This window comes from Phyllobates terribilis, unplaced genomic scaffold (genome assembly GCF_046119375.1).
Source record: "Phyllobates terribilis strain yellow unplaced genomic scaffold, ASM4611937v1 Scaffold_11__3_contigs__length_659146591, whole genome shotgun sequence".
NCBI lineage: Eukaryota > Metazoa > Chordata > Amphibia > Anura > Dendrobatidae > Phyllobates > Phyllobates terribilis.
The window spans coordinates 29117858-29262036 of NW_027362771.1; the positions used below are offsets into that span (position 1 = coordinate 29117858).

General features: G+C 45.5%; 1 protein-coding gene across 2 annotated transcripts; it reads right to left on the reverse strand.

Annotated features, from left to right (window-relative positions):
* Positions 1-53496: 53496 nt before the first annotated feature.
* THOC3 (THO complex subunit 3) lies at positions 53497-120866 on the reverse strand. Of its 2 annotated transcripts, none has more exons than XM_073651151.1 (6): positions 120624-120866; positions 101027-101183; positions 100080-100284; positions 97506-97667; positions 73941-74041; positions 53497-54168 (listed from the first exon to the last, which is right to left on the reverse strand). In XM_073651151.1, the coding sequence occupies exons 1-6, from the start codon at positions 120792-120794 to the stop codon at positions 54005-54007; spliced, it is 960 nt and encodes a 319-aa protein (XP_073507252.1). In that variant the 5' UTR covers positions 120795-120866; the 3' UTR covers positions 53497-54004. The 2 variants fall into 2 exon arrangements, with proteins under 2 accessions (XP_073507252.1, XP_073507253.1); XM_073651152.1 differs by lacking the exon at positions 53497-54168 and adding an exon at positions 55339-57696.
* Between the last annotated feature and the right edge of the window lie 23313 nt (positions 120867-144179).

The following is a 144179-nucleotide window of genomic DNA, read 5'->3' on the forward strand; positions in this document are numbered from 1 at the left end:
CAGACTTGGGACAGAGAATCAGAAAGACTTTACAAGGAGAATGAGAGACATCCTTCAGAAAAGTAGATGGATTGTAATAGACACAGATTTGAATTTTTCATGATTCTAGTCTAAAGGTTTTGGCCCTGACTGGAAAGATTTGGATATGCTCCATTGAGCATCAGAGAGACATGGATACATTTTGGGGAGACCAGGGTTGGGACGAATAAGTCACCTGGCCCCTTGGATATGTTGTTTGGGGTGGCCAAGAGGGACCCACCGGTTGCCTGCAACCCACGGAGAAATTCGGAGACGCCAGATTGCGACCCACCGGTCATCTGGCCACATGGAAACTCTGAGAGGCCAGGTTGAGACCCTCCGGTCTCCTGCTCTGGTACCTCTATGGACTGCTAACTTCCTAAGCTTGCCGCTCCCTTCTCACTGTGGGGGCCCGCCAGAAGGGGGCCACTGGCTAAGGTAGTCGGCCCTGGAAGTCTCCAAAGTCACAGCTGTTCTATCCCAGGCAGGCGGAGAAGAAAGGGTTAGACTGTATAATGTTGTAACATCTTGGGTATTTGCTGGGACTGTTCTGTTGGCATATAATAAGTCCTAATCTGTTGCATAAGTGAAATGAGGACTTTATACTAACCAGACAGCAGATGGCGATTGTGTGTAAAGTTATATGCTTGCTGTAATGTGGGGAGGGAAGCTCTCAATTGTTGGTTGTTTTTACTTCCTGTGTGTTTTTTTTTCCTGTATGTTGTGTCCGCAGCACATGGACTGTGTGACACTGAATTGTATCTCATGTTTATCCAGTATGAAGTAAATACTGTTTACTCAAGATATCTTGCTGATTGAAGCTCTCGTAAGTACAGCGGTGGCTGTAAGAAGATGCACTCTGTGACAGGTTATGGGCCCAGACACTACAGGCCCGCACTACAAGCCCAGGCAGCAGGATCCCGGTTTATAACCCCGGATAATGGAGCACACAGATAAGCTCTGTAAACAGAAGGAAATAAATCCAGATACAGAGTGACAAAGGAATTCATGATCCCAGCAGCTGGATATAATTAGAGAGAATTCAACACAAGCAGGACATACAGGAACTATCAGCAAGAAAAAAAACAGGAGAATATCTTCAGTACAACTCTCTAAACAAGTAAGACTATATAAAGATGATGAGTAACACAGAACTGAAATTCACAGTAGCTAAACTGAATAGTGAAAATTATCAGTTATGGAAATTCAAAGTAGAGATGTTGTTATCTAAGGATGATTTATGGGAAGTAATTGTTACAGAAAGACCAGATCAAGATAATCAGACATGGGATAAGAAGAATAGACAAGCGAGAGCCACCATTAGCTTATTAGTGGATGATGCTCAATTAATACATATAAGAAATGAAGAAACAGCGAAAGGAATGTGGGAAGCATTAAGAAAACTGTATGAAAGACCTAGCTTGAATCACAAGTTATTTTTATTAAGAAAGCTTTACAGTATGAGATTGAGTGCAAATGACGACATGCAGAAGCACATATTCTCAATGATGGAAGTGATATCACAGCTAAGATCTATTGGTGAAGACATTAAAGAAAGTCATGTAGCAGCTATATGATTGTGCAGTTTACCAGATTCGTATACAGCCTTGATAAATGCCCTTGAGACGAGATCAGAAACTGACATTACATTAGATTTTGTGAAAACAAGACTAATAGATGAATATCAGAGAAGAAAAGAACAAAGAAATGATTCTTCTACTGAAAAGGACAGTGAAAACGCTCTTAAAGCTACAAAATTTAAAAAACCCTATAATAAAGAGACAAGAGAATGTTTCAGATGTAAGAAAAAAGGTCATTTAAAGAAAGACTGTACCATATGGAAAGCAGAACAACAAAAATTACAACATAAAAAGCATACACAGAAAGTAAAAAACACAATTTCCGATTCATGTGAGAATAATTAGAATGGCACATTTAAAGTAACAGACAAGAAATCATCACTTGGTTGGTTTATTGATTCAGGAGCAACGAGTCATATGACAAGTGACAAGAATTTCTTTACTGATCTTGATTTAGATAAGAAAGAAGCCATTTATCTTGCAGATGGAAGCAAAATAACCACAGAAGGAATCGGACAAGGTATGCTAAATTGTTCAAACAAGTTCGGACAAGATTTAAAGATACTTGTACAGGATGTGTTGTATGTTCCAAAATTGGAAGGCGGATTATTATCTGTGAAACGTTTAACAGCAAAAGGACTTACAGTAAAATTCAAAGACAATGAGTGTGCAATTATTGCAAGAAATAAAGTGATAACCAAAGTCAAGGCAGATGAACAATTATATCATTTTGACACACCAAAAGGAACAGATGAAGGTATGTACACATGATCACAAAAACTGTATTCACATGTGGCATAGACTTCTAGGACATAGACGCCCTGACAGTATAAGGGAACTACAGAGAAGAGAATTGACAAAAGATTTAAAGATATCAGATTGCTCAATTACCGTCAGATGTGAATGTTGTATAAAATCCAAAGCCACAAGGATATCTATTCCAAAAGAAAGTGAGATGAAAAGCGAAAGACCACTTGATTTGGTGCATACTGACGTATGTGAACCCATGAAAGTGACTACATCAGGAGGCAATACATACATGTTGACTTTTATAGACGACTACTCAAGATACACACTCACATACTTAAGAACAAAAGTGAAGTTTTTGATAAACTTGTAGACTATGTAACAAGATCAAGTAACAAATTTCAAAGGAAGCCAATTGTCATCAGACATGATAATGGAGGTGAATTTACAGGTCACAGAATAGAAGACTACTTAAGACAAAATGGAAAAGAACACCAGAAAACTGTTCCATACACACCTGAACAAAATGGAGTAGCAGAAAGGAAAAACAGAACTCTAACAGAAATGATAAGATGTATGCTGACGGATTCCAAACTACCAGAGAAATATTGGGGTGAGGCAGCAATGACAGCTACATATCTACAGAACAGACTTTTTTTTCCAGAAAACTGACGAAAACTCCATATGAACTGTGGCAAGGTTTGAACCCAAGTGTCAATCATTTAAAAGTTTTTGGATGTAAAGTTTTTATATTCATTCCAACAGAAAAACGTTCCAAACTTCAAAACAGATCCATGGAAGGAATATTCGTTGGATATAGTGAAAATTGTAAAGGATATAGAATCCTAGATCCCAAAACAGACAGAGTTACGGTAAGTAACAGTGTGACATTCATTGAAGATTTAAATGAAGACATAATGATTTCAGTTGAAACAAAAAATGAGAAAAACAATAGTGACATAACTGAAGAAATATCTGATGAGAAAGAAGTAGAAATTAATGAAGAACAAAATACTGAAAGTGAAGAATCACAACTACAAACAGACACAGAACCAAGACGTTCAATGAGAGAGAACAAAGGAAAACCACCAAAACGTCTCTCATACAAGACAAGCATAAGAAAAATCTATGAGCCTACCTCTTGGGAAGACATATCTAAACTTCCTGAAGAAGAAGCTAATAAATGGATAGAAGCAACAGAAACAGAAATTAAATCCATGCATGATTCAAATACATGGACACTAACAGATTTACCAGAAGGAAGAAAAGCCATAGGATGTAAATGGATTTTTAAAGTAAAATATCAAACAGATGGCACAGCTGAAAGATACCGAGCAAGACTCGTAGCTAAAGGGTATTCTCAAAAATATGGAGAAGACTATGATGAGGCATTTGCTCCAGTTGACAAACACACTACAATAAGAACTTTACTTACAGTTGCAGCAATGAAACAGATGGAACAGAGACATCTGGATGTAAAGACTGCTTTTTTGAATGGAGATTTAACAGAAGACATTTACATGGAACAACCTCCAGGATTCAAAGATGAAAGAAATCCAAACAAAGTTTGCAAACTACAGAAAAGCATATATGGTTTAAAAGCAAGCAGCTAAAGCGTGAAATGACAAAATCACGGAAGTACTTACAAATGAAAAATTTCAAAGAAGCAAAGCTGATCCATGCTTGTACACAAAAAGGCTGATTAATAGATGGATTTATGTACTCATATATGTAGACGACATTTTGATTTGTTTTAAACAAGAAAGGGATAAAGAAAACATTCTAAAAATCCTGAAGCAACATTTCGAAATTAAAGACTTGGGAAATGTGAAACAATACCTAGGAATACAGGTAGAAAGAGAAGAAGATGGAAGTTTCCTACTGAATCAAAATCATATCATTCAAGACATAACAGAAAAATTTGGATTAAAGGATGCAAAAACAGTAAAGTCTCCAATGGAAACAAATTATCTCAAAGAGATGAACAGTGAAAAAAATATGCTACCAAATAATGAAGAATACAGAACAGCAATAGGAAAACTACTGTATCTAGCAACCGTTACAAGACCAGACATCGCAGCAGCAGTAGGAATCCTGAGTAGAAAGGTATCAAAACCAAATAAAGCTGATTGGAATGCCGTGAAGAGAGTAATACGTTATTTGAAAGGAACTAGCAATGTTAAGCTGAAATTACACACAAGTGATAATTGAATTTTAACAGGATATGTTGATGCAGACTGGACAGGAGATCCAACTGACAGAAGATCTACCAGTGGACATATTTTTTTTCTCTCAGGTGGACCAATAAGTTGGACAAGTAAGAAACAGTGAATTGTGACACTGTCTTCAACAGAAGCAGAATATGTTGCCGCAGCACATGCGAGTCAAGAAGTACTGTGGTTAAGACAACTGTTGACAGAATTAGGACAACCACAGTTGGAACCAACAAAACTGAAAGAGGACAATCAAGGATGTCTTGTTCTTGCTCAGATGGAAAGAGTCAATCCAAGAACCAAGCATATTGATGTGAAATATTATTTCTTGAGAGATCATCAGGAACAAGGAGTCTTGAAGTTAGAGTATTGTCCTACTGAAGAAATGACAGCAGACATCTTCACGAAGGCGTTGAATGCTGATAAACACCAGAGACTAATCAAAAAGTTGGGTTTGATTGAATAAGTCCTTACTGTTGAGAAAGGGTGTTGGCATATGCAACAGATTAGAACTTATAATAAGTGAAAGGAGGACTTTATACTAACCAGACAGCAGATGGCGATAGTGTGTAAAGTTATATGCTTGCTGTAATGTTGGGAGGGAAGCTCTCAATTGTTGGTTGTTTTTATTTTTATGTGTGTTTTTTTTCCTGTATGTGTTATGTCAGCAGCACACGGACTGTGTGACACTGAATTGTATCTCGTGTTTATCCAGTATGAAGTAAATACTGTTTACTCAAGATATCTTGCTGATTAAAGCTCTCATAAGTACAGCGGTGACTGTAAGAAGATGCACTCTGCGACATGTTCTGTGTGTCTATTGTCCGCTTTGTGGTTAAATAAAGTATTGCCATGCTGTTTTACCCTCACCCTGTGTTGTCTGAGTAGTGTTACGCCCACGGAAGACCCCGGGTCTTCACAGGGCCTTTGTCAACAAGTCAGATGCATCGCATCTATTGAATTGGGGTTAGGTGGCTGCCCTGTCACGGATCGCCCCAGCTAGGAGTTCCATTTGCTGCCTGTGCTGCTGCTGCCAACTGTTGCTAGAGATTATCCTGAATCAGTTGCTTTATCAACTCCTCCATATCTGCTTTCGCTCCTGCAGTCACCTTTACCCAAGAATTGTGGTATCTCCAAAGCAGTCACACGCAGGGGTGGATTAAGAGTAGCAAGGGCTCTGGGCAGTTTAGAAGGCACGGGCCCCCCCTCCACACACACACACACACCTGATGTATCACGTGACATGTCACATGATCCCCTGTGATAGATCATGTGATAGTTCACGTGAAATTAATTTGGCACAATATTAATATATTAATTCTAATAATTATTTTACATTAATTGTATGACTTAATATTGAGCACAATTAAGTATGCTGACATCCCCTATATACAGTATGAGACTCTGCACACAATATGAGCTGCCACAATCCTCCTATACACAGCGGGAGGCCGCATGGCGCCATCTATACACAGCGGGAGGCCACATGTAGCCATCTATACACAGCAGGAGGTCACACGTAGCCATCTATACACAGCGGGAGGCCACACGTAGTCATCTATAAACAGCGGGAGGCCGCACGTAGCCATCTATACACAGCGGGAGGCTGCACGTACCCATCTATACACAGCGGGAGGCCGCACGTACCCATCTACACACAGTGGGAGGCCACACGGCGCCCCCCAGAAACAGCGGGAGGCCTCACGTAGCCATCTATACACAGCAGGGGGCCGCACGTAGCCATCTATACACAGCGGAAGGCCGCACGTAGCCATCTATACACAGCGGGAGGCCGCACGTAGCCATCTATACACAGCGGGAGGCCGCACGTAGCCATCTATACACAGCGGGAGGCCGCACGTAGCCATCTATACACAGCGGGAGGCCGCACGTAGCCATCTATACATAGCGGGAGGCCACACGTAGCCATCTATACACAGCGGGAGGCCTCACGGTGCCCCCCAGATACAGCGGGAGGCCGCACGCAGTCACGCACACACACAAAACATATACAGACATATACATACACATTTGAAACACAAAAATGCATATAAACAGACATCACACAATGATATCTGCCTGCACACACACACACAGTGACTCGCGCGCACACTGACTCGCACACACACACACTGACACACTCACTGACTCACACGCACACACACTGAGTTGCACTCACACACACACTCACTGACTCACACACACACACTCACTGACTCACACACACACTCACTGACACACACACTCACACTCACTGACACTGACTCACACACACACACACACACACTCACTGACTCACACACACTCACTGACTCACACACACACTCACTGACTCACACACACACTCACTGTCTCACACACACTCACACCATCCCTCGGCTCGGCTCCAGTCGTGCAGCTCCTCTCCGGTGCAGCAGTGCAGGGCGCACACTGCGTGACGTAATGCTAGCAGACACGGCCGCGCACAGGGCCGTGTCTCCTAGCTGTGACGCAGCTGGGCAAGCACACAGGAAAGTTAGCAAGTGCAGTGCTGGCCCGGCCGAAGAAGAAGTAGCGGCCGTGCGCAGCTGCTGCGGGAGCAGTCTGGGGCCCTCCACCTCTGCCTGCCGGTATGTGCCGCATTGGCACCCCACATATTATAATGAGGGCAATCTGGCTATGGGCCCACCGGAGCCCCGGGCGGTAGCCCAGATTGCCCTCATTATAATCCACCTATGGTCACACGTACCCCTCGGGATTCGTGCCCTTACTTCTTGGGTATCTTTCCTGCAATCCTAGCACCAATTGTAAGGGATCAGCTCTCAGGTAGATGCTGGTGCACACACAGGGGTTGGTTCAAACAAACGTGCAGTTTATTAAATGTCCATAAACCATCCAGCTTAAACAAAAACAGCCTCTTCTGGGTACAAAAGAAATCACATCACCAAAATGGAAAATAAACAGTCATTATATTGTATAGCACTAGCTCACCTGTTTAAATATCAGCCCTTCACTCAGCCTCTAGCAGAGACTGAAACACACAAGCAAGGTCTTTTCACCTTGCACATACCACACTAATGATACAGCTGGACTTGCTCATATCTGCCATATCAGGCCTCGGGGTGGGGATATGTGAGCAGCCAGTCCCTCCAATCGTTTGACTGCTCGTAAACCCGGCCCTGGACAAGCCCTATTAACTCTCTCAGTACTTTACGTGTTGGAGCCTGTTTTTCCAGGCTCACATCACTGAGACTACCAGCCTCGATGATACATATCTCCCCTCGAGGATATGTCTGGCAGTCATGAGATAGATATAGATATATATGTGTGTGTGAATATACACACAAATACATTTAGTGTTAATAATATAAAATCGCACTGTCTAGAAGAATAAACATTAACATGTCACTTATGCTACAGTGCACGTTGGTAAAAAAGAAAAAAAAAATAGCAGAATTACTGATGCTATTAAAAAATACAACTCATTCAACTAAAACCAGTTGTCATATGACTAAGTGGGTGGCATAATGAAGCAGCTATGGCTCTTGGAACACAGCAATTAAAAATAAATAAATAAAAGAAGAGGTTAGGCTGACAGATCACTAGGTTAATTACTTCTACACATATAAAAACAATTTAGTTGTACTGACATAAGCCGCATCGTGCATGAAATACAATGTGGACTTGCACCACTAACTGTCCAACCTGCTTTCTATAACCCATTGACACCATTTCCACCTAGAGATACAGCTATGTCTGTTAATAAATTAATGATGGGAGGAAGACTTCATCTGCTGCCTTAATAAATTATTATGGAAAGAGTGAATGAGCATATTAATTCCTAATTCAGTTATACGGTGATGCTGGGAATATTGCAATGCAGGCAATGAGAGGCAAACATGCAGATTCTCTAATACAAACTGGCTCCAAGCAGTTATAGAGTGAATAAGGTTCCCTGACTAATTCGCCTATCTGGGTCAATGCAGTCTTTAGTACATGCTGTGTTCTATAGCATTTACATGAATAACTCAAAGGATGAATAAAAGCAATTATTCCTCGTATTATTATCATGTACATAAGTGCACTCAAGTGATACGGTATCACCATGTTTAATGGAAGAGTCAGACGGATGTATAACTCAGAAGACACAATGCTCAGACTGGCAGTTGACTGTCCCAACCCGAACAGGACAACATGTATTTCTACGCAGCTGTCACGCTCGGGTTGGGAGAGCCAACGGCCAGTCTGAGCATTGCGTTGCGATCATCATCTGAGTTATACGGCCGCCTGATATTTCCTAAAGACCTATTTAAAGTAATGTAGCTCAAAGTGCAATCACAAGCTCCCACACACTTTAGGTAGGCTGTAGACAAGCTCATTTTTAAGAATTTTTATGTAATGAAGCAAATATCAGCTATAAATGGACTTGGGCTCACTGCCCAGCCCATTATCAACTTAATGAACAGGCCAAATTTTACAACTCAGTGTCACTTTATTAGTTAATAATTCTGGAACGCTTCAACGAATCCCATTGATTCTGAGACTGTTTTTTCGTGACATATTGTGCTTCATGATAGTGGTAAATTTAGGCCGATATTTTCACAAATAAATGCAAAATATATCTGAAATTTAGCGAAAATGTAGAAAATTGCACAAATTTCAAACTTTTAATTTTTAACCTCTGAAACTAAATAGTTATATCACAAAAAAATGAATAAATAACATTTACCACATGTCTACTTTACATTAGCATTATTTTTGAAGCATAATTTTTGTTAGAAAGGTTAAAAGTGTATCAGCAATTTCTCATCTTTCCAACAAAATTTACAATAAAAAAAAAAGTTTGCTTGCAGGGACCACATAACATTTGAATTGACTTTGAGGGGCATATATGACAGAAAATACCCAAAAGTGACAACATTTTAAAAACTGCACCCCTCAAAGTGCTCAAAACCATATTCAATAGGTTTAACGCTTCAGGTACTTAACAGAATTTAAAGCAATGTGGAAGGAAAAAAATGAAAATTTAACTTTTTCCCCTCAAAATGTTGCTTTTGCCCCAAATTCTTCATTTTCACAAGGGTAAAAGGAGAAAATCGACCATACAATTTATTGCTCAATTTCTCCTAAGTACGACGATACCCCATATGGGGTGGAAAACTACTGTTTGGGTGCACGGTTGGACTTGGAAGGGAAGGAGCACCGTTTGACTTTTGGAGCTCAAAATTGGCTGAAATAGACAGCAGACACGATGTCGCGTTTGCAGAGCCCCTGATGTGGGGAGTTTCCACTGTTCAGGCACAAGTGAACACATTTTTTAAACTACACCCCTCAAGGAACTTATCTAGGAGGTGTGGTGAGCACCATGAATCCACAGGTGCTTCACAGAATTTTACAATATTGAGCCGTAAAAAAAATAAATTTTTCCACAAAAACGTTGGTTTTGCCCAAAGTTTTTAATTTTCACAAGGGTAACAGCAGGAAATGGACCATACAATTTGTTGGGCAATTTCTCCTTTGTACGCACATACTCCATATGTGGTGAAAAACTACTGTTTGGACACACGGCAGGGCTGGGAACGGAATGAGCGCCAACTGAATTCTGGAGCTCAATTTTGACTGGAACAGATTGCGGGTGTCAAGTCATATTTGAAGAGCTCCTGACATGCCAAAACAGCAGAAACCCCCAAAATTACCCTATTTTGAAAACTACACCTCTTAAAGAATTAATCTAGGGGAGTAGTGAGCATGTTTAACCTTCAGGCGATTCACAGAACAGTATAACATTATCATTCTATTTAGTCAGGCTAGTTTGTTACAAAATTTCTCCTTAAGGCTAAGTGCCCACGTTGCGGAACTGAAGCATATTTTTTACGCTTCTCCCTGGCGGGAAAATCGCATGCGGATTTTACATGCGGTTTTCCCGCCAGGTAGAAGCGTTTGTGAGGCGTCTTTGCAGCGTCTTTGCATGCATTTCCGCATGCGGGTTATCAAGCACTTCTCCAAGTGATTTAAGCATCACTTGGAAAAGTGCTTGACAACTTGTTCACACTATATAAATCCATGCAACCGGCATGGATTTATATAGTGTGACCAAGTAATAGTTAAAAAAAAAAAGATTCAGAATGGTAAAAAATAAAGTTTATACTCACCTTCCGATGCATTCTCTGCCCCGTCCGGAGTCTTGAGCGGCTCACGCTGTTGTGTGCAGGACCTGCGGTGAAGTCATTGAGTCATGTGATGGGTCACATGACTCAATGACGTGGCAGGTCCTTCACACAACAGCGCGATGGAGGGAAAACATCAGAAGATAAGTATAAACTTTATTTTATTCTTTTTTTTACAGGTTCTTTGGTACCTAGGTCTGGATGAGAGTTTCCTCTCATCCAGACTTGGGTACCATCCGCACATGGATTCCGCTGCGCTTCCGCAAAATTAATGAACATGCTGCGGATTTTTGACCGCAGCATATACGCTGCGGAAAAATCCGCAGCATGGGCATTGACATTGCGGAATGCCATTGGGGACCATGGGGTGCGGATATACATGCGTTTTACAAGCGTTTACGCTGCGGAAATTCCGCAGTATACACGCTTGTAATACGCAACGTGGGCACGCAGCCTTATACTCAATACTCCATATGTGGTCCAAAACTACTTTTGAGGCACAGTGCAAGGCTCAGAAGGGAAGAAGCGCTACATTGGAGATCAGATTTTGCTGGAATTATTTGAGGGTGCCATGTCACATTGGCAGAGCCCCCACATAAGTGACCTCATTTTACAAACTGCACCCCCCAATGAATTAATCTAGGGGTGCAGTGAGAATGTTGACATGTTGACACCACATGTGCCTCACAGCATTTTATACAATTGGGCAGTGAAGAAAGAATAATTACATTGTTACCACTAATGTTGTTTTAGCCCCACATTTTTAACTTTATAAGGACTAATAGGAAAAAATGGACCTCACATTTTATTGTGCAATTTCTTCTGAATGCGCAAATACACTACATGTACTCGGGAAATATTTTTCAGGCACAGTAGAAAGCTCAGAAGGGAAGATGCGCCATATTATAATGCAGATTTTAGTGTTATGGTTTGCGGGTGCCATGACCCACTGGAAGAGCCACTGTGGTGTCAGAACAGCAGAACCCCCCATAAGTGACCCTATTTTACAAACTACACCTCTCAATGAATTCATATAAGGGTGCAGTTATCATACTGGCACCACAGGCGTGTCACCAGACTTTATACCATTGGGCAGTGAAGAAAAATAATTACATTTTTACCACCAAAACTTTGTTTTAGCCCCAGATTTTATATTTTCATATGGGAAAATGGGTAAAAATAGCAACAAAATTTGTCATACAATTTCTGCTGAACGTGGCAATACCCCATATGTGGCTGTACAGTACTGCTTAGCCACACATCGAGCGCTGTTTGCCTCCTGGAGCACATATTTTTATAGAAGAGTTTGTGGACTCCGTATACTGAGCCCCTAAGTGCTAGAAGACCAGACCATTTGGGAATTTATCTACAGGTGTAGTGATGACTTGACTCCATGGGTGTTTTCCAGAAACAAGCAGCAGTGGATGTCGCTTAGAGAAAATGTAGTTCCCAGTACATTGTAGTGCCCAGTACATTAGGCCCAGCTCGTTCTTCTGGAGACATGCTCCCGGAAATTAAGCGGGCTCTCATCACTACAGATATGCTAAACATGTGGAAGCTATATGTGGTTTAAGCACACTGTGGGGCTCAGAAGGGAGCAGGCATTTGGATTTGAAGTCCAGAAATTGCTGGATTTCTTTTTGGGGGGGGGGGTGAGGAGCCATAGCACTTCTCCAGAGCCTTTGTACTACCAGTAACATGGAAGTCCCCTATATTTTCATTGACAGATGAAGGACCCAAGTGGGGACTTGCTTTTTTTTGTCGACTGAGTTGAAGCTTTTATTGGGAACATTTTACATAACATTTGAGATCACATTTATCCTGCGCTCTACGCTGCACACTTACAGGTGCTTCTCACAAAATTAGACTATCAAAGTTAATTTCAGTTGTTCAATACAAAAAGTGAAACTCATTATATAGAGTTATTACAAAAAGAGTGATCTATTTCAAGCGTCTATTTCTGTTAATGTTGATGATTATGGCTTACAGCCAATGAAAACACAAAAGTCATTATCTCAGTAAATTAGAATAATTTATAAACAGCTTGCTTGAAAAAAATGTTTAAAATCCGAAATGTTGGCCTACTGAAATGTATGTTCAGTAAATGCACTCAATACTTAGTCGGGGCTCCTTTTGCATCAATGCGACGTGGCATGGAGGCGATCAGCCTGTGGCACTCCTGAGGTGCTATGGAAGCCCAGGTTGCTTTGATAGCAGCCTTCAGCGTGTCTGCATTGTTGGGTCTGGTGTGTCTCATCTTCCTCTTGACAAGGTCAGGCGAGTTTGCTGGCCAGTCAAGCACCAGGATTTGGTACTTTTGGCAGTGTGGACAGGTGCCAAGTCCTGATGGAGAATGAAATTTCCATCTCCAAAAAGCTTGTCGGCAGAGGGAAGAATGAAGTGCTTTAAAATGTTCTGGTAGACGACTGCGCTGACTTTGGTCTCTTGATAAAACACAGTGGACCTACACCAGCAGATGACATGGCTCCCCAAACCATCACTGATTGAGGAAACTTCAGACTAGACCTCAAGCAGCTTGGATTGTGTGCCTCTCCACTCTTCCTCCAGACTCTGGGACCTTGATTTCCAAATGAAATGCAAAATTTACTTTCATCTGAAAATACCTTGGACCACTGAGCAACAGTTCAGGTCTTTTTCTCCTTGGCCCAGGAAAGACACTTCTGGCGTTGTCTATTGGTCATGAGTGGCTTGACACAAGGAATGCGACACTTGAAGCCCATATCCTGGATACGTCGGTGTGTGGTGGCTCTTGAAGCAATGACTCCAGCAGCAGTCCACTCCTTGTGAATCTCCCCCAAATTTTTGAATGGCCTTTTCTTAATCCTTTCAAGGCTGTGGTTATCCCGGTTGCTTGTGCACCTTTTTCTACCATACTTTTTCCGTCCACTCAACTGTCCATTAATATGCTTGGATACAGCACTCTGAACAGCCAGCTTCTTTAGCAATGACCTTTTGTGGCTTACCCTCCTTGTGGAGTGTGTCAATGACTGCCTTCTGGACATCTGTCAAGTCAGCAGTCTTCCCCATGATTGTGGAGCATACTGAAAAAGGAGACAAGATGCCATTTTCAGAGATACCATTTTTATTTACATTCGTCTTTTTGATCACTTTTATTCCGCTTTTTGTTTGACAGTATGATGAAAAAGCATACTTATTTTCCTCATTTTTTATTTACGGTGTTCACTGAAGGGGTTAGTATGACAGTTATATAGGTCTGGTCGTTCCAGACGCGGTGATACCAAATATGTGTAATGTTTTTATTTACATAAAAATACGTATTTGTATATAATATTTCTGTTTTATTTTTTATTATTCTGCGTTTTTTTTTTTGTTTTTTTTTACTTAGTTCCTCTATGAGACTTTAACTTTTATGACTCTAATCGCTGGTATAAAGCATTGCAATGCACCAGCATTACAATGCTTTATACCTGTCAATGTGGATGCATTGCTTGCAATGCATTATATCAGCTATCAGAGTAAAAAAAATGAAGTTAAAAATTTTTTATTTTTTTTTAAATATTAAAAAAATAAGTTATACATACATACAGTAGGGTTTGTTACTCACTCGAGTGCGGTATGCCCTAAAAAAGCATAAACCGCTCAGGAAGCGAAACAAAAAAACTGCCTTTTCCGGCACAAATTGGAAACAGAAAGTAAAATGTCAATTCAATGTTGCGGGTTAGCCCGCTCAGGTTAGTCCAGTCTTTAGGTCCTTAGAACAGACTAACACCCTGGAGATCCAAACATCTTCAGACACAGACAGTGAATGAGACACTTGGTCTCCATTATATTTACCAAACCACGACCCTGGGGTGGGGATATGTGAGCAGCCATTCCCACCCATCTCTTATGACTGCTTGTAAAATTCAGCTTCAGCTATTAACCCTCTCATCACTATACGTGCTGGAGCATGCTTTTTCGGGCTTACATCACCGAAGCTATCAACCTCGATGACACACATCTCCCCTCAAGGACCTGTCTGGTGGCCATCATATAAGAAAGTACACATGACTAAATTACGTCATGGCAGGTCCTTTTCAGACCATCGTGAGCTGCCGGCAAGCCAGGACGCATCGTTAAGGACACCGGGGGCCATCAGAAGGCAAGTATAATGTATATTTTTTATTTATTTATTTATTTTTTTTTCCCTGCACTTTATGGTCTCCTGTTGTCTTTTAAGCTAGTGATTGATTGTTGATGAGTTAAATCTGTGCAGATCTAAGCAGATACGTCCCTATATATTGAGACTTAGTTAAGTGGCAGCATTTATGCGGGGGCATTTATGCATATAGCATTTATGCATACTTTATCGAAGTGCCATAATTTAGCAAAGTGCCCTGGCAGTTAGAAAATGGCAGTTGGACAGGGCAGGAGACAGGTAAGACAAACCAACAAACTTGCTTCCAGGTCATCTTTTTGGCAAACAGTATTCACCATTTGTATCTGTGCCATTTATTTTCTGGTTGCTACAATCATCCACATTCACCGTTCTCCCACAAATGCGGCACACTTCATCCATATTAATCCCTCACTCCTCTCTTCTCCTATGTACAGTTGTCATGCTCTCTTCACAATGTTATACCACGCAGATCCATTCATTCCCACCATACAACGCAGGAAACGCTCTCACAAATCACTCAATCATCTGCTCACTCTCTGTATCTTCCTTCTATTAGTCGCAGGTGATATTTCTCCTAATCCAGGACCTTCCAGTAATAATAACACTAACTCTTTCCCTGTTACATTCAGAAACCCTGCTAATCTCATTAATATTCCCTGCATATCTTCTGTCTCATTCAACTGTGCCCTTTGGAATGCACGCTCAGCTTGTAATAAACTCTCTTACATCCATGACTTTTTCCTCTCTAATTCCCTCAACCTTCTGGCTCTCACTGAAACCTGGATCCAGCAGTCGGACACCACCGCCGCTGCAGCTCTCTCCTATGGTGGCCTACACTTTTCTCATACTCCGAGACCTGACAACAGATCAGGTGGAGGTGTTGGTCTGCTTCTTTCAACAAAATGGACTTTTCAGGTTATCCCCCCTGTACCCTCCCTTATCTTCCCGTCCTTTGAGGCCCACACCGTCAGACTCTACCGGCCCTTCTCCCTGCGAGTGGCGGTTGTCTATCGCCCCCCAGGTCCCCCCCGTCAATTCCTGGATCACTTTGCTGCCTGGCTTACAAATTTTCTATCCTGCGACATCCCCACGATAATCATGGGAGACTTTAACATCCCAATTGGCGATCCTCTTTCCCCATCTGCCACGCATCTTTTATCATTAACCTCCTCCTTCGGCCTTTCACAGCTTGCTAATTCTCCTACACATGAGGACGGGAACACATTGGACCTGATCTTCTCCCGGCTTTGCTCAGTACATGACTTTACTAACTCTCCCCTTCCACTCTCTGACCATAATCTTCTTTCATTCTCTGTCAAGAACTGTGACTCTACTCAAGACACTCCCACCATCCACACTTATAGAAATTTACGCGCCATTAACACCCAGAAATTTATAAAAAGGTTGCAATCATCATTGGCCCCAATCTCCTCCCTCTCATGTCCCGACTCTGCATTGAAGCATTATAACAAAATAATGCTATGCGCCCTGGATGAAGCCGCACCATCTACACAAAGAACAATTCGGCATAGACGGCGACAACCCTGGCACACGCCTCAAATACGTCTTCTCCAGAGGTACTCCAGGTGCGCTGAACGGCTGTGGAGAAAATCAAATCTGCCCGAAGATTTCCTCCACTATAAATTTATGCTGAAAACATATAACTCTGCCCTTCACCTCTCCAAACAAACCTACTTTAACAACCTCATCATCTCACTTTCCAATAATCCTAAACGACTCTTTGACACGTTTCATTCTCTCCTCAATCAAACAGCACAGGCCCCGACCACCGACCTCAGCGCTGACGATCTGGCTAACTATTTCAAAGAAAAAATTGACCATATCCGACAGGAAATTTTCTCCCAATCCCCAAATGTTATGCATGCTCCCCCCCGCCACATTGTATCTTGCTCATTTTCTGACTTCGAACCAGTCACGGAAGATGAAGTGATCAGGCTCCTTGCATCTTCTCGCCCTACCACCTGCACCAGCGACCCTATTCCCTCACATCTCCTTCAGTCCCTTGCTCCAGCTGTCACCTCTCACCTAACTAAAATTTTCAACCTTTCCCTCTCATCTGGTATCTTTCCCTCTTCTTTTAAACACGCCAGCATACATCCATTACTTAAAAAACCATCCCTCGACCAGAACTGCACGGCCAACTACAGACCTGTTTCCAATCTTCCCTTTATCTCTAAACTCCTGGAACACCTGGTCCACTCCCGTCTAATCCGCTATCTCTCAGACAACTCTCTTCTTGACCCTTTACAATCTGGTTTCCGCTCTTTACATTCTACTGAAACTGCCCTCACTAAAGTCTCTAATGATCTACTAACAGCTAAATCTAATGGTCACTACTCCCTGCTGATTCTCCTGGATCTCTCTGCAGCATTCGACACTGTGGATCATCAGCTCCTCCTCACTATGCTCCGCACTATTGGCCTCAAGGACACGGTTCTCTCCTGGTTCTCCTCTTATCTCTCTGACCGCTCCTTCTCTGTGTCTTTTGCCGGCTCCTCCTCCTCCCTACTTCCTCTTACTGTCGGGGTTCCTCAAGGATCAGTCCTAGGCCCCCTTCTTTTCTCCTTATACACCGCTCCTATTGGACAAACAATCAGTAGATTCGGTTTTCAGTACCATCTCTATGCTGATAACACCCAATTATACACCTCTGATCTGGACATCACCCCTGCATTACTACAAAAGACCAGTGATTGTCTTTCTGCTGTGTCTAACATTATGTCCTCCCTCTACCTAAAACTGAATCTGTCAAAAACTGAACTACTCGTCTTTCCTCCCTCCATTAATCTACCTGTGCCCGATATTGCCATCTCCGTTTGTGGCTCAACCATTGCTCCCCAGCTACAAGCCCGCTGTCTTGGGGTCATTTTTGATTCAGATCTTTCTTTCACTCCTCACATCAAATCACTCGCTCGTTCATGTCATCTACATCTCAAAAACATCTCAAGAATCAGGACTTTTCTCACCTTTGACTCGGCAAAAACTCTTACTGTCGCTCTTATTCATTCTCGTCTTGACTATTGCAACGCTCTACTAATCGGTCTCCCTCTTACTAAACTCTCCCCTCTCCAATCCGTCCTGAACGCAGCAGCCAGGATCAAATTCCTTGCCAACCGCTACTCAGATGCCTCTTCCCTGTGCCAGTCATTGCATTGGTTGCCCATCCAATATAGAGTTCGTTTTAAACTTATCACGCTTACCCACAAAGCGCTCCATGCTTCAGTACCCCCCTGCATCTCCTCCCTTGTCTCAGTCTACCACCCTACACGTGCCCTCCGTTCTGCAAATGACTTGAAACTAAAATCCTCCATAATCCGAACTTCCCACTCCCGTTTCCAAGATTTCTCGCGTGCTGCGCCAATTCTCTGGAATGCACTACCCAGGACAGTTCGATTAATTCCCAATACCCACAGTTTCAAGCGAACCCTAAAAACACATTTCTTTAGACTGGCGTATCACCTAAACACACTCTGTCCATCCCAGCTTTCCCCCATATTAAAATCTTCTTCAACTTCGGGTTCAAACCAACCATGCACATAAAAGCCTCTGTCAGGACTGCACACATACTGGCTGGCGACCAGTCCATGTATTATTATTTATCCTATTCAGTATATCAAGGCTGCATTATACAATATATGTACTTTTTACCTTTTGTGTCTCCCCCACTTCCTCATAGACTGTAAGCTCGCGAGCAGGGCCCTCACTCCTTTCTATATGAGATATGCTTATTCTGTATTGTCTGTATAAGTCCCCCCTAAAATTTGTAAAGTGCTGCGGAATATGTTGGCGCTATAAAAATAAACTATTATTATTATTATATTATTATTATTTTATTCTTTTTTTTTTTTTTTTACAGGTACTATGGTACCCGGGTCCGGAGAAGAGTCTCTTCAGATGCAGTGATGCGGATGTCATGCGGTCCAATGCAAATCAATGGCGGCGAAAACGCAGCGATTCCGCAAAATAATTGCTAGTGCTGAGGATTTTTCCGCAATGATAATCCGCAGCGGAAATTTCCGCAGCATGTGCACAGCACATGCGGATTATCATTGGGGAACATGGCAGACCTTCTACCAAGTGGTTTTTAAGCGCTTCTGCAGCGGAATTGCTGCTGCGGAAACGCTTAAAAAACGCATAGAGGGCACACAGCCTAATAGTACTGACCCGAAGAATAAAGTTGTCTTATGACTTTTACCACACTGTGAACAGTATACAAAAAAAACAACCAAAACACATTGCCCGAAAATAGTATTAATAAAAACATCAACTCGTCCCGCAAAAAAAAAAAACCCTCACATAAACCCCGTCGGCAGATTTATGGAAAAATGATAGCTCTCAAATTATAGCGATGCAAAAACTTTTTTTTTGCAATAAAAAAGTCTCTTTCAGTATGTGACAACAGCCAAACATAAAAATCCGATATAAATCTGGTATTGCTGTAATCGCAGTGACCCGAAGAACAAAGTCTAATCACAGCACAAGGAACAGCGTAAAAAATAAATAAAACCAATTCTTCACCTGCTTTTGATTTGTTTATTCTGCCTTCCAAAGATCGCAGTAAGGCTCGGTGCACATTTATCCTGCACTCTGTGCTGAGCGCTTACATCGGGGTTTCTGCGTAGATCTCTAAAATACGTAATTTAGATGGAACCCACAAGGGAAGATTCCCTATAATGAGGCAGTTGGAGGCACTGTGGACGCCATCTGGCCTTTGACCCAGCACTGTTAGTCTTTTTAAGCGTGCATATAAGCGAGGTCCGCCACAGTTTTGTGCACCTCTGAAGAGAACACCACCGCTGGACAGAGGCCAGACATAGTCCAGAGTAACTCTGCTGCCTCAATACAGTGAATAGATCTCTCGGGGGTTTCATCTGAATCACGTCATTCAGAGATTTAGATGGAAACCACAATGTAAGTGTTCAGCGTAGAGTGCAGAATAAACATGATCCAAAATGTTATGTAAAATGTTCCTAACAAAAGCTTCAAATCAATCCACAAAACAGTTCCCACTCAGGTCCTTCATTTGTCAATAGGAATATAGGGGGCATTCACGTTACTGGTAATACAAAGGTTCTGGAAAAGCACTATTGCTAATCGCCCCCCAATAGAAATCCAGCACCCCTAGATGAATTCATGAAAATGAAACCATTCTAAAAACCAGCAACCCTCAAACTGCTGAAAACCACAGTAAAGAAGTTTATTAACCCTTCAGGTGCTTCACAGGAATTAAAGCAAAGATTTTAATTTTTCCCACAAAAAAATGTTGGTTTTAGCCCCGAATTTTGTATTTTTACAAGGATAACAGGAAGAAGTGCACATACAATTTGTTGTGCAATTCCTCCTGAGTACACCGATACCCCACATGTGGTGAAAAACTATTGTTTGAGCAGGGCTCAGAAAGGAAGGAGCGCCATTTGACTTTTGAAATGCAAAACTGTCTGGAATCATTAGCAGAAGCCATGTCGCGTTTGGACAGCAGCTGAGGTGCCTAAAAAGTGGAAACCCCCCACAAGTGACCCCATTTTGGAAACTAATCCTCTAAAAGAATGTATCTAGATGTGTGTTGAGCACTTTCAACCCCAGGTGCTTTACAGAATTTTATAATGTTGAGCCAAGAAAATAAAAGAAAAAAATTTTTTTCCCACAAAAATGTTGGTTTAGGCCAAAATTTTGCATTTTCACAAGGCTAACAGGTAAAAATGCACCCTACAATTTGTTGTGCAATTTCTCCTGAGGATGCGGATACCCCATATGTGGTCAAACACTACTTTTGAGGCACAGTGCAAAGCTCAGAAGAGAAGTGCCATATTAGAGTACAGATTTTTCTGGAATGGCTTGAGGGTGCTATGTTACATTGGCAGAGACCCTGAGGGGTCAGAAAAGCAGAATCCCCCGCCCCCATAAGTGATGTCATTTTACAAACTAGCAAGCAATTGCATTAAATGTTTTAGCCATTATTGGAGAGAGTTGCTCTCTAAACTCGTTTGTAAAATGCCGGCGTAAAGCCATCTGGGCCAGGACATTTACATGACAGGGAGGCCCGTATCGCAGAGCCAATTTCATCTATGGAAAGCACCTCTTCCAAAGCTTCCACCATTGAATTGCTCAACTTGGGTAGAGGTGTTTCCTGGATATATTCTTTAATCTTATTGGATCAATCTAAGAGGGACATGTCTGCAAATTGATATTACATAAGTTGTCATAGTAAGACCAAAAAAGATCTACAATTTTTGGGGGATTATGTTCATCCCTGCTCTTTTTCCCCTTAACATTTGGGATAAATGAAACGCTTTGATCTTTCCCCAGATTGCAAATATTTTTTATCTAGAATTTCTTTTAATTGGTCTCTTTTCTTTATCAAATCAACAAGAGTGGAGTCAGAGAGGTTTTGTTTATGTAAAATTTCAAGGGAGTGAATTGGATTTAATAATTCTCCTATTTTCCGAGCCCTCTCTTTCTTTAGCCTTGAGCCAAGCTTTATCAGGATCCCTCTCATGACACATTTCAAAGTCTCCCACTGTAAAGGGATTGAGGTTTGATCAGAAGCGTGAATTTGAAAGAAAGTCGATAGGCTCCCTTAACTCTGATTCACACAGAATATCTTTAACCCCTTAAGCCCCGAGGATGGTTTGCACGTTAATGACCAGGCCAATTTTTACAATTCTGACCACTGTTACTTTATGAGGTAATTACTCTGGAACGCTTCAACGGATCCCCCTGATTCTGAGACTGTTTTTTCGTGACATATTGTACTTCATGATTGTGGTAAAATTTCTTCGATATCACTTGCGTTTATTTGTGAACAAAAACGGAAATTTGGCGAAAATTTTGAAAATTTTGCAATTCAGTCATGTGACGGCTCGTTTTTTGCGGGATGACTTGACGTTGTTATTGGTGCCATTTTCAGGCACGTGACATTTTTTGATCGCTTTCTATTCCGATTTTTGGGAGGCAGAATAAACAAAAAACAACAATTCAGGAATTGTTTTTTTTTGTTTTTTTTTTATTCTGTTCCGCGTGTGGTAAAATTGATAAGGTAGCTTTATTCTTCGGGTCAGTACGTTTACAGCGGTACCACATTTATATTGTTTTTCTATGTTTTGCACTTTTACATAATAAAAGCAATTTCATAGAAAAAATTATTTTTTAGCATCGCTTTATTCTGAGAGCTATAACTTTTTTATTTTTCGGCTGATGGAGCTGTATGTCGGCTTGTTTTTTGCGGGACGAGATGACGTTTTCAGCGGTACCATTTTTATTTATATTTGTCTTTTTGATCGCGTGTTATTCCATTTTTTGTTTGGCGGTATGGTGATAAAGCATTGTTTTTTGCTTCGTTTTTTTTTTTTTTTACCGTGTTCACTGAAGGGGTTAACTAGTGGGACAGTTTTATAGGTCAGGTTGTTCCGGACGCGGTGATACCAAATATGTGTACTTTTATTGTTTTTTTTGTTTTTTTTTATAATAATATTTATTGATGGGTACATTATATTTTTATTTTTGGTGGATTATTTTTTTAATTTTTTTTTTTTATATTTTTGCAATTTTTTTTTTTTTTTTTCACACTTTCTGGAAGCTTATATAGTTTATTACTTTGTCCCACTCTGGGACTTTCACTTTTTTTTCTCTGATCGCCTGCATGGCACAGGAATGCAGCACCATCCCTGTGCCATGCAGGCTGTCAGCGCTGGACGGGGAGAAGATTGTTTGGAGATGCACTGCGCATGTCCAAACAATCTTCCTGCTGTCTGGTGACCCGGATGTCGTCATGACGACATCGGGTCGTCATGGCAACACCCGGGAAGCCTTTGCAGACAGCGCTGGAAGCCGGAAGAGGAGGTGAGTATCTGCGATCACCTCCTCTTGCCCCCGCAATGCTGCGATCGACTTCGATCGACTTCGATCGCAGCATCGCGGGGGTTAATGTGCTGGGAGCGGTGAAGGACCGCTCCCTGCACATAGTATCGGGTGTCAGCTGTGACAATCAGCTGACACCCGGCGGCAATCGCGCCCGCATAGCCTGTGTGCGTGCGCGATCGCCATGACGTACTAATACGGGTCTGGCTCTTAAGTCCCAGGGCACAGACGCGTATTAGTACGTCAGATGTTGTTAAGGGGTTAATAAGATTATCATTTAAGTCCAGGAGCGTTGGGCTAGGGATGGAAGAGATATGGTCAGAAAAACCGGAGCGTGGTCCGACCACAAAATATCTCCGATTGTTGTCTCGGGTTGCCAAGACAAAGCAGGATGACTCAAAAGAAAGAGGTCTATGCGACTATATGAGTTATGTATATGCGAAAAATATGTATTATCCTTACCTTGAGGGTTCATTATCGGCCATACAATCGGTCAGTTGGAGGGCGCTTCTGAGATCGAAGCTGTCTCACTGGGACTGTTCCCCTATTCGAAGAGGTATCTACTTTTGGGTTCATGGTAAAGTTGAAGTTTCCCCCTACAATCACTGTACCTTCTGAGAAATTAGACAATGCGGTTAAAAATGTGCAGCATGCAATAATCTGACCCTTGTTAGGCAAATACCAATTAGCAATTGTAAATACAATTGAACCGAACCATATGAAAGAATACCATATTATATACACAGGGTACTCCTACTGGAATGCATAGCCTATAGAAATATATGGAGTATGACCCCCAAGAAAAGAAATATAGAACAATGTTGAATAATATTAAAAAGACAAATTTTATTCAGTATAAATATTAAAATCAATATACTCATAACAATTTAGTAGGTCACCGGGGATGGAAGACACAAATACAATGCGACAATTCTATATAGGAGTGCACATGAGATCATCTGATAGCATAGAAATAAAGGTTGCACTCTGGTATAAATGCAACCAGTCACATGAAGGGAACATACATAAATAGTCTACCCAAATGGCAGTGTGTATGATCAGAGAAATCCAAGAAATGGCATGGAATCTACAGGTATACAGATTCAGTAACTGTTCCAGTCATTCTCATACATGTGTGAGACAGTCATAATGGTGTCTTCAGCAAATAAGGTGGCTCACCCATGTGCAATGTATACTCCGATGTCGCGTTGAAGCCCCGACGCGCGTTTCGCGTGCTGCTTCCTCGGGGGGCTGTGGTTGTGCATGTGGACCGCCATCATTATATACCCCTTGAGATAGTGATCAGCTGTTATCGCCGGTAAAAAGCGGCGCGTGCGCAGAGACGTCCGTCCCCCCCGGCACGTCATTTCCGGCTAATTCCCAGCGGAAGTGCGGGCGGGAACAATGCGTTCCATTGACGTCAATAGCCCGCACCCCCGTCGTACGGAAGCCTTGTGAGACGTGAACGGAGAGGGACAGTCTCGCGCATGCGCCGCACGGCGCCGCCATATTGGACAAGGGAAGAAAGGTGGGCAAACACATATGGGGCAAATAACATCAGCAAGAATCGTCAGGGAAGGCTCACTCCTCCTGGACACATTACAAGAAGGTAAATACACAGACAAGACAATAAATCCCCAGATAGGACATTGCAGTTGGCCCATTTATAATGGAAATATAGTAAAGTCCTCTGTCAGCTTTTTCGGCTGAACTTCTTGATATTTTGGAGCGGGCATATGAGCGGGGAATTATCCCCAAAAAAATCTTTGATGGTCTCTGCACCAAGTGCCCAGTAATTCCTACTTTCTATCTACTGCCCAAAATACATAAGAATCCGATAGAGCCTCCGGGACGTCCCATTGTCTCTGGCATTGGTGGGCTGTGTGATCCCATTTGTAAATTCATTGAACATTACCTTCATCCGTTGGTCGAAACCTTGCCCTCCTATGTCAGGGACACTGGTGACGTCCTTAGGAAGGTTGATGGTTTGTATCTTGACAGGGATATGATTTTGGTGGCAGTTGATGTTGAATCACTTTACACGAGCATAGGACATGAGGATGGACTACATGCTGTGGAGTTTTTTCTTGAAGCCAGTGATTTAGACGCCTCACTTTGTACCTTGATTTTGAAGTTATTGCAATTTGTGCTTACCCACAACTTTTTTGTATTTAAAGATCGTTTTTTTCTTCAAAAACGTGGCACTGCGATGGGCGCGGCGTGCGCACCGTCCTACGCTAATCTCTTTCTCGGATTTCGGGAGAGGGAGATTTTTGGGGACGGGGCGCGCGCCGCTTCTCATGCGCAGTGCTGGTACAGATATATAGACAATGTCTTCATCATCTGGCAGGGTCCCGAGTCTGGGCTTCATGAATTTATGGCCTCTCTAAATTCCAAAGATAGGAATATTAGACTTACTTATAAGTTTGATTACAATCAAATTGATTTCTTAGACATTAAGATCACTGTCCAACAGAGTGGCATGATTGAGACTGATGTATTCCGGAAGGAGACATCGGTCAATGCATTGTTGCATGCTACATCGGCTCATACATCTTCAACCATTCGGGCCATTCCTGTTGGACAGTATCTGAGAATGAAACGTATCTGTTCCTCTGATATGGCCTTCGAGGCTCAGGCCCGGGACCTTGGTCAGAGATTTCGGGAACGTGGATATAGCGCACGTAGTATTAAAAGAGGTTATAAATGTGCCAAGAATACTCCACGGGATCTTCTTCTAATTAACTCTACTAAACAATTTGAGAGAGATCCCCCTATTAGATTTATAACAACTTATAATAGTCGTTGGAGGGAGATACGTGAGATCCTCTCTAAACATTGGTCCATCCTCAAAACAGAACCCACATTAAACAAAATCTTACCTGATAAACCATTGATGACGGCTAGGCGGGGCAAAAGTCTAAAGGACTCACTGGTCAAAAGCCACTATGTCGCCCCAACCCCCACTATATTTGGGGCTGGGAAACAAAGATGGGGATGCTTTCCCTGCGGGTCATGTTTGGCCTGCAGGAATATAATTCGTACCACGTCATTTACCTCCGCGGACGGGCAAAGGGATTTTAAGATCACACAGTATATTTCCTGTAGCTCGACATATATTGTGTATATGGCCACGTGTCCGTGTAATTTAAGCTATGTGGGACTCACATCAAGGGAGTTTCGGATTCGAGTCAGGGAACACATCCGTGATGTGCTGGCGGCTCGGGAGATCGCTGATGTGGTATCACTTAAGACGATCCCGCGACATTTCAAGCTGCGCCATAATTGCGACCCCACAGGCCTTATTTTTAGAGGCATTGACCGAGTGCATCTTGGCTCTAGGGGTGGTAATCATAAACGCACCTTGGGGCAGTTGGAATGTCGCTGGATAGCCACCTTGGACACGATGACCCCGGGGGGCCTTAATGAACAAAATAGCTTTGTCTCCTATCTTTAGATCAATTCGTCCTTTCCCCCTTGTTTTTAATATGTGGATTTTAATTAATTTTTTGCTCTTCTTTCAGTATTTCGCCATCATTAAGCCTTACACTGGGAAGACATCCTGGACTTTTGGGATTTACTTCAGACAAGTGTCTCCGCCCCCCATATGGGCCAAGTTTCTTTTCACATGTTTGTGAACATCAAAATATATCATAGGACTTTACTATATTTCCATTATAAATGGGCCAACTGCAATGTCCTATCTGGGGATTTATTGTCTAGTCTGTGTATTTACCTTCTTGTAATGTGTCCAGGAGGAGTGTGCCTTCCCTGACGATTCTTGCTGATGTTATTTGCCCCATATGTGTTTGCCCACCTTTCTTCCCTTGTCCAATATGGCGGCGCCGTGCGGCGCATGCGCGAGACTGTCCCTCTCCGTTCACGTCTCACAAGGCTTCCGTACGACGGGGGTGCGGGCTATTGACGTCAATGGAACGCATTGTTCCCGCCCGCACTTCCGCTGGGAATTAGCCGGAAATGACGTGCCGGGGGGGACGGACGTCTCTGCGCACGCGCCGCTTTTTATCGGCGGTAACAGCTGATCACTATCTCAAGGGGTATATAATGATGGCGGTCCACATGCACAACCACAGCCCCCCGAGGAAGCAGCACGCGAAACGCGCGTCGGGGCTTCAACGCGACATCGGAGTATACATTGCACATGGGTGAGCCACCTTATTTTCTGAAGACACCATTATGACTGTCTCACACATGTATGAGAATAACTGGAACAGTTACTGAATCTGTATACCTGTAGATTCCATGCCATTTCTTGGATTTCTCTGATCATACACACTGCCATTTGGGTAGACTATTTATGTATGTTCCCTTCATGTGACTGGTTGTATTTATACCAGAGTGCAACCTTTATTTCTATGCTATCAGATGATCTCATGTGCACTCCTATATAGAATTGTCGCATTGTATTTGTGTCTTCCATCCCCGGTGACCTACTAAATTGTTATGAGTATATTGATTTTAATATTTATACTGAATAAAATTTGTCTTTTTAATATTATTCAATATTGTTCTATATTTCTTTTCTTGGGGGTCATACTCCATATATTTCTATAGGCTAACCAATTAGCAATTGTGTATATTGAATCTACAATTTTTATCTTGAGAAATACGTATCTGCCTTGCGTGTCAAGTAAAGTGTATGCTAATGACTGGTGGACTGCGATGGAAACCCCTTTAGATTTTGTTTCAGGGTTTGTACTATGAAACCAGCTTTCATCTTAGGAACTTGATCAGATTTGAAATGGGTCTTTTGTAGCATGAAGATATGAACCCTCTGTTTGTACATGGAGTATAGAATCTGAGAACGTTTCAGAGGGACATTAAGACCTGTAGCATTTAGTGAATAGAATTTGACTGTGCTCATTTTGAGAACCAAGGGATAGGACTGAGGGAGGATTAGTAAAAAAGAAAAAGGAAGAAAACTTTAAAGAAAGGCAGTTACTCTGTCTAAGTGATAATAGTTCCTTCGTTTCAGGAAAAGATTGGAAAACAAAGAAAAAACACAAGAAAGAAGGAGAAATCAATTGGGAACCTTTCCCAACCACAAGAAGGGTCCTCAATGAGGAGGACTATTAGGGAAAAAAGAAGAAAATTCCACACCTGTCCAGCAAGATGCAGTCACCCTTAGTGGAAACGCGATTTCTATGAAGGTTAGCTCCCCCTTAGGATTGGTCCACAGACCCTAATGCTTTAAAACATTTACTTTTATAAGAAACTTATGCTATTTACCCAAACTTGCATGCCCAACCTGCATATAACAATAGCTATATATATATATAAAACATCTATGCATGTGACTCGCCCCCAGAGCCGTGGGGTACTCGGCAGCTGGGCCTATGAATGCCGATGGGGAATATCACAGTGGCTGGCCCAGGGCGGTCACCAAAAAGGGGAATATTTATAGGGGATTTGGAAAGTGTTCGTGACGCCACCTGTGGAATGCGGCTAAAGGGAGCCGCCGCTGCAGAGCAGTCCTCTGAGGCAGATGTTAGGGCAGCTTATGATGGAACAGCTCCCCACAGGTGGAGCGGGCCTCAGGGCAGCGTGAGGTAATGGATGGTGGTGCAGGGAAGAGATGGCCAGGATGGGTCAGGGAGAAATGACGGACACTCACACGGGGGTTCGCTTTGGTACCTTTACTGGTGTAGCTGCAGGTATGGTCCAGGGTACTCGGTAGGCAGGGTGCACTTCTGGACTCTCTCCAGTGAACGGGTATAGGGCCTTCTGATCCGTTGCTTCCACTTGTTAAGCTTCTGACCTGCCTGGAGCTAGGCCTGGCTTAATTGCTGTCTCTCTCTCTTGCACCTGCTGACCTGGTGATAGGGCCTTCTCTTGGAGATCACTCGCCCTGGACGCTGGGGCCTCCGTGACTCCTAGCCCTGGTACTGTAGTCAGCGTTGGTCAACCAGGGACTTGTAGTCCTCCAGGTGTCCGGTGGTTTCTACTGGGTGTAAATGACCCTGTAGGCGCGGACCCGGTGTATATTTCAGGGTGAGCCTGGTACGCTCCTCTGCCCCCTTCAACTCCTCTCTCCTTTTCTCCTTGCCGTCGGCCACACTCAGGGCCCTCACTACGGCAGCAGCAGACGAGCTGCGTCTTCGCTGCTCTCAGCGTCAGCACGCTCTCAACTCACAGACTAAAATAAACTGAGCTGCCTGGCTCCACCCTCCATATATATATCCCTAACAGGCTCCCTCTGGTGGTCTGAGGTGGTAGGGTGGAGATGTGTGAATGTGTGAGGGCCTCTTGTGGAGAAGTCCATCCATGCACCCTACTGGGTTCTGTGGCACCTGTGCGGAGCAGGGCGCCACATTCCCCCCTAGTACAATTCAGTACTCCTGGACTGAAGCATTTTTTTTCAAAACAGGTAACAACAATAATAATTATAATTAACAGCAATAATAATAATAACATTAATTAAGTCACAGTAAGTTCCGTAACCTGGTGTCCATTTCACCGATGAAAGAACATGAGGGACCCGCCTGAAAACCCTTAACGTAGGCCCTGGGCGTGGCTACAGGGCATAGGTGATCCATGTGCTGGACCATGTTTTCGGCCACGCCAAACGGGTTTTTGTTCTGTGGTCACTTAAGGGGCACTCCAGGGAGTGCAACTATGTACAGGACAGTTTTTGGGCTGCTCACAGTCCTCAGCCTACAAATCTTTATACCCTGACGGGTAATCAAATAAACACATATATTTAATTTCAGTTTATACAATAAACGATACAGTAAGCAATGCACAACTGGGCAACTATTTACACTGCAGGTATTTCTACTTATTCCCTATACCTGGCAGGGATCTGGCCTTTTGTACTACGTGTTGACCTACGGAGTACTGGGGTGTTGTTGATTTCTGTGTTTGCACTGCCTGCTTCCGTGTGGGTAAATTGTAGAACTGTCTTAACCTCTCTATGGGACTGGCAAGCACACTGGTTACCGGGCCTTCTGGCTCTGCTTCTACCGGTGATCCTTCTTCCGAGGATTCTTCCTGAGCAGGCTCTTCTGGGGCACTTACAGGTCTTACTTGCAGTGGAGGGTCTTCTGGCTGTTGGTAGAAGTGCATCACAGGTATTATTAGGGCTCCATCCAGTTGAGGCCAATCTGCCGGGAAATGTCCTAAGACAGTATGGCGTACATCTTCTTTGGGTTCTTCAGTGACTATACGGCTGCGTTCACACATTGCGTATTTTCGCGCGCATTTTTGCGCGCGCTTTTTGAAAATACGCAATGTGCTTTGTGTCTGCCAGCAAAGTGAATGGGAAATTCACTTTGCCGTTCAGACACAGTGTAATTTTACGCAGTGGGAAAGCGCAGCCGCGCTCACCTACCCGATGTCAGGGGAGAGGTGTCCGGTCCGGTCCGCTCCAATCCCGCGCTTCCAGCATCAGCCGGTGAGCAGATCAGCTGTTAGCTAACCGGCTTGTAACTGGCTTCCGGTCAGCTGATTACAAGCAGGTCACGTGACAGTCAGCTGATCGCTTCACGGCAGATGCTGCAAGCGTGGGACGGAGCAAACGCGTCTCTCATCCATCGGGTAGGTGAGTATCCACACACACACACACACACACACACACACACACACACACACATAGACACACAGGACACAGACAGTACACACACGACACACAGACATTACACATATCACCCTTCATTTTCACACTGCGTTTTTTGCTGCGCTTTTTTACGCAGTGTGTGAATGGAGGTGCTTTTTTGACCTGCGTAAAAAAACGCAGGTAAAAAAAGCAGGAAAATACACAGCGTAAAAAAACGCAGGAAAATACGCAATGTGTGAATGCAGCCTAAGAGGTACTTCTTCTTGGGGCTTCAATAGGCCTGGGCACAACTTTAAGTGGTCTCTTGAGACTGTTGCAGTTGTTTTTGTGAAGCGATCAGCTGACTGTCACGTGACCGGCTTGTAATCAGCTGACCGGAAGCCGGTTACAAGCCGGTTAGCTAACAGCTGATCGGCTCACCGGCAGATGCTGGAAGCGCGGGATTGGAGCGGACCGGACCGGACGCCTCTCCCCTGACATCGGGTAGGCGAGTATCCATCCTGCGCCTCCGTTAAAAGTGATGGAATTACGCAGTGTGTGAACACCGCTGCGTAATTCCATCGCTTATAATGGGCACAATAGAGAGAAAGCGCGGGACGCAGTTGCGTAAAGAATTGACATGCCAATTCTTTACGCAGCTGCGCTTTCCCACTGCGTAAAATTACACAGTGTCTGAAAGGCAAAGTGAATTTCCCATTCACTTTGCTGGCAGACACAAAGCGCATTGCGTATTTTCAAAAAGCGCGCGCAAAAAAGCGCGCGAAAATACGCAATGTGTGAACGCAGCCTAAGGCTCTCTTTCCCACTGGTCGTCAAGCTTGTGGTTTTTTCTCTTTCGCTTCAGCACAACTTCTCCAGGTGTTAAGGGTTCTGCGGGTGCACTCTTGTTGTACTGTGCTTCCTGCTTATCTCTCACTCTATTTAGACTGTCTTCGACACAGGCCTGCACGCTCTTGTACTGCTCCTGTCGAGTTGTATCCCAGTCTTCAGTGGACATATCTGCTTCTGGCTCTACAACTCCAAGCTCCAGGTCCATGGGCAACTTTCCGGGTCTTGCTTTCATGAGGTACTCTGGAGTACAATTGGTGGAACTCACAGGTTTGTGATTGTACAGATCTACCAGGTCAGGTAGTTTGTCTGGCCACTGATTCCTTTCTTCTAGAGGTAAGGTCTTCAGCAGGTCTATGACGATATTGTTCATCTTTTCACATAGACCATTGGTTTGAGGGTGGTACGGCGTAGTCCGAATCTTCTTACACCCGTACAGATGGCAAAACTCTTTGAACAGCTCGGCTTCAAAGGCGGGGCCTTGATCCGTCAGCACCTTATCCGGGTATCCATGGGGCCTGCAGATTTATGCTTGAAACGTCCTTGCTGCAGTTTCTGCCGTCAGATCCTTGATGGGGGCTACCACCAGGAACCGGGAGTAGTGATCCACCATGGTCAGGGCATAGGAGTAGCCTGACCTGCTGGGTGACAGCTTGACGTGATCCAGAGCCACGATCTCCAGGGGCTGGGCTGTCTTGATGGACTGCAAGGGTGCTTTCTGGCTGCTGTAGTCTTTTCTTCTGATACTACAGGGTCCACAATCCCGGCACCACCTCTCTATGGAACTCCGCATTCCAACCCAATAAAACCGACTCTTCAGGAGGGTTTCCAACTTCTTCCAGCCAAAGTGCCCTGCTTGATCATGGTAGGCCTCCAACACCATCTGGATGTCTGTCCTGGGCATTACGATCTGCCATACCATCTCATGGGTCCTAGGGTTGACATACATTCGGCACAGCTTCTCTCTATAGATGAACAGCCGGCTTCTCTCATTCCACAGTTGCTTGGCTTGTGGGGAAGCGTCCTTCTCCAGGGAGGAACCTTCCTGGGTTATCAGTTCTTTGATACGGCTGACAACCGGGTCGCTGTCCTGGGTCTCCTTCCAACTGTGATGAGGTAAAGGGTTTAGTGTCTTACCACGATACCTCCTGGAGGTGCGCTGCTCGTGGACCATCCCATTTCTGTAGAAGGCAGGTCGCTCAACCTCCTCCAGGTCATCCACTTCTTCTTCAGTGTCTGACTGGTGAGGCATTCTGGATAGGGCATCGGTGTTGGCGTTCTTTGTGGCCTGCCCGGTACTTGATGGTGAACTGATAGTTTGACAGTCGGGCCATCCAACGCTGTTCCTTGGCTCCCAACTTGGCTGTCTCTAGATGTGTCAAGGGGTTGTTGTCAGTATAGGCCGTGAACTTAGTGGAGGCTAGGTAGTGCTTGAATCGTTCAGTGATGGCCCAGACCAAGGCCAGGAACTCCAACTGGAAGGAGCTATAGTTTTCTGGATTTCTCTCGGTAGGACGAAGCTTCCTGCTGGCATAGGCAATCACCTTCTCTTTGCCATACTGCTTCTGACTTAACACAGCTCCTAGTCCCTCGTTGCTGGCATCAGTGTACAGCAGGAAAGGTTGGCTGTAGTCAGGGTAAGCCAGGATTTCTTCGCCAGTCAGGATCTCTTTCATCACTGCAAAGGACTCAGCCTGCTTTTTACCCCACTGGAAGGGGGGGGGGGTTGCCTCTGTTGGACTGTCCTACCAGGAGATTTTGCAAAGGCACGGACTTCTTGGTGTAGTCCTTCACAAATCTCCGGTAATACCCGACCAGTCCCAGGAACTGACGTACCTCCGTGAGATTCTTCGGTTCCGGTCATTTCTGGATGGCAGTGACCTTATCCGGGTCTGGTGCTACTCCTTCTGGACTGACGATGTGCCCCAGGTACAGAACCTTCTGTTTGAGCAGGTGGCACTTAGAAGGCTTCAATTTCATCCCATACCGGGACAATGCTTCAAATACCTCCGCCAGGTGCTGCAAATGGTCCTCATACGTCTTGGAGTACACTATCACATCGTCCAGGTATAGCAGCATGGTCTTGAAGTTACGGTGTCCCAAACAGCACTCCATCAATCTCTGGAACGTTCCAGGGGCATTGCAGAGTCCGAACGGCATACTGTTGAACGTGCAGAGTCCCATCGGGGTAGTGAAGGCCGCCTTCTCCCGGTCCTCCTCAGCAACGGCTACTTGCCAGTACCCACTAGTGAGGTCAAGGGTAGAGAAGTAATTTGCAGACTTTAATGCAGCCTGGGATTCCTCTATACTGTCAAAGGGTATGCATCTTTATGTGTTATGCGATTTACCTGTCTGTAAACTACACACATCCTCATGCTTCCATCCTTTTTCCTGACCAGGACCAGGGGAGCTGCCCAGGGGCTACAGCTATCTCTTATTACCCCTGCTTTCTTCAGGTCATGCAACATTTCCTTCGCTTTCTGGTAGTGTGCTGGAGGTATGGGTCTGTAACGTTCTTTGATGGGTGGATGGTCACCTGTGAGTATATGGTGTTGTACCCCTTTTATCCTCCCAAAATCAAGTGGGTGTTTGCTGAATACCTGTTCGTATTCCTGGACCACCCTGTGTATACCTTGTTTTTGATGGACAGGAGTGGCGTCAGTCCCAGCATGGAGCTGTTGACACCAATCCTCCAGCTGAGCTTCGTAGTCATTGTCCTCCACTGTATCTGGTGGGGTCACGGATTCCACTGTGTATATGGCATCATCATTCACAGTATACAACCTGGCAACAGTGGCGTATCTTGGTAATTTAACTTCATCCTCCCCACAATTTAGGAGACGTACGTGTACCCTCCCATTGCGTACATCAACCACCCCTCTAGCAGTTAAGAGTGTAGGTCTGGGCTCTGAGCCCCTTGAGACCTATTGCTGCCCTACACCAAATCAGCATTTCACTCATCGGGGGAATCACAATGGGTATCGGGTCTGTCACCCGTACATTACCAATCTCACCACCTGTTAGCTTTACCTGTTGCTGGTACAGGAGGGCTCGAATCTCTCTCTGGAGCACCCTCCTCTGCCCTGGTTTGGCAGTGTCAGCAATCTGTTGGAGCAAAAACAACACTTCTCCCAAACAGTTACCAACAATATTTGTACCAAGTATCATATACAAGTCTGTATCACCAGGGTTAGATTCCATTACAATCAGTCCTTGGTCCTTTAGTTCCGCTCTCCCAACCTTCACTGTCACGTCCTTAACCCCTACTAGGTTAAGAGGAAGGCCGTTAGAGGCATACACAGAGAGGTTCGGGGCTGGCGGGTGGAGTTCATCTATGGACCAGTACCTTTTGTAGAGGACATCAGGTATGATGGTTACCTGCGAGCCGGTGTCCAGTAATGCAGGTGTGGCTATACCGTCCAGCACAATGGACAGGAAAGGCCTTCCTCCTACAAACCGATGGTACCAGCCTGATGGGCCTGGTTGATTTACTGCTGGGTGTCGGCCCTCGGCCCCAGGGTTTGCTCGTTTAAAGGACAGTTCCGCGCTGTGTGGCCTGCCTTGTGGCAGCGGTAGCAGACGAAGTCTCCTGGAGGGCGATGTTGGTCATTGGTCCCCCCACCACGGGGTGGCGTTGTCCTCCTATGGGGTGGCATTGTCCTCCTTCTCCTCATCCAGGGAACATCCTCAGGGCTATCGGCGAGTAGAATCCTTCCTTCCGGCTCGGGCTCCGTCTGTAGTTGCAGAGTGCTCAGGACAGTGGCCAGGGTTTTACTTAGCTGGCGCACTTTAGAGCGCAGGCTGTCCAGCTCGCTAGGGGGCACTGTTTGTGTCTTTGTTTCAGCTGTCAATGAAGGAGCAGTGGGTGCTGCGGCCACTGGGGAGGCCCCACCCTGGTAACGTTGGATAGCAGTCCCTGTTGCTTCCAGGGGCTGTAGACCCTTAATAGCCATGTCCTTCAGGGTGTCAAAGGTGGCGTCTGGATGATCTAAAGCCCACCACCGTACAGTTCTGCTCTCCTCCTGGGACCTCAACCCCCGGATGAACTGTTCCGTCAGCATTTTATTCTCAGCTTGTATGCTGGCTGGACTAACCTGTTTCAGGGCCAGCAGTGCTTCCTGTAAGCACCAGGCGTAGTCCCGGATACTGTCCTCAGGTTTATGGACACAGTGGTAGAACCTCATCCAGAGATCTGTCTCAGTGCGGTTTTCAAACACAGTTTGCAGTCTCTTAAAGATGATGGATACTGACTCCTGGTCTGCGGCTGGCCAGGTTTCAACTTCCCGCTCTGCGGCACCAGTCAATTGTCCCAGCACAACAGCGGCTCTCTGCTTACCAGTCATAGAATACATGTCCAGCACACCGCATATTTTTCTCTTGAACCCAGATAGGGGGTCTGGTTTGCCATCAGACTGGGGAAGGCATTTCGCTCCATGGGTATCAACGGAGTCACGAACCCTGCAGGTGGGGCGGCCGCTCCGGCCTGTGCAGCGCCGGGCGCAAGTTGGGCATCAGGAGCGTTAACCGGTGCTCCGGCGGCTTGCTGGTCGTCTGCCATGGTTGCGCCCCCCCTAGTAAACCGTAGCCTACCTTCTTCACTTTTTATCAGGTAGGCCGCAGCTCCACGGGCGACGGTCTTCTTCCAGGACCTTGCGTCGCTCGCGTCTGACGTCAGAGCGTCCTCTGGACTCCTTCCAGGACCTGACGCTTCCTGGTTCGACGTCAAGGGTGGGGCGTGTCCTGGGCTTCGCGCGCTTTCACAGTCACGCCTCTCGGGTTCCCGCGGTTACGCCCCTCTTCTTCCCGCGCGGCGACAGGAAAATGGCAGATAATGGCGGGAAAGTGTTACAGTCTTTTAAGTTTACAGTACCCGGTGGCGACGGGCATGGAATTCTGTTCGTGACGCCAAGGATGACTCGCCCCCAGAGCCGTGGGGTACTCGGCAGCCGGGCCTATGAATGCCGATGGGGGATATCACGGTGGCTGGCCCGATCCGTGGCCCAGGGCGGTCACTAAAAAGGGGAATATTTATAGGGGATTTGGAAAGTGTTCGTGACGCCACCTGTGGAATGCGGCTAAAGGGAGCCGCCGCTGCGGAGCAGTCCTCTGAGGCAGATGTTAGGGCAGCTTATGATGGAACAGCTCCCCACAGGTGGAGCGGGCCTCAGGGCAGCGTGAGGTAATGGATGGTGGTGCACGGAAGAGACGACCAGGACGGGTCAGGGAGAAATGATGGACACTCACACGGGGGTTCGCTTCGGTACCTTTACTGGTGTAGTTGCGGGTATGGTCCAGGGTACTCGGTAGGCAGGGTGCACTTCTGGACTCTCCCCAGTGAGCGGGTATAGGGCCTCCTGATCCGTTGCTTCCACTTGTTAAGCTTCTGACCTGCCTGGAGCTAGGCCTGGCTTAATTGCTGTCTCTCTCTCTTGCACCTGCTGACCTGGTGATAGGGCCTTCTCTTGGAGATCACTCGCCCTGGACGCTGGGGCCTCCGTGACTCCTAGCCCTGGTACTGTAGTCAGCGTTGGTCAACCTGGGACTTGTAGTCCTCCAGGTGTCCGGTGGTCCCTACTGGGTGTAAATGACCCTGTAGGCGTGGGCCCGGTGTCTGGTGTATATTTCGGGGTGAGCCTGGTACGCTCCTCTGCCCCCTTCAACTCCTCTCTCCTTTCCTCCTTGCCGTCGGCCACACTCAGGGCCCTCACTACGGCAGCAGCAGACGAGCTGCGTCTTCGCTGCTCTCAGCGTTAGCACGCTCTCAACTCACAGACTAAACTAAACTGAGCTACCTGGCTCCACCCTCCATATATATATCCCTAACGGGCTCCCTCTGGTGGTCTGAGGTGGTAGGGTGGAGATGTATGAATGTGTGAGGGCCTCTTGTGGAGAAGTCAATCCATGCACCCTACTGGGTTCTGTGGCACCTGTGCGGAGCAGGGCGCCACACGTGTGCATATATCAACTTGTAAAGGCTTCCTTGATTGCTAAACATCATAGAATCATAGAATGGTAGAGTTGGAAGGGACCTCCTGGGTCATCTGGTCCAACCCCCTGCTCAAAGCAGGATTCACTAGATCATCTCAGACAGATGTCTGTCCAGCCTCTGTTTGAAGACGTCCATTGAAGGGGAACTAACCACCTCTCGTGGCAGCCTGTTCCACTCATTAATCACCCTAACTGTCAAAAAGTTTTTTCTAATATCTAATCTGTGTCTCCTCCCATTTAGTTTCATCCCATTGTTTCTAGTCTTTCCTTGTGCAGATGAGAATAAAGATGATCCTTCTACAATGTGACAGCCCTTGACATATTTGTAGACAGCTATTAAGTCTCCTCTCAGTCTTCTTTTTTTCAAGCTAAACATTCCCAAATCCTGCAACCGTTCCTCATAGGACATGGTTTGCAGACCAGTCACCATTCTGGTCGCTCTTCTGTGAACTTGCTCCAGTTTGTCTATGTCTTTTTTAAAATGTGGTGCCCAAAACTGTCCACAGTATTCCAGATGAGGTCTGACCAAAGAGGAGTAAAGACAGATAATGACTTCACATGATCTAGACTGTATGCTTCTGTTAATACATCCCAGAATTGTATTTGCCTTTTTTGCTGCTGCATCACACTGTTGACTCATGTTCAGTCTATGATCTATTAGTATACCTAAGTCTTTTTCACATGTACTGTTGCTTAGCTCTATTCCTCCCATTCTGTATATGCTTTTATTATTTTTATTGCCCAGATGTAGTACTTTGCATTTTTCCCTGTTAAAAACCATTCTGTTGGTTGCTGCCCACTGCTCCATTTTATTTAGGTCTTTTTGAATCCTCTCTCTCTCTCTTCTCTAGTATTAGCTATCCCTCCTAGCTTTGTGTCATCAGCAAATTTAATCAGTTTACCCTCAATTCCTTCATCTAAATCATTGATAAAGATGTTGAACAATACAGGTCCCAGGACGGAGCCCTGTGGTACCCCACTTGAGACATTCATCCAGCTGGATGTGAAGCCATTTACAACCACCCTTTGAGTCCGATCACTAAGCCAGTTATGAATCCACCTAACAGTTGCCTGGTCCATTGCATACTTGGTCATTTTTTCAATAAGGATGGTGTGAGATACTTTGTCAAATGCTTTGCTGAAGTCAAGATATACTATATCTACAGCATTTCCCTGATCCACCCAGTCAGTGATTCTGTCATAGAAGGAAATTAAGTTAGTCTGACATGACTTGTTAGTTACAAACCCATGCTGACTCTGGTTAATCACTTCATTCTTATCCATGTACTTACATATATGTTGTTTAATAATTTGTTCAAAGATCTTTCCTGGTATAGAAGTCAGACTCACCGGCCTATAGTACCCTGGGTCCACCTTCTTCCCCTTTTTGAAGATAGGAACAACATTTGCTCTTCTCCAGTCTTCTGGGACTTCTCCTGTTCTCCAAGAATTTTCAAAGATTATGGAGAGTGGTTCTAAAATTTCTTCTACGATCTCCTTCATTCATCTGGACCTGGAGACTTGAACTCATTTATGTTAGCTAAATATTCCCTCACAATCTTTCTGTTTACAGATAACTTGGATTCCTCTATTCCTTTAAAAGGACAGTGAAGATCAGTTGATGTTACATTTTCTTTCTGAGAAAAAACAGATGCAAAATAGGAATTAAAAAGTTCGGCCTTCCCAACATCCTCTCTTACCATTTCTCCATTTTCATCCTGTAAAAATCCTATAGCATCTTTGACTTTTCTTTTACTTTTGACATACCCCTAAAATCCTTTTTTATTGCTTTTGACATCTCTTGCAAGCCTTAATTCATTGTCAGCTTTAGCTAACCTGATACGTGCCCTACAGGATCTGCAGACTGCATTATAATCTTCTTTATTAAATGGAAAGAGGGAGGCATATCTAAACATTTCTTTCTTTCTTTTTAGCATGTGTTTAAGTTCTGTGTTCATCCATCCTGGTTTCCTTAAATGCTTCCCATTCTTCCTACTTTTCGGGATTGTTAACGATTGTGCTTTGAGAATCTCATTTTTAAAAATTTCCCATCCTTCCTGGACATTTTTGTCCTTAAGGACATCCAGCCATTGGATCCCTCCTATTCTCTTTCTGAGTCTCTTAAAATCTGCCTTTCTAAAATCTAACCTTGAAGTTTGAGTCTTCACATGTCTTCCTCCTCTAGTTATCCAAAATTCTATAATAGCATGATCGCTGCCTCCTAGGGTCCCAGCCACCTTTACCTCCTCAACCATTTCCTCCCTGTTTATAAGGATTAGATCCAAAGAAGCAGATCCCCTTGTTTTCTCCCCTACCTTTTGGAAGATAAAGTTGTCAGCAAGAGAGGATAAGAATTTGCTTGACCTGTTAGTTTTACTTGAGAGAGATTCCCAACAAATGTCTGGATAGTTGAAATCTCCCATGACCACTACGTCATATTTTTTGGAGAACTTGGTCATTTGATACATAAAGAGTTCATCCATATCTTCAGCTTGCCCAGGTGGCCTGTAGTAAATGCCTACAATGGTGTCCTTTCCGTTGTTCTCTCCTTGTATTCTTACCCAAACAGTTTCCACAGAACTCCCAGTCTCTGAAGCTTCAATCTCTGTGCAGATATACGCTTTTCTAACATACAATGCAACACCTCCTCCTCGTTTATCAAGTCTGTTTCTTGCAAATAAGTTGTATCCTTTTAGCCTTTTATTCCAATCATGTGTATCGTCCCACCAAGTTTCAGTGATTCCAATGACATCATATTCCTTTTCCTGCATTAGTAGTTCCAATTCTCCTTGTTTGTTGCCCATGCTTTGTGCATTTGTATAAAAACATTTTAGTTTGTGATTGGTTTCTCTTCCTCCCATATTTTTATTATTTAAATTGTTTTGTCTTTGTTCTTCCTTTCCACTTCCAGTAGCAGAGATCTCAATAGTATTTGTCAGCTGTATGGCTTTTTCTGGCCTTTTGCTTCCCTTCCCACATTGTTCTAGTTTAAAGCTCTCCTGATGAGTGCAGCAAGGCGACTTCCAAATACATGTTTTCCAGTCTTCGTAAGGTGCACCCCATCTCTAGCAAGTAGTCCATTGTATAGGTAATTCATTCCGTGATCCAGAAATCCAAATCCTTGTTGACGGCACCATCGACGTAGCCAGTTGTTCACCTGTAGAATCTTATTCCACCTCATTGTTCCATGGCCATCCACTGGGAGGATGGATGAGAAGACCACCTGCGCTCCCAATTCTTTCACTTTCTTGCCTAAGTCTTCAAAGTCACTGCAGATGGTTTCCAGGTCCTTTCTTGCGGTGTCATTTGTCCCCACATGTATTAGCAGGAATGGGTAGTGATCTGTAGGTCTGAAGAGTCTTGATATCCTGTCAGACACATCTTTAATTTTTGCTCCTGGAAGACAGCACATTTCTCTTGAGGTTATGTCTGGTCTGCAGATAGCGGCCTCTGTTCCTCTTAACAGGGAATCCCCCATGACCACCACTCTCCGTTTTTTCTTCACAACATTCTTCTTTCTCCATCCAGGAGGATTCTGAGGGCTTACAAGGTTATTCATTGCTGGCAAAGTCTTATTTTGCTGTATTTCTTCATGGTTCTCCTGCGTGAGAGCCTGGTACTGGTTCCTGAGCAGTATGGGTGCTGACTGCCTCTCGATCCTCCTGCTTCTGTGGGTCACATGCTTCCATTCCTCTGTTTCGTCAGGTGCAGTTCGAATTTCTTCTCTTTCTGAATCATGAAGAGATAATTCTGCTCTGTCTAAGAACTCTTCACCTTCCTTAATGATTTTCAAGGTAGTTAACCTCTCTTCTAGATTTCGCAACTTTTCCTCCAACAGGGACACAAGCTTGCATTTCTGGCATGTGAAGTTTGGCTTTTCCACTGGCAAGTCTGTGAACATGTAGCAGGATATGCAGCTCACCAAATGGCTCCTGGACTCTTCCATGTTCTTATTGTTAATGTTCTGAAAACAGTGAAAAAAGCTTAAAAAAAAAAGCTTCAAAATGCGCGCGCCAATAGGCGCGCGGTTTACCGTTGTCCTCTTTTCAGCTCCAGCAGCCAAAATCCAGTGTTCTTTGAGCTCGCGGAGACTCTTCACTTACCCCAAAATGCAGTGGGAATATGCAAATTATCTCCTCAGGACTCCTCCCCTGGTCAATCAGTATCAAAGAACAATGAATGACAGTAGTGAAGCCATTCAGTCTGGAGGTGACAGTCCACTTTCCTCCAAATTGCCACCTCCATTTTTCATGCCAGGGTTGTGAGTCTTTCTTCTCTGGGGACGAGGTGTGGCACTCCTTCCAAGGGCTCTAGGAAGGCCTGGCCACTCTGACGGGAGCACCAGGACCGACGGAATTCCCAGTCCATTAGGGAACGTTGATAATTCTCCCAGACTTCGCAAAACATGTATAGTTCCAGATTGTCTCAATTGAAGTCTAAAAGAAAAGCCCCAGGAATACAGGATTTTATATTGTCTCAGCATGTCGAGCTTTCAAGGCACGTCTCTTCTGAAGTGTGCACCAGGACAGGTCATGCATAATCTGAATAACATGTTCATTAACCCCTTTCTGACCCAGGGCGTATTAGTACGTATCTGTGCCCTGGGCCTTATGGGCCTGATACGTATTAATACGCCCTGGCGATTTCGCCCGCACACAAGCGGTGCGGGCGAGATCGCCGCCGGGTGTCAGCTGATTGTCACAGCTGACACCCGGTGCTATGTGCAGGGAGCGGTCCCGCACCGCTCCCGGCACATTAACCCCCGAAATGCTGCGATCTAAATTGATCGCAGTATTCCGGTGGCAAGAGGAGGTAAGCGCTATACTTACCTTCTCTGACGGCGTCCAGCGGAGTCTGAATCCGGTCCCGGATGTTGCCATGGTGACCCAACGTCATCATGACAACATCCGGGTCACCAGGAGGCAGGAAGTTGCTTTGGTCATGCACGGTGCACGACCAAAGTAACTTCTCCCTGTGCAGCGCTGACAGGCTGCATGGCATAGGGAGCCGCTGCTCTCAATGCCATGCAGGCGATCAGGCTGCAAAAAGTGAAAGTCCCATAGTGGGACAATGTGAACAAGTAATAAAAATGTCAGAAAGTGAAAAAAAAAAATTTGTAAAAATATTTTAAAAAATGAAAAAATAAAAAAAATATAGTTATATGAAAAAGTTTGGGCACCCCTATTAATCTTCAGCTTAATGTTTTATAAAAATTGGTGTTTTTGCAACAGCTATTTCAGTTTGATTTATGTAATAACTGTTGGACACAGGAATGTTTCTGCCTTGAAATGAGGTTTATTGTAATTATAGAAAATGTGCAATCTGCATTTAAACAAAATTTGACAGGTGAATAAGTATGGGCACCCTTATCATTGTCTTGTTTTAAATACTCCTACCTACTTTTTACTGACTTACTAAAGCACTTTTTTTGGTTTTGTAACCACATTGAGCTTTGAACTTCATAGCCAGGTGTATGCAATCATGAGAAAAGCTACTTAAAGTGGCCACTTGAAAGTTGTTCTCCTGTTTGAATCTCCTCTGAAGAGTGGCATCATGGGCTCCTCAAAACAACTGTCAAATGATCTGAAAACAAAGATTATTCAACATAGTTGTTCAGGGGAAGGATACAAAAAGCTGTCTCAGAGATTTAACCTGTCAGTTTCCACTGTGAAGAACATAGTAAGGAAATGGAAGAACACAGGGACAGTTCTTGTTAAGGCCAGAAGTGGCAGGCCAAGAAAAACATCAGAAAGGCAGAGAAGAAGAATGGTGAGATCAGTCCAGGACAATCCTCAGACCACCTCCAGAGAGCTGCAGCATCAACTTGCTGCAGATGGTGTCACTGTGCATCGGTCGACTATACAATGCACTTTGCACAAGGAGAAGCTGTATGGGAGAGTGATGCGAAAGAAGCCGTTTCTGCAAACACGCCACAAACAGAGTCGGCTGAGGTATGCAAAAGCACATTTGGAGAAGCCAATTTCTTTTTGGAAGAAGGTCCTGTGGACTGATGAAACCAAGATTGAGTTGTTTGGTCATACAAAAAGACGTTATGCATGGCGGCAAAAAAACACAGCATTCCAAAAAAACACTTGCTACCCACAGTAAAATTTGGTGGAGGTTCCATCATGCTTTGGGGCTGTGTGGCCAATGCCGGCACCGGGAATCTTGTTAAAGTTGAGGGACGCATGGATTCCCCTCAATATCAGCAGATTCTTGACAATAATGTTCAAGAATCAGTGACAAAGTTGAAGTTACGCAGGTGGATGGATCTTTCAGCAAGACAATGATCCAAAACACCGCTCCAAATCTACTCAGGCATTCATGCATAGGAACAATTACAATGTTCTGGAATGGCCATCCCAGTCCCCAGACCTGAATATCATTGAACATCTGTGGGATCATTTGAAGAGGGCTGTCCATGCTCAGCCACCATCAAACTTTACAAACCAATTCCCGTTCAGTTAAGAGGAATGGTCAAAAATACCTTCATCCAGGATCCAGGAAATCATTAAAAGCTACAAGAAGCGACTAGAGGCTGTTATTTTTGCAAAAGGAGGATCTACTAAATATTAATGTCACTTTTCTGGTGAGGTGCCCATACTTATGCATCTGTCAAATTTTGTTTGAATGCAGATTGCACATTTTCTGTTCGTACAATAAACCTCATTTCAAGGCAGAAACATTACTGTGTCCAACAGTTATTACATATATCAAACTGAAATAGCTGTTGCAAAAACACCAATTTTTATAAAATATTAAGCTTAAGATTAATAGGGGTGCCCAAACTTTTTCATATAACTGTATATATTGTACCCATAAATAAATAATCTTATGAAAAAAAAAAACAATAAAAGTACACATTTGGTATCGCCGCGTCCGGAACAACCTGACCTATAAAACTGTCCCACTAGTTAACCCCTTTAGTGAACACGGTAAAAAAAAAAAAAAAAAAAAACATAAAACGATGTTTTATCATCATACCGCCAAACAAAAAATGGAATAAAACGCAATCAAAAAGACGAATGTAAATAAAAATGGTACCGCTGAAAACGTCATCTTGTCCCGCAAAAAACAAGCCGCAATACAGCTCCAACAACAGAAAAAGAAAAAAGTTATAGCTCTCAGAATAAAGCGATGCAAAAACAATTCTTTTTTCTATAAAATAGTTTTTATTGTTTAAAAGCGCCAAAAATATTAAAAAAAAATGCGGTACCACTGTAAATGTACTGACCCGAAGAATAAAGCTACCTTATCAATTTTACCACACGCAGAACGGCATAAAAAAAAAATTAAAAAAAAAAAAATTCCTGAATTGTTGGCTTTTTTTTATTCTGCCTCCCAAAAATCGGAATAGAAAGCGATCAAAAAATGTAATTTGCCTGAAAATGATACCGATAAAAACGTCAACTTGTCCCGCAAAAAACAAGCAGTCACATGACTCTGTCGGCCGAAATATGGAAAATTATAGCTCTCAAAATATGGCGACGCAAAAACTAGTCTTTGCAAAAAAATGCGTCTTTTAGTGTGTGACAGCTGTCAATCATAAAAACCCAATATGAATCTGGCATCACTGTAATTGCACCGACCCGAAGAATAAAGTAGTCTAATCATTTATATCGCACGAGGAACGGTGTAAAAAAAAAAACTTTAGGGTTAGGGTTGTGCTAGGGTTTGGGTTAACGTTGGGCTAGGGTTAGAGTTGGGCTAGGGTTGGGCTAAGGTTGGGGTTAGGGTTGGGCTAGGGTTGGAGTTGGGCTAGGGTTAGGCTAAGGCTAAGGTTCGGGTTGGGATTTTTTCAGAACTAAAGAAAATAAAAATGACGATGATATGGCGACTAGTGAGAGCAAGTACTCGCTACTTGAGTTTGCATCGGGTGCTTGGGTATGCACCGAATATGGCGGGTGCTCGAGTGACATGCTCGAGTCTCCTCCCCAAATGTTTTGTAGCTGTTATACAGCCAAAAAAAACTTGCGGGGATTGCCTGCCATGCACGAGCGATCCCCGCATGTTTTTTTTTAGGTGTCTAATAAAAAAAACATGCAGGGCAGGGACTCGAGCATGTCACTTGAGCACCCGCGATACTTGGTGCATACCCTAGTACCTGACGCAAACGCAAATAGCGAGCACTTGCACTCAAGACTAATGACAACTTATTCAATATGATGACCTAATGTTATCAAATCTGTGTCGTACCTCTGGGTTCAAAATGTTCACTATACCACTTGATAAAATCCTTGAGGGGTGTAGCTTCCAAAAAGGAGTCACTGGGGGGAGGGTGGGATGGTTTCCACTATTTAGGCACGTCAGGGACTCCCCAAACGCAACCTGTTACCCTTGTGAAAATGCAAAATTGGGGGCTGAAAAACATTTTTGTTGAAAAAAATGTGAAAATGTTATTTTTACGGTTCAATGTTATAAACTTCTGTGAAGCACCTGGGGGTTCAGGGTGCTCACCACACATCTAGATACGTTTCCTAAGGGGTCTAGTTTCCAAAATGGTGTCACTTGTGGGGTTTTTTCACTGTTTAGGCACATCAGGGGCTCCCCAAACGCGACATGGCTTCCGCCAATTATTCAAGCAAATTTTACATTCAAAAAGTCAAATTGCGCTCCTTCCCTTCCGAACCCTGCCGTGCGCCCAAACAGTGGTTTTCCCCCCACATATGGGGTATCGGCTTACTCAGGAGAAATTGCACAACAAATTGCATGGTGCAATTTCTCCTGTTACCCTTATGAAAATGCAAAATTGGGGGCTGAAAAACATTTTTTGTTGGAAAAATGTGAAAATTTTATTTTTACGGCTCAATGTTATAAACTTCTGTGAAGCACCTGGGGGTTCAGGTGCACACCACGCATCTAGATAAGTTCCCTAAGGGGTCTAGTTTCCAAAATGGTGTCACTTGTGGGGGGTTTCCTCTGTTTAGGCACATCAGGGGCACATCAACGCAACATGGCGTCCGCTAATTATTCAAGCAAATTTTACATTCAAAAATGCAAATGGCGCTCCTTCCCTTCCAAACCCTGCCGTGTGCCCAGTGTTTTTTCCTCACATATGGGGTATCTGCGTGCTCAGGGGAAATTGCACAACAAATTTTGGGGTCCATTTTTTCCTGTTACCCCTGCGAAAATTAAACATTTTTGGTCTAAAGTAACATTTTTGTGAAAAAAGTTAAATGTTCATTTTTTTTCTTCCACATTCCAAAAATTCCTGTGAAGCACCTGAAGGGTTAATAAACTTCTTGAATGTGGTTTTGAGCACCGTGAGGGGTGCAGTTTTTAGAATGGTGTCACTTTGGGGTATTTCTGTCATAAAGGCCCCTCAAAGTCCCGTCAAATGTGATGTGGTCTCTAAAAAAATGTTTTTGTAAATTTTGTTGTTAAAATGAGAAATCGCTGGTCAACTTTTAACCCTTATAGCTCCCTACTAAAAAAAAATTGTTGTTCCAAAATTGTGCTGATGTAAAGTAGACATGTGGGAAATGTTATTTATTAGCTATTTTGTGTGATATATCTCTTTGATTTAAGGGCATAAAAATTTAAATTTTGAAAATTGCAAAATTTTCAAAATTTTCGCCAAATTGCCGTTTTTTTCACAAATAAACGCAAGTGATATAGAAGAAATTTTACCACTATCATGAAGTACAGTATGTCATGAAAAAACAGTCTCAGAATCAGGGGAATACGTTGAAGCGTTCCAGAGTAATTACCTCATAGAGTGACAGTGGTCAGAATTGTAAAAATTGGCCTGGTCATTAACGTGCAAACCACCCTCGGGGGTAAAGGATGATAGGCTCCAATGTACGGGCTTTAGCAAGAATGTTCTTTTTCACTTTATATCTGTGTATCTGGCATATGGCATCTCTAGGTCTGTTTGTATCAGCAGATTTGGGACCCAAAGATCTATGAGCCCTGTCACATTCTATGTCTGAATCTCGTGGTAGCTCTAGTATTGAATTAAAGATACAGGGGAAGGATTCCTCCAGCTTATTCTGTTCCACAGACTGTGGGAGGCCTCTAATTCTGATATTATTGCGTCTCCCTCTATTTTCTGTTGTCCACCATGTCAGACAGATATTCCAACTGTTGAGAGTGAGCTGCAGATGTCTGCTTCTGTGTGTGTAATCTGAGTGATGGCTTCTGTATGGTTTTCATCATTAGCCACCCTTTCAGAAAGCTGCTGAAGTTCCCCTCTGATAGCAGTCTCAGCCCTATAGGATGCTTCCAGCCTAGAGATATAGTTCTCCATATCTTCCTTTGTGGGAATAGCACATATATGAGCCTTAAGATCATCCCAGTGTGGGAATACTGAGTAGATACATTGCCTGCCAGGTCCTCAATGCTCAGGAATGCCCAGGACAAATCCCTCAACCTGTGCAAGGAGCTTCTCACTGCTTGTGAATAAGAAGCACGAGATACCTCCCTCTGCCCCTGGCCATCATCTTTAGAAACCTGTATCATGTAAGTCCCTACAGTATTATTTATGCAACTCACAGTCCCTGATGTAGATAATGCTGCTCCTCCACCCTCCATCTTCTTTCCAGTCAGAGAGCTTGCTAGCTCCGGTTCAGGGCCCACAGAACTCCTCAGATATCGGGAAATACCTGTCGCAGGCACCACTGAAGGACGTCTATTAGCTTGGCCAGAGGTGGGACGCTTCTTAGCGGACATTTGGGGGTAAATAGTGTTTAATTGGGTCTGCAGATATCACGCAGGCAGGACCTGAACGTCCTCACTCCTCCATACACGCCCACAGACCGTGCTTTTATGCACGCTTAAAAAGACTGATACCGCCGGATCATAGGCCAGAAGGCATACACAGTGTCCCCCATCGGCCGCATTATAGGAATCTTAAACCAGGGTTCCGTCTGAATCACGTATTTCAGGGATTTACACGGAATTCCCGGTGTAAGCGCTCAGCGCAGAGCGCAGGATAAATGTGAGCTGAGCCTTACTGCGATCTTTGTGAGAGGGAATGAACACACAGCAGGTTAAGAATTGGTTTTATTTTTTTTTTTACACCGTTCCTCGTGCGGTATAAGTGATTAAACGACTTTATTCTTCGGATCGATGCGATTACAGCAATGCCAGATTTATATATTTTATGTTTGGCTGCTGTCACATGCTAAAAAAAACCTTTCTTATAGCAAAAAAGCTATAACATTTATTCCATATTTCTGCCGACAGTCATGAGAGGGCTTATTTTTTGCAGGATGTGTTTTTATTGGTAACATTTTAGGGCACAATGTTTTTTGATTGCTTTCTATTGTGATTTTTGGGAGGCAGAATGAATGAACAAACAAAAAACAGCAATTCAGAAAGTGTATTTTTACTTTATTTTTATTTATTTTATTATTTTTTTTTACATAAAAACACATTCATGGATACAATACAAAAAATTAAAATCACAAATAAAAAAAAATTAAAAAAAAAATAGCTTTTTTTTTTTTTTTTTTACTTAGTCCCTCTATGGAACTTTAACTGTTAGGCTGTGTGCCCACAATGCGTTTAAGCAGCGGCAAAAACGCTGCAGAAACGCTTAAAAAACGCATGGTAGAAGGCCTGCCATGTTCCCCAATGATAATCTGCATGTGCTGTGCACATGCTGCGGAAATTTCCGCTGCGGATTATCATTGCGGAAAAAAAAGCAGCACTACCAATTATTTTGCGTTAGTGCTGCGTTTTCACCGCCATTGACTTGCATTAGAACGTGCCAATTCCGCAAGACTGCATCTGTACTTGGGTAATTGGCACGTTCTAATGTGCGGATGGTACCCGGGTGTAGAAGAGAGGAGAGTCTCATCCACACCCAGGTACCATTAAAAGCTGTAAAAAAAAAAATAAATAAATAAAAAAATAAAGATTATATTCACCTTCCAACGGCCCCTGGAATTCTCTCTGCTTGCCGACAGATCGCGGAGGACTGAAGGAATTGCACTGAAGTCAGTCATGTGACAGCAGGTCTTTCAGTACAGTGTACCGCGATCTGCCGGCAGCCAGCACAGGAGCGCAGCAAGTCTGCAGGGGCCATCGGAAGGCAAGTATAGGTTTATTTTTTTTTTTTTTAACCATTCTCTCGGGTCACACTATATAAATCCATGCCGTCTGCATCGTGGGCACATAGCCTTAGTACTCTGATGACTGGTATAACGCATTGTAATGCTTTATACCTGCCAGTACTGCACTGACAGAAGCCTGTTAAACCATGCTCTGAGCATGGTCGAAAACAGACTTTCCATAGCAAGGTAAACCGGATGTTGTCTTGACGATCTCGGGTCACCATTGCAAAAGATAGGACCCTCACGATGACGTCGATCCGATGGGAGAGGGAGCTCACTCCCTCTAACAGTGTCCTAAATGTTGCGATCAACATCAATCGCAGCATTTAAAAAGGTTAAAACAGCTGGGGGCATTATGGGCACCGCTCCTGGCTGTGGGAGCTGGGTGTCAGCTGAACACCTGGCAGCGATCATGCCTGCACAGCTTCTGTGACTACACGATCGCCAGGATCGTATCCAAGGTCGGGAACTCCTTTTCCACCCAAAATGTATGGATATGTCCAAGGTCGTTAAGGGGTGAAAGGATATTTCCCATCTTAGCACTTTAAATACCGAGACATCCGTACACTGCAGCGTTTTCCAAACCTCGTCCTCGGCCCCCATCACAACATGTTTCCAGAATTTCCCTAGTTTTGCACAGATGAGTGAACCTGTGACATTTTCGGATACCTTGATAATTCCATCACCTGTGTAATACTAAGGAAATCCTAAAACATGACCTGTTGGGGGCCATGAGGACTGGAGTTTGGCAAACACTGATAGGTCTCAAAAAGAGGAGGCAAAATTGAAAGAAGAAATGCCAGAAATCAATAAGGAGAGTATGTTTTATTTTATTTTAGACTTCAAGTCTGGTTTTAAAGCAGTTAAACACAGACGGGATAGGAAACCTGAGAGCAAATTTTTTAGAGAGCAGCATGATGTAGGGGCAGAGACCCCGATTCCAGTTATGTGTCAATTTACTAGGCTGCTTGCTGCAGATCTAGCAGTTCTCTAAATGGTGAGCTCAGTATAACTCGCCCTCACCATTGATTGGTAGCTTTCTGTGTACACTGTGCATAGACAGAAAGCTGCTAAATCAGTGATGGTGGTGGAGTTATATACAGCTCATGCATATGCTTGACTACCTGCAGCAAGAGCCCAGTAAGTGACACACTGCTAGCATCAGGTTCTCCGTCTCTACATTATGTTGCTCTCCAAATAGGTGTTAAAAATCTTGTGACTGATTCCTTTTAAGTCACAATCCATATCATAACAACTGATTTGAGTTGTAGCAATTATGCCTGTGTGTATTAAGAAAGGAGTCAACGCATTGGATTCACATAGCAAGTTACATTTGTCACAATTATCGCAAGAGAAAAAGTTGATCAGTTCATCATAGCAACAAAGTATTTTCCCTTCTGGAATAAGTGTGACTCTTAATGAATTTAGCGCACTTTCAACTACCATGCAGCAGTGCAAGAAATGTACTCCAGTCATAGACTAGAGTTCAATTCTGTCATAATTTATATAAGCAATCCCATTAAGTTTTTAAGTCAGCGTGTGTGTAATGTAGTGTGAGTGTATGGATACACTCCCCTACCACCGCTCTCTCCGATGTCCAGCACTATTCTGTTCCTCTTCTGAGTGACGTCACCACAATTGCGTCTAACCGGCTCACTCTATGCGCTCTGCGTGACCTGGAAGTGGATTTTACAATGCAAGCCTATGGAGTGTCAGAACAAGGCTCTATAGACTTACATTATAAGAGACTTCTGGCGCTCACATACCGTACGGAGTGACGCGGCTAGTCGCAATTGTAGTGACGACACTCAGAAGCGGAGCTGAACGGCGCTGGACACCGGAGAGAGTAGCGGTAGGTGACTATAGTAATACACTCACACTACATCACATACATCTACTCACACATTTAATTTAAAAAAAAAAAAAAATGTAGGTGCTTATTTAAGCCACACTTGTTTCATAAATTACGATCAATTCATCAGCAGTCATGACTACACCACCGGCCAGATAAAGGGGAAAAAAAAAAAAAGATATCTTTTACTTTTTTTTGTTAAACAACGATTAAGAATTTTTAAAATGTGCTTCCCTTTTCATAGAAATGTTTATATATTGGATGATTTTTTTTAATGGGTTTGTGGTTGAGAAACAGATTAAGAGTTTTTTTCTTTGTTTGTTTTTTTTAAATCAAGCAATTTATTTTTCCATGTATTTTACATACTGTGCCTCACAAAAGTCTTATAAGGCCTTTGAACACAAATACATTTGCTTTATTGTTGATTTAACCTTTAACTGGGGCAGGGACTACAAGGGTCTTCCCGGAGTCTGTGGGTTGATTTGAAGTAGTAAAGCAGTTTAGCTTATGAGTTAATTCATTTTATATTTTCATAAATCGGCATAGTTTTGAAATGGGAAAATGAGAGGTGATGTAAACTTATGTTTTTATACTTTTAAAAACATATTTCATTTTTCTCTCTTTTTTACCCCTTGGGTACTTAAACCCAAGATCATCTGATTGCTTAAAAATTGTATATACTGCAATCTTACAGTATTGCAGTAAATAGTTAATTTTCCTATATTCGATAAAGCCCAGCAACAGACTGTGTTTTGTGAGAGTACAAAGTAGGCAAACCATCAGTATCCTGGTGACTGCACCGCAAGAAGAGTAATTGGGTACGGGCAATGGGCGCACACTGCATTCAGAATCATTTAAATGCTAAAGTCAGACATACAGTTAGCTCCATATATATTTGGACAGAGACAACATTTTTCTAATTTTGGTTCTAGACATTACCACAATGAATTTTAAACAAAACAATTCAGATGCAGTTGAAGTTCAGACTTTCATTTGAGGGTATCCACATTAAAATTGGATGAAGGGTTTAGGAGTTTCAGCTCCTTAACATGAGCCACCCTGTTTTTAAAGGGACCAAAAGTAATTGGACAATTGACTCCAAGGCTATTTCATGGACAGGTGTGGGCAATCCCTTCGTTATGTCATTCTCAATTAAGCAGATAAAAGGCCTGGAGTTGATTTGAGATGTGGTGCTTGCATTTGGAAGGAGAAAGAAAGAAAGAAAGAAAGAAAGAAAGAAAGAAAGAAAGAAAGAAAGGAAGGAAGGAAGGAAGGAAGGAAGGAAGGAAGGAAGGAAGGAAGGAAGGAAGGAAGGAAGGAAGGAAGGAAGGAAGGAAGGAAGGAAGGAAGGAAGGAAGGAAGGAAGGAAGGAAGGAAGGAAGGAAGGAAAGCACTGGTGAACTCATCAATGCAAAAAGACCTGGGCGCCCACGGAAGACAACAGTGGTGGATGACTCGCAGAATAGTCTCCATGGTGGAGAGAAACCCCTTCACAACAGCCAACCAAGTAAACAACACTCTCCAGGAGGTAGGCATATCAATATCCAAATCTACCAAAAAGAGAAGACTGCATGAAAGTAAATACAGAGGGTTCACTGCACGGTGCAAGCCACTCATAAGCATCAAGAACAAAAAGGCTAGACTGGACTTTGCTAAAAAACATCTAAAAAAGCCAGCACAGTTCTGGAAGAACATTCTTTGGACAGATGAAACCAAGATCAACCTCTACCAGAATGATGGAAAGAGAAAAGTATGGCGAAGGCGTGGTACAGCTCATGATCCAAAGCACACCACATCATCTGTAAAACACGGCGGAGGCAGTGTGATGGCTTGGGCATGCATGGCTGCCAGTGGCACTGGGTCACTAGTGTTTATTGATGATGTGACACAGGACAAAAGCAGCCGAATGAATTCTGATGTATTCAGAGCCATACTGTGTGCTCAGATCCAGCCAAATGCAGCCAAACTGATTGGTCGTCGTTTCATACTACAGATGGACAATGACCCAAAACATAAAGCCAAAGCAACCCAGGAGTTTATTAAAGCAAAGAAGTGGAATATTCTTGAATGGCCAAGTCAGTCACCTGATCTCAACCCAATTGAGCATGCATTTCACTTGTTAAAGACTAAACTTCAGACAGAAAGGCCCACAAGCAAACAGCAACTGAAAACCACCGCAGTGAAGGCCTGGCAGAGCATCAAAAAGGAGGAAACACAGAGTCTGGTGATGTCCATGAGCTCAAGACTTCAGGTAGTCATTGCCAACAAAGGGTTTTCAACCAAGTACTAGAAATGAACATTTTATTTACAATTATTTAATCTGTCCAATTACTTTTGGTCCCTTTAAAAACAGGGTGGCACATGTTAAGGAGCTGAAACTCCTAAACCCTTCATCCAATTTTAATGTGGATACCCTCAAATGAAAGCTGAAAGTCTGAACTTCAACTGCATCTGAATTGTTTTGTTTAAAATTCATTGTGGTAATGTCTAGAACCAAAATTAGAAAAATGTTGTCTCTGTCCAAACATATATGGACCTAACTGTAGATGTTGCTTCTAAGTCATTGGTTATAAAGCAGCTAAATACACAACATCTGACACCTGCCATGTATGGAGCGGGCTCAGCTCCTAAGCCAAATCCATACAATCGATCTGGACATACAAAAATGTTCTTAGTCAGGAAGGGTTTAATGTTTTGTTTTAAAAAAAAAAAAAAAAAAACACGTCATAACGTGCAAATAAACCAAAAATTCAGATATAAAAAAAAAAAAGTTTTAAATGGAAGTAAAAATTTTACTACTAAAAAAATAAAGAGTTCTATCAGTTATGTATTGGCATTAAAAGAGGCTTCCAAGTTCAAGACATAATATAATCTGAGCGTCTTGTATCCATGCTTCTTTCAGCCACCACGCTAGTGAGCACTGGCAGTAGGGGTTGGTTTGTGTACGGCCAACCACTCAGTAGTCATTACATTGTTTTTCAAGAGTCGTTTGGAAGTCCAAATAATTTTACAGTGCCAGCTTCACGACTACTGTCATATTTGCCATCCTTGTCGTCACAAGCAAACGCCAATAAGTATCTTTTAGGGTGCCAGGCTACAGTGAAAGTGGGCGACTCACACTGTACTTCACACAACTTCTCACCTAAAAAAAAAAATAATAATAAATTGACCATGATATCAAATATAAAGCATGCAAATAAGATATAGGTTAACTTTTTTTTTCTTTTTTTGCAATCTACACATTGAGGGCGGGCTCGCTTACACGAGCGTGTAAATCATGCGAGTGCAATCAGATTAAAAATCGGATAGCACTCGGACCAGTGTTATACAATGGGGCTTTGCAGATCAGTGATTATTTTCTCATGCCGATTCGGCATGAGAGTAACAATAGCAGCATGCTGCATGTGGCTCTGATATTCAGATTGCACTCACCCATACAAGTCTATGGGTGCGTGTGAAACATCGGACTGCACTCGGATTTCATCCGAGTGCTGTCTGATTGCAGTGGATGCCAGCGATGGAGAAATTACTTTCTCTGTCTCTTCCGCACTTGTGATCAGGTGCTCTCATGCGAGAGGATCGGAGCACAGTGCACTGACACTCTGCTCAATCTCTGGCAGAGTTTAAGCCGAGCGTCATTTGCATAATTGGCCCCAATTTTCTAGCACGAGAGAACATACGCTCATGTGACCCCGGGCCTTAAAGGAAATTTGTCAGCAGGTTTTTGCTACTTCATTTGAGAAAAGCGTGATGTAGTCAAAGAGACCCTGAATCCAACGATGTATCATTTTACTGGGTGCAGCGGTTGTGACAGAGTTTTTTAGATTAGCAATGCAGCAGATCTGAGAAAGCTGACCCCACCCACACCACGCTCTCCATGTACCTACTCTACAGACTGTGAGCTGCTCATCACAGGGGGGGGACAGACTGACCAGCATGCACATGCTGCTGTAACTCATGTAGTCTAGACAATGATAATCACCAGGTGATAAAACCTTCAGGTGTAAGTAAACAACAGCACACAGCCTGAGATAGGACTTCATTTTAATCAGTGTTTCCACCCTCATGGTGTCCTCAGATTACATAGCAAAAACCTACTGACAGATTCCCTTTAAAGATTTACAAAATGCACTTACTCACTGACCCCCAACTTTCATTCCCAAACATGTAGACTCACGAACTTGAAAATGACACCGTAAAGACCTCAAATGAAACCAGCACTTATGTAGAAGGTCTAAGCTGTACTCTGCTTTATTTATAAGTCACAGAGAATGACTGGAGCAATTTGCAGATCCGACTGGTCAAAGTTTTAATAAAGCCACTCGAATCTGGCCTAATAGTACAGTCCTGAACAAAAGTAAGAACACAGCCTTTCATATTTACAGCGGGGAAATAAATAATTGATAGGTGGGAAGACTTGCAAAATCGTCAGTGTATCAAACACTTAATTCCTCACTGTATTAACAAATGGATAAAAAAGCATGATTACAGCCTTTAAAAGCTATCCATAAAACAATATATAGGGATGCACTGTATGAATATAAAAAAGGATCTCCATGCACTGCGTTAACACTCCATTTAATCATAAAAACAGATTTTATTCATCCGAGGAAGCAGTGTGAAACGTGCGTCGGGGCTCTGGATATCACTAGGAAAGCCTTTATTTGCAGACATGTCACATGGATTGTCTCTTCCGTGGTACAACACTTTCGCTACCTAGAAGCAGCACAAACTTGATATGTATACTCTGTTCTATTTACTGCACTATGTATTCACTACTAGTATGATTTATTCATTTACTTCAATTGTATTACTCACAGTATAGCAGCTTTGCTTTGTATATTAGCGATAGCACTATCTGAAGTGTAAATTTGCACTATACATACCTACAAAACACTTTCTATTTGGCTGCTACACCATTTTATGTGGCATTTGCATTCAGTATGTTCATTTACATGGTTACTTCTTTCACTGTTATTGGCTATCAACTTTGCTACTTTGATTTTCTACGTGACATAACATCTAGAAAATTACAATGTTGGTTTTATTCACCTACACACTGTTTGATAAGAATGTGGTATTCATTATATAAATTTGACATACTTACCTAGTGTATTCCTTATGCAGGCATTCTTGCTTTTTGTACTTTCTTTGATGTCTTTACATTTCATGAATAAAAGCTGTTTTTATGGTTTAAATCAAGTGTAAACTGCACCATTTGTTTATCCCCATGGCCCCGTGCATGGAGGTATCCTGTTTTTCATATAAAAAGCAGGTACAGTGGCATGTAAACGTTTGGGCACCCCTGGTCAGAATTACTCTTATTGTGAACAGTTAAGTAAGTTAAAGATAAAATGATCTCTAAAAGGCCTAAAGTTATAGATAGATATATAATATATATCTATATAGATATATAATATCTCTCTATATCTATATTATAAATCTAGATATACAGGGTGGTTCAAAAGTAGGTGGCCAGAAAATAATAACATTCATTTTGATTTCTATATAAAATTATATTTACTAACACAAGCATAACATTGACAATTACATTTTATTCTGAACAATAATACAAAAGCCCTTAAATGTTATCAATGCAGGTGCTCAAACTGTTTTCCATTACAATTTGCACAGCTTTGAAGTCGCCTCTTACGCTTTGTCAAACGTTTTTGCACAAGTCTCTTTGGATATTAATTTCTTGAAATGCATCTCTTATGTCATTTTTCAAGTCACTGACACTTTTTGGTTTTCGACTATAAACTTTCTCCTTGAGTACTCCCCAAAAGAAAAAATCCATTGGGGTCAAGTCTGGTGAACGTGCCGGCCAATCAAGTGGGCCACTTCGGCCAATCCATTTATTAGGAAATGTTTCATCAGGATACTCGCGGATTACTCTTGAATAATGTGGAGGGGCTCCATCTTGTTGGAAATAAAGGTCGTGTGAATTAGGCTGTTGCTGTAACTGGGGAACAACTTGATTCATTAGAATTTCGAGATACTTATCTCCTGTGACTGTTCCATCAAAAAATATTGGTCCTAAAACACCAAAACTTGAAATACCACCCCAAACATTAACACCAGGCTCATTTAGTTGTTGATCTAATGTTAAATGCATGTTCTCATTATACCAGTAAATACAATTATGTCTGTTAATATGGCCGATAATTTGAAAGAAGCTTCATCACTCCACATAATGTTATCTAAAATTACTGGATTTTCTTCAGTTTCGTTAAGCATAATCTCACTAAATTGCAGCCGCCTGTCTGGATCATCCTCCAATAAACCATGAATTAGACGTGGACGATAAGCTTTCCACCCAATAGATTTCAGGATTCACATGATAGAAGCTCGTGAAATTCCCAATTCCAAAGAGGTTCTTCTGGTGGACTTTTTTGGACTCTGAACAAATGTTTCAGCAACAAGTTGTTTATTCTCTTCTGTACAGACTGTTTTGGGTCAACCAGTTTTTGGAGCATTAAGGATTGAGCCAGTGGCATTGAATTTTTCACGAATGCGGTAAATGGTTTGTCTCTTTGGGGCTTGAGTACCAAAAGTTTCAACCCAATTTGCTCTAATGGTTTCAAAATTTTGAGATTTCCAATACTCTGTTAAAATCCATTTTCTTTGATATGTATTTAAATTATTTGCCATTATGTGTTATCTTGATTATCTGAAAAGAAAACAGATTTGGGGGAGATCTGTGAAAACTAGATCTGTGAAACTGGCTCAGTTGCCCTTAGCAACCAATCAGATTCCACCTTTCATTTTCCAAAGAGTCTGTGAGGAATGAAAAGTGGAATCTGATTGGTTGCTAAGGGCAACTGAGCCAGTTTCATTTTACACCATGTTTGATAAATCCCCCCCCCCTTCATAACCTTATTACACTTTCTGTCCATCTACTTTTGGACCACCTTGTATATCTATCTATCTACTGTAATGCAGCGGCTTGCAGCATTACGGTAATGGTCCAGGGTGAGTTTTGGCTGACCATGTACCTCCCCCTCAGGTGACTGATCACATGAGTGCGACATCAGCACAGGTCCTGTATGCACTGGAGGATACATAAATCCTGGTGCTTTTGAAACAGTGTGAAAGGCGTGAGGCCTGTTCCCTGTGTGTGGGACACAGTTAGCCTGGAGAGGCTTAGTGAGGCCTAGAGAGGCCTGGTAAAGCCTGCTGAGTCCTGAAAGGCAGAGGCTGGATCCTTGTGTGTAAGAGATGCCAGTAGCCTTGAAAGGTACGAGGGCTGGAGACCCCCATCTGGGAAGCCGTAAAGCCACAGCTGTGGCAGAACAAATCTGATGGAAACCGCTAGACCCGGCAAAAGGTAAAAGCGGTGCGTTATATGGACATTGATATAGTTACTTTGCTGAAGGCTGTAACTGGAGCCAAGTGGCCCTGTCTGCCACTTGAAAGGCTCTTGGATGTTATGCTTGTAAACATGCCGGTGAGCCACTGAGACGGACTATGTTATAAGCAGTTATGAAGTGTAATAAACTGCTGGATTTCATGTTACTGGAAAACGTCGCATGTGTGTTTTAATTGACCCGGTGAAGCGAGTGTCCCCCAGCATGATGACTAGCGCTGCCTTACAATATCTAGATATATATCTATATCTATCTATCGATAGAGATATCTGTTTTACATTTTAAAAGTTACAAAAGGGAAAATGGGTCGATGCAAAAGTTTGGCGCCATTGGAGGTTTGTGTGCTCAGATAACGTTGACCAAGGTTTCAGACCTTGACTAGCCAGTTAGGGTTATGGCTTGTTCACTGTTATTGTTAGGAAAGGTCAGGTGATGCAAATTTCCCAGATATATAAAAACCCAGCCTCAGAAATGTAAGCAACAGGTATGGCAATTGAAGCCAACCAGGACAGAAAGCTCTAAATATAGGATATCCAGCATATATTATATTCATACACAGAGCAGGTGAAATAAGTATTGAACACTTATTATTGCACATAACTTAATTTATGGACATCTATGGTTAAATTTCTTTGCCTGTGTGGATTGGATGGGTTGTTACCAACATTTGGTGATAATTTCATGTCAATAACACCTTTAGAAATATATTTACTTAGAAAATTAGTGACGTGTTCAATACTTATTTTACCCGCTGTGTGGATGTGTAAAATATGCTGAAAGATAAAATTGTATTAAAGTCCTTAATGTTGTACGGCACACGTCGGAGCCCTCCCTTTAACGCGGGCTCCGGCACTGAACCAGCACCTTTCCGGGCACATAACAGCTGATCTGTACAGCTGTCATGTGCCCCTAACAGCCGCGGGAGGAATAGCGATCCACTCGCGGCTGTTAATTAGTTAAATGCTGCTGTCAATCTCTGACAGCGACATTTAACTCGCGCTTCCCGGAAGTGCGTCACTGGCTCCGCCCATCGGCGACCCCGTAACATGATCGCGGGTCGCCGATGGGTTGGCATGACACCCCGGGGTCTGCAGGAGACCCCTGCGGTTGTCACTGCCAGATTGAGATGAGGACCGCCCAGTGGTCGGCCCTCATAGCAAATGCGCAATTCTGCTACACACAGGATCTGATGATCGCCTGTGTATAGTAGAGGCGATCAGACAATTGCAGCTTCTTGTCTCCCATGGACTATTGATGCAAGCAAAAAAAAAAAAGTTTAAAAATAATAAAATAATATATATATATATATATATATATATATATATATATATATATATATATATATATATATATATATATATATATATATATATATATATATATATATATATATGAAAAGTTAATTGCTCTCTTTCGCCAGAACCATATACAAAATTCCAAAAAAGCCAAAGATTACGTATTTTTGGTCGATGCAACATTGCAATAAAATGCAATAATGGGCGATCAAAACTTTGGATCTACCCCAAAATGGTATCAATAAAAAACTCAGCTCGGCGCACAAAAAAAAATAAGCCCTCACCCAGCCCCAGATCCCAAAAAATGGAGACGCTACAGGTCTCGGAAAATGGCACCATTTTTTTTTTTTAAAACAAAAACTTTGGATTTTTTTTTCACCACTTAAATAAAAAAAAAAAACCTATACATGTCTGGTATCTACAAACTCGTAATGACCTGGTGAATCATAATGGCAGGTCAGGTTTAGCATTTAGTGAACATGGTAAAAATAAACCACAAAACAACTGTGGAATTTCACTTTTTTTTGTAATTTCACTGCACTTGAAATTTTTTCCCCGTTTTCTAGTACACTATATGGTAAAATCAATGGTGTCGTTCAAAAGTACAACTTGTCCCGCAAAAAAAAAAAGCCCTCACATGGCCACATTGACCGGAAAAAAAAAAAAAAAAAAAAGGCTCTGGGAAGAAGGGAAGCAAAAAATTAAAACGCAAAAACTAAAAATTGGCCGGTTATGAACGGAGTTAAAAAGGAATCAGTCACTAGGTTTTTGCTTTGTATTAAGAGCAGAATGATGTAGGGGCTGAGACCCCGATTCTCCTGATGTGTCACTTACTTGGCCGCTTGCTGTCATTTTGGTACATTCACTGTTTTCTCTGCTGCAGATGTAGCAGTGCTCTAAATGCTGATCTATATATAACCCCACCCACTCACTGGCAGCCTTCTGTGCACACTATAAATTGAAGCAAACTGTTAATCCGTAGTGGGGGCAAGGTTACACGGAGTAGCAAAACTAGGACGCACAAGACACCTACCCCTGTGGTGATAACTTATTGAAATAGCAACCCACAGCCCATTAAGTGACACATTACTGCAATCAATGTTTCAGTCCGACATCATGCTGCTCTCAAATTACATAGCAAAAACATTTATAAACCCCTTTTAGGTAGATTGGAGAAATTGTATTACAAATTACTGCAACACCAACTATTTTGCTTAAAGGGGTTGTCCGGGCATTTAGTATAATCTAAAATCAATGGTAATTTGCGCTGAACTAATGTAGGAAGAAATGAAGGAGAGATAAGAAGGTTAAAAAGGTAATAATTTATTTAGGGAATTCACAATAAGGGACGGAGGAAATGGGGAGTGTGTTCAGTTGGAGGTTCTCCGTCTACCCCACCTCTGAGCTCCACCACCTCAGGTACGAATCACCCGTGTGTCCCAGAATCAAATGGCACTCATACCTCATGCCCCTACATCACCTGACACTACCAATACCTCCAATCTCAGTCCTATTACTACACAAAATAGATCTGACCTATTGGATATTATCAGTGAACCCCCCCCCAGGTCCTGAATGACCAATCAAACCTACCTGATGAACTAGATTATAGGACATCACCCGGTGAGACGTATCCCAACCGCCCACAGATACGCAAGAGGACAAGTAACACTAATTTTATTTTAATTGGCCCCAAAAAGAAATGCCAGAAGGGCTGTAGGGGGGAAATTCACCAAAAAGAAATAACCTCAGGAGGTAAATAAAGATAACCAACCAATCTTTAACCTAAGCAAGTACGAACTAAAACTTAATGAAATCACTTTACTGAATAAAGGCCTAAAATACGTATCTTCTACTAGATTTGACAAGTTCCAGGCTTTTATAGGTGTGAAGAAGTTTAGACAATTAGCCATTAAAAAACACTTCATGAAAACAGACCCCTCTCTCACCACTCACGCCCTACCGGATGCTACCTCCTCTAGTTACACTCACACCATTTTAAAAAATATATCCAACTTCAATCCACTTAACGAATACTCGAATACATTTGAAAGCTTTCAAAAGGATGTTATTAATGATATCCGCCATATCAGCAACAAAAGATGCTCTAAATTCAAATATAATGTAACAGTCTCTGAATAAAGAGCCAAACAATTACAAACTAACCAAAACATGGTCATATATCCAGCAGACAAAGGAGGAGGTAGAGCCTCGTGCTGGACCGTGATCAATATCTAAATGAGTCGGTGAGGTTACTTAGTGATACCTGGACACAAAGTGACCCCACCCAGACATACCTACATGAAATGAAGACTCTCACCACAAAAGGTCTACAAGCGGGGTTTTTAAACAAACAAGAGTTTGAATATATCAATATCCTCCATCCAAGAATTGCTGGATTTTACCATTTACCCAAAATCCACAAAACTCTTATCAATCCCCCAGGAAGACCAATTATATTAGGCATTCAATGCCTCACTTCCAACCTATACAGAAAAAAACAAAGACAAAAGCACAATACACAGTTACCCTAAAGTAAATAAAATAAATAAAAAGGAGTGGCCGCCCTTTCTCTGAACTGGAAAATTCATTCTACTTCCCAGGTCTATGCTATTACAAGTGGTTCAGTCTTTCATCCTTATTCATATGCATATGCATGTCACTTGACAAATGGTAAGGTTTTAATACAGAGCTAGGACTGTGCCACAAGGGTTGCCGTGACGAGGCGGGATAGCTTTTACATTATTTTGATCAAAATTATGTTAACTAAATACCCTTTATTATTTTCATTACTATCATTACCTCCATGCACTTTTGCAGTTTATTTACTTTAGGGTAACTGTGTATTGTGCTTTTGTCTTTGGTTTTAACTACTAAATCAAGTAGCCTGGCAAAAGCATTACATACTGGGCACTATGGATATCTCCTCGCTATATACGGTCATCCAGCATGATAAAGGTTGCAAATCAGTGACCTATTTCCTGCATAAACAAAAAAAAAAATTACCTCTAGACTAGTTAAATTCATCCAAGAACGCATGCATTTTATTTTGACACACAATTTTTTTTAAACATGAAAAGAATTACTTCACCCAGCAGTGGGGCACAGCCATGGGGACCAGGTTTGCGCTTAGTTATGACAATCTCCATATTAATCGGTGGGAGGAATCCACCATATACCCAGGTGGGTTACTGCGTGCGAACCTGGTCCTCTGGCAACGTTTCATCGATGATATTTTATTTATTTGGTCTGGTGACCAAATCTCATTCAATGAGTTTTTAGTGGATATTAATAAAAATGACTTATACCTAGATTTTACGACCAACACCAGTACCAAACAAATTAATTTCCTAGACCCTCAATATTTATAATCGATGAGGGTCAGGTGTGCACCCACACCTACATAAAACCCACCGACTAACAGCTACATTGCTATGGATAGCTGCCTCCTCCCCAGCTGGCTTTTGAATGTACTTCGCAGTCAATTTAAGAGGCTACACCGTAACTGCTCCAAACTCCATGATTTGAAGAGGAAGCCCACACCGTAACAAAGAAATTCATAGACAAAGGCTATGATCAACAATTTTTTTTTAAGACTGCCAAGAATAGCGTAAAAGAGATACAAAGAGAAAAACTCCTGGACAGTCACCCTATAAAAATCAAGGTACTAAATGAGACCAACATCGACGTTCACATCATTACGCCATTTAACTCTAACACATACAGTCTAAAAAAAATATTATAGAAGATAAAACACCTCAGAACCCCAGATTCATCTACAAAAGTGCGTGCAACTTGGGCAATATTATTGCCCCCTCAATATGGAACTCCCCCAGACAGATTATTTCACCTTTCCCTTTTACTAAGGATGTGGTTGTTTTTTTTCCCTGTAAGAAGTGTACAGTTTGTAAAACCTTACATACCAAAAAACAAAAAGTGATCAAAAGAAGCGAGATTGAATATGCAATCTCAGATTTCATAACCTGTTCCACGAAAGGGGTTATCTACAGACTTAAGTGCCCATGTGATAAACTCTATATAGGTGCATAAACGTCCCATGCACAAAAGAATAAACAAACATCTTCGAAATATTAAAAATAAATTTGATGGTCATCTAAACATTTTATAGAGAAACACGGGGGTTTGAGCCATGGCCCACAGGTTATGGGCATCCAAATCGTACACGAACACTGGCGTTGAGGGGACTATATCAAACAAGTGTCCCGCGCTGAAAGCAGCTGGATCTTTAAATTGGACACATTGCGACCAAAAGGTCTAAATAGTGAAATTGAGCTATTTGCCTTTAATGATTAACAGCCTGATATCAGCCAGCTGTATTCCCTTGATGACCGATAGCCTGATGACACCAGTGGAATATATAAAAAAAGACCATACACCACCCCAGGACCAACCCTGATGAAGGAAACCGCTTAGATTCCGAAACGCTTAGGTTTTTTGGTCCAATCAGGCAACCGTACAGGTACACCCCACGTGACCGTCACGTGCTCAGACGTCACGCAGGTCCTAACCGGACCACCTCAAGCGTGCCAACCATGAGAGCTGCAAGCAGCGCGTGTCACCGGCCGGGACTCCTCTCCTTATCCGCACATCCCCAGGACCTACTCCAGGCTCCTTGATGCCATGTACCTCTGAACCGCAAGTGTTCCTTCTAGTTTTACCGCCGCTGCCCCATTCCGGCAGACGGGGGACTCTGCTCCCCACCTCCGCTCCACTGCACTACAGCATGAGCGCATCTGAACGCATTCTCTTCCATCAAGTAACTGTGCGAGCTTCGCGACTGTTATGATCTACTACAGGGACTAAGGAAAGACAGGAGAACTGTCCCTACAATAGAACTAAACTAGATCCCTACGATGTAACGGGGAACCTGATCCTGCGATCAGACCCGCTAAAGTCATCGGCTAGTCTGAACGAAGACCTATAGATGTGAGGGAGGGATCCCTACAAGAACTAGGGACTGGGATAAGTTTGGACACCTCCTAGCAGAAATAGTAGCAGTCAAAGACAAACACACAACAAAAAGCATAGAGGTCAGAAGACCTAGCAAAACTAACAGAGAACGGCAACAGAGCACCAAGCTAGCTCAAGAGTAGTAAATACAATGAAGTCCAGCAAGACTAGGAGGGCGGAGCCGGATTAAATAGGCAAAAATGGTCATGTGACCAGCAAACTAAAAAAAACCTAACAGGAGAGTTCTAACAGTACCCCCTCTTCTAAGAGGATCCTCCGGATCCCCTAGGCCCAGGCTTACCAGGAAACCTCCTGTGAAACGCTCTGACAAGTCTGGAAGCAGAAACATCATCCGCCCTCACCGATGAGTTATCCTCAGGTCCGAAACCCTTCCAAGCGACGAGATACTGCAAACTCCCTCTATACCGTCTAGAATTTAGGATGCGGGAAATTTCATATTCCCCGTCCTCCACCACCGGAGGAACAGTGGCAGAGGCGTCACCATCAGACACATCAGCTTTTTTCAACAGAGAAACATGAAACACCGGGTTAATCTTCCAGGACGTAGGAACCTCCAACCTAACAGCAGATTGGTTAACTATCTGAAGCACCTTAAAGGGCCCTACGAACTTGGGACCCAATTTTTTAGAAGGAATCCTCAATCGCAGATTCTTAGAGGACAACCAAACCATGTCACCAACAGCAAACAAAACCTCTTGCCGTTTCCTATCAAAGTACCTCTTAGATTTTTTGTTAGCCTCCTGAAGATTACCACGCACATCCGTCCAAACTCTCTCCAAATCACCGGAAAAACTCTCCTCCTCAGGCACAGCCGAAACCAATTTGGAGAATGACCCAAAAGACGGATGTCTCCCAGAACAACAAAAAAAAGGCGAACACCAGGCAGAAGAGGATGTATGGTTGTTAAGAGCAAATTCAGCAAGTGGCAGAAACTCAGACCACCCCTCTTGATTGTCTGCCACAAAACAACGCAAGAACTGCTCAACATCCTGGTTCTTCCTTTCTGTCTGGCCATTAGACTCAGGATGATATCCAGATGAAAACGACAAATGAACTCCCAACCGGTCACAAAAGGCACGCCAAAAACGAGCCACGAACTGAGGTCCCCTTTCAGAAACAATGTCAGTAGGAACACCATGTAGTCTGACAATTTCCTTGACAAAGGCCTTAGCGAGTGTCTTAGCGCAAGGCAGTTTGATGAAGGGAACCAAGTGACACATCTTGCTAAAACGGTCCACGACCACCCAGATGACCGTGAAACCTTCAGAGGGGGGAAGGTCAGTAATAAAGTCCATAGCCAGATGTGTCCAAGGTGCACTAGGAACCTCCAGAGGGAAAAGCAACCCCGCAGCAGGAGCATGCGAAGACTTGGATCTAGCACACACAGTACATTGGCGCACCCACTTAATGACTTCCTTCTGCCATTCAGGCCACCAAAAACTGCGACCCACAAGTCTCTTGTTCTCAGAAATTCCTGGATGACCTGCCAACCAAGACTCATGACACTCAATAAACAAATCTCTCCTAAAGGTCCTAGGCACAAACAACCTCCCATGGGGAGTGTTAGATGGGGCATTCTCCTGAGCTTTAAGAATCTCATCCTCCAAAACGGAGTCCAAAGCAGCAATCACAACACCTTCTTGTAAAATGCTCTCCTCTTCCTCCTCAGCACTGACCATGGGAGAAAAGCTGCGAGACAAAGCATCCGCTTTAACATTCTTGGTACCCGGGATGTAAGTAACGGAAAAATTAAACCGCGAGAAAAAAAGTGCCCACCTAGCCTGACGGGCATTCAAGCTCTTGGCAGCATCAAGATAGATCAGATTTTTATGATCAGTGAAAACCTGAATGGGAAATTCAGCACCTTCCAAGAGGTGACGCCAGTGTTCAAATGCGAGTTTAATAGCCAGCAATTCCCGATTACCAATATCGTAATTAAGTTCAGTCTCAGAAAAATTTTTTGAAAAAAAGGCACAGGGATGTACTCCATCCTTGTTTTCCTGAGACAACACCGCCCCGACCCCCACAGAAGAAGCATCAACCTCAACCAAAAACGGCTTAGTCACATCAGGCTGCATAAGGATGGGACCAGAGGTGAACCTCTCCTTTAGAAACACAAAAGCTTCAATGGCCTCAAAAGTCCACTGAACAGCATTAGCACCTTTCCTGGTGAGATCGGTCAGCGGTTTGACAATAATAGAAATTTTTTTTATGAATTTTCTGTAATAATTGGCGAAACCCAAAAACCTCTGTATCGATTTCAAACCAATAGGCCTAGGCCATTCCTGCACAGCTTGAACTTTAACCGGGTCCATCTCAAAACCTTCACTGGAGATAATGTAGCCCAAAAAACTAATTCTCTGTACAGCGAACTCACATTTCTCCAGCTTAGCAAAAAGCGAATTGTCCATTAATAACTGTAAAACCTCACGTCCGCGCTGCCAATGAGACTCCAGATCAGGCGAATAAATCAGAATGTCATCCAAATACACAACCACATTTTTGCCGATTAAAGGTCTAAGGATGTCATTAATAAGATTCTGAAAAAATGCTGGAGCATTGGTAAGACCAAAAGGCATAACCAGATTCTCAAAATGACCCACAGGAGTGTTAAAAGCAGTCTTCCATTCATCACCCTCCTTCATGCGCAACAAATTGTATGCCCCCCGGAGATCAATTTTAGAGAACCACTTGGCCCCCACTAACTGGTTAAATAAATCAGGAATCAATGGCAGTGGGTAAGGATTGCGTACAGTAATTTTATTAATCTCACGAAAGTCCAGACAAGGACGTAAACCGCCATCTTTTTTTTTTACAAAAAAAAATCCAACAGCCACAGGAGACTTGGAAGGCCTAATGTGACCGGCGGCCAAGCTTGTCTGTATGTATTCCTCCAAAGCCTTTCTCTCAGGAATAGTAAGATTAAATAAACAACTCTTAGGAAGAGTCGCTCCAGGGACAAATTCAATGGTACAATCATAGTCTCTATGGGGAGGCAAAATTTGTGACTCCTCCCCAGAAAAAACTCTCCAAAAATCCTGAATAGGTACAGGTAATTCCCCTTTATCCACAGCAGCAATACGTCCGTTACAACACTTGTCATAACACTTAGGGCTCCAGGACTTAATTTCATTGGTAGACCAATCCAGTACAGGATTGTGCAATTTTAACCAGGGTAACCCCAATATTACTGGAGAAGGCAAATTATCCAATACCACCAAATCCAAATTTTCTTGGTGAATACCATTAATAGTGAGGGGAAATTCACAGACCTTGTGAGTAACACTCTTCAAGGGAGAGCCATCAACAGAAACCACAGCAATAGGGGATGACAAAGGTTTAGGTTCTAATCTAAGTTTTTCCAAGAATCCCCCATCAATCACATTCAGAGTAGAACCACAATCCACAAATACCCGAAATTCAATTAATTCATCCTGAGCAGCAGTAGTAGCAGATAGGAATATTCCCTTAGAATTTAAACAGGCTATTCGTGCATAACTGACCATTTTTTTTTCTTTGTTCGTACGAAGCACACAGTTCTTAATAAAATGACCAGAATTTCCGCAATAGAAGCACAAGCCTTCAGAAAGCCTGCGATCTTTTTCCTGAGAGCGGGGTGCCATCACCCCAATCTCCATCGGCTCTCCATTGTCAGCACAGACCCTCTCAAGTCTCGGAGCGGACATAGCAGAGGATTTGCTCTCATTAACCCTTGCACGCAGTCTCCTGTCCACCCGTATAGCTAATTGCATTGCCTCCTGCAAGTTTCCAGGTGTGGGATAAGCAATCAGTAAATCCTTAACCTTTTCACCTAGCCCTGCAAGAAACCAGCTTTTCAAAGCTGAATCGTTCCACCCCACCTGGGCAGACCACCGACGGAAGTGAGAACAATACTTTTCCACATTACCTGATCCCTGCCTCAAACGTCTCAATTCAGACTCAGCAGATGAGACATGATCAGGATCATCGTACAACAAACCCAAAGCAGAAAAAAAACTATCCACTGATCTAAAGCATGGATCACTAGGTTGGAGAGAGAAGGCCCATCCCTGAGGATCTTTGCGCAAAAGTGACATTATGAACCCTATGCGCTGTGATTCATCACCAGAGGATCCGGATCTCAAACGAAAATACAATAAACAAGCATTTTTAAAAGAAAAAAAATCTTGTTGTTTGCCAAAAAATAAATCAGGCAGACGTACCTTTGGTTCCACAAAATGTGCTCCAGAACAGCTACTCACGTGTTGTTGGAGCTTGGCCACCTCCAGAGAGAGTCCCTGCAAGCGTTGAGCCAAATCTTGAACCGAGACCATGATGGAAAACTGGAGGTCTTTCCTTAGAGAAATTTTTTTTTTTTTTTTTTAGGGCTGGACTTATTGTTATGACCTGCTACAGGGACTAAGGAAAGACAGGAGACCTGTCCCTACAATAGAACTAAACTAGATCCCTACGATGTAACGGGGAACCTGATCCTGCGATCAGACCCGCTAAAGTCCTCGGCTAGTCTGAACGAAGACCTATAGATGTGAGGGAGGGATCCCTACAAGAACTAGGGACTGGGATAAGTTTGGACACCTCCTAGCAGAAATAGTAGCAGTCAAAGACAAACACACAACAAAAAGTATAGAGGTCAGAAGACCTAGCAAAACTAACAGAGAACGGCAACAGAGCACCAAGCTAGCTCAAGAGTAGTAAATACAATGAAGTCCAGCAAGGCTAGGAGGGCGGAGCCAGATTAAATAGGCAAAAATGGTCATGTGACCAGCAAACTAAAAAAACCTAACAGGAGAGTTCTAACAGCGACGGCAGCCAAATCCACGCTAGTCCCCACATCATTGCTGTGCCCGTTCGTCAACCTCACAACGGGTCACTGCATCACCAGGTTGCTCTCAACATCGTCAGTGATCGTGGTTGACGCGGCCACCAGCCACCACGCAACCATAGGTGTTCTACATTAGACTAAACCACCTTATATATCAGTCTTTGCACCTTACTGCAGCCAAGGTGACTCTGTAGTTACTATTCATCTAAATCACCTTGTAACCCTTTTACATTTTTATTTTAACTGCATCTTACTTTATTATTCTAGCCCACGCCATACTGTTGGACTCCACCCCTGACCCAGGGTCTGCACTGGCACCCAGCACCCATCTCCTTTGTACCAGCACCAGGTAACTCTCAACATAGGCACTCTGGGGAACCTTTTACCCAGCCTACATCCATTCTAACGCTATCTGGCTCTCTCTCCCCAGCCAGCAATCCACCGCCGCTCTATCCTCCTGAACCCAACAGGTATCTCCAACCTAGCTTTCAACTATAGTGTTTCCCACTACTCCCCCCACCATCCAAGAAGCTCACCCTTTTTCGCTCTTAGGGGGATGACCAAACATAGGACTTAAACCAGGTACACTCCATGTCAGTAGTCCGATCACCATACCAACCCGGAAAGGACTACTCCCTCCAACTGACCACACTCCCCATTCCCTCCATCCCTTATTATGAATTCCCTAAATAAATTATTACCTTTTTAGCTCTCCTTCATTTCTTCTTACATTAGTTCAGTGCAAATTACCATTGATTTTTGACTACGCAGTCACTGACAACTTGTGGTATTTGTCCCATTTGCAGCAGGCCTAATAGACGTACCTACTAGCGCCACTACCGATATCCAAAATTTAGTATAATCTGCGTGTGTATCTAGGCTGCAGAATGCTGTTCGTTTGTAATTCACTCCCTGTTAGCATTCTGCGCCGTTGCCTAGATACAGACATGCCATGTGACCAGCCTCTCTCCTGATTCTGGAGAAGCTGGTGAAAACCCGACTTGAGTTTTCCTGTCTGGCAGAGTCTAGGCGGTGATGTCACAACAGACACCACCCCAGCCTCTGCCGGACCCTCCCTCTCCTCTGGATCCAGCCTCTTGCAGCTCCCAGTGGGAGTGATGATTCAGCTGATTGGACTGGGTCATCCAATCAGCTGTTACCAGAGGCAGATGGCCTGAATTGAATGGTGGAGAAAGAATAACTCTAAAAGCTTTCTCCACTGTTCAATATCAGGAAAGTCTGAAGTCCTGCCAGGACCTTTAGGTCACATGACTGCTTCATGTGACCAGGTGCCAAACGGAAAGAAAAAACTTCTTCATAGGCGAGTATAATGTGTCTGTATCTATCCATCCATGTCTATTCATTTACCCCATATATCTATCCATCTAGTGTGGAGTTGCCTAGTCCCACGCAGTGTGACCCTGAAGTGGCTGCTGGCAAAGTCTGTGGAGTGTCAGAACGAGGATCCATAGACTTTTTGGCGGATTCGCTGCACTAAGTCAGATTAGGTGGACTATGTCTGACCTGTGTGGGATTTTTCTTTTTTTCTTAGATAAAGTGGTGAACGAGGGAAAGTGTGTGTGTGTGTGTGTGTGTGTGTGTGTGTGTGTGTGTGTGTGTGTGTGTGTGTGTGTGTGTGTGTGTGTGTGTGTCCTTTTTATTACTAGGCTAGTAATGGAGGTGTCTGATAGACGCCTCTCCATTTCTAACCCCAGGGCTTGATGGCAGTTGACATTACACAGCTGAGATCAACCCCAAAAGATATTACTCCAATTGCCAAAGCACCAGGACAATCGAGAAGAGCAGGGTAAAGCAGCAGAGTTGGGACATCTCATGTGATGTGCCAATTCTGAGGTAGCTGGAGGCTGGTATTTTTAGGCTAGGAAGGGTCCAATATACAGGGACCTTCCCAGCCAGATAATATCAGCTGACAGATGTCTGCTTTACCTTGGCTGGTTATCAAAAATAAGGGGGGACCCCACGCCATTTTTTTCTACTTATTTATTTGGCTAATGCAAAGCTGGACAATAAGCGCCACATGCCAGGCACTAAAGGGTGCAATTTTATATCTTGTGTGGTTGTGGAGTTATACATCTGCCAGACATCTATTATTTATCTATGTATTATTATCTTTGCACATCTTTTAAAAGGAACCCATCGCCAGAAATAACACTATTAACCAGCAGATATGCGGTTAATCTGTAGGTTAACATGGTTATGCTGCTGCCCAGTGGCTGCACTTAGCCAAACGCTGCGGGGAGAAAATGAACTTTATTCCTTCCTCCTGCAGAGTTCCGGTTTTAGTCACTGAGGCAGCGTTGGTTCAGTCACTGCTTTGAATATACAGAACAGCGGCTGGAATCGCACCCCCAGCCCTGACTGACAGCCGGCCCCTAAGCAGAGCGAGTGTCAGTCAGTGCGGGGGCGCAGTTACAGCCGCTCTGTATTCTCAGAGCTATGATTAAACCGGCGCCAGAACCGTCCCCATGAGTGAAACCGCGACTCTGCGGGGGAAATAAAGTTCATTTTCTCCTCGCAGAGTTTGGCTAAGTGTGGGCGCCAGGCAGGTTAGTAACGCTATTAACTTACAGATTAACGACATATCTGCAGGCTAATAGCAGTTATACTGGTGACCAGTTCCCTTTAACACATAAAAATCTGTAATTTCTTGAAAGCATTTAATTCCGGTATGTGTCACACGGACAGCACACATGTACACACAAATGGTAAAAATGCTCCAGGCCACACTTTCACGTGTACATGTGAAGGAGGCCTAACATGTATTGTGAGGTTCTGCAGAAGATGAGGTGTGTATTATGAGGTATATATGTAGATATACACACACACGCATCACTATAGACTTCACAGTATTCCTACATCAGGAGTGATGTGGAGACGCGAAGCTCTGTCACCACTGTAGATGTGGAGTGCAGTGATTGTGCTGCTTTCCACAGATGACAGGACACTGCTCTGTTATTCCCAATGCTGGGATGAATGACAGGGGTCAGTGCAGGGGGAGACACTGACAACCAGTGTGTGGAGTGGGTGGACAGAGGGCGGTGCTGGATACTGGCTGTGAGGTTAGATAACAGCACAGGGAGCTATCAAGTGTGGTAGAGCGGCAGGTAAACAAACTGGGTGCAGGGAATGAAGTGAAATTCAGGAGGAACGAAAGGTAGAAACAAAACAAAATTTATATGGGTGTTGTATATTACAATATAGCACAGATCATCTTAAAAAAAATTTGGGGGATTTTGTGGTCAGACAACTTCTTTAATTAAATAACATATGAATAAGCTCACAAAAAATATATATATTTGTATGGGATGGCCTCAATTTTATACTTTACTAATTATGCCACCAATACCAGAATCAACTGCACCATAACTAATTGGTAATTGTACTTTCAGGTAACCATTTCATTTGAGAGAGAGGCAATTTGAAAATTACTTATTTGACACATTATTTAAAAATTATGTTGTCTTAGCCACTTTCTCCCTCTTCCCCACCCAAAAAAAGAAAAGAAATCATCTCATTGAAGTGCTGTACACATAGTGTCTCCTTTAAGGGGGGTCTCCAGGTAACAACAAACACAGAATGGTAAGACAGCCCTTACCTCTACTCACTCCTATGTCTTTATTGGGTACATATAGCTGACTTCGAAATATTCTCAAATTTTGTCTGTATGATTACTTAAATTCCCTAGATAATCTTTGCATATATAATAGTTTAAAAACTATCCTGAATGAAACATGGGTCTTGTCTATATAGATATTTGATAATTGTGTATCTGCACTTACAAGGAACCCCACTAGGGGGAGCCATACCTCTTGTATTTACATACTTTTATTACTATCTAGGAAGGATTCTAATAAAATTACATTTCCCGCTGTTTCTTTATTGATTGCTTAGGGTATTTATGAGTACTTGTATTTTAAAGGCATTATATGGCTAAATCTAGAAGGTATATTTAACTATATACAGTACCATTTATTTATTGAGCATATGGTTGTTCACTAGAGCTAAAGAAAGCAAAAACTTATCCCAATTATATTTTATTGAGTTTTGAGATTTCCGAAAAGGTCTGACTCTCTGTTCCTGCTCACCTGTCTGTCAGGGAAGCCATTGGAGAACTGAAAGAAAAATGCATGCTGGAAAGAGTGGAATGGAAGTTCCAGCACCTGAAGTGCAGCCAGAATGCTGACGTACAGCAACCAGTCACTCAAAAAGAGTGAATGGCAAATCACAGGGCATGAGAACAGAGACAGGTTTTGGACATATAACATTAGGTTGTGTGCCAATAGCAATTTTAACGTGTGGGGAATGAGAACAGCAAAACGTTGCTTATTTCTAGGTGTGTGTGAAAGGACAGGTACGCTTTTTACATCTGAAGTAATGAGGTTTCACATGTAATCTTATGACGTACTAGAGCCAATACCTGTTTCAACGTGTGCAATGTCAATGAAATGGTCCTCGGATGCAGACGCCAGCATTTTCCCATCATAGCTGAAGCTTAGTGTCCTCACAGGCCAGTCCAACCTGCAAACAAGAAGCAGGACTTTACATGCAGCACAGGCCTAGAATTTATTAAAAGCTTATTCTTTTAAAGTAAGTGAAATTATTTTTGTGGCTTATTTTCTGTAATAAACTGACAGCTGGTGCCCCACTAGACAGCATATAGTATTTGCTATAATCCATGTACTCCATCCCATTCTAGCTTGTGCACATAATATGCATGGATAACTGCTGAGGTAAGCTCACAGATTCTCCATAATTGTATAACGTGGTAGCGTGTGTGCACTGTACAGCGTCCCCCATTCTAGAGACTCATGGCAATGCCAATACTTGAGGACAAACTAGTGAGAAGGCCACTAGGACAACAAGGAAGGCTTTATTAACCCCTTCACGACATCTGCTGTACATGTACGGTGCAACTTGGAAGCGGGTGTATGGAGCGGGTTCACGCCCCATACCTGGCATGTGATGGCTGTGTATAAGGCTGTGTGCCCACGATGCGTTTTTTAAGTGTTTCCGCAGCGGCAAACACGCTGCAGAAACGCTTAAAAAACGCATGGTAGAAGGCCTGCCATGTTCCCCAATGATAATCTGCATGTGCTGTGCACATGCTGCGGAAATTTCCACTGCGGATTATCATTGCGGAAAATAACGCAGAACTACCAATTATTTTGCGGAAGTGCTGTGTTTTCGCCGCCATTGACTTGCATTGGACCGCATGAAATCCACATCACTGGATCTGCAGATGTGGAATGCATGCGTTTCAATGTGTGAATGGTACCCGGGTGTGGAGGAGAGGAGACTCTCATCTGGACCCGGGTACCATAGAACCTGTAAAAAAAAAAAGAATAAAATAAAAAATAAATATTATACTTACCTTCTGATGGCCCCCGGTGTCTTTATCCGATGCGTCCTGGCTTGCCGGCAACTCGCGATGGTCTGAAAAGGACCTGCAGTGACGACATTTAGTCATGTGACGGGTCACGCGACCGCTGGTGTCGGCAGGTCCTTTAGTGTACCGCTAGCTGCCAGCAAGCCGAGACGCATTGGATAAAGACACCGTGGGCCATCGGAAGGTAAGTATAGATTTATTTTTTACCATTCTTTATGGTCACACTATATAAATCCATGCCTTTTGCATGGATTTATATAGTGTGACCAAGTTGTCAAGCACTTTCCAAGTGATGCTAAAATGCTGGTCATCCCGCATGCGGAAATGCATGTGAAGAACGCTTCACTTCCGCATGTCCCTGGCAGGAAAAACGCATGTACAATCCGCATGTACAATCCGAATGTGTTTTTTCTGCCAGGGAGATGCAGAAACGCTCAGGAAAAAATCCAGAGCATTTCTACATCGTGGGCACATAGCATTATAGCCAGGACCTGCCGCTAACAATTGTTAGTCCGCAATAGTTAGCCTGTTAAATGCTGATGTTAATCTCTGACAGCGTCATTTAACATGCACCGGCAAGCCCGTCATGTGATCGCGGGTTGCTGATGGGTTGTCATGAGACCCGGGGGTCAGTTGATGGCCCCCAGGGCCTCTCATGTGGCCAGGCTTCAAAGGAGACCGTGATTTCTGCTATATGCAGTAATGTTGTCGCATCGCTGTATATACCACAAGTGAGCGGACAATCGTATCTTCAAGTCACCTAAGGGGGCTAACAAGAATAGTGAAAAGTAAAAAAAAAAAAAAAGTTTTGAAATATATGAAAAAAATAAAACATATAAAGTTCAAATCACCCCCTTTTTCTCCATTGAAAATAAAGATTGGAAAAAAAAAATACATGAGTGGTGCCAAGTCACAGTTAGCCTTTCCACAATTTTTAAAACTTCCACTTCATATGATCATTTTGAAGGGAAACAACCTTTATGAATAGGTAGTACTAAATTCAGGGCTGTAGAGTCTGTGTCCATTTTGGTGGAGTTGGAGTATAAAATGGACCAACTCCAAAAATATATAATAAATTGGCTACAGTAGCACAATGCAGTATGTGCTGTAAATGTTTTCATAAGAATTTGGGAAAGTTATGAAATGTCCTATACATGTCTGTTCTGTTCCTGATCTAAGGATCTATGCTTGCAGTTGAGATGAATCTGTGCTGCACTTTATATACACGCTCAGTAGTGAGATGAATCTGTGCTGCACTTTATGTACACGCTCAGTAGTGAGGCAGTGAGATGAATCTGTGCTGCACTTTATATACACGCTCAGTAGTGAGATGAATCTGTGCTGCACTTTATGTACACGCTCAGTAGTGAGATGAATCTGTGCTGCACTTTATGTACACGCTCAGTAGTGAGATGAATCTGTGCTGCACTTTATGTACACGCTCAGTAGTGAGATGAATCTGTGCTGCACTTTATCTACACGCTCAGTAGTGAGATGAATCTGTGCTGCACTTTATGTACACGCTCAGTAGTGAGATGAATCTGTGCTGCACTTTACGTACACGCTCAGTAGTGAGATGAATCTGTGCTGCACTTTACGTACACGCTCAGTAGTGAGATGAATCTGTGCTGCACTTTATGTACACGCTCAGTAGTGAGATGAATCTGTGCTGCACTTTATGTACACGCTCAGTAGTGAGATGAATCTGTGCTGCACTTTATGTACACGCTCAGTAGTGAGATGAATCTGTGCTGCACTTTATGTACATGCTCAGTAGTGAGGCAGTGAGATGAATCTGTGCTGCACTTTATGTACACGCTCAGTAGTGAGGCAGTGAGATGAATCTGTGCTGCACTTTATGTACACGCTCAGTAGTGAGGCAGTGAGATGAATCTGTGCTGCACTTTATGTACACGCTCAGTAGTGAGATGAATCTGTGCTGCACTTTATGTACACGCTCAGTAGTGAGACAGTGAGATGAACCTGTGCTGCATTTTATGTACAAGCTCAGTAGTGAGGCAGTGGGATGAATCTGTGCTGCACTTTATGTACACGCTCAGTAGTGAGGCAGTGAGATGAATCTGTGCTGCACTTTATGTACACGCTCAGTAGTGAGGCAGTGAGATGAATCTGTGCTGCACTTTATGTACACGCTCAGTAGTGAGATGAATCTGTGCTGCACTTTATGTACACGCTCAGTAGTGAGATGAATCTGTGCTGCACTTTATGTACACGCTCAGTAGTGAGATGAATCTGTGCTGCACTTTATGTACATGCTCAGTAGTGAGGCAGTGAGATGAATCTGTGCTGCACTTTATGTACACGCTCAGTAGTGAGATGAATCTGTGCTGCACTTTATGTACACGCTCAGTAGTGAGATGAATCTGTGCTGCACTTTATGTACACGCTCAGTAGTGAGATGAATCTGTGCTGCACTTTATGTACATGCTCAGTAGTGAGGCAGTGAGATGAATCTGTGCTGCACTTTATGTACACGCTCAGTAGTGAGGCAGTGAGATGAATCTGTGCTGCACTTTATGTACACGCTCAGTAGTGAGATGAATCTGTGCTGCACTTTATGTACACGCTCAGTAGTGAGATGAATCTGTGCTGCACTTTATGTACACGCTCAGTAGTGAGATGAATCTGTGCTGCACTTTATGTACACGCTCAGTAGTGAGATGAATCTGTGCTGCACTTTATGTACACGCTCAGTAGTGAGATGAATCTGTGCTGCACTTTATGTACATGCTCAGTAGTGAGGCAGTGAGATGAATCTGTGCTGCACTTTATGTACACGCTCAGTAGTGAGATAAATCTGTGCTGCACTTTATGTACACGCTCAGTAGTGAGATGAATCTGTGCTGCACTTTATGTACACGCTCAGTAGTGAGACAGTGAGATGAACCTGTGCTGCATTTTATGTACAAGCTCAGTAGTGAGGCAGTGGGATGAATCTGTGCTGCACTTTATGTACACGCTCAGTAGTGAGGCAGTGAGATGAATCTGTGCTGCACTTTATGTACACGCTCAGTAGTGAGGCAGTGAGATGAATCTGTGCTGCACTTTATGTACACGCTCAGTAGTGAGATGAATCTGTGCTGCACTTTATGTACACGCTCAGTAGTGAGATGAATCTGTGCTGCACTTTATGTACACGCTCAGTAGTGAGATGAATCTGTGCTGCACTTTATGTACACGCTCAGTAGTGAGATGAATCTGTGCTGCACTTTATGTACACGCTCAGTAGTGAGATGAATCTGTGCTGCACTTTATGTACACGCTCAGTAGTGAGATGAATCTGTGCTGCACTTTATGTACACGCTCAGTAGTGAGATGAATCTGTGCTGCACTTTATGTACATGCTCAGTAGTGAGGCAGTGAGATGAATCTGTGCTGCACTTTATGTACACGCTCAGTAGTGAGGCAGTGAGATGAATCTGTGCTGCACTTTATGTACACGCTCAGTAGTGAGATAAATCTGTGCTGCACTTTATGTACACGCTCAGTAGTGAGATGAATCTGTGCTGCACTTTATGTACACGCTCAGTAGTGAGATTAATCTGTGCTGCACTTTATGTACACGCTCAGTAGTGAGATGAATCTGTGCTGCACTTTATGTACACGCTCAGTAGTGAGATGAATCTGTGCTGCACTTTATGTACACGCTCAGTAGTGAGGCAGTGAGATGAATCTGTGCTGCACTTTATATACACGCTCAGTAGTGAGGCAGTGAGATGAATCTGTGCTGCACTTTATGTACACGCTCAGTAGTGAGGCAGTGAGATGAATCTGTGCTGCACTTTATGTACACGCTCAGTAGTGAGATGAATCTGTGCTGCACTTTATGTACACGCTCAGTAGTGAGATGAATCTGTGCTGCACTTTATGTACACGCTCAGTAGTGAGATGAATCTGTGCTGCACTTTATGTACACGCTCAGTAGTGAGGCAGTGAGATGAATCTGTGCTGCACTTTATGTACACGCTCAGTAGTGAGGCAGTGAGATGAATCTGTGCTGCACTTTATGTACACGCTCAGTAGTGAGATGAATCTGTGCTGCACTTTATGTACACGCTCAGTAGTGAGATGAATCTGTGCTGCACTTTATGTACACGCTCAGTAGTGAGATGAATCTGTGCTGCACTTTATGTACACGCTCAGTAGTGAGGAAGTGAGATGAATCTGTGCTGCACTTTATCTAGATGCTCAGTAGTGAGGCATTGAGATGAATCTGTGCTGCACTTTATGTACACGCTCAGTAGTGAGGCAGTGAGATGAATCTGTGCTGCACTTTATGTACACGCTCAGTAGTGAGGCAGTGAGATGAATCTGTGCTGCACTTTATGTACACGCTCAGTAGTGAGATGAATCTGTGCTGCACTTTATGTACACGCTCAGTAGTGAGATGAATCTGTGCTGCACTTTATGTACACGCTCAGTAGTGAGATGAATCTGTGCTGCACTTTATGTACATGCTCAGTAGTGAGGCAGTGAGATGAATCTGTGCTGCACTTTATGTACACGCTCAGTAGTGAGGCAGTGAGATGAATCTGTGCTGCACTTTATGTACACGCTCAGTAGTGAGATAAATCTGTGCTGCACTTTATGTACACGCTCAGTAGTGAGATGAATCTGTGCTGCACTTTATGTACACGCTCAGTAGTGAGATTAATCTGTGCTGCACTTTATGTACACGCTCAGTAGTGAGATGAATCTGTGCTGCACTTTATGTACACGCTCAGTAGTGAGATGAATCTGTGCTGCACTTTATGTACACGCTCAGTAGTGAGATGAATCTGTGCTGCACTTTATGTACATGCTCAGTAGTGAGGCAGTGAGATGAATCTGTGCTGCACTTTATATACACGCTCAGTAGTGAGGCAGTGAGATGAATCTGTGCTGCACTTTATGTACACGCTCAGTAGTGAGGCAGTGAGATGAATCTGTGCTGCACTTTATGTACACGCTCAGTAGTGAGATGAATCTGTGCTGCACTTTATGTACACGCTCAGTAGTGAGATGAATCTGTGCTGCACTTTATGTACACGCTCAGTAGTGAGATGAATCTGTGCTGCACTTTATGTACACGCTCAGTAGTGAGGCAGTGAGATGAATCTGTGCTGCACTTTATGTACACGCTCAGTAGTGAGGCAGTGAGATGAATCTGTGCTGCACTTTATGTACACGCTCAGTAGTGAGATGAATCTGTGCTGCACTTTAAGTACACGCTCAGTAGTGAGATGAATCTGTGCTGCACTTTATGTACACGCTCAGTAGTGAGATGAATCTGTGCTGCACTTTATGTACACGCTCAGTAGTGAGGAAGTGAGATGAATCTGTGCTGCACTTTATCTAGATGCTCAGTAGTGAGGCATTGAGATGAATCTGTGCTGCACTTTATGTACACGCTCAGTAGTGAGGCAGTGAGATGAATCTGTGCTGCACTTTATGTACACGCTCAGTAGTGAGGCAGTGAGATGAATCTGTGCTGCACTTTATGTACACGCTCAGTAGTGAGATGAATCTGTGCTGCACTTTATGTACACGCTCAGTAGTGAGATGAATCTGTGCTGCACTTTATGTACACGCTCAGTAGTGAGATGAATCTCTGCTGCACTTTATGTACACGCTCAGTAGTGAGGCAGTGAGATGAATCTGTGCTGCATTTATGTACACGCTCAGTAGTGAGATGAATCTGTGCTGCACTTTATGTACACACTCAGTAGTGAGGCAGTGAGATGAATCTGTGCTGCACTTTATGTACACGCTCAGTAGTGAGATGAATCTGTGCTGCACTTTATGTACACGCTCACTAGTGAGGCCGTGAGATGAATCTGTGCTGCACTTTATGTACACGCTCAGTAGTGAGGCATTGAGATGAATCTGTGCTGCACTTTATGTACATGCTCAGTAGTGAGGCATTGAGATGAATCTGTGCTGCACTTTATGTACATGCTCAGTAGTGAGGCATTGAGATGAATCTGTGCTGCACTTTATGTACACGCTCAGTAGTGAGGCAGTGAGATGAATCTGTGCAGCACTTTATGTACACGCTCACTAGTGAGGTAGTGAGATGAATCTGTGCTGCACTTTATGTACACGCTCAGTAGTGAGGCATTGAGATGAATCTGTGCTGCACTTTATGTACACACTCAGTAGTGAGATGAATCTGTGCTGCACTTTATGTACACGCTCAGTAGTGAGGCAATGAGATGAATCTGTGCTGCACTTTATGTACACGCTCAGTAGTGAGGCAATGAGATGAATCTGTGCTGCACTTTATGTACACGCTCAGTAGTGAGATGAATCTGTGCTGCACTTTATGTACATGCTCAGTAGTGAGGCAGTGAGATGAATCTGTGCTGCACTTTATGTACACGCTCAGTAGTGAGGCAGTGAGATGAATCTGTGCTGCACTTTATGTACACGCTCAGTAGTGAGATGAATCTGTGCTGCACTTTATGTACACGCTCAGTAGTGAGATGAATCTGTGCTGCACTTTATGTACATGCTCAGTAGTGAGGCAGTGAGATGAATCTGTGCTGCACTTTATGTACACGCTCAGTAGTGAGATGAATCTGTGCTGCACTTTATGTACACGCTCAGTAGTGAGATGAATCTGTGCTGCACTTTATGTACACGCTCAGTAGTGAGATGAATCTGTGCTGCACTTTATGTACATGCTCAGTAGTGAGGCAGTGAGATGAATCTGTGCTGCACTTTATGTACACGCTCAGTAGTGAGGCAGTGAGATGAATCTGTGCTGCACTTTATGTACACGCTCAGTAGTGAGATGAATCTGTGCTGCACTTTATGTACACGCTCAGTAGTGAGATGAATCTGTGCTGCACTTTATGTACACGCTCAGTAGTGAGATGAATCTGTGCTGCACTTTATGTACACGCTCAGTAGTGAGATGAATCTGTGCTGCACTTTATGTACACGCTCAGTAGTGAGATGAATCTGTGCTGCACTTTATGTACATGCTCAGTAGTGAGGCAGTGAGATGAATCTGTGCTGCACTTTATGTACACGCTCAGTAGTGAGATAAATCTGTGCTGCACTTTATGTACACGCTCAGTAGTGAGATGAATCTGTGCTGCACTTTATGTACACGCTCAGTAGTGAGACAGTGAGATGAACCTGTGCTGCATTTTATGTACAAGCTCAGTAGTGAGGCAGTGGGATGAATCTGTGCTGCACTTTATGTACACGCTCAGTAGTGAGGCAGTGAGATGAATCTGTGCTGCACTTTATGTACACGCTCAGTAGTGAGGCAGTGAGATGAATCTGTGCTGCACTTTATGTACACGCTCAGTAGTGAGATGAATCTGTGCTGCACTTTATGTACACGCTCAGTAGTGAGATGAATCTGTGCTGCACTTTATGTACACGCTCAGTAGTGAGATGAATCTGTGCTGCACTTTATGTACACGCTCAGTAGTGAGATGAATCTGTGCTGCACTTTATGTACACGCTCAGTAGTGAGATGAATCTGTGCTGCACTTTATGTACACGCTCAGTAGTGAGATGAATCTGTGCTGCACTTTATGTACACGCTCAGTAGTGAGATGAATCTGTGCTGCACTTTATGTACATGCTCAGTAGTGAGGCAGTGAGATGAATCTGTGCTGCACTTTATGTACACGCTCAGTAGTGAGGCAGTGAGATGAATCTGTGCTGCACTTTATGTACACGCTCAGTAGTGAGATAAATCTGTGCTGCACTTTATGTACACGCTCAGTAGTGAGATGAATCTGTGCTGCACTTTATGTACACGCTCAGTAGTGAGATTAATCTGTGCTGCACTTTATGTACACGCTCAGTAGTGAGATGAATCTGTGCTGCACTTTATGTACACGCTCAGTAGTGAGATGAATCTGTGCTGCACTTTATGTACACGCTCAGTAGTGAGGCAGTGAGATGAATCTGTGCTGCACTTTATATACACGCTCAGTAGTGAGGCAGTGAGATGAATCTGTGCTGCACTTTATGTACACGCTCAGTAGTGAGGCAGTGAGATGAATCTGTGCTGCACTTTATGTACACGCTCAGTAGTGAGATGAATCTGTGCTGCACTTTATGTACACGCTCAGTAGTGAGATGAATCTGTGCTGCACTTTATGTACACGCTCAGTAGTGAGATGAATCTGTGCTGCACTTTATGTACACGCTCAGTAGTGAGGCAGTGAGATGAATCTGTGCTGCACTTTATGTACACGCTCAGTAGTGAGGCAGTGAGATGAATCTGTGCTGCACTTTATGTACACGCTCAGTAGTGAGATGAATCTGTGCTGCACTTTATGTACACGCTCAGTAGTGAGATGAATCTGTGCTGCACTTTATGTACACGCTCAGTAGTGAGATGAATCTGTGCTGCACTTTATGTACACGCTCAGTAGTGAGGAAGTGAGATGAATCTGTGCTGCACTTTATCTAGATGCTCAGTAGTGAGGCATTGAGATGAATCTGTGCTGCACTTTATGTACACGCTCAGTAGTGAGGCAGTGAGATGAATCTGTGCTGCACTTTATGTACACGCTCAGTAGTGAGGCAGTGAGATGAATCTGTGCTGCACTTTATGTACACGCTCAGTAGTGAGATGAATCTGTGCTGCACTTTATGTACACGCTCAGTAGTGAGATGAATCTGTGCTGCACTTTATGTACACGCTCAGTAGTGAGATGAATCTGTGCTGCACTTTATGTACATGCTCAGTAGTGAGGCAGTGAGATGAATCTGTGCTGCACTTTATGTACACGCTCAGTAGTGAGGCAGTGAGATGAATCTGTGCTGCACTTTATGTACACGCTCAGTAGTGAGATAAATCTGTGCTGCACTTTATGTACACGCTCAGTAGTGAGATGAATCTGTGCTGCACTTTATGTACACGCTCAGTAGTGAGATTAATCTGTGCTGCACTTTATGTACACGCTCAGTAGTGAGATGAATCTGTGCTGCACTTTATGTACACGCTCAGTAGTGAGATGAATCTGTGCTGCACTTTATGTACACGCTCAGTAGTGAGATGAATCTGTGCTGCACTTTATGTACATGCTCAGTAGTGAGGCAGTGAGATGAATCTGTGCTGCACTTTATATACACGCTCAGTAGTGAGGCAGTGAGATGAATCTGTGCTGCACTTTATGTACACGCTCAGTAGTGAGGCAGTGAGATGAATCTGTGCTGCACTTTATGTACACGCTCAGTAGTGAGATGAATCTGTGCTGCACTTTATGTACACGCTCAGTAGTGAGATGAATCTGTGCTGCACTTTATGTACACGCTCAGTAGTGAGATGAATCTGTGCTGCACTTTATGTACACGCTCAGTAGTGAGGCAGTGAGATGAATCTGTGCTGCACTTTATGTACACGCTCAGTAGTGAGGCAGTGAGATGAATCTGTGCTGCACTTTATGTACACGCTCAGTAGTGAGATGAATCTGTGCTGCACTTTAAGTACACGCTCAGTAGTGAGATGAATCTGTGCTGCACTTTATGTACACGCTCAGTAGTGAGATGAATCTGTGCTGCACTTTATGTACACGCTCAGTAGTGAGGAAGTGAGATGAATCTGTGCTGCACTTTATCTAGATGCTCAGTAGTGAGGCATTGAGATGAATCTGTGCTGCACTTTATGTACACGCTCAGTAGTGAGGCAGTGAGATGAATCTGTGCTGCACTTTATGTACACGCTCAGTAGTGAGGCAGTGAGATGAATCTGTGCTGCACTTTATGTACACGCTCAGTAGTGAGATGAATCTGTGCTGCACTTTATGTACACGCTCAGTAGTGAGATGAATCTGTGCTGCACTTTATGTACACGCTCAGTAGTGAGATGAATCTCTGCTGCACTTTATGTACACGCTCAGTAGTGAGGCAGTGAGATGAATCTGTGCTGCATTTATGTACACGCTCAGTAGTGAGATGAATCTGTGCTGCACTTTATGTACACACTCAGTAGTGAGGCAGTGAGATGAATCTGTGCTGCACTTTATGTACACGCTCAGTAGTGAGATGAATCTGTGCTGCACTTTATGTACACGCTCACTAGTGAGGCCGTGAGATGAATCTGTGCTGCACTTTATGTACACGCTCAGTAGTGAGGCATTGAGATGAATCTGTGCTGCACTTTATGTACATGCTCAGTAGTGAGGCATTGAGATGAATCTGTGCTGCACTTTATGTACATGCTCAGTAGTGAGGCATTGAGATGAATCTGTGCTGCACTTTATGTACACGCTCAGTAGTGAGGCAGTGAGATGAATCTGTGCAGCACTTTATGTACACGCTCACTAGTGAGGTAGTGAGATGAATCTGTGCTGCACTTTATGTACACGCTCAGTAGTGAGGCATTGAGATGAATCTGTGCTGCACTTTATGTACACACTCAGTAGTGAGATGAATCTGTGCTGCACTTTATGTACACGCTCAGTAGTGAGGCAATGAGATGAATCTGTGCTGCACTTTATGTACACGCTCAGTAGTGAGGCAATGAGATGAATCTGTGCTGCACTTTATGTACACGCTCAGTAGTGAGATGAATCTGTGCTGCACTTTATGTACATGCTCAGTAGTGAGGCAGTGAGATGAATCTGTGCTGCACTTTATGTACACGCTCAGTAGTGAGGCAGTGAGATGAATCTGTGCTGCACTTTATGTACACGCTCAGTAGTGAGATAAATCTGTGCTGCACTTTATGTACACGCTCAGTAGTGAGATGAATCTGTGCTGCACTTTATGTACACGCTCAGTAGTGAGATTAATCTGTGCTGCACTTTATGTACACGCTCAGTAGTGAGATGAATCTGTGCTGCACTTTATGTACACGCTCAGTAGTGAGATGAATCTGTGCTGCACTTTATGTACACGCTCAGTAGTGAGGCAGTGAGATGAATCTGTGCTGCACTTTATATACACGCTCAGTAGTGAGGCAGTGAGATGAATCTGTGCTGCACTTTATGTACACGCTCAGTAGTGAGGCAGTGAGATGAATCTGTGCTGCACTTTATGTACACGCTCAGTAGTGAGATGAATCTGTGCTGCACTTTATGTACACGCTCAGTAGTGAGATGAATCTGTGCTGCACTTTATGTACACGCTCAGTAGTGAGATGAATCTGTGCTGCACTTTATGTACACGCTCAGTAGTGAGGCAGTGAGATGAATCTGTGCTGCACTTTATGTACACGCTCAGTAGTGAGGCAGTGAGATGAATCTGTGCTGCACTTTATGTACACGCTCAGTAGTGAGATGAATCTGTGCTGCACTTTATGTACACGCTCAGTAGTGAGATGAATCTGTGCTGCACTTTATGTACACGCTCAGTAGTGAGATGAATCTGTGCTGCACTTTATGTACACGCTCAGTAGTGAGGAAGTGAGATGAATCTGTGCTGCACTTTATCTAGATGCTCAGTAGTGAGGCATTGAGATGAATCTGTGCTGCACTTTATGTACACGCTCAGTAGTGAGGCAGTGAGATGAATCTGTGCTGCACTTTATGTACACGCTCAGTAGTGAGGCAGTGAGATGAATCTGTGCTGCACTTTATGTACACGCTCAGTAGTGAGATGAATCTGTGCTGCACTTTATGTACACGCTCAGTAGTGAGATGAATCTGTGCTGCACTTTATGTACACGCTCAGTAGTGAGATGAATCTCTGCTGCACTTTATGTACACGCTCAGTAGTGAGGCAGTGAGATGAATCTGTGCTGCATTTATGTACACGCTCAGTAGTGAGATGAATCTGTGCTGCACTTTATGTACACACTCAGTAGTGAGGCAGTGAGATGAATCTGTGCTGCACTTTATGTACACGCTCAGTAGTGAGATGAATCTGTGCTGCACTTTATGTACACGCTCACTAGTGAGGCCGTGAGATGAATCTGTGCTGCACTTTATGTACACGCTCAGTAGTGAGGCATTGAGATGAATCTGTGCTGCACTTTATGTACATGCTCAGTAGTGAGGCATTGAGATGAATCTGTGCTGCACTTTATGTACATGCTCAGTAGTGAGGCATTGAGATGAATCTGTGCTGCACTTTATGTACACGCTCAGTAGTGAGGCAGTGAGATGAATCTGTGCAGCACTTTATGTACACGCTCACTAGTGAGGTAGTGAGATGAATCTGTGCTGCACTTTATGTACACGCTCAGTAGTGAGGCATTGAGATGAATCTGTGCTGCACTTTATGTACACACTCAGTAGTGAGATGAATCTGTGCTGCACTTTATGTACACGCTCAGTAGTGAGGCAATGAGATGAATCTGTGCTGCACTTTATGTACACGCTCAGTAGTGAGGCAATGAGATGAATCTGTGCTGCACTTTATGTACACGCTCAGTAGTGAGATGAATCTGTGCTGCACTTTATGTACATGCTCAGTAGTGAGGCATTGAGATGAATCTGTGCTGCACTTTATGTACATGCTCAGTAGTGAGGCATTGAGATGAATCTGTGCTGCACTTTATGTAAATGCTCAGTAGTGAGGCATTGAGATGAATCTGTGCTGCACTTTATGTACATGCTCAGTAGTGAGGCATTGAGATGAATCTGTGCTGCACTTTATGTACATGCTCAGTAGTGAGGCATTGAGATGAATCTGTGCTGCACTTTATGTACATGCTCAGTAGTGAGGCATTGAGATGAATCTGTGCTGCACTTTATGCACATGCTCAGTAGTGAGGCATTGAGATGAATCTGTGCTGCACTTTATGTACACGCTCAGTAGTGAGGCATTGAGATGAATCTGTGCTGCACTTTATGTACACGCTCACTAGTGAGGCAGTGAGATGAATCTGTGCTGCACTTTATGTACACGCTCACTAGTGAGGCAGTGAGATGAATCTGTGCTGCACTTTATGTACACGCTCAGTAGTGAGGCAGTGAGATGAATCTGTGCTGCACTTTATGTACACGCTCAGTAGTGAGATGAATCTGTGCTGCACTTTATGTACACGCTCAGTAGTGAGATGAATCTGTGCTGCACTTTATGTACACGCTCAGTAGTGAGATGAATCTGTGCTGCACTTTATGTACACGCTCAGTAGTGAGATGAATCTGTGCTGCACTTTATGTACACGCTCAGTAGTGAGATGAATCTGTGCTGCACTTTATGTACACGCTCAGTAGTGAGATGAATCTGTGCTGCACTTTATGTACATGCTCAGTAGTGAGGCAGTGAGATGAATCTGTGCTGCACTTTATGTACACGCTCAGTAGTGAGATGAATCTGTGCTGCACTTTATGTACACGCTCAGTAGTGAGGCATTGAGATGAATCTGTGCTGCACTTTATGTACATGCTCAGTAGTGAGGCATTGAGATGAATCTGTGCTGCACTTTATGTACATGCTCAGTAGTGAGGCATTGAGATGAATCTGTGCTGCACTTTATGTACATGCTCAGTAGTGAGGCATTGAGATGAATCTGTGCTGCACTTTATGTACACGCTCAGTAGTGAGGCAGTGAGATGAATCTGTGCTGCACTTTATGTACATGCTCAGTAGTGAGGCATTGAGATGAATCTGTGCTGCACTTTATGTACACGCTCAGTAGTGAGGCAGTGAGATGAATCTGTGCAGCACTTTATGTACACGCTCACTAGTGAGGTAGTGAGATGAATCTGTGCTGCACTTTATGTACACGCTCAGTAGTGAGGCATTGAGATGAATCTGTGCTGCACTTTATGTACACGCTCAGTAGTGAGATGAATCTGTGCTGCACTTTATGTACACGCTCAGTAGTGAGGCAATGAGATGAATCTGTGCTGCACTTTATGTACACGCTCAGTAGTGAGGCAATGAGATGAATCTGTGCTGCACTTTATGTACACGCTCAGTAGTGAGATGAATCTGTGCTGCACTTTATGTACATGCTCAGTAGTGAGGCATTGAGATGAATCTGTGCTGCACTTTATGTACATGCTCAGTAGTGAGGCATTGAGATGAATCTGTGCTGCACTTTATGTAAATGCTCAGTAGTGAGGCATTGAGATGAATCTGTGCTGCACTTTATGTACATGCTCAGTAGTGAGGCATTGAGATGAATCTGTGCTGCACTTTATGTACATGCTCAGTAGTGAGGCATTGAGATGAATCTGTGCTGCACTTTATGTACATGCTCAGTAGTGAGGCATTGAGATGAATCTGTGCTGCACTTTATGTACACGCTCAGTAGTGAGGCATTGAGATGAATCTGTGCTGCACTTTATGTACACGCTCACTAGTGAGGCAGTGAGATGAATCTGTGCTGCACTTTATGTACACGCTCACTAGTGAGGCAGTGAGATGAATCTGTGCTGCACTTTATGTACACGCTCAGTAGTGAGGCAGTGAGATGAATCTGTGCTGCACTTTATGTACACGCTCAGTAGTGAGATGAATCTGTGCTGCACTTTATGTACACGCTCAGTAGTGAGATGAATCTGTGCTGCACTTTATGTACACGCTCAGTAGTGAGATGAATCTGTGCTGCACTTTATGTACACGCTCAGTAGTGAGATGAATCTGTGCTGCACTTTATGTACACGCTCAGTAGTGAGATGAATCTGTGCTGCACTTTATGTACATGCTCAGTAGTGAGGCAGTGAGATGAATCTGTGCTGCACTTTATGTACACGCTCAGTAGTGAGGCAGTGAGATGAATCTGTGCTGCACTTTATGTACACGCTCAGTAGTGAGATGAATCTGTGCTGCACTTTATGTACACGCTCAGTAGTGAGGCATTGAGATGAATCTGTGCTGCACTTTATGTACACGCTCAGTAGTGAGGCAGTGAGATGAATCTGTGCTGCACTTTATGTACACGCTCAGTAGTGGGGCAGTGAGATGAATCTGTGCTGCACTTTATGTACACGCTCACTAGTGAGGCAGTGAGATGAATCTGTGCTGCACTTTATGTACACGCTCAGTAGTGAGGCAGTGAGATGAATCTGTGCTGCACTTTATGTACACGCTCAGTATTGAGATGAATCTGTGCTGCACTTTATGTACACGCTCAGTAGTGAGGCAGTGAGATGAATCTGTGCTGCACTTTATGTACACGCTCAGTAGTGAGGCAGTGAGATGAATCTGTGCTGCACTTTATGTACACGCTCAGTAGTGAGGCAGTGAGATGAATCTGTGCTGCACTTTATGTACACGCTCAGTAGTGAGATGAATCTGTGCTGCACTTTATGTACACGCTCAGTAGTGAGGCATTGAGATGAATCTGTGCTGCACTTTATGTACACGCTCAGTAGTGAGGCAGTGAGATGAATCTGTGCTGCACTTTATGTACACGCTCAGTAGTGGGGCAGTGAGATGAATCTGTGCTGCACTTTATGTACACGCTCACTAGTGAGGCAGTGAGATGAATCTGTGCTGCACTTTATGTACACGCTCAGTAGTGAGGCAGTGAGATGAATCTGTGCTGCACTTTATGTACACGCTCAGTATTGAGATGAATCTGTGCTGCACTTTATGTACATGCTCAGTAGTGAGGCAGTGAGATGAATCTGTGCTGCACTTTATGTACACGCTCAGTAGTGAGATGAATCTCTGCTGCACTTTATGTACACGCTCAGTAGTGAGATGAATCTGTGCTGCACTTTATGTACACGCTCAGTAGTGAGATGAATCTGTGCTGCACTTTATGTACACGCTCACTAGTGAGGCCGTGAGATGAATCTGTGCTGCACTTTATGTACACGCTCAGTAGTGAGGCAGTGAGATGAATCTGTGCTGCACTTTATGAACACGCTCAGTAGTGAGATGAATCTGTGCTGCACTTTATGTACACGCTCAGTAGTGAGATGAATCTGTGCTGCACTTTATGTACACGCTCAGTAGTGAGGCAGTGAGATGAATCTGTGCTGCACTTTATGTACACGCTCAGTAGTGAGGCAGTGAGATGAATGTGTGCTGCACTTTATGTACACGGTCAGTAGTGAGATGAATCTGTGCTGCACTTTATGTACACGCTCAGTAGTGAGATGAATCTGTGCTGCACTTTATGTACACGCTCAGTAGTGAGATGAATCTGTGCTGCACTTTATGTACACGCTCAGTAGTGAGATGAATCTGTGCTGCACTTTATGTACACGCTCAGTAGTGAGATGAATCTGTGCTGCACTTTATGTACACGCCCAGTAGTGAGATGAATCTGTGCTGCACTTTATGTACACGCTCAGTAGTGAGATGAATCTGTGCTGCACTTTATGTACACGCTCAGTAGTGAGGCAGTGAGATGAATCTGTGCTGCACTTTATGTACACGCTCAGTAGTGAGGCAGTGAGATGAATCTGTGCTGCACTTTATGTACACGCTCAGTAGTGAGATGAATCTGTGCTGCACTTTATGTACACGCCCAGTAGTGAGATGAATCTGTGCTGCACTTTATGTACACGCTCAGTAGTGAGATGAATCTGTGCTGCACTTTATGTACACGCTCAGTAGTGAGGCATTGAGATGAATCTGTGCTGCACTTTATGTATACGCTCAGTAGTGAGGCAGTGAGATGAATCTGTGCTGCACTTTATGTACACGCTCAGTAGTGAGGCAGTGAGATGAATCTGTGCTGCACTTTATGTACACGCTCAGTAGTGAGATGAATCTGTGCTGCACTTTATGTACATGCTCAGTAGTGAGGCATTGAGATGAATCTGTGCTGCACTTTATGTACATGCTCAGTAGTGAGGCATTGAGATGAATCTGTGCTGCACTTTATGTACATGCTCAGTAGTGAGGCATTGAGATGAATCTGTGCTGCACTTTATGTACACGCTCAGTAGTGAGGCAGTGAGATGAATCTGTGCTGCACTTTATGTACACGCTCAGTAGTGAGATGAATCTGTGCTGCACTTTATGTACACGCTCAGTAGTGAGGCAGTGAGATGAATCTGTGCTGCACTTTATGTACACGCTCAGTAGTGAGGCAGTGAGATGAATGTGTGCTGCACTTTATGTACACGGTCAGTAGTGAGATGAATCTGTGCTGCACTTTATGTACACGCTCAGTAGTGAGATGAATCTGTGCTGCACTTTATGTACACGCTCAGTAGTGAGGCAGTGAGATGAATCTGTGCTGCACTTTATGTACACGCTCAGTAGTGAGGCAGTGAGATGAATCTGTGCTGCACTTTATGTACACGCTCAGTAGTGAGGCATTGAGATGAATCTGTGCTGCACTTTATGTACACGCTCAGTAGTGAGGCAGTGAGATGAATCTGTGCTGCACTTTATGTACACGCTCAGTAGTGAGATGAATCTGTGCTGCACTTTATGTACACGCTCAGTAGTGAGATGAATCTGTGCTGCACTTTATGTACACGCTCAGTAGTGAGATGAATCTGTGCTGCACTTTATGTACACGCTCAGTAGTGAGGCAGTGAGATGAATCTGTGCTGCACTTTATGTACACGCTCAGTAGTGAGGCAGTGAGATGAATCTGTGCTGCACTTTATGTACACGCTCAGTAGTGAGATGAATGTGTGCTGCACTTTATGTACACGCTCAGTAGTGAGATGAATCTGTGCTGCACTTTATGTACACGCTCAGTAGTGAGGCATTGAGATGAATCTGTGCTGCACTTTATGTACATGCTCAGTAGTGAGGCATTGAGATGAATCTGTGCTGCACTTTATGTACATGCTCAGTAGTGAGGCATTGAGATGAATCTGTGCTGCACTTTATGTACATGCTCAGTAGTGAGGCCGTGAGATGAATCTGTGCTGCACTTTATGTACACGCTCACTAGTGAGGCAGTGAGATGAATCTGTGCTGCACTTTATGTACACGCTCACTAGTGAGGCAGTCAGATGAATCTGTGCTGCACTTTATGTACACGCTCAGTAGTGAGGCAGTGAGATGAATCTGTGCTGCACTTTATGTACACGCTCAGTATTGAGATGAATCTGTGCTGCACTTTATGTACACGCTCAGTAGTGAGGCAGTGAGATGAATCTGTGCTGCACTTTATGTACACGCTCAGTAGTGGGGCAGTGAGATGAATCTGTGCTGCACTTTATGTACACGCTCAGTAGTGAGATGAATCTGTGCTGCACTTTATGTACACGCTCAGTAGTGAGGCAGTGAGATGAATCTGTGCTGCACTTTATGTACACGCTCAGTAGTGAGGCAGTGAGATGAATCTGTGCTGCACTTTATGTACACGCTCAGTAGTGAGATGAATCTGTGCTGCACTTTATGTACACGCTCACTAGTGAGGCCGTGAGATGAATCTGTGCTGCACTTTATGAACACGCTCAGTAGTGAGATGAATCTGTGCTGCACTTTATGTACACGCTCAGTAGTGAGGCAGTGAGATGAATCTGTGCTGCACTTTATGTACACGCTCAGTAGTGAGGCAGTGAGATGAATGTGTGCTGCACTTTATGTACACGCTCAGTAGTGAGATGAATCTGTGCTGCACTTTATGTACACGCTCAGTAGTGAGATGAATCTGTGCTGCACTTTATGTACACGCTCACTAGTGAGGCCGTGAGATGAATCTGTGCTGCACTTTATGTACACGCTCAGTAGTGAGGCAGTGAGATGAATCTGTGCTGCACTTTATGTACACGCTCACTAGTGAGGCCGTGAGATGAATCTGTGCTGCACTTTATGTACACGCTCACTAGTGAGGCAGTGAGATGAATCTGTGCTGCACTTTATGTACACGCTCACTAGTGAGGCAGTGAAATGAATGTGTGCTGCACTTTATGAACACGCTCAGTAGTGAGATGAATCTGTGCTGCACTTTATGTACACGCTCAGTAGTGAGATGAATCTGTGCTGCACTTTATGTACACGCTCAGTAGTGAGGCAGTGAGATGAATCTGTGCTGCACTTTATGTACACGCTCACTAGTGAGGTAGTGAGATGAATCTGTGCTGCACTTTATGTACACGCTCAGTAGTGAGGCATGGAGATGAATCTGTGCTGCACTTTATGTACACGCTCAGTAGTGAGGCAGTGAGATGAATCTGTGCTGCACTTTATGTACACGCTCAGTAGTGAGATGAATCTGTGCTGCACTTTATGTACACGCTCAGTAGTGAGATGAATCTGTGCTGCACTTTATGTACACGCTCAGTAGTGAGATGAATCTGTGCTGCACTTTATGTACACGCTCAGTAGTGAGATGAATCTGTGCTGCACTTTATGTACACGCTCAGTAGTGAGGCATGGAGATGAATCTGTGCTGCACTTTATGTACACGCTCAGTAGTGAGATGAATCTGTGCTGCACTTTATGTACACGCTCAGTAGTGAGGCATGGAGATGAATCTGTGCTGCACTTTATGTACACGCTCAGTAGTGAGATGAATCTGTGCTGCACTTTATGTACACGCTCACTAGTGAGATGAATCTGTGCTGCACTTTATGTACACGCTCAGTAGTGAGATGAATCTGTGCTGCACTTTATGTACACGCTCAGTAGTGAGGCATTGAGATGAATCTGTGCTGCACTTTATGTACATGCTCAGTAGTGAGGCAGTGAGATGAATCTGTGCTGCACTTTATGTACACGCTCAGTAGTGAGATGAATCTGTGCTGCACTTTATGTACACGCTCAGTAGTGAGATGAATCTGTGCTGCACTTTATGTACACGCTCAGTAGTGAGGCAGTGAGATGAATCTGTGCTGCACTTTATGTACACGCTCAGTAGTGAGGCAGTGAGATGAATCTGTGCTGCACTTTATGTACACGCTCAGTAGTGAGGCAGTGAGATGAATGTGTGCTGCACTTTATGTACACGCTCAGTAGTGAGATGAATCTGTGCTGCACTTTATGTACACGCTCAGTAGTGAGATGAATCTGTGCTGCACTTTATGTACACGCTCAGTAGTGAGGCAGTGAGATGAATGTGTGCTGCACTTTATGTACACGCTCAGTAGTGAGATGAATCTGTGCTGCACTTTATGTACACGCTCAGTAGTGAGATGAATCTGTGCTGCACTTTATGTACACGCTCACTAGTGAGGCAGTGAGATGAATCTGTGCTGCAGTTTATGTACACGCTCAGTAGTGAGGCAGTGAAATGAATGTGTGCTGCACTTTATGTACACGCTCAGTAGTGAGGCAGTGAGATGAATCTGTGCTGCACTTTATATACACGCTCACTAGTGAGGTAGTGAGATGAATCTGTGCTGCACTTTATGTACACGCTCACTAGTGAGGCCGTGAGATGAATCTGTGCTGCACTTTATGTACACGCTCACTAGTGAGGCAGTGAGATGAATCTGTGCTGCACTTTATGTACACGCTCAGTAGTGAGATGAATCTGTGCTGCACTTTATGTACACGCTCAGTAGTGAGATGAATCTGTGCTGCACTTTATGCACACGCTCAGTAGTGAGGCAGTGACATGAATCTGTGCTGCACTTTATGTACACGCTCAGTAGTGAGGCAGTGAGATGAATGTGTGCTGCACTTTATGTACACGGTCAGTAGTGAGATGAATCTGTGCTGCACTTTATGTACACGCTCAGTAGTGAGGCAGTGAGATGAATGTGTGCTGCACTTTATGTACACGCTCAGTAGTGAGATGAATGTGTGCTGCACTTTATGTACACGCTCAGTAGTGAGATGAATCTGTGCTGCACTTTATGTACACGCTCAGTAGTGAGATGAATCTGTGCTGCACTTTATGTACACGCTCACTAGTGAGGCCGTGAGATGAATCTGTGCTGCACTTTATGTACACGCTCAGTAGTGAGATGAATCTGTGCTGCACTTTATGTACACGCTCAGTAGTGAGGCAGTGAGATGAATCTGTGCTGCACTTTATGTACACGCTCAGTAGTGAGATGAATCTGTGCTGCACTTTATGTACATGCTCACTAGTGAGGCCGTGAGATGAATCTGTGCTGCACTTTATGTACACGCTCAGTAGTGAGGCATTGAGATGAATCTGTGCTGCATTTTATGTACACGCTCAGTAGTGAGGCATTGAGATGAATCTGTGCTGCACTTTATGTACACGCTCAGTAGTGAGATGAATCTGTGCTGCACTTTATGTACACGCTCAGTAGTGAGATGAATCTGTGCTGCACTTTATGTACACGCCCAGTAGTGAGATGAATCTGTGCTGCACTTTATGTACACGCTCAGTAGTGAGGCAGTGAGATGAATCTGTGCTGCACTTTATGTACACGCTCAGTAGTGAGGCATTGAGATGAATCTGTGCTGCACTTTATGTACACGCTCAGTAGTGAGGCAGTGAGATGAATCTGTGCTGCACTTTATGTACACGCTCAGTAGTGAGATGAATCTGTGCTGCACTTTATGTACACGCTCAGTAGTGAGGCAGTGAGATGAATCTGTGCTGCACTTTATGTACACGCTCAGTAGTGAGGCAGTGAAATGAATGTGTGCTGCACTTTATGTACACGCTCAGTAGTGAGGCAGTGAGATGAATCTGTGCTGCACTTTATGTACACGCTCAGTAGTGAGGCATTAAGATGAATCTGTGCTGCACTTTATGTACACGCTCAGTAGTGAGATGAATCTGTGCTGCACTTTATGTACACGCTCACTAGTGAGGCCGTGAGATGAATCTGTGCTGCACTTTATGTACACGCTCAGTAGTGAGGCATTGAGATGAATCTGTGCTGCACTTTATGTACACGCTCAGTAGTGAGGCAGTGAGATGAATCTGGCTGCACTTTATGTACACGCTCACTAGTGAGGCCGTGAGATGAATCTGTGCTGCACTTTATGTACACGCTCAGTAGTGAGGCATTGAGATGAATCTGTGCTGCACTTTATGTACACGCTCAGTAGTGAGATGAATCTGTGCTGCACTTTATGTACACGCTCACTAGTGAGATGAATCTGTGCTGCACTTTATGTACACGCCCAGTAGTGAGATGAATCTGTGCTGCACTTTATGTACACGCTCAGTAGTGAGGCAGTGAAATGAATGTGTGCTGCACTTTATGTACACGCTCAGTAGTGAGGCAGTGAAATGAATGTGTGCTGCACTTTATGTACACGCTCAGTAGTGAGGCAGTGAAATGAATGTGTGCTGCACTTTATGTACACGCTCAGTAGTGAGGCAGTGAGATGAATCTGTGCTGCACTTTATGTACACGCTCAGTAGTGAGATGAATCTGTGCTGCACTTTATGTACACGCTCAGTAGTGAGGCATTGAGATGAATCTGTGCTGCACTTTATGTACACGCTCAGTAGTGAGGCATTGAGATGAATCTGTGCTGCACTTTATGTACACGCTCAGTAGTGAGATGAATCTGTGCTGCACTTTATGTACACGCTCAGTAGTGAGATGAATCTGTGCTGCACTTTATGTACACGCTCAGTAGTGAGATGAATCTGTGCTGCACTTTATGTACACGCTCAGTAGTGAGGCAGTGAGATGAATCTGTGCTGCACTTTATGTACACGCTCAGTAGTGAGATGAATCTGTGCTGCACTTTATGTACACGCTCACTAGTGAGGCCGTGCTGTGGAGTCGGGGAAATCGAGGAGTCGGAGGTTTGGCTTACCGACTCCACAACCCTGAGTACTACACAAACTAACCAGAGCAACAAGAGCACAAATCTGTAGAAGTAAATTAACTCTGTAAGCTAAAAGCAACTAGTTACCTGGAGAAACAACGCACACACACCAGCTCTTCTATGTCCCACAGACTGACAAGCGCATCCGCACTACCAGTGGCAAAGTACTTCCCAGTAGGGTCAAACTTTATGCAAATACAGTTTGAAGGGTGAGCGTTAATGGACTGAATAGGTTTGAGCTCTGGATAACTGGCATATAAAAAAAAAATAAATAAATTAAAAAAAAGCATTAATTACAAACAATAGAATATATTTAGCGCTAATGTCTAGACCCATTTGTATCATAGAAAAATCTAAATCTGAAGCTTGCCACTGTGGAAGAAGTGACGTGACAAATCCATCACCCTTACACAGTGGCACAACAGTACTGGGGAGGAGGTGGGTAAAGAAGGGCATTTCAACACAAGTCAAATCATACAGAGGTTATCAAACATCAAAAGTCCTAAAGCACCCAATCTACAAGCAGAAATGGAAAAACTAGTGTACATTTCAATATCAGTTTCTTGTGGCCAATGACAGAGATCTCAAAAACATAAGCCACAGCGATCATTTTTATTTACATTACTGTTTAGCCCAGTATAGAGGTGGTAAAGGCCATTGAGACTTTTGAAATAGGAAAAAAAACATGATTTTTACATGATATGCAGTTTGCAGCCCGATCCAGATCCAAATAAAAGAGCTCTTTTTTTTTTTTTTTTTTTTTGGGGGGGGGGGGGTCTTCCCCAGTAATATAGGCTGAATGTGAGCTATAGTTTTCATTAGTTCATTTGTCATCACAGCTTCTATTCTGCACTTATTTCCATTTAATGTGCTTTCCACCTTATCTATAGAACTTAATTTTCTTTCTGCCCTACATGTACCTGTAGATGTTTCACTCCCTCTACACACTGAGGAGACCTGTGCACAACTCCTCTAATACTGTCTCTCTCTAAAGCAGGGGTAGGGGGATTTTGTTTTCTGCCAAGGGTCTATTGGATATTTATACCATCCTTAGGGTGCCGAATACAGTACAAATTGCGTGCCAACACCAGCCACAAAGCACTACGTCCTGATGCTGTCTCTGGTGTCAGGAAGTAATCTTTTACTGCACATACGTTACCATTCCGTAGTGAATGCTGCGTGTGCATGAGAAAATTAATGGGCCGGCGGCAAACAAAATACAGCCGCAGGCCCAAGAACTGAGGTCCCCAGAAATCCGGGACTGGATAAAAGGTTATTGAGGGCCATAAACAGCCCATGGGTCTGAGGTTCCCCACCCCTGCTCTAAAGGTTCATTCACACGCCTTCTGACAGAGCACTCCACCCATCAGCATATGGCGGTTTTAAATAGATCTGGATCCTACCTGACCATATGGTTGTAGGCTTTTAGTCAAGGGAAAGGCACCATGTTAGGTTAGGGTCCCAATAGAGGGGGTACATCTTGTCGCTGCCTGTTGGGCACACATGAATTGGCCAATTTATGAGCCAAGTACCTTCATTTTTTAACTTAATTTCTTCAACAGTAATGTAATTCCAATTTCATATATTCAATGTTTTTAAACTATAGCATTACAGAGTGCATCTTTAATTTGCTAATTATATATAGAGTGGCTCTCAGCTTGCATCTCTTCACATATGTCTTTCTGTTACAGTTCTCGTGAGCAACAAAGCTGCAGTGTTAGTAGAACTATAAAGCTCAGCACAAGTTTTGCTATAACACATTAAGCCAGTTACTTATTTACACTAAGATAACAGAGTATTTGAACAAGCACACAGCTATGGACAGTGAGAGCCCTGATTAGGATATGTGCTCTGAAAGCAGGGAATACTGGTGGCTGGTGATTTTGTAAGATTTATAACAGTAGCAGAGGGAGTGAGGTGAGCAGCTAACTGCTGTATAAAAATCAATGGTCTGAAAAGAGATGGCTATAATATTAGGAGTTAACTTCACTCCTGGAGCTTAGCTACTGCACACTCTCTGCAGGGTCTGGGCACCAGTGGCCAAGCTCCATGGATACCCGCTGTACACCATGAAAGATAAAACCACTCATTGCAAGAGATTGACTTTCTATTTGCTGTCAATCAATTGCAAACTTGCTTAATTTTCATGCTGTCTGATCAATTAAAGCAATATAATATCTTGATAATATCCTTTTAAGGTGACAAATATTATATATTATATTATTACTTAACAGGAACCTTCCCTCCAAATTAAATATGTGTAGTATCACTTGAAAATACAAGTTAATCCATACCTTTATATCCCTACAGTGTTGTTCCCTTACTAATAAAAAGTGATATACCAATGAGTCTGGAAGTGTAGCACTAACTGTCATTCAACTAGTCTAGGGAGGCATTTGGCTGAGAATGGAAGGAGCTACGCAATTAAGAGCATAACTATGCCTCAATACACTCAAATCTCAGTAGAGGTACAACATTGTGCTGATATTAAGGTATGAATTAACTTGTATTTTCGAAGGCTACATGCACCTGTTTGATTAGGATGAGAAAGGTGGAGGGGGTTACTTCCAGGTTCCCGTTATGAGAATGTTATCAGTGAGTATAGCTCAGGACATCGATTACTACACCAGCGACAACTGTGCTGAATGATGGACGCTGTACCTCAGGATGTTAATACAACCATTTCCGTTGGTGAGGAAGAACATATTGTTATCATTGTTCCAGGAGATTTCATTGACTTCAAACTTGAACTGTTCCTCTGCTTTGGGGCGATGGGTTTTAACATCTATAAAGGTGACAACATCATCTTTATTTCCTACTGCAATGGTCTGACCGTCCGGGCTCCAGCAGATATTAATATTTTCACCTAAGGGCAAGATATGTCATCAATAAAAATAGAAGGTAGAAATGTATTATATCAGGACTCAGCAAATCAGATTACTATGCAGCATATGGAAATAGTTCAGGAGCCCAAGTTGTGCTTGACGGATGGGAACAGTAAGGGAGCAATTATAGGCGAGAAATCTATGATCACTAGGCACTCCACTGTTCATTAGTATGGGAGAGACATGGTTCCTCATAAGGGCATTGTAACACGTTACAACCCCATACAAAGGATAGGGGATAACTTCCTGATTAGAGAAGTCTGACAAGTGTGATCCCCCACATGTGAATGGAGCAGAGGCCGAGCATGTGCACCTACACTCCATTCACTCTCAAAGAGAACGCCATAGATCGATCACCTACCGCTCCATTCACACTGGGCTTCACAGTAATCGAACTCTCCAGTGATTGGGAAGTTATCACCTATATTATGAATAGGGAATAATGTCCAAACTCAGTACAGTCTATGATACTAACGGAGACCGCAGAAAATAAATTAAACCGCTGCTTCATTCAAACTCGTAGTCAGGAGGAATGAGGAACACTGGGCCTTCACTCTAGTGATAGTTGCTTGAACACCCATCATCATTAAATGCTTCATCAGAATTCCATGAATAAGTGATAAATGTCTTTTCCAGGAAACCCCCTTTCATTTGTGTAATACATCTTCAAATATGAAGGTTCTTCTTCAGTCCCTATAGATGGAGGGGATTGTGGACACTCACCTTTGGTGGTAACGGTTGTAAGGCACCTCTCCGATCTAACATCCCATATACGAATAGTCTTGTCCCCCGATGCAGTGACAAACAGATTTGGGTTTGTGGGATGCCAGCAGAGCTGATCGACGCTGTCACCATGGCCACGATAATTTGTCTCCTTAGTCTGCAATTGTAAAATGAAAAATAGCTCACAGCCAGATCCTGAATGTTACCACTGTATTTTGGGACCATCTGATTAGGGATCATTTGAATTGATGCTGCTCTCTGGTTACACGGACATACTTGTCACAGTAATTTACATCATCGTAGCTGAAGGTACATCAAATTACCAAAAATGATAATCCTCTGTGCTGGACAGTATACTGGATATCCCCAACTTTTCCCACAGATCGAACCCTCAACACTGAAATCTTACGCATGTGCCATGTACTTCCAGGAGAGTACATAGACTCCCTGCTGCCCACAGCACTGCACATGTACCAACCCAGGATCTCATGGAGCCAGGGCTGTGGAGTCGGCAAGCCAAACCTCCGACTCCCTCATACATGGCTCATGTTTAAGTGATAAATTTACTGTAGCACAGATTCATCTCAGCTAAAAGTCTAGACCCTTAGATCAGGAATAGGACAGACATTTATAGGACATTTCATAACTTTCCCAAATTCTTATAAAAAATATTCCCCATAAACTGCATTGCACTACTGTACCCAATTTATTATATATTGTAGGAGTTGGAGTCAGTCCATTTTATACCCACTCCGAATCCACAGCCCTGCATGGAGCATACACAGTATTTGAGCAATGAAGAGAGAGTAGGAAAACCTTTGAGCTGTTAATTAAGACCAATGGAGCGCCAAGTTGAAAGGTTGTCCAATAACACTAAGAGTGCATTCAGACGGCCGTATATATGGGACCACAATGCACGGAGGGCCAGTGGGTCTTGCAATCAGGGAGTAGAAAATGAGCACGTTTAGGGCAGCATCTCACCATACACAAATTGATAAGCAAGTTGTGGTTGCAAGTATGACAAAAGAGGATGATCCCAATCCTCCAAAAGATCCACAGGTGAAGAGAATGACAACAACATCCACAGTAGTAAAAAGAATCGTCTTCTTCATTAGTACATCACATAATACTGATGTTCCTTGATTCTCTATCCCAAGACTGATTCCTACAAAAACACATGTCCCTTCTTAAATACACATCCACAGGTTAAGAATTAGTGATATTATTCCACAGGGATTGAGTATCCACAGCTCATCCCCCAAGATTGACTGGCAAACACCCTACAATGGTATTTAACATAAAGAAGAACACAGATTAAAGAGTCAACATAAAAATAAAGGTATGCTGCTCTTGCCATCAGAAAGTATGTCTGGCATAATTAAGATTTTACGCTGTATCGTCACAGCATTAAACAAAAAAAGTCTATATCTCTAAAACCACATGATTGAGGGGTAGAATACTCATGTGAGCAACAGGAATAAAATAAAACCAAAACTGGACACTTGGCCTGGTGACAGGTCATCTTTCAAGTCCCGTGGGGTGCTGCATTCCTCACTGCCTGCCAGGTACGACTCTGGACTTTAGTAAGCTGGCTATAATGGAGCAGTGATGTCAGCAGCATGGCACAAGAGCACCGACTGGCTGCATTTGTTAGATGTTGGCAGCATGTAAGAAAGACTGGAAGGGTCAGCACAGCACCACTCAGAAGAACAGACGAGTAGTTTTTAATAACATTCACAACTAGAGATGAGCGTTGTTCTACTCGAACTGTTCGCCAATCTCAAATTCGAGCTGTTTTGGGCGGTGTTCGAGCCGGTCGGCGAACACGAACAATTTGAGAAAAATTTGGCTGTTCGAGGTTATGTTCGATAACTGTTCGTGCACCAAAATCATAACTGGATTTTTTCTCAGTAATGATGAAAATTAATGTTAATACGCAGTTTGAGTGTACAGCGGGGCGGGGGGAGGGGCAGGGGATGGATCTCTGCAGGAACAATGAAGATCTCCATTTTTTTTTCTCTTTCCCGCATTTGCAGTGGGGAGGTGCAATCTGTCAGCCTATCAGCAGCGCACACACGGAGCGAAGTGCTTTTTTTCACACAAGCAAGGGCATGTGTGATTGGCAGTGTATGTCACATGTCCTTGCCCTATAAGACCAAGCCATTTTCCCCGCCGCCACCATTTTCTCACTGCTGCAGCTGCGTGTTAGACGGCACCGCTGTTGCTGTGTGCGCTATACCTTGTTAATTTCAAGCCAATTTTCGCACAAATATACAGATAGCTTGGGAGTAGGGAATAGTTGTGATTGCAGTCCTTTTAAGGACTAGGTTACAGCATTTCCTACGACTTTTATCAGGCAGGTCTGTGCTCTTAAATAGATAGATTGTGGGAGTAAAGACTAATTGTAATTGGAGTCTTTTTCAGGACTAGGTTACATCAGTTCCTATCAGTTTTTGCCAAGCAGGTCTGTGCCAGTGCTGTGCAAGTTTTTTTCACAGCATTTGGCTGAATCTAGCAAAGCTAATCCTTTTTGGCCTATTGCAGAGTGTGTTAGTCAGTGGAGTAGCCTATCTGTGTTGCAAGATATACCACCTGTGTATAGAATACCAATTTTTTTACTGCACCTAGTGAAGTAAAATCTTTTGGGCATAGCATCATTCTATTAGTCCATCTATACTGACCTCCATCAGGTTGCAAACTGAATATAATTTTTTTCTGCATCTAGCTCTGAAAAAATATTTGGGCTTCTAGCAGTGTGTGGGACTTGGTCTATTAGTTCATCTATACTGACCTCCATCGGGTTGCAAATTAAAAATAATTTTTTTCTTCATTTAGCTCTGAAAAAATATTTGGGCTTCTAGCAGTGTGTGGGACTTGTTCTATTAGTCCTTCAATACTGACCTCCAGCAGGTTGCAAATTGAATATAATTTTTTTCTGCATCTAGCTCTGAAAAAATATTTGGGCTTCTAGCGGTGTGTGGGACTTGGTCTATTAGTCCATCTATACTGACCTCCATCAGGTTGCAAATTAAAAATAATTTTTTTCTGCATCTAGCTCTGAAAAAATATTTGGGCTTCTAGCAGTGTGTGGGACTTGTTCTATTAGTCCTTCTATACTGACCTCCAGCAGGTTGCAAATTGAATATAATTTTTTTCTGCATCTAGCTCTGAAAAAATATTTGGGCTTCTAGCGGTGTGTGGGACTTGGTCTATTAGTCCATCTATACTGACCTCCATCAGGTTGCAAATTAAAAATAATTTTTTTCTGCATCTAGCTCTGAAAAAATATTTGGGCTTCTAGCGGTGTGTGGGACTTGGTCTATTAGTCCATCTATACTGACCTCCATCAGGTTGCAAATTAAAAATAATTTTTTTCTGCATCTAGCTCTGAAAAAATATTTGGGCTTCTAGCAGTGTGTGGGACTTGGTCTATTAGTCCATCTATACTGACCTCCATCAGGTTGCAAATTGAATACAATTTTTTTCTGCATCTAACCCAGCCAATAGTTTTGGCCTAATACCACAGTTTGGCCACTCAGCTCTGCTCGGTTACCATCCATTGTTTTTTTGTGCAAACAACTCCAGAGTTGTGAATTAGTTAACCACCAAAATGAGTGGAAAAAGGCCTGCTGCTGGTGGAAAGGGGAATAGGCGTGTTGGGAAGGGGAAAAAAGGTTGTGTCCGTGGGGTAGGTGCAGAAGAAAGACCATCTTCCAGCCAAACTAAAATGTCTACTTCTTTTAGCGGACAATGTGATAAGATCCCTTTCTTACGGCCACGCCAATCGCTACAAATTCCAGATGAGGCACAAAAACAGCAGGTGCTTCAACGGATATCAAGTGCTCCTTTAAGTGGGCTCTCCTCCACATCAACTTCAACATCACAAATACTCCAGTCCTCAAAGGTGTCACCCAAATCGCACTTGCTTCCTCACAGCTCCCAAATCTCCAGCTGCCCGTCTGAGTATGAGGTAGAACAGATGGTTGAGTCTGCAGAGCTGTTTACTCATACTATAGCCTGGGAATCAGAGGTCGACTCCAGCGCTTCTGTGAATCCAGACGAGGAAATGATCTGCACTGATGCCCAGAATCTTTATGAGTCGGATCCAGGACCAGACGCAGAAGGTTCTGACCATAATGTAGACCCTCATTCCCAAACTGTAACTCCTGTTGGTGGAGACAATGAGGAAGACGATGATAAGACTCAAATACCTGATTGGAGCGACAACTTTAGTTTTTTGTCAGGGCAGGAACAGGTTGGCTCTGAGGACGACGGGTGTGATAACGCCAAGGGTGATGATGATGAGGTCGGAGATCCCACTTACTGTCAACCCACAGTCAGCCAAGAGATGAGGTCAGCAGAGGAGGTGGAGGAAGATGCTAGTGACGACGAGGTCAGGTTGCGCCTTCCTGGACAGAGACGTAGTACTGGAAGCACGTCAACAACTGCATCCTCAAACACAACTCTGCCTCTCACCACAAGTCGTGGTGGCTCTTCAGGTCGCATGGGTGCTAAGCCTTGCATAGCCTGGGCATTTTTTCAGATCGATAAAGATGACCCAACTCGTGTTATCTGTAACATTTGTCAGCAAAAGCTAAGTAGAGGCCAAAAAATACATAGTTTGAGTACTTCATGCATGAACCGGCACATGGACATGAAGCATAAGTTGCAGTGGGAAGCTCAGTGTGCTACAATGCGGCCTAGCCGGCCGGGCCAACCACCGTCTGCCATATCTTGTGCATCCGCGGCCTCTTCATCCTCTGTGACTGGGGGGACAGCAGTCACACCTGTTTTGGGGCGCAGACCTGCCACCTCTTTACCCGCAACAGCCAGCGTGATTGGCAGGTCATCATTTTCTTTGGAGGTGGTAACACCAGCTGGTCTTGAGCGCTGTCCGACATCGATAGCACCACCTTTGGATCAAGGCAACCTAACATGTCCGCCTGCATCTTCCTCACAGACCGGCAGTTTGCCGGGGACACCCTTATCAACCCCGTCTAAGCACAATAGCCAGCCCTCGGTCCCTCAGATGTGGACAAGTAAAAGACCATTTCCTCCTAGCCATGAGAAAGCTAAGAGGTTGAATTTCACCATCTGCAAGCTCTTGGCTACAGAAATGCTGCCTTTCCGCCTGGTGGACACAGAGGATTTTCGAGACCTTATGTCCGTCGCAGTGCCCCAGTACCAGATGCCCAGTCGGCACTACTTCTCAAAGAAAGGTGTGCCTGCGCTCCACCAGCATGTCGCACACAACATCACCGCTTCTTTGAGAAACTCTGTGTGTGACAGGGTGCATTTCACCACAGACACTTGGACGAGTAGGCATGGACAGGGGCGTTACATGTCGCTGACTGGGCACTGGGTAACTATGGTGACAGCAGGACAAGGGGCTGCTGTCCAAGTCTTGCCGTCCCCACGAGTTGTGCGTCAATCCTCTTTATGTCATTTTTCCTCCACTGCTTCTGCCTCCTCAACCTCCTCTCGGTCTTCCACCTGCACCCAAAGCCTGTCTGGTCATGCCACAAGCTTTCTAACTGCGCAGAAGGGATCCTGCACACCTCCTTACTATGCTGGCAGTAGGGCTCAACGTCATCAGGCGGTTTTTACATTGAAATGTCTGGGAAATGTGAGTCACACAGCTGAGGAGTTGTGGTCAGCTCTGGAGAACCAATTTCATGAATGGTTGTCTCCACTGGACCTGAAACCAGGGAAGGCCGTGTGCGACAATGCTGCAAACCTGGGTGCGGCCCTTCGCCGGGGCAATGTCACACACATGCCTTGTATGGCTCACGTGTTGAACCTGGTTGTCCAGCAATTTTGAGCCCACTATCCCAGACTAGATGGCCTTCTGCAGAGGGCACGGTCGCTGTGTGCTCACTTCCGCCGTTCGCATCCCGCAGCTCAGCGACTTACATCTCTACAGAAGTCGTTGGGCCTGCCACTTCACCGGCTAAAATGCGATGTGCCTACCCGGTGGAATTCAACTCTGCACATGTTGCAGCGACTGTGGCAGCACCGACAAGCCCTGGTGCAATACGTTCTGACGTATAGCCTGGGCCAACGAGATTCAGAGGTGGGGCAAATCACGCTGGAGGAGTGGTCTCAGATCAGGGACCTATGCACCCTTCTGCACAGTTTTGAAATGGCGACGAAGATGTTTAGTGCTGACGATGCCATTATCAGCATGACTATTCCGGTGATTTACATGCTGGAGCACATGTTAAACAGAATTCGGAGTCAGGTGGTGGCACAAGAGGAGGTGGAGGAAGTAGAGGAGGAGGAGTTGTATGCGGAAGGGCTAACATCTGCAAGGTCCAGACGGTCGGCAGCACCAGGGCGGCAGGCATGTGAGGGTGGGGGAGATGATTTTACCAGGGCGCATGGTAGCAGCCAAACTAGTGAGGAAGGTGCAGGAGCCCAGGAAGAAGTGGAGGACGAACTGATGGAAGACTCATCAGATGAGGGAGACCTTGATCACATTTCTGTTGTGCGAGGTTGGGGGGAGAGGACAGAGGAAGGAAGCATGATTGTTACCTCGCCACCAACACAACAGGGACTTGGTGCTCCTGGATGCGCAACACACATGAGTGCCTTTTGCTGCACTACCTGCAACATGACCCTCGAATTGTGAGAATTAGAAATAATCCTGACTACTGAGTTGCCACACTGTTAGATCCCCGGTACAAAAGTAAATTTGCAGAAATTATTCCTGCCATAGAAAGGGATGCACGCATGCAGGAGTATCAGCAGAGACTGTTGCAGAATCTTACATGTGCCTTTCCACAAAATACCAGTGGTGCACGTAGTGAATCTCACAGTTCCAACTTGCCAACCATGGGACCGTCAAGTGTTCAGCACTCAAACCGTAACAGAACCACAGTATCTGCTGGTAACATCAATTTTGCGGAATCATTTCACCACTTTTTTAGCCCATCCTTTGCAAGGCCACAGGAGACAAGAAGTCTGACACATAGTCAACGCCTAGAGACGATGGTACAGGAGTATCTCCAAGTAAACATTGAAGCCACGACTGTGTCACTGGACCCTTGCTCTTTTTGGGCTTCCAATCTGGATAAATGGCCAGAGCTAGCCACTTACGCCTTGGAGATCTTGTCATGCCCCGCAGCCAGCGTTCTGTCTGAACGTGTGTTCAGCGCTGCTGGTGGTGTGCTGACAGATAAGCGCACGCGGCTCTCCACTGATAATGTAGACAGACTCACGTTCATAAAGATGAACAAATCATGGATCCGAAACGACTTTTCTACCCCTGTGTCATCCTGGGGAGAGTAAAAGCTTGATGATTGGTTAAAATCACCCTACCAACCGTTTTAAGCTTTCAAATTACTAATCATGTTTATCTGTATCTTGACTGGAAAATAATTTGGGCTTTGTAGCACTGTGCAGCACTGATCCTATTAGGCCATCTATAATAAGCTTCACCAGATTTAAAATTAAAAATAATTTTTAGCTGCATCTAGCCCGGAAAATAATTTTGGGGCTCCGAGATGCGCAAGACACAAGTGCCTTCTTGCTGCACTACCTGCAGCATGACCCTCATATTGTCAGAATTCGAAGTAATCATGACTACTGGGTTGCCACACTCTTAGATCCCCCAAACTTTTTGATCAACCTTTTCATTTTAATAAAGACCAAAAAAATGGTCATTTTTGAAATTATAAGCATTAGCAGGTTGTTAGAAACTGAAATCAAACAGTTTTCAACTCAAAACTTTATTCTAGGTGATGTTACATTTTCACATAGGACCCCTTGTTCGAAAGGAGCTTCTGAACTCTCTCGTCCATTGAATTTGTCAGGTTTTGGATGGTTTCTGCTTCAATTGTTTTGCATGAGGACAGAATACCCTCCCAGAGCTGTTGCTTAGATGTGAACTGCCTCCCGCCATCATAGACACTCCTTTTAATGATGCTCCAAAGGTTCTGAATGGGGTAGAGGTCAGGGGAGCATGGGGGTCACACCATAAGTTTGTCCCCTTTTATGCCCATATCAGCCAGAGATGCAGATGTTTTATGTGCAGCATGAGATGGTGCATTATCATGCAGAAAAATGATCTTGCTGTGAAATACATGGTTCTTCTTCTTGAACCATGGCAGGAAGTGCTGTTTGAGAAAATCCACATACATTATGGAGTTCATCTTTAGCGCCTTCAGGGATCCTAAAGGGGCCGACAATCTCTCTCCCCATGATTCCAGCCCAAAACATTACTCCACCTCCTCCTTGTTGGCGCTGTAGCCGTGTTTGCGTGGGGTGTCCATCAACCAGCCATCCTCCACTCCATTCATCTGGACCATCGAGCGCTGCACGGCACTCATCCGTGAACAAAACAGTTTTGAAATCAGTCTTCATGTAATGTTTGGCCCACTGGAGCCGTTTCTGCTTGTGTGAAGTGGATAGAGGAGGTCGACAGGATGGCATATGCACAGCTGCAAACCTCTGAAGGACCCTGCATCTTGTTGTTCGGGGGACGTTGGAGGCACAAGCAGCTTCAAAAACTTGTCTGCTGCTATGACAAGGCTTTTTTGCCGCTGCTCTTTCAACCTGACGTAATTGCCTGTAGGAAAGAGTCCTCAATTTGCCCTTATCAGCATGCACACGTGTGTACTGTGAATCAGCTACATACTTCTTGATTGCCAAGACACTTCATCCTGATCATCGCACAATGTTGATTGTAGTCATGCCTTGACCTAAACACTCCACAATTTGTTGCTTCTCAGCAGCCGACACATCCTTTTTCTTTCCCATTTTGGCAGAAAATGTAGGCTGCTTAATAATGTGAGAGAGCCTTCTTAAGTAGTCTTGCCTTTCATTGGACACACCTGCCAAACTAATTAGCACAGGTGTCTGCAATTGCTTACAGTGATATAAAGAGCCCTGACACACATCACCATCAATGAGTTTAACTGACAAACAAACAAATTCTTCCCTTATCACTCCTAAACACTTTTTGCATAATAATTTGGAACGCGGTGTACATGTGCTTTTCCACAAAACACCAGTGGTTCACGTAGTGAATCTTACAGTTCTAACTTGCCAACCGTGGTCTGTATGGAATTGTTCAATAAAGGGCCCAAAATTAAGATAACATAGATGGGAGAGGTCTCTATGAATAGGAATTCCTAAGTATTTGATACCCTGTGAGGGCCAGGCAAAGGGAAAGTTGGACTGGATGGAATCCTATATGGATTTAGGGAGGGAGACATCGAGGGCCTCAGACTTCGCTGCATTGATTTTAAAATTTTACCATGTAACAAAGTGATCTATTTCAGCCATAACAGCAGGGATGGATATATGTGATTGAGTGATATATACTAGGACATCATCAGCAAATAGAGAGCACTTGTACTCGGTGCCTCCCACCTCAATCCACCTAATATTGGGGTTATGGCGAATTGATGAGAGCAGGTGCTCCGTCACTAGGATGTATAAGAGAGGGGACAGAGGACATCCCTGCCTTGTCCCATTGGTGATTGTGAAAGGTGATGAAAATGTTCTGACGCACCCCCTGGGCCTTGGGACACCCGGAGCCGGACCCTTTTTGGTGGATGCTGGTGGTTGTAGTCTTCGTGGCGGCGATCCGGTTCCGTGGCTCAGGGCGGTCAAACCAGTGGCGGAACTATTTATGTGGTTTTGATGTTTAAATGTCCGACTACGCCACCCGTGGATTGCGGTCAGAGTGAACCGCCGCTACAGGGCAGACCGCTAAGGCTGGTGTTGTGGGTGCAGCAGAGCGTAGCATAACTCCCCACGGGAGGAGTATAGCCTCAGGGCAGTGTATGCGGAGGATGGGGGTGATGGTGCAGGGCAGCAGCAGTAACGACACGGAGTCAGTGATGCAGTTCAGGGCCTTTACTCACAGTTCTTATTATCCAGACCACGTCTGCAGGTAACGGCTGCCCACGTCGTACTGTGCTCACCAGGTGAGGGGCTCAGACAACTCCCAGATAACTTTGGAGCGCTTCACAGGACCCCCTTTGTGTGTCCTTTGTCTGGCCTTTCTTACCAACACTTCTGTCCGGCTGCCTCGGGCCTCCTCTTGGTAAACTTGGCGCCAGTTTCCCTGACCCTATGTGGTGCCTTCCTAGCGGGTGGAGCAAGGGGCTGCGCCACATAAAATGTCAGAGCCTCCGGTTTCTAGCTGAGGGTCGTTTCCTGCCTCCACTAGTTCGGGGACCGGTCTCCCCCTTTGGCCTGACCCCTCCACGCAGGTGGATTCGGGCGTGCGGTGGCGACTCGCCCGTCCGCACCCCTGGGATCCCTTCATTCCTCGTTCCTGGAGCCTTCTCCGCTCCTCTTCCTTCCTTCTCCCTCTTGCAGGCCTGGGCCTCTGTTACTAGGCCCGCCTCCGGAGCAGAGCTCATGCAGAGCCCCTGCTCCCTGCCACTTCTGCTCAGACTTCTCTGCACTGAACTAAGATGGTGCCCACCTTTTATACTCCCTTCTCAATGCACCCAGGAACTGCTTCCTCCCTGCTCCTGCACTGCAGGGTTCCCCTTCCTCAGTGTTCCCTCCCCCCACTCCAGCCAGGGACAGGGACTGTCGTGCCCATCTCAGGGGCATATTGGTCGCCCTGCCCCACGGCAATGTGGTGTAATGCATGCAGGTGTCGGGTCCTGATCCACACTCCATCCTTATCTGAGAGTGAGATATCACACCTCTGGGTGAGGTGCAATACGTCTGTAGCAACCGAGCCCTCGGTGCTACAGTTCCATTTATCTTCAGCCTAGGTGACGTATTGTGATACAGGGCCGTGATTTTGGCTATAAAAGGGTCCCCTAGACCCCTACCCCAAGCTTTTTAAGAGAATCATATATGGCGTGCCAGGAGACTCTATGGAATGCTTTCTCAGCATCCAACGAGAGTATCTACTTACAAATTTTTAACTGCATCTAGCCCAGGAAATACTTTGTGCCTAGTAGCAGTGTCTGCTAGTCAGCGGATTATCCCGGCTGTTAAGCAAGCTACACCACCTGTAGTTTGGACACTTAATTTTTTCAAAGGAAATGCTTCGGGACCACGGGATACTTAGTGAAGAGCATCAGGAGGCACCCCAAGGTATAGGGGCTGGGACTGGCACTAGGATGCCTTGCGGTGGACAGCCGAGCTCGATCCTTATAAAAGCTTTTTAACTGCAGCAGCTTTAGTGGACGCTACTGGAGCTGGAATTACGCGGCTGCTGGCATGAGACTTGCCCTCCAATAGATCCTTGTAAATGGATTTAAAGTGTATTCATTCAAATTAGAGGGACAATTTAAATTAAAAAGCTTAGAGCTGCCTCCACCACAGGGGCTCTCTCGACCCACCAGCGGACAGGCACCAGTATTGGGAGAGGGGGGCTGGCCGTCAGGGTTCACCGCGGCTCTGGCACAAACCCGGCGACACGGAGGTGGCACGGGCAGGAGCGGACTGGCCGTCTCGGCTTCTCACTTTTTGGATTTTAGAAGGGCATGACATGCCTATATCTGTGTCTCCCCCTCCTTTTACTCCTCCACCTCTTTTCTTTTCGCATGACTATATGTACTTGTCACTTTTCCATGTGTTAGTTGTGTCTTCTGAGCAGTTTGTCAGCTTTTGGACACCTTTGAAGGTGTTTTCTATGTGTTTCTATGTGTTTTTGTTTGCCTGCCATTGGTTTTAACGGTGTTCGAAGGTGTTCGACGAACAGTTCGGCGAACACACGGGTGTTCGACGAACCGAACCGAACTCGAACACTACGGGGGTGGCTCAACACTATTCACAACCTTCAGATAAGTTAAACCACGCCTTTAAAATCTTGCATGGTACATTAAAGGGAATCTGTCAGCAGATTTTTGATTCCTCATCTGAGAAACCCTAAATCCAATGATGTATCACTTAGATTATTGGGTGCAGCAGTTCTCACACAATCAGAGCTTTTAAATTTAGCAATGCAGCAGAGCTGAGAAAGGTAACCCCGCCCACACCAGGCTCTCCATGTACAATGGTTCTTGAAATGAAGATGCCGCGATTTTTATTTTGTATTATTAATTATTGATTATATAATCAATTATTTTTAATAAAAAATTAAATTCACTATTTTAATCGTTTTTTTTAGGCTGCCACTTGAATTTGCTTGTGTGTAATGACAGCTACACACCCAAATACGGTAGCCCCTGGGCATAAGAGACTGGGGTCGCAATGCAATAGAATCTCTTGTATTGAGACTGCCATAGCTGTGACATGGGCATGCCCCCTGGGCTGTCCAGGTCACAAGTGTGGGAGGAGATTGCGGCCATCTTGTAACACGCAGCTATGCTGCAAGCTCCAGTTTCCCCTTGTTACCGCCCACAGCACACAGTACATGCGGTGACAGCAGGTGCCGGGGAACGGAGGTCTGGGGTGAGGAGAGTATCATCGGCGGTGATAAGCAACCTGGGATAAGTAGTACATTACCAGGCTGCTGAACACTGCTGCGACTGTAATGTTCAGAACACGGCAGAGTAATAATCACCCTGCTGTGCCCTGATCACTGACACAGCTCTGCGATGGCACTGTAACTCCTCTGAAGGAGGCTGCGTTACTTATATTGCATGCAGCATCCTCCCCTTCTCTCCATAGTGTCAGATCAGCCCAGAGGAGGAGTGGCGGGACTAACAAGATATCAGAAAGCAGCACTCCAAAATGAGAGCAGTCATATCTGTTGTGTGTGGTGCCCTCTGCCTAGCAAACTAGAGGTAACCTGTGCAGCTGCTTTCCATCTCATCTTTTGCTGTGTTGAGATATGAAGGAGGGGTGGAATTTGACAAATGATTGACTATAGCAGGTTAGTGTGTGTGTATTTTCCTTCGTGTATAAGCGTGTGTGTGTGTGTGTATTTTCCTGCAGTGCATCATTGTCCCTTGCTTGCACTGATCGCAGCACAAACAGGGGACAATGATGAGGGCAGTGTTCAGCAGCCAGGGCTTGGGAACAGCACTAACTGTACCACTGATTCCCAAGCGCTGGCACGTGTGATCCTGATGCGGCACACGGACATCTCCAGTACTGGTTTTCCGGTTTCAGAAATATCAGGACGTGTGAAACTGGCCTTAGAAGAGGAGGGGGGAAAAAAGACCTCAAACCCTAATCCGAAGCCCCATACCCCCAACCCCTTATCCACAGTATCTGCAAGCGCAAAATTTTATCTAATAAGACTATTGTCATGAGGGATAACCCAAAGTGAAGAGATAGGAAAACAACAGACAAAGCTGCTAGCAAAAGACAGGAATCCAATGCTAGATCAGGCTGCCTTAAGTGATTATGCCATAGGCGTTAAGTGATCAGCTGGGCACATGTCAACAACGGGAACAAATAGTAATGTCACAATCCTATATTCATTATCCAGACTGTAGTGCATATGCAGCCGCAGAAAGGGAAGATGCAAAGTACAAATACAGAGAGGCGCCAGATGTATCTAAGGAGGCTTCTTACCCTTCCGATGCACAAATGGGAGTGTGTCACACCAGATGGCACTATATAACTGTACTTGGCACCTTCTCTTTCTGATACCTGTTTTTATACCTTTTTCAATAAAGTTTAGCATTTTATAAAGAACATGACATTTACTTGATGACATTTCAGTCAGGCTTTTATGCTCCCTCGTTCAGGTATTTAGGGAGGGCCCTGCATTTAGGACCAGGGTCCTTTTCTTAGTCTATTCCAGCTATGTTCATACAGCTGTTGTCCTAGGTGGGATTTGAATCCAGGACCCCAGCGCCGCAAAATTGCAGTGCTAACCACTGAGCCACCGTGCTGCCATTGCAAGTTACACACTCTGAGATATGACCTTTCGATACGTTATTACAAACAGGTGAAATTTATATAGCTTTGCAGTAATATGAATGTAAAACCCAATTCACGGACCGGTACAAAGAACTGTGCCCTCACTATGTCCAGGGAATATATAATATAATATATACATACACACACAGTACAGACCAAAAGTTTGGACACACATTCTCATTTAAAGATTTTTCTGTATTTTCATGACTATGAAAATTGTACATTCACACTGAAGGCATCAAAACTATGAATTAACACATGTGGAATTATATACTTAACAAAAAAGTGTGAAACAACTGAAAATATGTCTTATATTCTAGGTTCTTCAAAGTAGCCACCTTTTGCTTTGATGACTGCTTTGCACACTCTTGGCATTCTCTTGATGAGCTTCAAGAGGTAGTCGCCGGAAATGGTCTTCCAACAATCTTGAAGGAGTTCCCAGAGATGCTTAGTACTTGTTGGCCCTTTTGCCTTCACTCTGCGGTCCAGCTCACCCCAAACCATCTCGATTGGGTTCAGGTCTGGTGACTGTGGAGGCCAGGTCATCTGGCGTAGCACCCCATCACTCTCCTTCTTGGTCAAATAGCCCTTACACAGCCTGAAGGTGTGTTTGGGGTCATTGTCCTGTTGAAAAATAAATGATGGTCCAACTAAACGCAAACTGGATGGAATAGCATGCCGCGGCAAGATGCTGTGGTAGCCATGCTGGTTCAGTATGCCTTCAATTTTGAATAAATCCCCAACAGTGTCATCAGCAAAGCACCCCCACACCATCACACCTCCTCCTCCATGCTTCACGGTGGGAACCAGGCATGTAGAGTCCATCCGTTCACTTTTCTGCATCGCACAAAGACACGGTGGTTGGAACCAAAGATCTCAAATTTGGACTCATCAGACCAAAGCACAGATTTCCACTGGTCTAATGTCCATTCCTTTGTGTTCTTTAGCCAAAACAAGTCTCTTCTGCTTGTTGCCTGTCCTTAGCAGTGGTTTCCTAGCAGCTATTTTACCATGAAGCCCAGCTGCACAAAGTCTCCTCTTAACAGTTGTTGTAGAGATGTGTCTGCTGCTAGAACTCTGTGTGGCATTGACCTGGTCTCTTATCTGACCTGCTGTTAACCAGCGACTTCTGAGGCTGGTGACTCGGATAAACGTATCCTCAGAAGCAGAGGTGACTCTTGGTCTTCCTTTCCTGGGGAGGTCCTCATGTGAGCCAGTTTCTGTGTAGCGCTTGATGGTTTTTGCAACTGCACTTGGGGACACATTCAAAGTTTGCCCAATTTTTCGGACTGACTGACCTTCATTTCTTAAAGTAATGATGGCGACCCGTTTTTCTTTAATTTGTATTACGGCAAGAAAAAAGCAGCTAACAGTCTATTCAGTAGGACTATCAGCTGTGTATTCACCTGACTTCTGCACAACACAACTGATGGTCCCAACCTCATTTAAAAGGCAAGAAATCCCACTTATTAAACCTGACAGGGCACACCTGTGAAGTGAAAACCATTTCCAGTGACTACCTCTTGAAGCTCATCAAGAGAATGCAAAGCAGTCATCAAAGCAAAAGGTGGCTACTTTGAAGAACCTAGAAAATAAGACATATTTTCAGTTGTTTCACACTTTTTTGTTAAGTATATAATTCCACATGTGTTAATTCATAGTTCTGATGCCTTCAGTGTGAATGTACAATTTCCAAAGTCATGAAAATACAGAAAAATCTTTAAATGAGGTTGTGTACAAACTTTTGGTCTATACTGTATAAATATAATATATAGTTAGGTCCATACATACTTGGACAGAGACAACATTTTTCTAATTTTGGTTCCAGACATTACCACAATGAATTTTAAACAAAACAATTCAGATGTGGTTGAAGTTCAGACTTTCAGCTTTCATTTGAAGGTATCCACATTAAAATTGGATGAAGGGTTTAGGAGTTTCAGCTCCTTAACATGAGCCACCCTGTTTTTAAAGGGACCAAAAGTAATTAGACAATTGACTCCAAGGCTATTTCATGGATAGGTGTGGGCAATCCCTTCGTTAGGTCACTCAATTAAGCAGATAAAAGGCCTGGAGTTGATTTGAGGTGTGGTGCTTGCATTTGGAAGGTTTTGCTGTGAAGTAAACAAGTGGTCAAAGGAGCTCTCCATGCAGGGGAAACAAGCGATCCTTAAGCTGCAAAAACAGAAAAAACCCAACCGAGAAATTGCTACAATATTAGGAGTGGCAAAATCTACAGTTTGGTACATCCTGAGAAAGAAAGAAAGCAGTGGTGAACTCATCAATGCAAAACGACCTGGGCGCCCACGGAAGACAACAGTGGTGGATGACTCCCAGAATAGTCTCCATGGTGGAGAGAAACCCCTTCACAACAGCCAACCAAGTGAACAACACTCTCCAGGAGGTAGGCATATCAATATCCAAATCTACCATAAAGAAAAGACTGCATGAAAGTAAATACAGAGGGTTCACTGCATGGTGCAAGCCACTCATAAGCATCAAGAAGAAAAAGGCTAGACTGGACTTGGCTAAAAACCATCTAAAAAAGCCAGCACAGTTCTGGAAGAACATTCTTTGGACAGATGAAACCAAAATCAACCTCTACCAGAATGATGGAAAGAGAAAAGTATGGCGAAGGCGTGGTACAGCTCATGATCCAAAGCATACCACATCATCTGTAAAACACGGCGGAGGCAGTGTGGTAGCTTGGGCATGCATGGCTGCCAGTGGCACTGGGTCACTAGTGTTTATTGATGATGTGACACAGGACAGAAGCAGCAGAATGAATTCTGATGTATTCAGAGCCATATTGTGTTCTCAGATCCAGCCAAATGCAGCAAAACTGATTGTCCATCTGTAGTATGAAACGACGACCAATGACCCAAAACAAAAAGCTAAAACAACCCAGGAGTTTATTAAAGCAAAGAAGTGGAATATTCTTGAATGGCCAAGTCAGTCACCTGATCTCAACCCAATTGAGCATGCATTTCACTTGTTAAAGACTAAACTTCAGACAGAAAGGCCCACAAACAAACAGCAACTGAAAACAACCGCAGTGAAGGCCTGCAGAGCATCAAAAAGGAGGAAACACAGCGTCTGGTGATGTCCATGAGTTCAAGACTTCAGGCAGTCATTGCCAACAAAGGGTTTTCAACCAAGTACTAGAAATGAACATTTTATTTACAATTATTTAATCTGTCCAATTACTTTTGGTCCCTTTAAAAACAGGGTGGCAAATGTTAAGGAGCTGAAACTCCTAAACCCTTCATCCAATTTTAATGTGGATACCCTCAAATGAAAGCTGAAAGTCTGAACTTCAACTGCATCTGAATTGTTTTGTTTAAAATTCATTGTGGTAATGTCTAGAACCAAAATTAGAAAAATGTTGTCTCTGTCCAAATATCTATGGACCTAACTGTATGTATGTAAATATATATCACACCCCTACACATACACAGTACATGGCAGTCAAGCACAGCTCCCAGGCGACACCGCGGCGATGGCCAGTCCACCAGTGTTACCGGAAGCTCCCAGGAGACACCGCAGCGATGGCCAGTCCACCAGTGTTACCGGCAGCTCTCAGGAGACACCGCAGCGATGGCCAGACCACAAGTGTTACCGGCAGCTCCCAGGAGACACCGCAGCGATGGCCAGACCACCAGTGTTACCGGCAGCTCCCAGGAGACACCGCAGCGATGGCCAGTCCACCAGTGTTACCGGCAGCTCCCAGGAGACACCGCAGCGATGGCCAGACCACCAGTGTTACTGGAAGCTCCCAGGAGACACCGCAGCGATGGCCAGACCACCAGTGTTACCGGCAGCTCCCAGGAGACACCGCAGCGATGGCCAGACCACCAGTGTTACCGGAAGCTCCCAGGACACACCGCAGCGATGGCCAGACAACCAGTGTTACCGGCAGCTCCCAGGAGACACCGCAGCGATGGCCAGACCACCAGTGTTACTGGCAGCTCCCAGGACACACCGCAGCGATGGCCAGACCACCAGTGTTACTGGAAGCTCCCAGGACACACCGCAGCGATGGCCAGACCACCAGTGTTACTGGAAGCTCCCAGGAGACACCGCAGCGATGGCCAGACCACCAGTGTTACTGGAAGCTCCCAGGAGACACCGCAGCGATGGCCAGACCACCAGTGTTACTGGCAGCTCCCAGGACACACCGCAGCGATGGCCAGACCACCAGTGTTACTGGAAGCTCCCAGGACACACCGCAGCGATGGCCAGACCACCAGTGTTACTGGAAGCTCCCAGGAGACACCGCAGCGATGGCCAGACCACCAGTGTTACTGGAAGCTCCCAGGAGACACCGCAGCGATGGCCAGACCACCAGTGTTACTGGAAGCTCCCAGGAGACACCGCAGCGATGGCCAGACCACCAGTGTTACTGGAAGCTCCCAGGAGACACCGCAGCGATGGCCAGACCACCAGTGTTACTGGAAGCTCCCAGGACACACCGCAGCGATGGCCAGACCACCAGTGTTACCGGAAGCTCCCAGGAGACACCGCAGCGATGGCCAGACCACCAGTGTTACCGGAAGCTCCCAGGAGACACCGCAGCGATGGCCAGACCACCAGTGTTACCGGCAGCTCCCAGGAGACACCGCAGCGATGGCCAGACCACCAGTGTTACCGGCAGCTCCCAGGAGACACCGCAGCGATGGCCAGACCACCAGTGTTACCGGCAGCTCCCAGGAGACACCGCAGCGATGGCCAGACCACCAGTGTTACCGGCAGCTCCCAGGAGACACCGCAGCGATGGCCAGACCACCAGTGTTACCGGCAGCTCCCAGGAGACACGGCAGCGATGGCCAGACCACCAGTGTTACCGGCAGCTCCCAGGAGACACCGCAGCGATGGCCAGACCACCAGTGTTACTGGAAGCTCCCAGGACACACCGCAGCGATGGCCAGACCACCAGTGTTACTGGAAGCTCCCAGGAGACACCGCAGCGATGGCCAGACCACCAGTGTTACTGGAAGCTCCCAGGAGACACCGCAGCGATGGCCAGACCACCAGTGTTACCGGCAGCTCCCAGGAGACACCGCAGCGATGGCCAGACCACCAGTGTTACCGGCAGCTCCCAGGAGACACCGCAGCGATGGCCAGACCACCAGTGTTACCGGCAGCTCCCAGGAGACACCGCAGCGATGGCCAGACCACCAGTGTTACCGGCAGCTCCCAGGAGACACCGCAGCGATGGCCAGACCACCAGTGTTACTGGAAGCTCCCAGGACACACCGCAGCGATGGCCAGACCACCAGTGTTACTGGAAGCTCCCAGGAGACACCGCAGCGATGGCCAGACCACCAGTGTTACTGGAAGCTCCCAGGAGACACCGCAGCGATGGCCAGACCACCAGTGTTACCGGCAGCTCCCAGGAGACACCGCAGCGATGGCCAGACCACCAGTGTTACCGGCAGCTCCCAGGAGACACCGCAGCGATGGCCAGACCACCAGTGTTACCGGCAGCTCCCAGGAGACACCGCAGCGATGGCCAGACCACCAGTGTTACCGGCAGCTCCCAGGAGACACCGCAGCGATGGCCAGACCACCAGTGTTACTGGAAGCTCCCACGAGACACCGCAGCGATGGCCAGACCACCAGTGTTACCGGCAGCTCCCAGGAGACACCGCAGCGATGGCCAGACCACCAGTGTTACTGGAAGCTCCCAGGAGACACCGCAGCGATGGCCAGACCACCAGTGTTACTGGCAGCTCCCAGGAGACACCGCAGCGATGGCCAGACCACCAGTGTTACTGGCAGCTCCCAAGCGGCGCGCTCTCACCAGCCGGTCCTTCTCCAGCACAAACACACTGGCCGTCTTATCGAAGGATCCCGACGCCAGGCGCCTTCCATCACAGCTCCAGGCCACAGAGTGCACCTTGGCGGTGTGAGCCGAGAACTCTCGGGTCTTGCTGTTCGCCTTGAAGTATTCCTGCAGCGCAGCCGCCGACATGATGTGGATAGAGGCGAAATCGTAGAGGGCTGAAGGACCTTTGCGACGTCAAGACCATGTGATGGGTGATGTCACAGTAAGGGGCGTGGCCTCATCCTTCCTGGCAAGCCTGATACCAGGAAGCCAGCTCCTACTGAGTAGTGATGGGTAAAATGCGATTTTTTGGTGAGCCGGCTCTTTTGGCTCCGAAAATGGCTCTTCATTTCCTATTACCTTTGGCTTTAAATTTGAAGCCAAATTCTGGTATGTTTTAACCTTTTAGTAAAAATCTACACATGTGCCAATTTATGACATAAAACAGAATAGTTTCCAGAATAACCAGATTTTATATTATTTGCTGTAAAAACTTTAACAAACACAAAATGAACATGCAAAATACCAACAAGATACTAATTATCAGTGCCACATTTTAAAGCTACCTTCACACTTGGCAAGTTCGCTGTGGGCTGTCTGCTGCAAACAGTCTGCAGCAAAACTGCAGTGTCAAATGTGGCATCTGCATCCAGGCGGATTTAGATAAGGAATTTGCTGCAGAATTCACCCGTCCATTGACTGCAATGAATTTCGCATATCGGATATTCTGCACATACTGACATGCTGCTGCTGAAGCCAATTTCACACCTCATGTCAGATTCTGAATTTTTCCACGAAGTGAGAATGTGTTTTGGATAAAAACCATTGCCTCTGTTGGCTTCTGTAAATGCCATGGCATGTCCACGCTGATGATCTGCATGGAAACTCCGCTGCAAATCCACAAAGTGTGAAGGCAGCCTAAAATTGTCTTTAGGGCCCATTGGATAGATAAACTAAGTGCCATAGCTTGGATGGACTGATTCAGTTTATTTCTTCTGTTATTATCTGTTTTGGAAAAGACTGTTTTTTTGGTGTCCCATCAAGGACCAATGTCTTTTGCCATCACTAATATAATGTCATTAAAGGGGTTGGATCACATGGGCATTAGTGCCATTAATTGAAGAGAACTTTTTAAAATAGGTATATTCTCCATATACTTATTTTAAAAATTCTGCTTCAATCCTGCTGGTATTCCATAAAAACCTATGTAACTGTTTACATGGGTTTCCATGGAAGTTGTCCTGTGCCGGAGCCCTATTCAGCAAAAGACACACAGGATGCGACCATGTTGTCGGCCAGCGCTCGCTGACTGACCGCATGGACCATGCAGCACCCGAGCCTGCGATCCAGTGATGCTCAATCCAGCGATGGTATGTTTGCAGAGGAGATCCTTATCTGCCCTGCCCATATGCATCGCTGGATCATTTGTTCTCTTCCATTCAAGTGAATGGGAGAGAACAAGGGACGCACATTTACATCCGCTGTTTCTCCCTCGCTCAGCGAGGATTTACAAGCTGGCGGTAAATAACTATAATCAGGCTAAATCCAGATGTCAGTGTGCCTTTAATAAAGTGCCTGACTGCTGCTTGCTTGTCACAGATTGGAGGGGGGCGGGGCTGTGAGTCACTGCTATGTGCGGCAGCAGGAGGAGCAGGCATTCTCAGTCTCCTGGATAAGATCAGAGTGACTACTGCCGGGAGGGAGGGGCGGAGCAAGAGGGGACTGACTGTGGAACGTGAACTGGCAAAGAGCCGTTTAAATTTCAATTGGCTCCCTGCCAGGAGCCGACTCATATGATTCACTATAAAGAGCCGGCTCTTAAGCCCCCGTCTCACATAGCGATATCGCTAGCGATATCGCTGCTGAGTCACGGTTTTGGTGACTCACCAGCGACCTCACCAGCGATGTCGCTGTGTGTGACACTTTGCAACGATCAGGCCCCTGCTGTGAGGTCGCTGATCGTTGCAAAGTGTCCTGGACCATTTTTTGGTCGTTGGTCTCCCGCTGGCCAGCACACATCGCTGTGTGTGACCAGCGGGACCAACGATCTGGCTGGTAACTATGGTAAACATCGGGTTACTAGGGGCACGCGCGCACTTAGTAACCCGCTGTTTACCATGGATACCACTCTGCTACGGTGCGCGGAGGCTCCCGTGCACCGTAGCAGAGTGGTATCCATGGTAAACAGCGGGTTACTAGGGGCACACGCGCACTTAGTAACCCGATGTTTACCATAGTTACCAGCCTGCTCCTGCTTGCAGCAGGCTGGTAACGGGAGCAGGACATCGTGGAACGATTCTTTCCACGATATCGCTGCTCCCCTGATCGCTGGTGAGCCTGCCTGTTTGACAGCTCACCAGCGATGTATTAGCGATGCAGCAACGATCCCTGACAGGTCGTATCGTTGTGGGGATCGCTGCTGCATCGCTTAGTGTGACGGGGCCCTTAGAGCCGGCTCGTTCAGGAGCTACCCATCACTACTACTGAGGTTGCGTCTAGATCGGAGGTGATTTTTTTGTGCTCCTCACTTTAACCTCCGATCTAGACGCTTCACTGCTGAGGAGACTAGATCGCAGTTGCTGGAGTGAGGGCCTCAGTAATCCCCTCCGATGTAGACAGCTCAGCACTGACACCACTAGATCGGAGTTGGAGTGAGGGCCTCAGTAATCCCCTCCGATGTAGACAGCTCAGCATTGACACCACTAGATCGCAGTTGGAGTGAGGGCCTCAGTAATCCCCTCCGATGTAGACAGCTCAGCACTGACACCACTAGATCGGAGTTGGAGTGAGGGCCTCAGTAATCCCCTGCGATGTAGACAGCTCAGCACTGACACCACTAGATCGGAGTTGGAGTGAGGGCCTCAGTAATCCCCTCCGATGTAGACAGCTCAGCATTGACACCACTAGATCGGAGTTGGAGTGAGGGTCTCAGTAATCCCCTCCGATTTAGACAGCTCAGCACTGACACCACTAGATCGGAGTTGGAGTGAGGGCCTCAGTAATCCCCTCCGATGTAGACAGCTCAACACTGACACCACTAGATCGCAGTTGGAGTGAGGGCCTCAGTAATCCCCTCCGATGTAGACAGCTCAGCATTGACACCACTAGATCGGAGTTGGAGTGAGGGTCTCAGTAATCCCCTCCGATGTAGACAGCTCAGCACTGACACCACTAGATCGGAGTTGGAGTGAGGGCCTCAGTAATCCCCTCCTATGTAGACAGCTCAGCATTGACACCACTAGATCGGAGTTGGAGTGAGGGTCTCAGTAATCCCCTCCGATGTAGACAGCTCAGCACTGACACCACTAGATCAGAGTTGCTGGAGTGAGGATCTCAGTAATCCCCTCCGATGTAGACAGCTCAGCATTGACACCACTAGATCGGAGTTGGAGTGAGGGTCTCAGTAATCCCCTCCGATGTAGACAGCTCAGCACTGACACCACTAGATCGGAGTTGCTGGAGTGAGGGTCTCAGTAATCCCCTCCGATGTAGACAGCTCAGCACTGACACCACTAGATCGGAGTTGGAGTGAGGGTCTCAGTAATCCCCTCCCATGTAGACAGCTCAACACTGACACCACTAGATCGGAGTAGGAGTGATGGCCTCAGTAATCCCCTCCGATGTAGACAGCTCAGCACTGACACCACTAGATCATAGTTGCTGGAGTGAGGGCCTCAGTAATCCCCTCCGATGTAGACAGCTCAGCACTGACACCACTAGACCGGAGTTGGAGTGAGGGTCTCAGTAATCCCCTCCGATGTAGACAGCTCAACACTGACACCACTAGATCGGAGTAGGAGTGATGGCCTCAGTAATCCCCTCCGATGTAGACAGCTCAGCACTGACACCACTAGATCATAGTTGCTGGAGTGAGGGCCTCAGTAATCCCCTCCGATGTAGACAGCTCAGCACTGACACCACTAGACCGGAGTTGGAGTGAGGGTCTCAGTAATCCCCTCCGATGTAGACAGCTCAGCACTGACACCACTAGAACGGAGTTGCTGGAGTGAGGGCCTCAGTAATACCCTCCGATGTAGACAGCTCAGCACTGACACCACTAGACCGGAGTTGGAGTGAGGGTCTCAGTAATCCCCTCCGATGTAGACAGCTCAGCACTGACACCACTAGACCGGAGTTGCTGGAGTGAGGGCCTCAGTAATCCCCTCCGATGTAGACAGCTCAGCATTGACACCACTAGATCGGAGTTGGAGTGAGGGTCTCAGTAATCCCCTCCGATGTAGACAGCTCAGCACTGACACCACTAGATCGGAGTTGCTGGAGTGAGGGTCTCAGTAATCCCCTCCGATGTAGACAGCTCAGCATTGACACCACTAGATCGGAGTTGGAGTGAGGGTCTCAGTAATCCCCTCCGATGTAGACAGCTCAGCACTGACACCACTAGATCGGAGTTGCTGGAGTGAGGGTCTCAGTAATCCCCTCCGATGTAGACAGCTCAGCATTGACACCACTAGATCGGAGTTGGAGTGAGGGTCTCAGTAATCCCCTCCGATGTAGACAGCTCAGCACTGACACCACTAGATCGGAGTTGGAGTGAGGGCCTTAGTAATCCCCTCCGATGTACACAGCTCAGCATTGACACCACTAGATCGGAGTTGGAGTGAGGGTCTCAGTAATCCCCTCCGATGTAGACAGCTCAGCACTGACACCACTAGATCGGAGTTGCTGGAGTGAGGGCCTCAGTAATCTCCTCCGATGTAGACAGCTCAGCACTGACACCACTAGATCGGAGTTGGAGTGAGGGCCTCAGTAATCCCCTGCGATGTAGACAGCTCAGCACTGACACCACTAGATCGGAGTTGGAGTGAGGGCCTCAGTAATCCCCTCCGATGTAGACAGCTCAGCATTGACACCACTAGATCGGAGTTGGAGTGAGGGTCTCAGTAATCCCCTCCGATGTAGACAGCTCAGCACTGACACCACTAGATCGGAGTTGGAGTGAGGGCCTCAGTAATCCCCTCCGATGTAGACAGCTCAACACTGACACCACTAGATCGCAGTTGGAGTGAGGGCCTCAGTAATCCCCTCCGATGTAGACAGCTCAGCATTGACACCACTAGATCGGAGTTGGAGTGAGGGTCTCAGTAATCCCCTCCGATGTAGACAGCTCAGCACTGACACCACTAGATCGGAGTTGGAGTGAGGGCCTCAGTAATCCCCTCCTATGTAGACAGCTCAGCATTGACACCACTAGATCGGAGTTGGAGTGAGGGTCTCAGTAATCCCCTCCAATGTAGACAGCTCAGCACTGACACCACTAGATCGGAGTTGCTGGAGTGAGGATCTCAGTAATCCCCTCCGATGTAGACAGCTCAGCATTGACACCACTAGATCGGAGTTGGAGTGAGAGTCTCAGTAATCCCCTCCGATGTAGACAGCTCAGCACTGACACCACTAGATCGGAGTTGCTGGAGTGAGGGTCTCAGTAATCCCCTCCGATGTAGACAGCTCAGCACTGACACCACTAGATCGGAGTTGGAGTGAGGGTCTCAGTAATCCCCTCCCATGTAGACAGCTCAACACTGACACCACTAGATCGGAGTAGGAGTGATGGCCTCAGTAATCCCCTCCGATGTAGACAGCTCAGCACTGACACCACTAGATCATAGTTGCTGGAGTGAGGGCCTCAGTAATCCCCTCCGATGTAGACAGCTCAGCACTGACACCACTAGACCGGAGTTGGAGTGAGGGTCTCAGTAATCCCCTCCGATGTAGACAGCTCAGCACTGACACCACTAGATCGGAGTTGCTGGAGTGAGGGTCTCAGTAATCCCCTCCGATGTAGACAGCTCAGCATTGACACCACTAGATCGGAGTTGGAGTGAGGGTCTCAGTAATCCCCTCCGATGTAGACAGCTCAGCACTGACACCACTAGATCGGAGTTGCTGGAGTGAGGGTCTCAGTAATCCCCTCCGATGTAGACAGCTCAGCATTGACACCACTAGATCGGAGTTGGAGTGAGGGTCTCAGTAATCCCCTCCGATGTAGACAGCTCAGCACTGACACCACTAGATCGGAGTTGGAGTGAGGGCCTTAGTAATCCCCTCCGATGTAGACAGCTCAGCATTGACACCACTAGATCGGAGTTGGAGTGAGGGTCTCAGTAATCCCCTCCGATGTAGACAGCTCAGCACTGACACCACTAGATCGGAGTTGCTAGAGTGAGGGTCTCAGTAATCCCCTCCGATGTAGACAGCTCAGCATTGACACCACTAGATCGGAGTTGGAGTGAGGGTCTCAGTAATCCCCTCCGATGTAGACAGCTTAGCACTGACACCACTAGATCGGAGTTGCTGGAGTCAGGGTCTCAGTAATCCCCTCCGATGTAGACAGCTCAGCACTGACACCACTAGATCGGAGTTGGAGTGAGGGTCTCAGTAATCCCCTCCGATGTAGACAGCTCAACACTGACACCACTAGATCGGAGTAGGAGTGATGGCCTCAGTAATCCCCTCCGATGTAGACAGCTCAGCACTGACACCACTAGATCATAGTTGCTGGAGTGAGGGCCTCAGTAATCCCCTCCGATGTAGACAGCTCAGCACTGACACCACTAGACCGGAGTTGGAGTGAGGGTCTCAGTAATCCCCTCCGATGTAGACAGCTCAACACTGACACCACTAGATCGGAGTAGGACGTGATAGCCTCAGTAATCCCCTCCGATGTAGACAGCTCAGCACTGACACCACTAGATCATATTTGCTGGAGTGAGGGCCTCAGTAATCCCCTCCGATGTAGACAGCTCAGCACTGACACCACTAGACCGGAGTTGGAGTGAGGGTCTCAGTAATCCCCTCCGATGTAGACAGCTCAGCACTGACACCACTAGACCGGAGTTGCTGGAGTGAGGGCCTCAGTAATACCCTCCGATGTAGACAGCTCAGCACTGACACCACTAGACCGGAGTTGGAGTGAGGGTCTCAGTAATCCCCTCAGATGTAGAAAGCTCAGCACTGACACCACTAGACCGGAGTTGCTGGAGTGAGGGCCTCAGTAATCCCCTCCGATGTAGACAGCTCAGCATTGACACCACTAGATCGGAGTTGGAGTGAGGGTCTCAGTAATCCCCTCCGATGTAGACAGCTCAGCACTGACACCACTAGATCGGAGTTGCTGGAGTGAGGGTCTCAGTAATCCCCTCCGATGTAGACAGCTCAGCACTGACACCACTAGATCGGAGTTGGAGTGAGGGTCTCAGTAATCCCCTCCGATGTAGACAGCTCAACACTGACACCACTAGATCGGAGTAGGAGTGATGGCCTCAGTAATCCCCTCCGATGTAGACAGCTCAGCACTGACACCACTAGATCATAGTTGCTGGAGTGAGGGTCTCAGTAATCCCCTCCGATGTAGACAGCTCAGCATTGACACCACTAGATCGGAGTTGGAGTGAGGGTCTCAGTAATCCCCTCCGATGTAGACAGCTCAGCACTGACACCACTAGATCGGAGTTGCTGGAGTGAGGGTCTCAGTAATCCCCTCCGATGTAGACAGCTCAGCACTGACACCACTAGATCGGAGTTGGAGTGAGGGTCTCAGTAATCCCCTCCGATGTAGACAGCTCAACACTGACACCACTAGATCGGAGTAGGAGTGATGGCCTCAGTAATCCCCTCCGATGTAGACAGCTCAGCACTGACACCACTAGATCATAGTTGCTGGAGTGAGGGCCTCAGTAATCCCCTCCGATGTAGACAGCTCAGCACTGACACCACTAGACCGGAGTTGGAGTGAGGGTCTCAGTAATCCCCTCCGATGTAGACAGCTCAACACTGACACCACTAGATCGGAGTAGGAATGATGGCCTCAGTAATCCCCTCCGATGTAGACAGCTCATCACTGACACCACTAGATCATAGTTGCTGGAGTGAGGGCCTCAGTAATCCCCTCCGATGTAGACAGTTCAGCACTGACACCACTAGACCGGAGTTGGAGTGAGGGTCTCAGTAATCCCCTCCGATGTAGACAGCTCAGCACTGACACCACTAGACCGGAGTTGCTGGAGTGAGGGCCTCAGTAATACCCTCCGATGTAGACAGCTCAGCACTGACACCACTAGACCGGAGTTGGAGTGAGGGTCTCAGTAATCCCCTCCGATGTAGACAGCTCAGCACTGACACCACTAGACCGGAGTTGCTGGAGTGAGGGCCTCAGTAATCCCCTCCGCTGTAGACAGCTCAGCATTGACACCACTAGATCGGAGTTGGAGTGGGGGTCTCCGTAATCCCCTCCGATGTAGACAGCTCAGCACTGACACCACTAGATCGGAGTTGCTGGAGTGAGGGTCTCAGTAATCCCCTCCGATGTAGACAGCTCAGCACTGACACCACTACATCGGAGTTGGAGTGAGGGTCTCAGTAATCCCCTCCGATGTAGACAGCTCAACACTGACACCACTAGATCGGAATAGGAGTGATGGCCTCAGTAATCCCCTCCGATGTAGACAGCTCAGCACTGACACCACTAGATCATAGTTGCTGGAGTGAGGGTCTCAGTAATCCCCTCTGATGTAGACAGCTCAGCATTGACACCACTAGATCGGAGTTGGAGTGAGGGTCTCAGTAATCCCCTCCGATGTAGACAGCTCAGCACTGACACCACTAGATCGGAGTTGCTGGAGTGAGGGTCTCAGTAATCCCCTCCGATGTAGACAGCTCAGCACTGACACCACTAGATCGGAGTTGCTGGAGTGATGGCCTCAGTAATCCCCTCCGATGTAGACAGCTCAGCACTGACACCACTAGATCATAGTTGCTGGAGTGAGGGCCTCAGTAATCCCCTCCGATGTAGACAGCTCAGCACTGACACCACTAGACCGGAGTTGCTGGAGTGAGGGCCTCAGTAATACCCTCCGATGTAGATAGCTCAGCACTGACACCACTAGACCGGAGTTGGAGTGAGGGTCTCAGTAATCCCCTCCGATGTAGACAGCTCAGCACTGACACCACTAGACCGGAGTTGCTGGAGTGAGGGCCTCAGTAATCCCCTCCGATGTAGACAGCTCAGCATTGAAACCACTAGATCGGAGTTGGAGTGAGGGTCTCAGTAATCCCCTCTGATGTAGACAGCTGAGCACTGACACCACTAGATCGGAGTTGCTGGAGTGAGGGTCTCAGTAATCCCCTCCGATGTAGGCAGCTCAGCACTGACACCACTAGATCATAGTTGCTGGAGTGAGGGCCTCAGTAATCCCCTCCGATGTAGAGAGCTCAGCACTGACACCAATAGACCGGAGTTGGAGTGAGGGTCTCAGTAATCCCCTCCGATGTAGACAGCTCAGCACTGACACCACTAGACCGGAGTTGCTGGAGTGAGGGCCTCAGTAATACCCTCCGATGTAGACAGCTCAGCACTGACACCACTAGACCGGAGTTGGAGTGAGGGTCTCAGTAATCCCCTCCGATGTAGACAGCTCAGCACTGACACCACTAGACCGGATTTGCTTGAGTGAGGGCCTCAGTAATACCCTCCGATGTAGACAGCTCAACACTGACACCACTAGACCGGAGTTGGAGTGAGGGTCTCAGTAATCCCCTCCGATGTAGACAGCTCAGCACTGACACCACTAGATCGGAGTTGGAGTGAGGGTCTCAGTAATCCCCTCCGATGTAGACAGCTCAGCACTGACACCACTAGATCATAGTTGCTGGAGTGAGGGTCTCAGTAATCCCCTCCGATGTAGACAGCTCAGCATTGACACCACTAGATCGGAGTTGGAGTGAGGGTCTCAGTAATCCCCTCCGATGTAGACAGCTCAGCACTGACACCACTAGATCGGAGTTGCTGGAGTGAGGGTCTCAGTAATCCCCTCCGATGTAGACAGCTCAGCACTGACACCACTAGTTCGGAGTTGCTGGAGTGATGGCCTCAGTAATCCCCTCCGATGTAGACAGCTCAGCACTGACACCACTAGATCATAGTTGCTGGAGTGAGGGCCTCAGTAATCCCCTCCGATGTAGACAGCTCAGCACTGACACCACTAGACCGGAGTTGCTGGAGTGAGGGCCTCAGTAATACCCTCCGATGTAGATAGCTCAGCACTGACACCACTAGACCGGAGTTGGAGTGAGGGTCTCAGTAATCCCCTCCGATGTAGACAGCTCAGCACTGACACCACTAGACCGGAGTTGCTGGAGTGAGGGCCTCAGTAATCCCCTCCGATGTAGACAGCTCAGCATTGAAACCACTAGATCGGAGTTGGAGTGAGGGTCTCAGTAATCCCCTCTGATGTAGACAGCTCAGCACTGACACCACTAGATCGGAGTTGCTGGAGTGAGGGTCTCAGTAATCCCCTCCGATGTAGGCAGCTCAGCACTGACACCACTAGATCGGAGTTGGAGTGAGGGCCTCAGTAATCCCCTCCGATGTAGACAGCTCAGCATTGACACCACTAGATCGGAGTTGGAGTGAGGGTCTCAGTAATCCCCTCCGATGTAGACAGCTCAGCACTGACACCACTAGATCGGAGTTGCTGGAGTGAGGGTCTCAGTAATCCCCTCCGATGTAGACAGCTCAGCACTGACACCACTAGATCGGAGTTGGAGTGAGGGTCTCAGTAATCCCCTCCGATGTAGACAGCTCAACACTGACACCAGTAGATCGGAGTAGGAGTGATGGCCTCAGTAATCCCCTCCGATGTAGACAACTCAGCACTGACACCACTAGATCATAGTTGCTGGAGTGAGGGCCTCAGTAATCCCCTCCGATGTAGAGAGCTCAGCACTGACACCACTAGACCGGAGTTGGAGTGAGGGTCTCAGTAATCCCCTCCGATGTAGACAGCTCAGCACTGACACCACTAGACCGGAGTTGCTGGAGTGAGGGCCTCAGTAATACCCTCCGATGTAGACAGCTCAGCACTGACACCACTAGACCGGAGTTGGAGTGAGGGTCTCAGTAATCCCCTCCGATGTAGACAGCTCAGCACTGACACCACTAGATCATAGTTGCTGGAGTGAGGGCCTCAGTAATCCCCTCCGATGTAGACAGCTCAGCACTGACACCACTAGACCGGAGTTGCTGGAGTGAGGGCCTCAGTAATACCCTCCGATGTAGATAGCTCAGCACTGACACCACTAGACCGGAGTTGGAGTGAGGGTCTCAGTAATCCCCTCCGATGTAGACAGCTCAGCACTGACACCACTAGACCGGAGTTGCTGGAGTGAGGGCCTCAGTAATCCCCTCCGATGTAGACAGCTCAGCATTGAAACCACTAGATCGGAGTTGGAGTGAGGGTCTCAGTAATCCCCTCTGATGTAGACAGCTCAGCACTGACACCACTAGATCGGAGTTGCTGGAGTGAGGGTCTCAGTAATCCCCTCCGATGTAGGCAGCTCAGCACTGACACCACTAGATCATAGTTGCTGGAGTGAGGGCCTCAGTAATCCCCTCCGATGTAGAGAGCTCAGCACTGACACCACTAGACCGGAGTTGGAGTGAGGGTCTCAGTAATCCCCTCCGATGTAGACAGCTCAGCACTGACACCACTAGACCGGAGTTGCTGGAGTGAGGGCCTCAGTAATACCCTCCGATGTAGACAGCTCAGCACTGACACCACTAGACCGGAGTTGGAGTGAGGGTCTCAGTAATCCCCTCCGATGTAGACAGCTCAGCACTGACACCACTAGATCGGAGTTGCTGGAGTGAGGGTCTCAGTAATCCCCTCCGATGTAGGCAGCTCAGCACTGACACCACTAGATCGGAGTTGGAGTGAGGGCCTCAGTAATCCCCTCCGATGTAGACAGCTCAGCATTGACACCACTAGATCGGAGTTGGAGTGAGGGTCTCAGTAATCCCCTCCGATGTAGACAGCTCAGCACTGACACCACTAGATCGGAGTTGCTGGAGTGAGGGTCTCAGTAATCCCCTCCGATGTAGACAGCTCAGCACTGACACCACTAGATCGGAGTTGGAGTGAGGGTCTCAGTAATCCCCTCCGATGTAGACAGCTCAACACTGACACCAGTAGATCGGAGTAGGAGTGATGGCCTCAGTAATCCCCTCCGATGTAGACAACTCAGCACTGACACCACTAGATCATAGTTGCTGGAGTGAGGGCCTCAGTAATCCCCTCCGATGTAGAGAGCTCAGCACTGACACCACTAGACCGGAGTTGGAGTGAGGGTCTCAGTAATCCCCTCCGATGTAGACAGCTCAGCACTGACACCACTAGACCGGAGTTGCTGGAGTGAGGGCCTCAGTAATACCCTCCGATGTAGACAGCTCAGCACTGACACCACTAGACCGGAGTTGGAGTGAGGGTCTCAGTAATCCCCTCCGATGTAGACAGCTCAGCACTGACACCACTAGATCATAGTTGCTGGAGTGAGGGCCTCAGTAATCCCCTCCGATGTAGACAGCTCAGCACTGACACCACTAGACCGGAGTTGCTGGAGTGAGGGCCTCAGTAATACCCTCCGATGTAGATAGCTCAGCACTGACACCACTAGACCGGAGTTGGAGTGAGGGTCTCAGTAATCCCCTCCGATGTAGACAGCTCAGCACTGACACCACTAGACCGGAGTTGCTGGAGTGAGGGCCTCAGTAATCCCCTCCGATGTAGACAGCTCAGCATTGAAACCACTAGATCGGAGTTGGAGTGAGGGTCTCAGTAATCCCCTCTGATGTAGACAGCTCAGCACTGACACCACTAGATCGGAGTTGCTGGAGTGAGGGTCTCAGTAATCCCCTCCGATGTAGGCAGCTCAGCACTGACACCACTAGATCATAGTTGCTGGAGTGAGGGCCTCAGTAATCCCCTCCGATGTAGAGAGCTCAGCACTGACACCACTAGACCGGAGTTGGAGTGAGGGTCTCAGTAATCCCCTCCGATGTAGACAGCTCAGCACTGACACCACTAGACCGGAGTTGCTGGAGTGAGGGCCTCAGTAATACCCTCCGATGTAGACAGCTCAGCACTGACACCACTAGACCGGAGTTGGAGTGAGGGTCTCAGTAATCCCCTCCGATGTAGACAGCTCAGCACTGACACCACTAGACCGGATTTGCTTGAGTGAGGGCCTCAGTAATACCCTCCGATATAGACAGCTCAACACTGACACCACTAGACCGGAGTTGGAGTGAGGGTCTCAGTAATCCCCTCCGATGTAGACAGCTCAGCACTGACACCACTAGATCGGAGTTGGAGTGAGGGTCTCAGTAATCCCCTCCGATGTAGACAGCTCAGCACTGACACCACTAGATCGGAGTTGCTGGAGTGAGGGTCTCAGTAATCCCCTCCGATGTAGACAGCTCAGCACTGACACCACTAGTTCGGAGTTGCTGGAGTGATGGCCTCAGTAATCCCCTCCGATGTAGACAGCTCAGCACTGACACCACTAGATCATAGTTGCTGGAGTGAGGGCCTCAGTAATCCCCTCCGATGTAGACAGCTCAGCACTGACACCACTAGACCGGAGTTGCTGGAGTGAGGGCCTCAGTAATACCCTCCGATGTACAGTACAGACCAAAAGTTTGGACACACCTTCTCATTTAAAGATTTTTCTGTATTTTCATGACTATGAAAATTGTACATTCACACAGAAGACATCAAAACTATGAATTAACACGTGGAATTATATACTTAACAAAAAAGTGTGAAACAGCTGAAAATATGTCTTATATTCTAGGTTCTTCAAAGTAGCCACCTTTTGCTTTGATGACTGCTTTGCACACTCTTGGCATTCTCTTGATGAGCTTCAAGAGGTAGTCACCGGAAATGGTCTTCCAACAATCTTGAAGGAGTTCCCAGAGATGCTTAGCACTTCTTGGCCCTTTTGTCTTCACTCTGGGGTCCAGCTCACCCCAAACCATCTCGATTGGGTTCAGGTCTGGTGACTGTGGAGGCCAATTCATCTGGCATAGCACCTCATCATTCTCATTCTTGGTCAAATAGCCCTTAAACAGCCTGGAGTTGTGTTTGGGGTCATTGTCCTGTTGAAAAATAAATGATGGTCCAACTAAACGCAAACCGGATGGAATAGCATGCCTCTGCAAGATGCTGTGGTAGCCTTGCTGGTTCAGTATGCCTTCAATTTTGAATAAATCCCCAACAGTGTCACCAGCAAAGCACCCCCACACCATCACATCTCCTCCTCCATGCTTCGCAGTGGGAACCAGGCATGTAGAGTCCATCCGTTCACCTTTTCTGCGTCGCACAAAGACACGGTGGTTGGAACCAAAGATCTCAAATTTGGACTCATCAGACCAAAGCACAGATTTCCACTGGTCTAATGTCCATTCCTTGTGTTCTTTAGCCCAAACAAATCTCTTCTGCTTGTTGCCTGTCCTTAACAGTGGTTTCCTAGCAGCTATTTTACCATGAAGGCCTGCTGCACAAAGTCTCCTCTTAACAGTTGTTGAAGAGATGTGTCTGCTGCTAGAACTCTGTGTGGCATTGACCTGGTCTCTCATCTGAGCTGCTGTTAACCTGCGATTTCTGAGGCTGGTGACTCGGATAAACTTATCCTCAGAAGCAGAGGTGACTCTTGGTCTTCCTTTCCTGGGGCGGTCCTCATGTGAGCTAATCTCTTTGTAGCGCTTGATGGTTTTTGCAACTGCACTTGGGGACACTTTCAAAGTTTTCCAAATTTTTCAGACTGACTGACCTTCATTTCCTAAAGTAATGATGGCCACTCGTTTTTCTTTACTTAGCTGCTTTTTTCTTGCCATAATACAAATTCTAACAGTCTATTCAGTAGGACTATCAGCTGTGTATCCACCAGACTTCTGCACAACACAACTGATGGTCCCAACCCCATTTATAAGGCAAGAAATCCCACTTATTAAACCTGACAGGGCACACCTGTGAAGTGAAAACCATTTCCGGTGACTACCACTTGAAGCTGATCAAGAGAATGCCAAGAGTGTGCAAAGCAGTCATCAAAGCAAAAGGTGGCTACTTTGAAGAACCTAGAAAATAAGACATATTTTCAGTTATTTCCCACTTTTTTGTTAAGTATATAATTCCACATGTGTTAATTCATAGTTTTGATGCCTTCAGTGTGAATGTACAAGTTTCATAGTCATGAAAATACAGAAAAATCTTTAAATGAGAAGGTGTGTCCAAACTTTTGGTCTGTACTGTAGATAGCTCAGCACTGACACCACTAGACCGGAGTTGGAGTGAGGGTCTCAGTAATCCCCTCCGATGTAGACAGCTCAGCACTGACACCACTAGACCGGAGTTGGAGTGAGGGTCTCAGTAATCCCTTCTGATGTAGACAGCTCAGCACTGACACCACTAGATCGGAGTTGCTGGAGTGAGGGTCTCCGTAATCCCCTCCGATGTAGGCAGCTCAGCACTGACACCACTAGATCGGAGTTGGAGTGAGGGCCTCAGCAATCCCCTCCGATGTAGACAGCTCAGCATTGACACCACTAGATCGGAGTTGGAGTGAGGGTCTCAGTAATCCCCTCCGATGTAGACAGCTCAGCACTGACACCACTAGATCGGAGTTGCTGGAGTGAGGGTCTCAGTAATCCCCTCCGATGTAGACAGCTCAGCACTGACACCACTAGATCGGAGTTGGAGTGAGGGTCTCAGTAATCCCCTCCGATGTAGACAGCTCAACACTGACACCAGTAGATCGGAGTAGGAGTGATGGCCTCAGTAATCCCCTCCGATGTAGACAACTCAGCACTGACACCACTAGATCATAGTTGCTGGAGTGAGGGCCTCAGTAATCCCCTCCGATGTAGAGAGCTCAGCACTGACACCACTAGACCGGAGTTGGAGTGAGGGTCTCAGTAATCCCCTCCGATGTAGACAGCTCAGCACTGACACCACTAGACCGGAGTTGCTGGAGTGAGGGCCTCAGTAATACCCTCCGATGTAGACAGCTCAGCACTGACACCACTAGACCGGAGTTGGAGTGAGGGTCTCAGTAATCCCCTCCGATGTAGACAGCTCAGCACTGACACCACTAGACCGGAGTTGCTTGAGTGAGGGCCTCAGTAATACCCTCCGATGTAGACAGCTTAACACTGACACCACTAGACCGGAGTTGGAGTGAGGGTCTCAGTAATCCCCTCCGATGTAGACAGCTCAGCACTGACACCACTAGACCAGAGTTGGAGTGAGGGTCTCAGTAATCCCCTCCGATGTAGACAGCTCAGCACTGACACCACTAGACCGGAGTTCCTGGAGTGAGGGCCTCAGTAATACCCTCCGATGTAGACAGCTCAGCACTGACACCACTAGACCGGAGTTGCAGTGAGGGTCTCAGTAATCCCCTCCGATGTAGACAGCTCAGCACTGACACCACTAGACCGGAGTTGCTGGAGTGAGGGCCTCAGTAATACCCTCCGATATAGACAGCTCAGCACTGACACCACTAGACCGGAGTTGGAGTGAGGGTCTCAGTAATCCCCTCCGATGTAGACAGCTCAGCACTGACACCACTAGATCGGAGTTGCTGGAGTGAGGGTCTCAGTAATCCCCTCCGATGTAGACAGCTCAACACTGACACCACTAGATCGGAGTAGGAGTGATGGCCTCAGTAATCCCCTCCGATGTAGACAGCTCAGCACTGACACCACTAGATCGGAGTTGGAGTGAGGGTCTCAGTAATCCCCTCCGATGTAGACAGCTCAGCACTGACACCACTAGACCAGAGTTGGAGTGAGGGTCTCAGTAATCCCCTCCGATGTAGACAGCTCAGCACTGACACCACTAGACCGGAGTTGCTGGAGTGAGGGCCTCAGTAATACCCTCCGATGTAGACAGCTCAGCACTGACACCACTAGACCGGAGTTGCAGTGAGGGTCTCAGTAATCCCCTCCGATGTAGACAGCTCAGCACTGACACCACTAGACCGGAGTTGCTGGAGTGAGGGTCTCAGTAATACCCTCCGATGTAGACAGCTCAACACTGACACCACTAGACCGGAGTTGGAGTGAAGGTCTCAGTAATCCCCTCCGATGTAGACAGCTCAGCACTGACACCACTAGATCGGAGTTGCTGGAGTGAGGGTCTCAGTAATCCCCTCCGATGTAGACAGCTTAGCATAGACACCACCAGATCGGAGTTGGAGTGATGGCTTCAGTAATCCCCTCCGATGTAGACAGCTCAGCATTGACACCACTAGATCGGAGTTGGAGTGAGGGTCTCAGTAATCCCCTCCGATGTAGACAGCTCAACACTGACACCACTAGATCGGAGTAGGAGTGATGGCCTCAGTAATCCCCTCCGATGTAGACAGCTCAGCACTGACACCACTAGATCATAGTTGCTGGAGTGAGGGCCTCAGTAATCCCCTCCGATGTAGACAGCTCAGCACTGACACCACTAGATCGGAGTTGGAGTGAGGGTCTCAGTAATCCCCTCCGATGTAGACAGCTCAACACTGACACCAGTAGATCGGAGTAGGAGTGATGGCCTCAGTAATCCCCTCCGATGTAGACAACTCAGCACTGACACCACTAGATCATAGTTGCTGGAGTGAGGGCCTCAGTAATCCCCTCCGATGTAGAGAGCTCAGCACTGACACCACTAGACCGGAGTTGGAGTGAGGGTCTCAGTAATCCCCTCCGATGTAGACAGCTCAGCACTGACACCACTAGACCGGAGTTGCTGGAGTGAGAGCCTCAGTAATACCCTCCGATGTAGACAGCTCAGCACTGACACCACTAGACCGGAGTTGGAGTGAGGGTCTCAGTAATCCCCTCCGATGTAGACAGCTCAGCACTGACACCACTAGATCATAGTTGCTGGAGTGAGGGCCTCAGTAATCCCCTCCGATGTAGACAGCTCAGCACTGACACCACTAGACCGGAGTTGCTGGAGTGAGGGCCTCAGTAATACCCTCCGATGTAGATAGCTCAGCACTGACACCACTAGACCGGAGTTGGAGTGAGGGTCTCAGTAATCCCCTCCGATGTAGACAGCTCAGCACTGACACCACTAGACCGGAGTTGCTGGAGTGAGGGCCTCAGTAATCCCCTCCGATGTAGACAGCTCAGCATTGAAACCACTAGATCGGAGTTGGAGTGAGGGTCTCAGTAATCCCCTCTGATGTAGACAGCTCAGCACTGACACCACTAGATCGGAGTTGCTGGAGTGAGGGTCTCAGTAATCCCCTCCGATGTAGGCAGCTCAGCACTGACACCACTAGATCATAGTTGCTGGAGTGAGGGCCTCAGTAATCCCCTCCGATGTAGAGAGCTCAGCACTGACACCACTAGACCGGAGTTGGAGTGAGGGTCTCAGTAATCCCCTCCGATGTAGACAGCTCAGCACTGACACCACTAGACCGGAGTTGCTGGAGTGAGGGCCTCAGTAATACCCTCCGATGTAGACAGCTCAGCACTGACACCACTAGACCGGAGTTGGAGTGAGGGTCTCAGTAATCCCCTCCGATGTAGACAGCTCAGCACTGACACCACTAGACCGGATTTGCTTGAGTGAGGGCCTCAGTAATACCCTCCGATGTAGACAGCTCAACACTGACACCACTAGACCGAAGTTGGAGTGAGGGTCTCAGTAATCCCCTCCGATGTAGACAGCTCAGCACTGACACCACTAGATCGGAGTTGGAGTGAGGGTCTCAGTAATCCCCTCCGATGTAGACAGCTCAGCACTGACACCACTAGATCGGAGTTGCTGGAGTGAGGGTCTCAGTAATCCCCTCCGATGTAGACAGCTCAGCACTGACACCACTAGTTCGGAGTTGCTGGAGTGATGGCCTCAGTAATCCCCTCCGATGTAGACAGCTCAGCACTGACACCACTAGATCATAGTTGCTGGAGTGAGGGCCTCAGTAATCCCCTCCGATGTAGACAGCTCAGCACTGACACCACTAGACCGGAGTTGCTGGAGTGAGGGCCTCAGTAATACCCTCCGATGTAGATAGCTCAGCACTGACACCACTAGACCGGAGTTGGAGTGAGGGTCTCAGTAATCCCCTCCGATGTAGACAGCTCAGCACTGACACCACTAGACCGGAGTTGCTGGAGTGAGGGCCTCAGTAATCCCCTCCGATGTAGACAGCTCAGCATTGAAACCACTAGATCGGAGTTGGAGTGAGGGTCTCAGTAATCCCCTCTGATGTAGACAGCTCAGCACTGACACCACTAGATCGGAGTTGCTGGAGTGAGGGTCTCAGTAATCCCCTCCGATGTAGGCAGCTCAGCACTGACACCACTAGATCGGAGTTGGAGTGAGGGCCTCAGTAATCCCCTCCGATGTAGACAGCTCAGCATTGACACCACTAGATCGGAGTTGGAGTGAGGGTCTCAGTAATCCCCTCCGATGTAGACAGCTCAGCACTGACACCACTAGACCGGAGTTGCTGGAGTGAGGGCCTCAGTAATACCCTCCGATGTAGACAGCTCAGCACTGACACCACTAGACCGGAGTTGCAGTGAGGGTCTCAGTAATCCCCTCCGATGTAGACAGCTCAGCACTGACACCACTAGACCGGAGTTGCTGGAGTGAGGGTCTCAGTAATACCCTCCGATGTAGACAGCTCAACACTGACACCACTAGACCGGAGTTGGAGTGAAGGTCTCAGTAATCCCCTCCGATGTAGACAGCTCAGCACTGACACCACTAGATCGGAGTTGCTGGAGTGAGGGTCTCAGTAATCCCCTCCGATGTAGACAGCTTAGCATTGACACCACCAGATCGGAGTTGGAGTGATGGCTTCAGTAATCCCCTCCGATGTAGACAGCTCAGCATTGACACCACTAGATCGGAGTTGGAGTGAGGGTCTCAGTAATCCCCTCCGATGTAGACAGCTCAGCACTGACACCACTAGATCATAGTTGCTGGAGTGAGGGCCTCAGTAATCCCCTCCGATGTAGACAGCTCAGCACTGACACCACTAGACCGGAGTTGGAGTGAGGGTCTCAGTAATCCCCTCCGATGTAGACAGCTCAACACTGACACCACTAGATCGGAGTAGGAGTGATGGCCTCAGTAATCCCCTCCGATGTAGACAGCTCAGCACTGACACCACTAGATCATAGTTGCTGGAGTGAGGGCCTCAGTAATCCACCTCCGATGTAGACAGTTAAGCACTGACACCACTAGACCGGAGTTGGAGTGAGGGTCTCAGTAATCCCCTCCGATGTAGACAGCTCAGCACTGACACCACTAGACCGGAGTTGCTGGAGTGAGGGCCTCAGTAATCCCCTCCGATGTAGACAGCTCAACACTGACACCACTAGACCGGAGTTGGAGTGAGGGTCTCAGTAATCCCCTCCGATGTAGACAGCTCAGCACTGACACCACTAGACCGGAGTTGCTGGAGTGAGGGCCTCAGTAATCCCCTCCGCTGTAGACAGCTCAGCATTGACACCACTAGATCGGAGTTGGAGTGAGGGTCTCAGTAATCCCCTCCGATGTAGACAGCTCAGCACTGACACCACTAGATCGGAGTTGCTGGAGTGAGGGTCTCAGTAATCCCCTCCGATGTAGACAGCTCAGCACTGACACCACTAGATCGGAGTTGGAGTGAGGGTCTCAGTAATCCCCTCCGATGTAGACAGCTCAACACTGACACCACTAGATCGGAGTAGGAGTGATGGCCTCAGTAATCCCCTCCGATGTAGACAGCTCAGCACTGACACCACTAGATCGGAGTTGCTGGAGTGAGGGTCTCAGTAATCCCCTCCGATGTAGACAGCTCAGCACTGACACCACTAGATCGGAGTTGCTGGAGTGAGGGTCTCAGTAATCCCCTCCGATGTAGACAGCTCAGCACTGACACCACTAGATCGGAGTTGCTGGAGTGATGGCCTCAGTAATCCCCTCCGATGTAGACAGCTCAGCACTGACACCACTAGATCATAGTTGCTGGAGTGAGGGCCTCAGTAATCCCCTCCGATGTAGACAGCTCAGCACTGACACCACTAGACCGGAGTTGGAGTGAGGGTCTCAGTAATCCCCTCCGATGTAGACAGCTCAGCACTGACACCACTAGACCGGAGTTGCTGGAGTGAGGGCCTCAGTAATACCCTCCGATGTAGATAGCTCAGCACTGACACCACTAGACCGGAGTTGGAGTGAGGGTCTCAGTAATCCCCTCCGATGTAGACAGCTCAGCACTGACACCACTAGACCGGAGTTGCTGGAGTGAGGGCCTCAGTGATCCCCTCCGATGTAGACAGCTCAGCATTGAAACCACTAGATCGGAGTTTGAGTGAGGGTCTCAGTAGTCCCCTCTGATGTAGACAGCTCAGCACTGACACCACTAGATCGGAGTTGCTGGAGTGAGGGTCTCAGTAATCCCCTCCGATGTTGGCAGCTCAGCACTGACACCACTAGATCGGAGTTGGAGTGAGGGCCTCAGTAATCCCCTCCGATGTAGACAGCTCAGCATTGACACCACTAGATCGGAGTTGGAGTGAGGGTCTCAGTAATCCCCTCCGATGTAGACAGCTCAGCACTGACACCACTAGATCGGAGTTGCTGGAGTGAGGGTCTCAGTAATCCCCTCCGATGTAGACAGCTCAGCACTGACACCACTAGATCGGAGTTGCTGGAGTGAGGGTCTCAGTAATCCCCTCCGATGTAGACAGCTCAGCACTGACACCACTAGACCGGAGTTGCTGAAGTGAGGGCCTCAGTAATACCCTCCGATGTAGACAGCTCAGCACTGACACCACTAGACCGGAGTTGCAGTGAGGGTCTCAGTAATCCCCTCCGATGTAGACAGCTCAGCACTGACACCACTAGACCGGAGTTCCTGGAGTGAGGGCCTCAGTAATACCCTCCGATGTAGACAGCTCAACACTGACACCACTAGACCGGAGTTGGAGTGAGGGTCTCAGTAATCCCCTCCGATGTAGACAGCTCAGCACTGACACCACTAGATCGGAGTTGCTGGAGTGAGGGTCTCCGTAATCCCCTCCGATGTAGACAGCTCAGCATTGACACCACCAGATCGGAGTTGGAGTGATGGCCTCAGTAATCCCCTCCGATATAGACAGCTCAGCATTGACACCACTAGATCGGAGTTGGAGTGAGGGTCTCAGTAATCCCCTCCGATGTAGACAGCTCAACACTGACACCACTAGATCGGAGTAGGAGTGATGGCCTCAGTAATCCCCTCCGATGTAGACAGCTCAGCACTGACACCACTAGATCATAGTTGCTGGAGTGAGGGCCTCAGTAATCCCCTCCGATGTAGACAGCTCAGCACTGACACCACTAGACCGGAGTTGGAGTGAGGGTCTCAGTAATCCCCTCCGATGTAGACAGCTCAGCACTGACACCACTAGATCATAGTTTCTGGAGTGAGGGCCTCAGTAATCCCCTCCGATGTAGACAGCTCAGCACTGACACCACTAGACCGGAGTTGGAGTGAGGGTCTCAGTAATCCCCTCCGATGTAGACATCTCAGCACTGACACCACTAGACCGGAGTTGCTGGAGTGAGGGCCTCAGTAATACCCTCCGATGTAGACAGCTCAACACTGACACCACTAGACCGGAGTTGGAGTGAGGGTCTCAGTAATCCCCTCCGATGTAGACAGCTCAGCACTGACACCACTAGACCGGAGTTGGAGTGAGGGTCTCAGTAATCCCCTCCGATGTAGACAGCTCAGCACTGACACCACTAGACCGGAGTTGCTGGAGTGAGGGCCTCAGTAATACCCTCCAATGTAGACAGCTCAACACTGACACCACTAGATCGGAGTTGGAGTGAGGGTCTCAGTAATCCCCTCCGATGTAGACAGCTCAACACTGACACCACTAGACCGGAGTTGGAGTGAGGGTCTCAGTAATCCCCTCCGATGTAGACAGCTCAGCACTGACACCACTAGACCGGAGTTGCTGGAGTGAGGGCCTCAGTAATACCCTCCGATGTAGAGTGTTTTGATCTGCTACAAGCACTAAGGAAAGACAGGAGATCTGTCCCTACAATAGAACTAAACTGGATCCCTACAATGTAACGGGGAACCTAATCCTGCGATCAGACCCACTAAACTCCTCGGCTAGTCTGTACGAAGACCTATAGATGCAAGGGAGGAATCCGTACAAGAACTAGGGACTGGGATAAAGTTTGACACCTCCTAGCAGAAATTGTAGCAGTAAAGACAAACACACAACATAGAACATAGAGATCAGAAGACCTAGCAAAACTAACAAAGAAAGGTAACAGAGTACCAAGCTAGCTCAAGAGTAGAAAATACAATGAAGTCCAGCAAGGCCAGGAGGGCGGAGCCGGATTAAATAGGCAAAAATGGTCATGTGACCAGCAAACTAGAAAAAACCTAACAGGAGAGTTCTAACAGTACCCCCTCTTCTAAGAGGATCCTCCGGATCCCCTAGGACCGGGCTTATCAGGAAACCTTCTGTGAAACGCTCTGACAAGTCTGGAAGCAGAAACATCATCCGCCCTCACCCATGAGTTATCCTCGGGTCCGAAACCCTTCCAAGCGACGAGATACTGCAAACTCCCTCTATACCATCTAGAATTTAGGATGCGGGAAATTTCATATTCCCCGTCCTCCACCACCGGAGGACCAGTGGCAGAGGAGTCACCAACCGACACATCAGCTCTTTTC

Bases quoted from the DNA above. Each gene is read 5' to 3' on its own strand.
- THOC3 (XM_073651151.1), bottom strand. From the start codon at position 120,794: ATGTCGGCGGCTGCGCTGCAGGAATACTTCAAGGCGAACAGCAAGACC. The intron at 97,668-100,079 runs GTACAGCGTCCA...TTTATATGCCAG, and splicing joins GGTTGTATTAACATCCTGAG to TTATCCAGAGCTCAAACCTA. The intron at 54,169-73,940 runs GTATTGGCTCTA...TTTTTTTTTTAG, and splicing joins CATTGCACACGTTGAAACAG to GTGAGAAGTTGTGTGAAGTA.